The sequence below is a fragment of the Taudactylus pleione genome, unplaced genomic scaffold (genome assembly GCF_031769625.1).
Source record: "Taudactylus pleione unplaced genomic scaffold, aTauple2 ptg000017l, whole genome shotgun sequence".
NCBI lineage: Eukaryota > Metazoa > Chordata > Amphibia > Anura > Myobatrachidae > Taudactylus > Taudactylus pleione.
Window position 1 is genome coordinate 11,317,197 of NW_028284419.1, and position 144,179 is coordinate 11,461,375.

A 144,179-nucleotide genomic window follows, 5' to 3' on the forward strand; every position below is an offset into this window, starting at 1 on the left:
TTTTATATGTGGAAGAAAAGCGTATAAGTGGCTCTCCCGAGTTCCGAAGGTTTGTGTTACCTGGGAAGAATAGTCCCAGAAGTTATGACCCTCACACATGTTGAAATGCTTGGTATACATAAAAACACACCGTCACCATATCTTCACACACAATATGAACACAGAGGCAAACAAAATATGATACCTGGTGACGTGCACAAAGCCACTCAGTTAATTAGTGAGACAACTGGCTTTCAAGTTTTAATCGCATTGGATCCCACCAGGATCGCTCGCGGTACATTAAACTTTAGATATATTCAGGAACATGCTAAATTGATAGCTAATATCACCAAGATGTACGATGACACATTCAGGTATACAGGGAGAGAATTGCAAGCATACAAGAAAGAACTGGTGAAACACAGGCTAGTGTTAAATTATTTAACTGCTGTTACTGGAGGGTATTGCGTAACGTTGGCCACCCAATTTGGAGTAAAATGTTGCACCTATGTCACCAATGATACCAGCGACCCCAAGGAGGTGATAGACCGAAAGATGGATGAAATTCTGCAGCTAAAATGGGAATTTCATAAGAACCATAATGCTTCAGTGGCTGAAGTAGGGGAGAAGATAGAAGCATGGGTTTCATGGCTGAACCCAGTGAAATGGTTCTCAGGTCTAGGGGAATGGGTCCAGGAAGTGATCACCAGCATAGGCAAATTCTTAATCCTTATACTGATTGTCATCATAATAATTGGTATATGTGTCCGGAGTGTTCCAATTGTGTTGAAGTGTGGAAAATTTAAAAATAGAGTAAAACAAAATAACAAAATTATGATGGTGGTCAGAATGAATACCGAGGTAAATACAGAACTGCATTACAACCCTGAACTAGGAAATACCATCATTTAATGTATTATATTTAGACATGCATAGAATGTATTATTGAAATGTTATTTCAAAACACCTCAGATAATGTAAAGTCTCAAATTTCCCCTTCAAGACTGCCTTTATAGGACTGGTGTATCCCCAAACCTTTCACATCATCTTCCAAGATCCACGGTGTGCATATAACAGTAGTTTTATGTCCCCACTCAGAGACACATTATTTATGGATTAAGAACCACCTTGTGCCATCCCATAATAACACAAAATAGTATATAAATGTAAGCCTAAAATTATATTTTAAAATCAGATTGTGATAGCATGTTGTTCGCTATCAAAGGGTGGACTGTCGAAGCTGGATAATTGGCTGAGACAAGATCAGTTTAAAATTGGATCGCAGCGACACCATCTTGTGACTGGCCGCAAGACGCCATCTTGGAAATGAGATCGCAAGATGCCATTTTGCAAATGGCCGCCTAAGCGCCATTTTAGATAAACTCACACTTTAGTACATGTGGCGATATTACTATTAGCATCATGCGATTGCATCTTTCACCATGTCTCATACACACATTAATACGCACAATTGCGCTGTTAACTAGTCGCATATTAGCGAATGCATCCTGTATGAAAACGCTGAATATTAGCTTCATGCACACGCATCTGCCCCAAGTTAACTAGCGTCTTTACATCAAACCCCACATACTCACACATTACATATTCACATCAAAGTTCCATAAGCTTTAAGGTATAAGATTCAAGTATGCACATTTATTATAATTGCTAGGAAATAAAGATTATTTCGTAACTAAGGTTTTATACATGATAAGTAAGCCATGTTTGGTATTGTACTGATGCATACTCTCTCAATAGTATTCCGGTAATATCGTTGGAGAGATCGCAACATGCATTCTCAACTTATGGACCGCAGAGACTTCAAGCAACAAAATGTACATTATATGAACAACTGTTAGGATTTGCATGAGGCGGGAAACCAGAGACCAGCAGTTGTTAGAAGCTGGACTGTGTCTATTTGAACCAACCTGTTAAATGCCTTGTAACATATGCCCTCTCCTTTAGGACCAATGGTATTATCAACAAACTTCTCTATTGTGTTGTTTATTCCTGGGGGGTATAAATATGTGTGCTCTGACCCTGGGTTCCTAGTCTTCATGCTGAATGACGGGGGTTTCTTGCTGATGCCTACATCTGGACCAGAGAGCGCTGCGTATGTATAACTGTACTTGGGTCTGTATAATTTCTTTGCACTAAGATTATATGAGGATCATAGCATGTAACTGCTGTACTTTTACTTGAATAATACTTTGTGCTTTGGAACCACAGGTTCTAGGTCTGGAGTCTTTATTTACTGTATGACTGCGTATGCAGAATAGCGTCGCCCTTACAGGTTTATAGGAAGAATATTAGAAGGTATAGGCAGGGGTAGTTATAAGGTTCAAAGGAAGTATTGTTAAGACCAAGCCTGGGGTTAAGGGAGAGGGGGAACCCCTTTTTTGGGGGTCCCCACCTCACCTGAGATCCCCGGCTTGGCCTAACCGGCTTGGGCTGATAATGCTTTGACCACGGAGCCCCGGTAAAAGGGTCTCCGGGCTGTGGCATTACAGCCCGGCTGTTTTGGGTCTGCTGCTGGTTTTAATTATAGGAGGACCCCTATGCAATTCCCCCCCACCCTATAATGAAAACCAGGACTGGCCCTGCAGCCTGGTTTTGGTTTCTAAATTATGGTGGAACCCTGTTCATTTTGTTCCCCGTAGTTTTAGAAACCAGGACTGGCTGAAAAGTCCTGTGCTGGTTAAGCATTAGGGGGGGACCCTATGTCATTTTTTTTTCTAACATTTAACCCATTTTTTAACAATCTAGAACACAAGCAGCCTTCACTTATCTCACTGGTATGTGAAGGCTGCTTGCTCGGGAGAGTTAAGCAGAGAGAAGACACTGCAACCTTGGGTGAGTAATCTCCTGCAAACCGTGCTACTCGAGGGAGATATCTCGCTCTGCTTCACCATCAGCCATCTCACTCTCAGCTAAACTCACTTCTTGGTAAATTTGAGAGTTTCAGGAGCATCAAATCACCCAAGTTTCAACAAAGCTAATTTAAAAAAAAAAAGCAAACTCGACCAGACTCGATTCTTAGTAAATTTACCCCTTCTTGTTAATATTGTTCAATACTTTTCTGGTGGAGCACATGATTATCATCCTTAAAAATTCTCCTTTTGGAAAATTTTCACTGTTGTTGGAATTGGGAGCTACAGTGGTGGAGCAGGTTATTGGTAACTGCCTCCTTCCTGAATAATTCAGTATTAAGAATTCCATTAGGGTCTCTGTAGATTAGTAAATCCAAATATGATATACTTTGTTCACTTGCCACATAGATTAAAGTTGTTGTTCTGTAAATTCTCTATAAAAACAAGTCTAAAGGGATTTAAGGTAACCTTCCCATATCATAAAGATATTGTCAATGTATCTCTGCCACATATTTATGTGTTGAGTCCAGGGGTAATTTTTCTCATAAAATACATGTTCTCGCTGCCACCATCCATGAAATATATTAGAATATGTAGGGGCACAAACTGCCCCATCACTGTCCCTCTCGTCTGTATGTAATATTTGTCATTGAATGTGAACTAGTTGTTATACAGCACAAACTTTAATAGATCCAAGAAAAAATTGTGGAATTCACTGTAGTATTCCATCCTAACAGGTTTTAAACCATCCAAATGTCCAGTAGATGTAAATAAGGACTCAATGTCCAGGCTTACTACTAACTGATTTTCCTCCAGCTTGATATCATCGATCTTCTTGAGAATATCAGTGGTATACTGTACATAAGATGGCAAGCAGAGTACATGGTGATGAAGATGTATATCCAAGAAGGAGCTAGCCTACTTTGATAGGCGACGCACCCCCGAGATTATTGGTTGGCCGATAGATCCTCCTGATTTTTGTGGATCTTTGGCAGGAGGTAAAAAGTTGGTGTTTTGGGATTTTTGGCTGTAAGATATTGATGTTCTTGCTGTGTTATTGCACCCACTTGATTCAGGTATATTTTATTACAAAATTATCCATGGTGTTAAACAAAGACTTTTTATAACAATCTTGATTACCCAGTTGTCTATGAACCTCCTTAACATATTTATCCTTGGGTCAGATTACAATGTTGCCCCCTTTGTCTGATAGTTTAATACAAACATAATCCCATTTCTTCATGTCTTTGATGGCTCTTCTTTCTTTGTGATTGAGATTGTCATGTTTGAATTATAATTCGCTGTTTGAACACAAGCAATTCAGCATGAGTGTTCAGTATAAGAAATATTTTGCCTGATGTAATGATACTGCTTTAGCAATCATTTTCTTTTTAAACCATACTAAAGAGGACCTACTGAGGTCAAATTTATGAGACACATCTTCTAATGATTGCTCCGTAATATTGACCAAAAACAAATGTTCTTTCTTCTCTGCTCTCTTGCGGGAACCCATCGTAATCTTGATTAATCTTGCGAATCACCACCAACATGCGTGTTAACACAAACACTAGCTATTTGTTGGTTCATATTCAACAGTATTACATCTGTCCTGTGGGGTAGCAGTCGGGAAGCCGACGGACGCAATCCCGACCACCAGCTTCCCGACTGTCTAATCCTGGGAAGTGTCTAATGGCAGGCGTCGAGATCCTGACACCTGTCATTACACCTACGCCAGGAGCCCAACACCCGGCTTACCGATCGAAGGTAAGTCGGGCGCCGGGCATGGACAGCCGTGGGGGGGAGGGTTAGGTTAAGGGCTCCTGGGGGGGACTTAGGGTTAGGCACCCCCCCAGGAGGTTAGGGTTAGGCTAGGAGATGGGGGGGTTATTGTTAGGCACCCCACCCCCGGGAATTTAGGATTAGGCGGCAGGGAAGGGGGGTTAGGTTTAGGCACTTAGAGGGGGGATTAGGGTTAGGGACCCCTAAGGGAGGGTTAGGGTTAGGGGGTAGAATAGGGTTAGGCAATACTTACCTTTAGATGATTGGGATTTTCACTCCTGCCGGGCTGCCGCTGTCGTAATTTGAGCCGCCGGACATGCCTCTGGTGGTCAATCATACTGATTCCGTCCTGTGCATTGCTTTCTCTTTCTCCCCTATATACAACTTTCTATCATAACCAGCATTAACTTTTTCAGCAATTTCTGCTACAGTAGTACTTATGTGAAATAGGACCAAAAGGGTTTCCTTCTTTCTCCTCACAAGCACTAATGAGCCTTGGGCAAGCTTGATTCAGTTGCTGGTTCATGGTTGTCCTTCCTTAGACCACTTCTGGTAGGTACTGACCATTGCATACTTAGAACAACCCACAAAACCTGCCATTTTGGAAAAGTTCTGAGTCGTCTAGCCATCACAATTTTTCATTATGCTTGTCCATTTTTTTCTGCTTCCAACACATCAACTTCAAGAAGTGAGTGTTCACTTGCTGCCTAATACTGTATATCAGGTGCCATTGTTAATGCAGGTGCCATTGTTAATGAGATAAAGTCAGTGATTTTAAGGTTATGGTTGATCGATATATATAACCAGGGCCGGTTCTAGACATTGTGGAGCTCAGGGCGAAAGTTCCCAGTTCGCAAAAAAAAAAAAGAAATACAAAAGAAAGAACTTCTTTTTAGATAACATAACATTATGCCACATGCAGTAATGGCCTTTATAAAACATTATGCCTCATGCAGTAATGCCGTTTATAACACACGATGCCACATGCAGTAATGCCCTTTATAACACATGATGCCACATGCAGTAATGCCCTTTATAACACATTATACCACACACAGTAATAACACACTATGCCACACACAGTAATGCCCTTTATAACACATTATGCCACACGCAGTGATGCCCTTTATAACACACGATGCCACACGCAGTAATGCCCTTTATAACACATTATACCACACGCAGTAATGCCCTTTATAACACATTATACCACACGCAGTAATGCCCTTTATAACACATTATGCCACACGCGGTCATGCCCTTTATAACACATTATGCGACACACAGTAATGCCCTGTATAACACATTATTCTATATGCAGTAATAACCTGTATAATACATTGTGCCACACACAGTAATTACCTTTATAATACATTATCCCCAGTTCAAATTACACCACACAGTAGTCCCTTATGTTATGACACAAAGTGGTGCCCCTTTTACATAATGCCAAAATTTGTGTATCTTATACATAAGGCCCACAGTAGTAGTGCCCCTAATACAATGCCCACAATAGTAGTGCCCCTTACACAATGGCCCCAGTAGTGGTGCCCCCCATGCAGTGCCCCCATTAGTAGTACCCCCAGTGGTAATGCCACCTATAGTATTTCCCCCAGTAGTAAAGCTCCACAGTAGTAATTCCCCAATTAGTAATGCCCCCTATAGTAGTGCCCACAGTAGTAATGCCAGTATTAATGTCCCTTATTGTAGTTCCCTCAGTAGTAATGCCCCCCATTAGTAATCCCCCCATTAGTAATGCTCCCCAGTAGTACTGCCCCCAGTAGTAATGCCCCCATTAGTAATCCCCCATTAGTAATGCTCCCCAGTAGTACTGCCCCCATTAGTAATGCTCCCCAGTAGTACTGCCCCCATTAGTAATGCTCCCCATTAGTAATGCCCCCATTAGTAATCCCCTCATTAGTAATGCTCCCCAGTAGTACTGCCCACATTAGTAATGTTCCCCAGTAGTAATGCCCCCATTAGTAATGCTCCCCATTAGTAATGCCCCCATTAGTAATGTTCCCCAGTAGTAATGCCCCCATTAGTAATACCTCCAGTAGTACTGCCCCCATTAGTAATGATCCCCAGTAGTACTGCCCCATTAGTAATGCCCCCTATAGTAGTGCCCACTGTAGTAATGTCCCCAGAAATAATGCCCCCTGTAGTTGTGCCCACTAGTAGTAATGCCCCCCAGTACTGGTGCTTCCGACTGTAAGAAAAAAAAAAATACAATACTTACCTTTAGCCGCGCTCCTGCTCCTGCTGCCGCTGCCTTCTGGTCCGACGGCGGCTCCTCGGATCTATGGGGAGACGTCATGACATCATGACGTCCCTCCCATAGTACTCTCTCTCTCTGCCGGAAGACGGAGCTCAGGAGTGAGCTCCGGCTTTCGGCTGCCGCTGCAGGGAGGGAGCTGGGTGCCTCCTGATAACAAATATCAGCGGGCGCCCGGAAAATGCACTGTATATAACAGATCTGTAAATAGTTATTTCCCTGGTGGATCTGGGAGTTCCAGCTGTTACTACTTTCAGTGCACCTCGTAGTGGCAGAGGGCCGATCATTACACCGTCTTAACTATTTTCCAGTATCTTTTATGCGAGATATGCAATTTTGTCAAGTTTTTAATATATTGTGAGTTTGTTACTTACTTTTAATAAATATCCAAAGTTTTAAAACAGTATTATGCTATGAAATATATACATTTACTTTGAGGGCCTCACCTCCTCCTCTAGGGGTCAGTAACTTGGTGGAGCAGGAACATGGATGAATTTGGGTGCTTGGTTTGTTTGGAAACTACACCCACGTTAGCCCTGCTGCCAACGGGTGGTCTTGACACAACCCCATGCCCCTCATTTATAAAGGGACCCTGCTCATGTCCTCCTTAATAATTAGCTAAGTCCCTCTGTGGAGGCTGGCCATACTCATTAAGCCTGGGCCCCTACCACTGCATTCGCTGGTTGGCCTTTCAGGCCCCAGTCTGACACTGGTTAAGTATAAATTTGACCACTTCTCCCCAGCAATGAAACATGATTTTGCCAAGGTGCTAATTTAATACCTTATTTTGCATTGCTACAAACTCTGAGTGAGGCCCTGAGTGTCTTGTTGTTGAGGTTATTATGTAATGTGATAAAGTTCCATGTTGTTTGTATGACATATGTTTTGATGATGAAACAGACATCAGAAATAAAGGATGCAGAATCAGTTGTAAATTCCAAACATTTGACTTCATGGTTATCTCAATCAACACCTATCCAGTTCACATATTCATCGGAAGCAGATGGCAATGGGACATGAATAGACACTAAGAAAATATTTCTTCATTTTTAGAATACTATGATACGAGTCCTAATGTAATTTAAAATTTTTCTACTACCTATTGGTGTTCAATTTACTACTTAACTACTTTACATTCATGTATCTACTTACATTCTAATAATTTAACGTTCTTGTAGTATTAATTCTGAAAATTACTAATACCTAAACCACCTTGTGGTTTGTGTAACACTTTTTTGCTCCCCTCATTATAAACTAGTGCAAAGACATGCATATGCTGCCGGCTACCGCTGTGCCTGTCCAACTGTATGACAGGCAGGCGGCGACTGCAATGTATAAAAGTAATGGTGCGCCCGCCTCCTTCTCTGCCAGGTGCTATGCTACTAATATACATTACAGTGGGCAGTGCTGCCTGCCCTGTGTGCACTACTGTGTGGTGTAACATGTATAAGGGGTAAGGGGTACTACTTTGTATTTTAATGTGAATAACAGACACTACTGTGAGGTGTAATGTGAAGTGGTACTTTTTGTGACCACGCCCCTTCCCCATGAGGCCACATCTATTTATTTTTTACTCACGCCTTCGGCATGCACTGTTCAATTTGAAATATCAGAAATACTATATAAATAAAATATAGAAATACTATAAAATACAATCCCGGTGTAAAAAAACATGTCAAGAAGACATATTTGTAGGAAGGCGCAAATGTATAGTTTGCAGGGGGAACACCCTAGCACCGGTCCTGAGCTAGTGGTTTTGGAAACAAAAATAAACGGAATGCTCAACAGGTGACCAATTGGCCAAGGTCCTTTTTCAGTTAGTGTTAGATCCGAAAAATGTTATGCATGTCACTAAAATATTGTATTTTTTTTGTTTGTATGTTCTAAATACATGTTTCTTTAATCTGTTTTCCTAATACAAATATTTATTTATTGCATTATAAAAACAACCTATTATTTTTACATGGGCCCCATTCCAATTAGCTACCCCGGGGTCCCATCAATCTATGGTACGGTACTGACTGTGGGGTGAGCTAAAGACAAGTTGAGAATTGCTGGTAAACTATTGATAATGTGTCCCAGATGTCGAAACCAGATAACTGGCGAAGACAGAATCTGTTTGCAATTGGAATCTGCGCAATGCTATCTTGTAAAGGGCGACAAGACTCCATCTTAGAAATAAAATCTCACAACACTGTTTTGAAAAAAAAGGTACATAGTCAGCCTTCCTCAAACACAGGCAGACAGTGTTTAACACAAACACTAACTTATTAGCATTTGGAATCCTATACAAAGCCCATCCTGGAGAAAATCCCTATACCATAACACGACACAATATACCGTGGTGCTATGAGCATTTTTACATAAGAATATATGAGCTGTGGCAATTGTAATGTAGCCTAGCTATGGAGCTACACAATTGAGTCCATCCCCACAACCAAAACAAGCAGAATAAACAGTGAGGCTCCGACTACACTGCTGGGAGCCTCCACCCTGTATGAGAACTAAGGGCCTGATTCAGAGCCACTCGTAAGCGGCCGCTCGTTCGCTCCGAGCGATGTTTGTCCAACTGCGCATGCGTACGGATCGTTATACGCATGCGCGAACCAGTCAGTGCAGTCGAAAATCGTGTGCTCGCAAAATAGCGAATGCCTGCTAATTTGAGTGACAGGATGAGGCATATGTGGGTGGTAACTAGGGATGTGCAGGCTCGGATAGGTTCGAGTTTGCACGTGGAGTTCGGATTTTTCCCTCCAAAAAAACGGAACTCAGAACGAGGCAAAACGTCATCTTACATGGACGAACATCATCATTCCTGGTCTTTTGTCCAGGAATGATGATGTTCGTCCATGTAAGATGACGTTTTGCCTCGTTCTGAGTTCCGTTTTTTTGGAGGGAAAAATCCGAACTCCACGTGCAAACTCGAACCTATCCGAGCCTGCACATCCCTAGTGGTAACAGGGGAAGGTGCTTGAAAACGGGGAGTGGAGATCCGATCGCAGGCGTGCTTAAAGGTCAAAACGGGCGTTTTATGGGTGTGCATAATTAAAACAGCAGCGTCAATGACCACGTCACTGGGTTATTTTTTAGCCAGAACTGATTGCAAAATTGTGGTAGCAAAAACCAACCCCAAGAATAGCGAGCAGCTCATACCGTTCGATGTACTCGATTAATCTAAGAAATAGCGGACATGACGTAGGATGCGAGCGGCCAGGGGGCGTAGTTTCCCAAAAAACGACCGCAAGTTTTGTTCGCTTGTTCAGACCTAGAGGCGTGAACAGACCGCAAACAGCGAACGGTTGATTTGAATAGCCACCCCTATTTTCAGGACAAGCGAGCGGTAATTGCGTCCGGCTCTGAATCAGGCCCTAAATTCACTGTATAAACACATTTTGCAATTGCAGTTTAAAAAACATCAGAAAAATACATGTGTGCTTGTGTGTGTATATATATATATATATGTGTGTACATGTGGCCCATCATGCATGGACTTACGTGTATAATATCACACACAGACTTATGGCCCTGATTCAGAGCCGGACGCTCTGACCAGAGCGCTCGCTCTGAATCAGGGCCCACCTCCATTAATATGGAGCGTCCTCCTGGACGCTCGTATAGCTGTGGGTCACCACCCACAGCATATACGAGCGTGCAGAATGATGGTCGCGATGGTCTTGACCATCGCGACCATCGGAACTGCGAGTAAAAGCCTGCGGTTGGGTTTTTTAACCGCAAGGCCAGGAGTGATTTTGGCTCTATCAGAGCCAAAATCACTCCCACTGACATCACTAGTGATGTCAGTGGGGCCGGCCTCAGACGGTAGGCGTTCCCTTGGGAACGCCTCCGTCTGGCAGGCACGCCCACCAAAGGGGGCATCCTGTCAGTCACCATCGACAGCACGCCCCCTTTGATGAGACACTCCGAGCGAAAGAAAGTCCTTCGCTCATCGGGTCTCGCGCATGCGCACGACGGAGCTCCCTCCGTCGTGCGCATGCGCAGTGGGGACCATCGACCCACTTGCGAGCGGACAGCCGCTCGCGAGTGGGTCTGAATGAGGGTCTATATTTGAAAAGTAGCAAAATTCCCTGCAACTCATACACACAATGTTAAACAGAACACAGTCAGCTTTTTAGTGATCCTTCCCAAAATCATACTGGCATGGCCACACACACACATAGATGCCCTTCCAGCTTAGTGCTGCTCGCTGAGTGCCTCACTGACCCTCAGACGCACAACGCAATTCAGTGCTGTTTCTCCCCGCATACATACATTTAAATGCAATGGTCCCGTAACGCAAAAAGGATAATTATTACTTGATTTAAACGCAATGTCAGTATATAAAGAAATGAATGTTTTCTGTAACTATGGCTTAGTAATTAACAATTGGACTGTGTTTGGTGCCATACTGATCTACTCTGTTTCAACAGCGTTCCGGTGGCATCGGTGAGAAGATCAGAACATGCGGCTATGAATGTTAGAGAGAATAACTTCTTGAAATGTTGTATGCCATAGTTTTATTATGCAGCGGGAAAGTGGACACAATCAAGTTGTTGGAGGCTGGGTTGTGTCTTTGCACTGACCTATGAATTGTACCGTAACGGAAGAAGCAAGAAGAGGAACCAATGAGAACCTGCCAACGTATTCTATTGTATTGCTTATCCCAGTACGGGTATATATGTGAGTGCTCTGATACAAGATGCCAGTCTGCAGTGTTCCTGTTATGCTGTTCGACAGAGGTCTCGTTATTGATGCCGGTAACTGGTCCCAGAGCGCACGCGTATGTATTGGCTGTACCTTATGACCTAATGTTTGTACAATTTATTTTGCGCTCATTGTTAGATCATAGCGTGGTAACATCTGTACTTTTACCTGAATAATAATCTTTAGCGCGTTGGACCGCTATTCAACTGTCTTAGAGTTTTATTAATGGTATAATTAAACACAGCGCTAATTAGCGACATCTTGTGGTGTTAGAAGGTATAGGCAGGTTTTGTCTTAGAGGTTCTAGGCAGGTGAATCTTAGAGGTTTATAGGCAGGAATGTACTAAAGGTTTATTTACGATTCAACACAGAGATCTCCGCAGTGTACTAGTACTACATTTGCCCAATGGGTGCAGGGATTAACTTCCAAGGGCTGCACAGTACCCTATAAGTGCAGGAATAAGTGACAAACACTCAATACTTCTCACAACTTATAGCCTTTTTCCACCAAAATGCCGAGTCTGACCCGAGTTTTCGAACAGGTACTTTAGACACAGGTAGTCACCATTCACACTGGCCCATGTCTGCCCTGCAAAACTTGCGTATGTCATTAGAAATAGACGTTTTTCAGGCTCACAAAGATGGTTATAAAAAGTGGGTGGTGACTGCTCACTGCATTGCATTAATCATGGATGACGAGTTACCACTGTGTAGTAGGAGTTCTTGAGTGTTTGCGGATTACTGCTGTTTGACACAGCAAGTGAGAGCTTGATGCAGCTGTCTTCACTGTACTACCTAGCTCAGAGTTACAGTATTTCAGGAGAATTGTGCAATTTTTGGCTGAGAGGGCTAGTACTAAACACCAATATGTGTGCAGGAGGAGAGCTTAGATATCGTCCACTATTTCTTCAATATTAAAGATGAGCATAGTGACAAATAGAAGAATGTTGGTCATAGAGCAAAGGCATGGAGAAACTTTCACGTCGACTGTGGAAGCTTTTCAGGACAAGCAGTGGATAGCACACTTTTCACATATCATGTGCTACATATAACTATCTGCGGGAACTTCTCACCCTATCACTTACAAAACAGACCACCAACTACAGAAAACCCATTGAGGCAAGCAGGAGACTAGCCATTGCATTGGGGTGGTATGCTATCCCGGCAGAATACTGCACAATTTCTTGCTTGTTTGGTTTTGGGATATCTAGTGTGTGCAAAATAGTGTACCAAGTGACATGGACAATGCTAGAAACCCTCCACCACAGGTTCATCTCCTTGCTTCAAGGTCAGTGCGTAGATGACACCAAAGGTTTCTTGTATCCACGTTGTGCTGCAGCCATCAATGGGACACATACCAAAAAATATTGGCTGCACAATACAAATAAAAATTAATGACCACTTAATGACACACTTTGTGTATGTTATATCTAGAGTTGAGCGGGTTCGGATTTCAGAGATCCAAACCCATCCGAATTTCGGCGATCCGGGATGATCTCCCTGCCTGCCCCGGATCCCTGACTGGAGGCAAAACCTTGCGACCCCTCTGTCGATTTCGTGAGGTTTTGTTTTGAGCGGGCTTAACACTGAGTGGCTAAGAGAGCCGTCTGTCACGGCTCTCAGCCAATCAGCGTTAAGCCCATTGAAAACAGCACAAAAGAGGAAAAGAAGATGGCGTCCACCATCCCCCGCCGCCTGACACCACCGGCACCCCCACTGGCAGCATCCCCCACTGCCGACACCACCACTGCCTACACTCCTGCACTGCTGCCCAACGTACTGAGGACACCATTAGCGACCCCCACACTCCCACACTGATGACACCACCAGCACCCCTGCACTTTAGGGGTGTGCACCGGCCACTTTTCGTGTTTTGTGTTTTGGTTTTGGATCTGGATCTTTCTTCGTGTTTTGGATCTGGATTGGTTTTGCCAAAACCACCCTTCCGTGTTTTGGGTTCTGGGTTTTGTGTTTTGGATCTGTATTTTTTTTTAAAAAAGCATAAAAACAGCTAAAATCACAGAATTTGTTGGTTTCTCTGCTCCTATGCTATTATTAACCTCAATAACCTTAATTTCCACTCATTTCCAGTCTATTCTGAACACCTCACACCTCACAATAGTGTTTTCATGTCCAAAAGGTTGCACCGAGGTAGCTGGATGACTATGCTAAGCGACACGAGTGGGCGGCACAAACACGTGACCCATCTAGGAGTGACACTGCAGTGGCAGACAGGATGGCAGTTAGAAAAACTAGGCCCCAAACTGTACATAATGCAAAGAAAAAAAAGAAGTGCAAGATGGAATTGTCCTTGGGCCCTCCCACCCACCCTTATGTTGTATAAACAGGACATGCACACTTTAACAAATCAATCATTTCAGCGCCAGGGTCTGCCACACAACTGTGGCTGAAATGATTGGTTCGTTTGGGCCCCCACAAAACAAGCTGGCAATTAATGTGTCCCTGCACAAACTGGCTCTACGGAGGCAAGATGTCATCCTCATCCTCCTCATCCACCGATTCCTCACCCTCTTCAGTGTGTACATCCTCATCCTCACAGAGTATTAATTCGTCCCTGCTGGAACCACAGGTCCCTCTGTACGTTCTGGAGGCTGGTCTCCCTGGAAGAGTTGATAATTCATTTTATGAACATCATCTTCTCCACATTCTGTGGAAGCAACCTCCTACGCCTTTCGCTGACAAGGTTCCCGGCTGCACTAAACACTCTTTCGGAGTACACACTGGAGGGGGGGCAACTCAGGTAAAATAGAGCCAGTTTGTACAGGGACCTCCAAATTGCTTCTTTTTCCTGCCAGTACAGGTACGGACTGTCTGACATGCCTACTTGGATGCTGTCACCGATGTAATCCTTTAACAGACAGACGCACGCTTGTCGCTGCTGCTTTGAGGATTCAAGTGCGGCTACAGCCCACACAATTCACAAAGACAGAAAAAAAAAAAGAATATTTTTATTGTTTGTGGAGCACACTTTGAGGGTTACACCACCCTTTAACAGACAGACGCACGCTTGTCGCTGCTGCTTTGAGGATGCAAGTGCGGCTACAGCCCACACAATTCACAAAGACAGAAAAAAGAAGAAGAATATTTTAATTGTTTGTGTAGAACACTTTGAGGTGTCACCACCCTTTAACAGACAGACGCACGCTTGTCGCTGCTGCTTTAAGGATGCAGGTGCGGCTACAGCCCACACATTTCACAAAGACAGAAAAAAAAAGAACAATATTTTAATTGTTTCTGTAGCACACTTTGAGGGTGTCACCACCCTTTAACAGACAGACGCACGCTTGTCGCTGCTGCTTTGAGGATGCAAGTGTGGCTACATCGCACACAAGTCACAAACACATTAAAAAAATTGTTTTTTATTTTTTGGAACACTTTGAGAGTTACACCACCCTTTAACAGACAGACGCACGCTTGTCGCTGCTGCTTTAAGGATGCAGGTGCGGCTACAGCCCACACATTTCACAAAGACCGAAAAAAAAAGAACAATATTTTAATTGTTTGTGTAGAACACTTTGAGGGTGTCACCACCCTTTAACAGACAGACGCACGCTTGTCGCTGCTGCTTTAAGGATGCAGGTGCGGCTACAGCCCACACATTTCACAAAGACCAAAAAAAAAAGAACAATATTTTAATTGTTTGTGTAGCACACTTTGAGGGTGTCACCACCCTTTAACAGACAGACGCACGCTTGTCGCTGCTGCTTTAAGGATGCAGGTGCGGCTACAGCCCACACAATTCACAAAGACAGAAAAAAGAACAATATTTTAATTGTTTGTGTAGCACACTTTGAGGGTGTCACCACCCTTTAACAGACAGAGGCACGCTTGTCGCTGCTGCTTTAAGGATGCAGGTGCGGCTACAGCCCACACAATTCACAAAGACAGAAAAAAGAACAATATTTTAATTGTTTGTGTAGCACACTTTGAGGGTGTCACCACCCTTTAACAGACAGACGCACGCTTGGCGCTGCTGCTTTAAGGATGCAGGTGTGGCTACAGCCCACACATTTCACAAAGACCAAAAAAAAAAGAACAATATTTTAATTGTTTGTGTAGCACACTTTGAGGGTGTCACCACCCTTTAACAGACAGACGCACGCTTGTCGCTGCTGCTTTGAGGATGCAAGTGTGGCTACATCGCACACAAGTCACAAACACATTAAAAAAATAGTTTTTTATTTTTTGGAACACTTTGAGAGTTACACCACCCTTTAACAGACAGACGCACGCTTGTCGCTGCTGCTTTAAGGATGCAGGTGAGGCTACAGCCCACACATTTCACAAAGACCGAAAAAAAAAGAACAATATTTTAATTGTTTGTGTAGAACACTTTGAGGGTGTCACCACCCTTTAACAGACAGACGCACGCTTGTCGCTGCTGCTTTAAGGATGCAGGTGTGGCTACAGCCCACACATTTCACAAAGACCAAAAAAAAAAGAACAATATTTTAATTGTTTGTGTAGCACACTTTGAGGGTGTCACCACCCTTTAACAGACAGACGCACGCTTGTCGCTGCTGCTTTGAGGATGCAAGTGTGGCTACATCGCACACAAGTCACAAACACATTAAAAAAATAGTTTTTTATTTTTTGGAACACTTTGAGAGTTACACCACCCTTTAACAGACAGACGCACGCTTGTCGCTGCTGCTTTAAGGATGCAGGTGAGGCTACAGCCCACACATTTCACAAAGACCGAAAAAAAAAAGAACAATATTTTAATTGTTTGTGTAGAACACTTTGAGGGTGTCACCACCCTTTAACAGACAGACGCACGCTTGTCGCTGCTGCTTTGAGGATGCAGGTGGAATCTAGACGGGATTTGGAACCGAGGACACACTACCTCCATCAATTGTCTAAATCCCACTGCACTAATGTCGGATACCGGACGCACGTCTAACACCAACATAGCAGTCAAGGCCTCAGTTATACGTTTTGCTTCAGGATGACTGCTGTCGTACTTCATCCTCATCGCTAGGGACTGTTGGAGGGTCAATTGTTTAGTAAAAGTAGTGATGTTCCTACTTCCTCTCTGGGATGATGAACAACTCCCAGCAGCAGCAACAGCACTAGGAGGAAGAGGTTCTTGATCTTTCCCTATTTTATTTTTATCGGAGAAAGTTTGGTCCTCCATTTATGTTATATTGATATATATACGTGCGGCTAAAGCGCACACAAACACAGAAAATATTATTTTATTTTTGCTGGAGAGTAGTGCACTTTGTGGGTTACACCACCCTTTAAGAAATGAGCCAGCCGGCTCTTTACTTATGGGACACAGGCGCACGCTTGGCGCTGCTCCTTTGTTGATGCACGTGCAGCCACAGTGCACACAATTCACAAACACAGAAAATAATTTTTTTTTGGTTTGGACTGGAGTGTACTTTCGGGGGTTACAGCACCCTTTAACGGTCAAGCCAGCCGGCCCTTTACTTATGACACAGGCGCACGCTTGGCACTACTTTGTTGATGCACGTGCGGCTACTGCGCACACAATTCACAAACACAGAAAATAATTTTTTTTTAGGTTTGGACTGGAGTGTACTTTCGGGGGTTACAGCACCCTTAACGGTCAAGCCAGCCGGCCCTTTACTTATGACACAGGCGCACGCTTGGCACTACTTTGTTGATGCACGTGCGGCTACTGCGCACACAATTCACAAACACAGAAAATAATTTTTTTTTGGTTTGGACTGGAGTGTACTTTCGGGGGTTACAGCACCCTTTAACGGTCAAGCCAGCCGGCCCTTTACTTATGACACAGGCGCACGCTTGGCACTACTTTGTTGATGCACGTGCGGCTACTGCGCACACAATTCACAAACACAGAAAATATATTTTTTTAGCACTTGGGGGGAGCACCCCTGATGGACAGAGCACCCCCTGGACAACACTACAGCACTCCTTTAGGACTGGGACACTGCACAGGACTTTGGAGTGGACACAGCCCCTATGGAGAACTGACTGCACAACACAGTCCAGCCAGCCCCTATGGACTTTGAAGTAGTGGACATAGCCCCTATTAACAACAGCAGCACAGCACAACACAGCCAGCCCCTATGGACTTTGAAGTAGTGGACAACAGCAGCACTACACTACACTACACTACACTACACAGCCCTAACTCCCACCCTCCCTCTTCACTGTCCACAGCCGAGTGAGAAAATGGCGCCGACGCGGGTACCTTATATAGGATCCAAAACCCGCGAGACTCGGAAGGCGGGATGATGACGTTTTGCCTCGATTTCAGATCCGAGTCAGGCGGGAAAAGTCGAGCCTGATTCGGATCGGACTCGGATCGGGGGGGCTCGGGGGGGGTTCGGATTTCAGAAATCCGAACCCGCTCACCCCTACTGCACTTCCGACATAGTCAGCAAACCTGCACTGAGGACACCGCTGGCACCCCCGCTCTGCCGACACCCTGCATTGAGGACACCCCTGCACTGCCGACACAGTCAGCAAACCAGCAATGAGGACATCGCCGGTACCCTTCACTAAGAACACTGCCAGCACTGCCATTCCATGCACTAAGGACACCGCCAGCAAGCCCCGCACTGCCGGCACAGTCAGAAAACCTGCAATGAGGACACTGCTAGCACCCCCGCACTGGCGACACAGCCTGCAAACCTGCACTAAAGACACCGCTGGCACCCCCGCAATGCCGACACAGCCAGAAAAACTGCACTAAAGACACCGCTGGCACCCCTGTACTGCCGACACAGCCAGCAAACCTGCACTGACACCGCTGGCATTCCTGCACTGCCGACATCACCGGTACCCTTCACTGAGGACACTGCCAGCACCGCAGCACTGCCAATCCATGTACTGAGGACACCGTCAGCAACCCCGCTCTGCCGACACTGCTGTCACAATAAGTGCACTATTGGTGTATCCAACCCACACTGTATAACACACTGTATCCATGTTGGAAATTAGAAACTGAACTGCCACATGTTAGTGCCGCCCACTGTGTCACTTAGCTTAGTCAGCCAGCTAGCTGGATGCAACCTTTTGGCATTAACTAGATGAAGCAAGTAATATTGTGAGGTGGTCATAACTGATTGGAAATTACTGGAAATAAATGTTATTGAGGTTAATTATACTGTAGGAACAAAAACAGGCCCATTTTATGTGATTTTAGCTGTTTTTATGATTTTTTTAAGAAAAAATCCAGATCCAAAACACGAAAACAAAACACAGAGGAGAGGTTTTGGCAAAACCAATCCAGATCCAAAACCAGGGTAGATCTAGATCCAAAACCAAAACACGGGGGGTCGGCATACATCTCTAGTGAAAATGTATGTTTTTTGGCAAAAATAAAACTAATAAATATTTATTTTTGTTTCATGGTTGTCTTCATTGGTTGGCCTGAATGTGCACATGATGCCGGAGTTCTCTGACCTCTTCCCGATAGCAGAAGAGTAGCAGGATGGCAGGCCTTTCCATAGAGAGGTAAGAATATATTGTCTTTTTTTCACATTTTCTCCCATAAACATGTAGTTTAGCTAGCAATATGTGTACAGCCCTTGTCATGGGGGGGTTTATAAATGCTATTTTTACTAGCAGTCATGTGTGCCAGCATGGTTCATGTGCTGGCTAGCATTGCTTCCACTTACCAGGTCTTCCATAACCACCAAGTGTACATGCCATAAGTCTGAAACATAAATTAATTCCTGTACCAAAAATATCCCTAATGTGTATATTGTGTGTGTCCATGTAATAAGGAATGTAGATTGTAAGCTCAACTGGTGTAGCCGTTTTAAATGTCCAAAATATTATGTGTATAGTGCTGCGGAATATGTGTGTACAAAAGGCAGAACTATTATTGTTATACTGCGTGTGAATAGTGCAGCTTGCACGCATGTACAATGGCTAATAACAACTCAATCTGCGTAAACATCTGCATTTGCATACAAACATGAATCAGGCCCTTGTTCTGTCTGGATGGCCATTGAAAACAACTTTGGTCGCTTGAAAGGACATTGGCATTGTTTACTGAAAAGAAATGACGTTGACATAATGCCTGATGTAATAGTTGCCTGTTGTATTTTACATAACATCTGTGAAATACAAAAGGAGCAGTTGCTACCAGAGTGGAATGTGCAGGAAAATGAAGTGCCTGACACTCCACTTGATGCTACGGCCTTATGAGGGAGAACGAGTTAACATCAGTGCTGAACTCATTCATATCACCATCACAGGCACCCTCCTCTCAATGATTGATTAGATGACACAAATGTTTCTGTTCACGTCAGAATTTTTTAAACCTTTCTTAACATAGTTGTTAAGTGTAAGGTTAAAAACTTTTCTTTGCACACATTATCTTTAATTCCATGGTTTACCATTATTGCAGCAATACCTCTTCGGTGAGTTCCCCTGTAGAAACAAAATCCCAAAGCTTCACACGTTTCCACCTTGAACCTTTCATGCTTCCTCTCCTGGGATCCTTCCTCTCTGCCATGCCAACTTGTTCCCTCACTTCACTGATCCCTCCAGTCTGCCCTGCCACCTTGTTTCCTATTCTTTCTCTCCTGGGAACCCTCCTCTCTGCCCTGCCACCTTGTTTCCTTCTCTCTTTCTCCTGAAAGGTCTACACTGGACGTTCTATCTTCTCTCTCCCTTTATCTATAGGGACACCTCCCCTCTACCCTGCCACTTTGTTACACCTTCTCTCTGTCCAGCCCTCACTGTCTCAACAGAGACACCACCTTCTCTGCTCTGCCAACTTGTTCCCTCTCCTCTCTCTCCTGGGGCCCCTCTCACCTCCTCTCTGCCCTGCTATCTTGTTCCCCCTCTCACCTCCTCTCTGCCCTGCTATCTTGTTCCCCCTCTCCTCTGATCCCTCCACTCTGCCCTGTCACCTTGTACCTTTCGTCACTCCTGGGACCCCTTATATCTGCCATGCCACCTTGTCCCATCTCCACCTTCTCTCCTAGGAAGTCTTCTCTCTGCTCTCTCACCTAGTTCCATTTCCTCATTCTCTCCTGGAAGGTCTACCCTTGACCTTCTACTCCCTTTACTGGGACCCTTCCTCTCCCTGCCATCGTGTACCCTCTACTCTCTCTCCAATAGGACCTTTCCTCTTTGCCTGGCCAGCTTGTTCCCCCTCTTCTCTGATCCATCCAGTCTACCATGCCACCTTGTTTCCTCTCTTGTTTCTCTCGTGGGAATCCTCATCTGCCCTGCCACCTTGTTCCCTTCTTTCTTTCTTCTGGAAGTTCTACACTGGACCTTCTATCTTCTTTCTCCCTTTCTCTATTGGTTCTCCTCCTATTTGTCATGCCCCATAGTCCCCTCACTTATTTCCCTCCTGGTACCTTACCTCTCTGCCCTGGCACCTTGTTTCCTTGCTGACTCTATTGGGACTCCTACTCAATGCCCTGCCACCTTGTTTCCTCTCCTTGCATTCCTGGGACCCCTTCTCTCTCATGTCACGTCCTCTCTCCTGGGACCCCTCTCTGCCCTGTTACCTTGTGTTCTCTCCTCTTTATCCTGTGACACCTCCTCTCTGCCCTGCAACCTTGTCCCCTCTCCTTTTTCCTGGGACCCTACCATCCCACCCTGCCACTTTGTCTCCTCTAATCTCTCTCTCCCTGCTGGGAGTCCATTTTCTCTGCCATGCCACCTTGTCCCCTCTCCTCTCACACTTGGTAATGCGCCTCTCTGCCCTGCCCCCTTGCCCCCACTCCTCGAGGCCTCTCTACCCTGCCACCTTGTCCCCTCTCTTCTTTCTATCCTGGGAACCCTCCTATCTGCTCTGCCACCTTGCATCCTCTCTCTCAAGGAAGTACTACCCTGGACCTTCTCCCTTCCCTCTCCCTCTTGGGATCTTTACTCTCTGCCCTGCACCTTGTCCCCTCTATGTCTCAATTAGGCCCCCTCTTCTCTGTCTTGCCACATTATCCCTCTCCTGGAACCCCTTCTCTTTGCTATGACACTTTAAAAATGACATACAACCTTGGACAAACAAGTTTAACCACTAACCACTGACCTTCACTTTCAAGATTTGTTAAAATGGACTTGGAGAATTTAAAAATCTAATCATAAGCAGATCTTAATTTTTCTTATATTATCCTGTATTAAAACTGAACAAAGTGCTACCTAATCTGCATAGTCTATTTTTGTCACTGCTGGAGACCCTTCAAAACAAGGAATTATTTCCCCTGCAATGATCAAGACAGCACTAGGTCAGTGCAGTATGGGCTCGCATAAAAAAAAAATATATATATACGCGCATGTACACAAAAAATATTATCAGTTTCAAAAGGCATACTTGGCAGTTAATGAAACAGCACCAATTTTAGACCAAACCAAAGTAATGTTTTCAGAGAATCCAAAGTGGTTCAGACAGAAAAGAATAGGAGCTCACAAATTTGCTCCAAATGGCACCTGGAATGAAGATTAATGCCCAGCACAAAAAAAAACTCAAAATGAAAATATAAATATAGACATGGACAAATTTGTTGGTCAACAATAAAAGAACCCATATTTTTCTTTGAAAAATATCAAAACTGACAAAACTATTTGGCACCATTCATTGATTTTTCTATATTTATTGTTTTGTATTTGATTTTTGAATCAACTGAATATTTTAAATGATAAAACAAATGAAAATGATGAGACCCTTGAGCTAATAACCTTTAGAGGCAATCACTGCAGTCAAGTGATTTCTGTAGCTCTCTATGGGGGGGATTTCAATTCAACGCAAATTGAATAGCGCCGGGAGCGAGCTCCCGGAGCTGTTCAATTCAGTGCGCGCTGTGTGGTCGGAGAATGCCAGTTATCGAGCCTTAAAAAGGGTGTTGGGGCGCGGTAACCGGCGTTCTCTGACCAAAGTGCAGGGCGTGCGGCTGTTAGCACTGCGCTATGCATTAAAATAGCTGCGCGCCTGGCACTTTGGTCGGATTTCTCCTCACATCTCCAGGGGGGTGCGAGAAGAAATCCTTAGCCCACCCAGGTTGTTTGGTTCCCTCTTCCTGAGCAAACTGCTCCAGCTGTCTCAAGTTTAATGGATGCCTTCTCCAGACTGCATGTTTCAGATCTTCCCATAGATGGTTAATAGATTCAGATCAGGGCTCATAGATGGCCACTTCAGAATACTCCAACCTTTTTGTTGTTATTCATTTTTGGGTGCTTTTAGCTGTGTTTTGGGTCATTATCCTGTTGGAGGATGCATGACCTGCGACTGAGACAGAGATTTCTGACACTAGGCCAGTGGTTCCCAAACTGGGTGCTTTGGGGCACTTGCAGGGGTGCCTCAGGTTGGTGGTCCAGCACCAAATCAAATTATTTATGGTCAATGTAATGTAAATACAGTATGTCAACAAACAGAAGTGTAAACCTGTCCACCACCACATAACTGAACCGAACGATGACAGGTAAGCACATTTTACTGTTTTACTAGATTTTTTTCTAAATTTCTCTATAACAAACTTAAAAACTTAGGGTGCCGTGAAATCAATGCTGATACTCTAGGGCAGTGTTGGCTAACCTTGACACTCCAGCTGTTGTGGAACTATATATCCCAGCATGCCCTGCCAGTTTTAGCATGCCCTAATAGCAAAACTGTAGCAGTGCATGCTGGGTTATGTAGTTCCATAGCAGCTGGAGTGTCAAGGTTAGCCAATGATGTGACTTGCCAAAAAGCTCCAGTTTTGACTCATCGATCCAAAGGACATTCTCTCAGAAGCATTGTGGCTAGTCAATGCACATTTTAGAAAATTCCAGTCTGGCTTTAATTTGTTGTTTTTGATTTTGGAGGCCACACGGGTCATCTTCCATAGAGCCCAGTGTTGCTCACAAAGCATCAGATGGTGCGACCAGACACTAATGTCGGAGTTCAGCTTGTATCACTTTGGATATATTCCTTAGCTCTTTTCTACCATTCTGTTTAATCTGGGGTCCATTTTCCCCTTGCTTCCAAGGAGGTTGATTACAGTCCCATGGACTTTAAACTTTTTAATAATAATGTAGTTACCACTGTAGCCACAGGAGAATTAAACTGCTTTCAAATGGTCTTATAGCCTTTACCATGCTCGTCTATAATTTTCTTCCTGATCTCCTCAGACAACTCTCTTGCTTTCTGTGGTCCATGTTCAGTATGGTGCACACAATGATATCAAACAGAGTGGTTACTTTACACCATTTAAATAGGCTGAACAACTGAACAGAAGGGGGGGGGGCGGCCACGGTACAGGCCCGCCATAGTCAGTCAGTGTAGACCGCAGTGAGTGTGGTCTGCACTGCACAGTTACACACACACATCGCCGGCGGGGCTGCGGCAATGTGTGTGTTTCAGTAGCCGATGAGAGCCAGACAGACTCTCATTAGCTGCCGCACCCACTACCAGAGCTGGGTTTGAGCTCACTCATGAGCTCCGCCTTCTGCAATGGGTGATGGGAGACATCATGACGTCTCTCCCATAGTACTGAGTGGGAGGACAGAGAAGCAGACAGCGGCGGGTGCGGGGATTCAGGTAAGCCAGTGTTTTCTGTGTGTGTTATGTTTTGGGCACTGTATCACTACTGGGGGCACTAAATAGGGAGGACCACTACAGGGGGCACTGCATTGGGGGGGGATCACTACTGGGGGCACTGTATAGGGGGCACTAATGGGGGCCTGAATAAGTGGGCCCACTACTGGGGGCACTGCATTAAGGTGCATATGGAATGTTCCTAGAGTGACGAGAATAGGGTGTGTCATGTTGACACACCCCATTTTTCAGTGACCATACCTCTTGCAGCATGTGACCACGGCCATTTTTCGGTGCTCGCACACGGGGGGGGCTCCATTTTTCAACTTGCCCTGGGCCCTAAATACACTAGTTATGCCACTCTTCTAGACACTCTGGGCATGATTCTGTAGAGGGTGCAGATTAGCACCCTCAAGCACATTCATGTGAATCTGCACATGTGCAGGACCCATTCTGCATATGTGTGCAGGCCCCCCTATGCAGGATCCATTCTGCGCATGCAGGCCCCCCTATGCCTCTGCCTGATTGACAGGCAGAGGCGTTTGTTGGGTGGGGACGGCCTAGGTTCCCGGAAACGGAGGCGTCTCGCCCCCGTTTTCCGGGAGGGATGAGACCAGGGTCTACGTCCAGGCCAGCCAGCATTAGCTGAAACTTACTCAGCTTGCCGGTGCCGCACAACATCACGACCGATGGTTGCAATCGTGTTCCCAAGCTGTGACCTTGGTCGCAGAACTGGGATCACATTCACTAACAGGAGGAGTCTATTCATTTCAGACGCAATATTTGAATTTTAGAAAGAGGGAATCGCAAAGACTTGTGCGTGGCTTTCAATTCCGTACACTGCTGAATCAGGCCCTCTATCAACAAAGTACATGACCTGAGTGGTAGGTGTATCCATGGATGTGTGCAACTAAAGCACCTGCGCTTTCATTTCTAGATCTTACTTTTGTTTTACTATATGGTTAAACTTCTGGCACAGCCAACTCCAGGATTCTCATGTATACTAGAAAAACGGTCTGTGCTGGATAACTATAGAGAAAAAAAACGTTTATGAATCATTTTCACTCAAATTCTTTAAAAAAAAAAAGTTCTCTGATAAAAGCAAATGGTTTCCAGGTGTAGGATGGAATGAAAAACATATTAGGCTTGTCACATGTGTTTGAGTTGAGGTTGCAGATCCAAGATTATGAGGAAAAAAGTCAAACATACAGTAGTTGTGTGCTGTAAAAAGAAATGAGTAATACTTACAGAATGAGACTCTGGGAAATGTACATGCTAGTGAAAGACAGTTAATGTTATCCTTCAGTATATAAATGTATAGATACACCTAATATTAAAGGGGATATCCACCACTACTAGCCTATACTAAGCAGACTTCCCATCCTTATTTTGTCACCATGTTTATGTAAACATTAGAATGATGATATGGTTATGATACCCTGTAGGAACTATTTACTTTGTGCAGCAGAGATGTTGGTGCTGTAACAAACCAATAATTCTGGTGAGGTCCTCCTGCATTCATTACCTGCAATTAAACAGAAATCTTTTGATGTCTCCATTCACCTTTCCCTATACACCAGGGGTGGCCAACCAGTCGGAGGCAAAGAGCCAAAAATATATGTAGTAAATCGAAAGAGCCGACAGCATGCACACGCCTACGGCGTGTGGGTAAACAAAAAGGGGCGCGCGCACACCTTTGGTATGACATTTGCAGGAGCATGACCTTGTGTCACACCCCTGTTTATAGTCACGCTGGGGGCGAGCCCAGGACATTAAAAATACACATCTTACATAATCTTCCCAATATACATTTTTCACTGTTGAAGTTAAAGAAAATGCAAGAGCAATATAGAAAACATTGAAATAGCCACGGTCACATAAAATGCACAGAAACAAGCCAGATCCACATAAAATACATATTGAAATCCAGAACCACATAAAATACATTGAGAATGCCAGTGCCCATTATACTGTGCCCCATATGCAGTGCCCTCCTGTAGCTGTGCCCATTAAGCAATGCCCCCAGTAGTTGTGGCCCTTATGCAATGCCCCCTGTAGCTGTGCCCATTATGCAATGCGCCCTGTAGTTCTGCCCATTAATCAATGCACCCAGTAGTTATGTCCCTTCTGCACTGTCCCCTGTAGCTGTGCTCATTAAGCAATGTCCCATGTAGCTGTTCCCCTCCTGCAATGTCCCTGTAGTCATGCCCCCAGCACTAGCTCCCCCTCCCCACCCACACTCCTATGAAGAAACTTACCTTCATGCTGGCACCGCTCCACGTCATCAGGGCTCCCGAGTCACATCGCACCATCGCTGCTTCCGCCACCTGCTGGATCTAACTGGATCCAGAAGACGCGCGGGCTGCTCACATCGCGGGTGACATCATGACGTCACCTGCGTACTGCATTACTGGGAACACTGGCCTCTGAAGCGATCAGAGGCTTCTTTAGCCTCTGATGGCTTTAGAGACCAGCGTTCTCAGTAACAATGGCGGTCTGCAGAGCCGTGAGCCGCATTAGAAGCTCAAAAGCGTGGCTTGAGAGCCACGGGTTGGCCACCCCTGCTATAGACTGTTGAAAATAGATTTGTTGAGAGCTCATAAGTTGTCGTGAAAAATATTAATATATAATTACTTTGAAATATATATGTTAACTGTACACAGCTAAGTAGTCTGTGAACCAAAGGAAATAAATACAAATGTAAAACTAGTATCCAGGTTACACAGCCTGTTGCACAATGTGCTCCCAGCCAGTTAATAAAAGGGAAAATATAAATATTTGTCTTCAAAAAAATAAAAGACTGAAAAAAAAAATGATAAATATAAAAAGTAAAAAAACATATACAGGCGCTATGGATGCTCAAAAATTCACAATAAAAAAAAAAATAGCATAGGATAGAAGTCAATAAGTCCTTTTCTATTCCACAATGTTGTTTGTATAAAACATATCTTCTTTATTGTTCTTGTTTAGAAAATGATGATGTTTCTATATGTTGTATGCGCCCGTACCTTGGAAGCTCCAGATTAGGAGCAATGGTAGAAGCAAAAAAGGGGAGCTCCGGATATCTCCACTCCATCCTTCACATGGAAACCAGGACGCCTGCTGTTACCATTGGTTCCTTTTCGTCTGCTACCAGGGTAAATTAGGGCAGTTCTCCTTATGATGTGGACACAGTTGGAGTCACTTAATAGCCCCCAACGCGTTTCGAATCCTATAAGATTCTTCCTCAGGGCTGTGTCTCTGTGTAACGGAGTGGAGATATCCGGAGCTCCCCTTTTTTGCTTCTACCATTGCTCCTGCATACAACACTCTTTGGAGGAACATATAAGTGCATATGTACTATGTATCCTTTCTGAACGACTTACGTTTGTTATGAATTATTGGGATTATTCTCTAATGTGAAAGTGATTTTTACTGTTACAAATAAAGTGTATGAATTTTTTAGAACATACTACACTATATTTGTTTTTTTTCTTCTTTCCATCCACTTCTGAGTTGAATACTCATGATACTGTATAAGAAATTACCCATCAATAGGAAGACTCTCCCCGCTTCTCAACATATAGAAACATCATCATTTTCTAAACAAGAATAAAGAAGATCTGTTTATTGAAACAACATTGTGGAATAGAAAAGGACTTATTGACTTCTATCCTATTTTTATTTTTTATTGTGAATTTTTGAGCATCCATAGCACCTGTATAGATTTTGTTATTTTTATTGTCTTTCTAAACAGTAGGGGTACTGTTATATAAAACAGAATAGGCTGCAAGTAGAAAGGGCACCAACACACTTCCGTCTTTTTACTATTTTGAAAAAAAAAATGGTACTACCAATGTTGCAAAACCAAAGTAGTAAAAAAATAAAACCAAAAGTAAACAAACCAATAAAAAAAACATTAGAACATTCTATTATATACCTGGATGGATTCAGTATGATTTACATATGACGCCTGTCATTTAACCCTTGCCGGGATTATACAGTCGGGAAGCTGGCGGTCGGGATTCCGTCCGTCGGCTACCCGACTCTTTCCCCCCTGTATAGGGATATCTTTTAGTGAAAGAAACTTTTGCAAACTGATAGAGTATTTTTTTGTTTTTATTTATAAAAAAAAAAAAAAAATCATGTAGTTAAGTTCATAAATCTGCTGAAATCAGTTTCAATAAAATTTTCGATTTCTGTCTTTTGCAGAGGAAAAAACAAAATCTGAGGGCAAGTAACAAAAATATGGTTGGCATTTGATCCATTAGTCCTTAGAAAGGTATTTTGTGCTCAACACAATAGTCCATTTTTGGCTGATAACCTTTGTCGGTGAATTTTGTCCTGTTGCAGTTCCTCTTCATTAGGGTGCCAGAGCTTCATTAGTATTCGCTCCATGTTCAATGCATATACTGTGTGTGAAGGGATAACTTCTCTGTGAATCTGTAAGACACACTTGAATTTTTAACAAGAGACGCCAATCATGCAAGATCACACTATAAGAAAACTAAAACATATATGGTTCTAAATGGAAACAAACAAAACAAGCAGAATCCAGGATGCTCATTAAAGATGGACCAAACTACTGAATCTCTAAGGCTAGGTGGACATTAAACGATGTATTGGACGATTTTGTCGTTTTGAGGCAAATTGGAATGACACATCGTCCACATAATCGAATATGTACACACAATTGCGCATACACATGCGTAGTTCATTGCATCAGATGAGAAGATATCTAACAATTTTGAGCAAATCGTGCAGTGTGTATGCCCAACCAAAAGACCAAGTAACAGGTCTTTCCGATCTGGCTTCAAAGCCACTCCCATATCCTCCCACAGTTCTCTGCTTCAAAAACAAGTTCTGGCCAGTTACAACAGAAATTTCTGGCTTGGCAGCAGCCCAGAGTTTTTTGGCACCACTGTGGACACAGATATATCTGGTAGGATGCTGCAGTTCATTGCCCCACACCCCATTTTATTGTTTATACTATAGCTCTCTCTGTATCTATCTATCTACATACATACATACATACATACATACACACAAGCACGAGTATATCAGTGATCGCAAATACGCGCTATAGCACGGATTTTATCCAAAAATTAAGACCGGGGACTCACTTTTGCAGAATGGGTGGATCCCGGGGACACGCTACGCTGCAGCCAATCTCCTGGCTCCTGAATAAATTATTGACGTCTCCCTGGCCCGGCCAGGGAGGACTATAAAAAGTGGAGGTGGAGCCAGCACCTGTCCTGGATGCTGCGGCACCCAGCACTACAGGGATAGACTGTCCCTGGCCTGTGGACGCCCCTGGCTGCTCTAGGTATTTCTCTATGTCCTTTACCTTGCGTCTCAGCCTGCATAATGTCTTGTCCTCACAACCTCCCTAAAGTAATAATTCCCCCATTTATATCAATCTTTTGGCCCTGTGGTGTAATCCTTGACTTTGGTAATAATTGTAAATTTATTTTGCCTTAATTCTGCTGAGCATCTTCCAATTTATGTGAATACCCCCATGCCTGACTGGCTGTATCCTATCAGCACTGCTTTCTATTATCTCTAGGTTTTTTTTAGCAGAGTAAAAGTCCTTCTAACACCCTTCTTTCATTCCCTACACTCCCTACCTCTCATACCTGCATGTTATATAATGCCTTTATCAGCTTCTCACATCAATCTAATGTCATTCTTCCTCCGGTTAAAATGTTTATTCTCCAATCTCTGCGTATGGTACAGTATATATTAATGTCCCTATTGTATCATGTGATTTACTTGACCCTCTGCTACAGTATAAATTTACCACTCTTGAATTTTCACCGCTCTCTTAGCTATTCTTGATTCATACATAGGGGTATATTTACTAAAGTGCAGGTGTTTAGAAGAGGAGTTTTTGCACATAGCAACCAATCTGATTGTAGTTCTTAGCTTCTAGAAGGTCCTAGATAAATGAAAGGTATAATCGGATTGGTTGCTATGGGCAAGAACTCCACTTCTAAAAACCTAGAGTCTCACCCATATTTGTGATTTTTCATTCAACATTTTTGTCATTAAAAAAAAGATTTTTCTATCCTTCATTACTATGCTGCTATCAATAAAAACCCACAGTATGTTTTCTGCACCTTCTCCTAGACTATATACCTTTACCCCCAGCACTGCCTGTCCATAACCTCCTCCTTGCCCCCAGTACTGCCCAAGCTGCTATCTACCCTTGCCCCTCCCTACCCTCAGTACTGCCTGCACCTGAACCTCTCCTTGCTCCCAGTACTGTGCCAGCTGCTATCTACACTTACCCGCCCCCCAGCACTTCCTGCCCGTAGTCCCTCCGTGCTCCCCAGCACTGTCGCTTCTGCTCTCTGCACTTAACCCCTTCCTTCCCCCAGCACTGCCTGCCCTTACCCCCCTCTACCCCAACTTCTTCCTGACTTTACCCCCAGCTCTACCCCAACTACTGCCTGCCCTTAACCACTTCTACCCCAACTGCTACCTGCACCCAGCACTGCCTGCTTTTTCTTCCCTGCATCCCAACTGCTGTCTGCCCTCACCCCCATAATATGTGATGGAACCCAGAAATAGTGGAGCATGACCCCAATTTTATAAAATGAAGGGTCCCTGCAATCAGTGTGTATATATATATATATATATATATATATATAATGCTGAAACTCAATGAGCATCAACGTTCGCTGGTTTACGTATACCTTTAAATTTATATACAGATGTGTCCCCATACATCTAGCCTCCTTGTGTGTTAAACAGCCCTTCTAGTCGCATCATGACTCGTGTAGTGCAGAGTGACACACAAGCCACTTATGCTGATCACAATGATATGCAGCATGCATAGATTCTGTGTGTGACTGCGGCTGTATCTGTATGCGGAAAGCTACGATACAGTGTTACAGCCGCTGACACAAACGTAGCATTTCGAATGAAGAAATAACCACAGTTGCAAAAAGAATATAGGCATGCTGCATATAAGAAGCCGACGAATAAGGTAAAAAGTCACGCAAAAAGATGCTCGGCTCTACAGAGTCACATGGCGCTCGCGCGTTATGTGTAGTGCGACTAAGAGCGTACGGAGGATAGCTGTAAGTGGATACATCTGTACGAGAGTATACACACATGCAGATGCACCGATATAGATCTTACAGATAAATCGGCATCGGCTGTGCTGCAGGGCCAACTGGATATGTCTATGAAGGGAGGTATCTGTTGTACACACCCACCGATGCACTTGTGATACTGATGCACTTGGGATTCATCGTTCGTCGAACGAACTATATATCATCAAATGTGTACATAGCATTAGGATGATTGAAAGCTGTGCTACCAGATGGTGAATGTAACATTAATTGAGGTTAACATAGGGAATAATGATTGCCATAATTAAAGAGTCAATCTGTAATTGATCAAAGTTGTAAGAACAGTAGATGGGCCATGAACAGGAAACAATGGTACATACTGCACCCATGCTCTGTCAGCTTTATAATATATGCAGGGACTGTGAAGACACTATACTAAAAGGCAATATAATTTCAATATCATGGCATTACCTTTAAAGCTTCTAAAAGGTCATACATGTTGACTGGAGGCAGGCTAGGAGGTAGGTTATCCCCAGAACAGGCTAATAAGAGGGCAGCTTGCTGCTCTGCATCATCAGGATGTACTTGGGTCCCAGGGTTCTGGTTTCCAGTCGAAGCAGAAATCATAGGTTGGCTGGAAAACAACAAATATTCACAAGAAATGTTGATGCTCTAAGTCAGTGCATGAAGATAGAGAATTACTGAATTGTGTGCCAACTGCAGCATATACCATGTTGCTGTCAGAGATGTCCGTTTTCATTTACTATCTGATCCAATAATCATCTCATCCAAATGATACCACTGGCTCCAGTATGCAGATGAGGGAAGCATCCAATGAAAAGTGTATTATAAGGGGATTCAGTATGATTTACCGCCGGCTGCATGGCTGGCGGTTCTAATCCCGACAGCAGCTGCCTGACAGGGGAGGAAATCCTGATCGTCCTTAGGGTAAATATAACGAACCTAATTCCCCCCCCTAACCCTTACCCTCCTTTAGGGGTGCCTAACCCTAACATCCCCCCCCCCCCAAGTGCCTAACCCCCCTCTAAGTGCCTAAACCTCACCCCCCCCTTCCCCGCAGCCTAACCCTAAGTCTCCCGGGGGGGTGCCTAACCCTAACCCCCCTTCCCCTAGCCTAGCCCTAACCTCCCCTTGGGGTGGCTAATCCCAAGTCCCCCCCGGGAGCCCTTAACCTAACCCTCCCCCCTCCGCGGCCGTCCGCTCCCGGGTTACCATCGATAGGTAAGCCGGGGTGTCGGGCTCACGGCCTATGTCTAATGACAGGCGTCGAGATTTCGACGCCTGTCATTTGTACCTTGCCAGGATTACGCAATCGGGGAGCCGGCGGTCCGCATTGCGACCGCCGGCTTCCCTTACAAAGGTACCTTAGCCTTTTGTGAAGAAAAGAGAAAAGTTTTTTGTTTCAGCGTATAGGCTTCTAGGCGAATCATTGGGTTTTAAAGTACGCTGTATTTATAAAGTGTCAGCATTGTCTGTAGCATTGTGCAATAAATAAAGGTTGTACAGATGTGTCCTCTCCTCATACATCTTTGCTGCAGTCACACCAAACAGCCCCTCTAGGCGTGCCAGGTCTTGTGCGACAGTGCTAGCGCTGGGCGTATTTGTCACATCTTAATGCATCTTAGTCGCAATGTGATGCAACTAGGACGCACCATTATTAATTTGATATGCAACGCTTTTATTTCTGTGTGCGATTGAGTCTAAATCTGTATACAAAATGCTACGGTGCAGCAGCGCAGCTATATTCCACTCCAAGTTCTGTTGTGCTATGTATATACAGACAGATATAAAAGTGTTGCATATCAAATTAATCAGCACAGTCTCCTGGTGCATTTTAGTCACATCACATTGCAACAAAAGCATTTTCTGGTGGGAAAATATACTCCCGGCATTAGCATAGGCGCACAGGACCTGACAGCTCAATTGCGCCAGGCATCTTGCGCCACATGGTGTATTGAGGTTTGATGTAAGAGGACACATCTGTAGTTCCAAAGAATAAAAAAAAAAAAAAAAACGAACGTCTATAACTGGTACACATAAGTATCCAGTTTAATTAAAACTCATCTTTTATTTTGTTAAAATAATTAACAATATGCAACATATTTAAAAATTGTACTAATGTTGTATTCTTATAATTGATGCCAAATATGAGAAATTAGCTACAGTAAATAAAAACAGAAATTATAGATGTGAAAAGGAAAATAAAGAATGTTTTAAAAACGTATTCACTACTGTGTATTTTGTGCATTATCGTTTATATATTTAGTATCATTCACATTTCAATAGAGTAGATGTTCCCTATAGTAATGTCATTATATTATATTAGTTCTGGGACGTAATATGTCTGGCAATCCTTGGTTATACCAGTTTCTTTCCTATAATTTTATGTGAATAACACACATCCTGAGAACACACAATACGGGCTTAAGTATAAATTTGGAATGTATCTTATTTTATTATTTCAAATATCTCCTTTGAATTTACATAAACTGTTTTAGCTATCAATATTTTCAAATTCTATATATATATATATATATATATATATATATATATATATATATATATACACACACACACACACACACACACACACACACACACACACACATACACACACACATATATACATACACACACATTTTCCTTATTATTTATTTTTATTTTCTTTTATTATATTCTGCTGTAGGCTATGGGAGATTTTAGGGAAAGCATAACACAGGGCAGAGGACGAATTTAGACTTGGGGTTTGTTTTGTTAGGTAGCTCTTGTTCTAGTGTAGGTGTTTTTGGGGTTCAGGTAATTGAGGAAGTTGCAGTTTTTAAACTACTTTCTCACAAATGCCCCATTATATACAGTGCATCCAGAAAGTATTCACAACGCTTCACTTTTTCCACATTTTGTTATGTTACAGCCTTATTCCAAAATGGAATAAATTCATTTTTGTCCTCAAAACTCTACACACAACACCCCATAATGATAACGTGTAAGTTTGAGATTTTTGCAAATTTAATAAAAAAAATAAAAAAAAAAAAACAACTAAGAAATCACATGTACATAAGTGTTCACAGCCTTTGCTCAATACTTTGTTGATGCACCTTTGGCAGCAATTACAGCCTCAAGTCTTTTTGAATATGGTGCCACAAGCTTGGCACACCTATCTTTGGGCAGTTTCACCCATTCCTCTTTGCAGCACCTCTCAAGCTCAATCAGGTTGGATGGGAAGCGTTGGTGCACAGCCACTTTCAGATCTCTCCAGAGATGTTCAATCTGATTCTAGTCTGGGCTCTGGCTGGGTCACTCAAGGACATTCACAGATTGTCCTGAAGCCACTCCTTTGATATCTTGGCTGTGTGCTTAGAGTCGTTGTCCTGCTGAAAGATGAACAGTCGCCCCAGTCTGATGTCAAGAGCGCTCTGGAGCAGGTTTTCATCCAGGATGTCTCTGTACATTGCTGCATTCATCTTTCCCTCTATCCTGACTAGCCTCCCAGTTCCTGCCACTGAAAAACATCCCCACAGCAGGATGCTGCCACCACCATGCTTTCCTGTAGGGCTGGTATTGGCCTGGTGATGAGCGGTGCCTGGTTTCCTCCAAACATAACGGCTGGCATTCACGCCAAAGAGTTCAATCTTTGTCTTATCAGACCAGAGAATTTTGTTTCTCATGGTCTGAGTCCTTCAGGTGCATTTTGGCAAACTCCAGTCGGGCTGCCATGTGCTTTTCACCAAGGAGTGGCTTCCATCTGGCCACTCTACCATACAGGCCTGATTGGTGGATTGCTGCAGAGATGGTTGTCCTTCTGGAAGGTTCTCCTCTCTCCACAAAGCAATGCTGTAGCTCTGACAGAGTGACCATCTGGTTCTTAATCACCTCCCTGACTAGGGCCCTTCTCCCCCAATTGCTCAGTTTAGACGGTCGGCCAACTCTAGGAAGAGTCCTGGTGGTTTCTGAACTTATTCCATTTACAGATGATGGAGGCCACTGTGCTCATTGGGACCTTCAAAGCAGCAGATATTTTTCTATACCCTTCCCCAGATTTGTGCCTCGAGACAATCCTGTCTCGGAGGTCTACAGACAATTCCTTGGACTTCATGCTCGGTTTGTGCTCTGACATGCACTGTCAATTGTGGGACCTTATATAGATAGGTGTATGCCTTTCAAAATCATGTCCAATCATCTGAATTTACCACAGGTGGACTCCAATTAAGCTGTAGGAACATCTCAAGAATGATCAGTGGAAACAGGATGCACCTGAGCTCAATTCTGAGCTTCATGGCAAAGGTTGTGAATACTTATGTACATGTGATTTCTTAGTGGGGTTTTTTTTTTTTTTTTATTAAATTTGCAAAAATCTCGAAAAAACCTTATTACACGTTGTCATTATGGGGTATTGTGTGTAGAATTTTAAGGACAAAAATGAATTTATTCCATTGTAGAATAAGGCTGTAACATAAAAAAATGTGGAAAAAGTGAAGCTTTCCGGATGCAACGTAGATAGCGTGTACTGTGGCTTCATTTGGGTGCACAAAGATGACTGTTTTTTGTGGGCGTTAGCAGAGGTGGGACACGGCAGTGCGGTGTTGTGTTGGCGGAAAGCTTGGATCAGAGAGGATCCAGTCCCTGCCAGCCATTCTGCGGAGTTCGGCAATGGTGCCCATTTAAAAAAACGGCGCCTCGGCACGATTTTTCAAATTCGATGATGGCCGCAGCGAGCCAATCACAGCTCACTACGTCATTGTCCCGCCCCCTCGGCTGGCTTATATAAGTGAGAACGAGGCAGCGGCTTGGCAGTCTGACGGCGGGGAGGGAGTGTGTAGAGCTCCCGAAGAAAGAGGACGCCGGAAGCCCTGGGGATGTTGCAGCTGGGCAAAAGTGCCAATTGGCTGCCACCCCCCAGTTGAAGGCACCAGAAGCCCTGGCGGGTTGGCGCCTGCCAGACAAAGATGTCGGAAGCCCTGGTGGGTTGGGGCCTGCCAGATGAAAAAGAATGAAGCCCTGGTGGGTTGGCGCCCGCCAGGCGAAGACGACGGAAGTCCTGGGGCAGCGGCGGCACCTGTATAAGAGCTTAAAGGCTGCTGCGCCCCAGGTGAAGAAGCATTATAATAAACTTTAAAAATATTAAAGTGTATTGTGTTCATTTTAATATTTTCTTTACAGGTGGACTACAAGTTCCAGCGGGCCCGTAATGCCTTGCATGCTGGTACTTGTGGTTCTCCAAGTACCAGCATGCAAGGGTTGGCTTGATGGGACCTGTAGTTCTCCTGCAAAATATATTTTTACTTTTTATTATTTGCACTATACCATGCACAATCAACCCGGCACCCACCAGGGACAGCCCCGGGCAATCAGCCTAGGCCTGGGGTGCCCGGGATCGGGGTGGCCCCTTTATTGTGGGGGTCCCCATCTTCTCAGGGGCTGGTTGTGCTAAATACAGGGGACTCCTATGTCCTTTGTCCCCTGTAGTTTCACAACAAGGACAAGCTGCGAAAAGCCCAGGGCTGGTTGTGCTCTGGGGGGGGAACCTTGCTCCGATGCCCTCCTAGAGGGATGGCACCCAATCAGCAACAGAAGAGGCAGCACTCGGAGACTGTAATCACAGTGAACCACACATGGGAGTATTTATTAGTCAACGTTTCGGGGATTCAGTCCCCTTCCACAGGACAACATCAATAACCTTCAGTGTCATAAAACAACTTATACACAAATTAACACACTTACCCACATCCCCCAATGTGTGACCAGGTCCCAGCGGCTGTCCCGCCCGGACAGCATCCTTCCGGCGGGACAGCGTCCCGTCGGAAGTGACGTCATAAGGAGCAGCCCCGGGACCATGGCACCACAAACAATATAGGCCCGTATTCAATTGTCGGCGAAAAGCCGTTTTCAGCGAGAAAGTTTCGCCGATGACGTCTTTTCGACAGGCGGTAACTTTCCGCCCGATTCAATTGCAAAGACTTTTCGCCGGTGCGAAAAGTTTGCGCCTTGTAACCAGCGGAAAAGTTTTGCCTATGAATACCCGGCGAAAAATAGTGCAGAATTGAGGTTTTGGGGTGCAAAGGTGCGGAAACCACTCTACACCCTTTGGACAATCCCCCAGAGGTAAACCGCCAAAAAACACAAAAAAAAAAAAAAAAAAAAAAAAACACACCCTAAAAAATTACTTTGAAAATGGGGACGAAAAAGTACAAAGTGGGGCTACAAACGCAAAAACTAGCGAAATAGACTTTTGGGGTGTCTGCAAGTATGGGGGACTTTTATTGCAGGAGTTTGTTTAAGGTGCGTTTTTTGCGCATTTTAAAGCTTCACTTAAGTGACTTTAAACCATGCTTGCACTCATTTTCATGTACCCCAAATTTGCTGGGACTACTTATTTTTGCAATAAAAACCCTGCTAAATGCTATTCTTCATCACTTTTACAAAGATGCTAAATGCACCCATTGAGACCATTTAAAGACCCAAAATACCTTCAGCAGAGCTATTCGGGGGTACCCATAGTGAACCCCCATGTCACAGCATGTTTAGGGGGTGTCAGGCTGATTTCCTCAAAAAGGTTGTAATTGCCTGCAAAGGATTTGCAACAAAGTATTAAAAAGTGAAAGTTAGAGTTAGGATTGTTTAGAATTGTCCCATTACTTTTGGCCCCTTAAAAAGTGGGAGGCACATATAGAAACCGTTGTAATTCCTACACCGTTCACCTGATTTGGATGTAATTACCCTCAAATTAAATCTGAAAGTCTGCAGTTAAAGCACATCTTGTTTGTTTCATTTCAAAGCCATTGTGGTGGTGAATAGAGGCCAAAATATGACAATTCTGTCAATGTCCCAATATGTATGCACCTGACTGTATATGCTTAACAGTAAAGCTGTTATCTGTCCACTAGATTGGGGCAGAATACCTATTTCTTTATATAATTTTATGTGTTATCAGTGTCCAGTCAGCGGTCTGTTTAGAATCAGTTGGTTGGATGAGTTTCTCCTTGGGGGTGCTTTAGAGACTATACTGTATGCACAGATTATTTAATGGGATACACTTATTGGGGATTGGGGTATATAGTGATAGTTAACCAGATGCTGTTCACACATGTTGAATATATGCACTTTATTTCTATACAATGATATAGGTTACACGCTGTTCATGTATTTCCTAATTATTTATAGTTCGTTTACTTAACATGTGCACTATTATTGCGCTTGCTTGCGGTCAGACTGATGCTTAATGACACTATGTTATTTATGCTGCAGTGTTGCCATGGTCCCGGGGCTGCTCCGTATGACGTCACTTCCGGTGGGACGGAGGTACCGCTGCTGAAAGATGCCGTTCAGGTGGGACAGCCGGTGGGACCTAGTAGCACATTTGGGGGATGTGGGTAAGTGTGTTAATTTGAGTTAGCGGTTTAGACTTATATGAGCGGAACACTGACCGTATTACACGACAGCTTCTTTGGGATGTGTACAGATATGACAAGGTCAGCTATGCACCGCTATTTACACAAACTAATTAGCAGAAGTTATGCTTATTGTGCCGAGCATTAATCTTCTTACATGGCACATTGTTAAAACACAATACTCTCTATGGGGAAGCAGTCAGGTTACTGGCAGGAGCTATCCCGCCCTCCGATATCCCGACACTGCAAGCCTGACAGGGGACTAAAGATAGGTGTCGAAATCCTGACGCCTATCATCGAACGAAGGAAAGCCGGGTGTCTTCGATTCTAGCCGGGGGGGGGGGGAGGATTAGGTTTAGGGACCCCCCAGGAGAGTTAGGGTAGAGAAAGAGGGGGTTAGGCACCACTAGGGGGGGTTAGGGTTCAGCACCCCCCCGGGAGGGTTAGGTTTAGAGTGCGGGGAGGGGGGGGTTAGGATTGGCACTAATGGAGGGGAGGTTATGGTTAGGCACTAGGGGGACAGGTTAGGGTAGGGAGAGGGTTAGTGTGCTTACCAGTCCCAGTCGGGATTTGGCTCCTTCTGTCAGCCGCCGGCATTACATACAGATTCCCTCTCTATGCACAGCTATTTATATTAACGAATAAGCCAAGTGCTTATTACTGTACAGTATATCACACGGCATACTGAGAATATATCAAGCTCTATATCCATGTGCTCCTGACTACAAGACACCCGCTGAATAAATAGCCATTGTATAGGGGAATGTATTAGGAACACCATCAACTGTGTTCCCATGGAGATATATTTAATAATTATTTTTGACATAACATTCCACTGATCAGTTAGTATTTTGCGAATGTACTTATTATAATATATATGTACGCTTAATAGATCTGTCTTGTTATCTGAAGCTGCTATATATTACTTTATAATAGCCACTCTTTATTAACATCTGGTCAGTGGCATTAGACTGATGTCTACGAACACATACAGTACAGCCAGCTATCTGTATCTTTTCATGGGTTACAGATGTGATAGGATTAAACATACTCTGACTAACGTTTGCTAACATTTCCAATAGAGATAACAGCCTATGGATTATAAATCAACATAGTGGTTTTATTTTCATTGACGTGCTGCCACTATAATATCAGGGGATTTGCAAACATTACAAATGTAAACATCTAATACTCTGCAATCTAATTATAAAGATTGCTCAACATATACACACACATTATATATATAGATTTATGGGGCCAAATGTAATAGGTAGTCTGTTTTAGTAACAGTACAAACTCGCACTTTCTCGCACTTTTAGAAAGTGCGAGTTTGTACTGAAACTCGCAAATTCAATAGCCTGCGAACTTTTCAGCTCGAGGCTACAGCATTTGCGAGTTTAGGACTATGTAAACTGACACCTTTTAATGCGAGTAGCATTAAAAGGTGCGAGTTTTAGAGAAGCCATCACAGATCAGTGAGATCCGTGATGGCTTCTGTGTGTGTAAAAAAAAAGAAAAAATGTGCACCCCCTCCCCAAAAGCATAACCAGCCCCGGGCTTTATAAAGCCTGTTCTGGTTCTAAAAATACAGGGGCCAAAATGCGTAGGGGGCCCCTGTATATTAAGAACCAGCACAGGGCTTTGTCGAGCTGGTCCTGGTTCTGGAAAATCAGGGGACAAAACGAGTAGGGGTCCCCTGAAAATTCCAGAACCAGCACCGAACTCTGTCTAGTGGGGGGATAATGCCACAGCCAGGGAAAACCTTTCAACGGTTTCCCCGGCCAAAGCATTACCCCTGACCGCTAGTCAGTCCAGGCCGGGGATCCCTGGGGAGTTGGGTACCCCCCCAATAAAGGGGTACCCCTCTCCAGGGCACCCCAGGCCTAGACTGATAGCCCGGGGCTATCCCTGGCACCCTAGGGCGGTGGGTGCCGGGTTGATAGTGTAAAGTGTAAAATTAAGTTTTCAATATTGTCTTTATTTGTAGAACCACAAGTACCAGCAAGCTTCCCCTGCATGCTGGTATTTGGAGAATCACAAATACCAGCATGCAGGGCATTACGGGCCCGCTGGCACTTGTAGTTCCACAACTAAAGAAATACGTAAATAAACAAACATACACCGTGAAAGTATAATTTTAATAAAACATACATGCACACTCACTCACCTAGTATCCGAAGTAATCCATAGGGGTGTACCTGAAAAAAAAAAATCCATACTCACCTCTCCTATGTCGCGACATTGTATCAGTGATGTAACCACAAGATTAACCTCAATTAATCTTGCGGCTACGATGTACCAGTTCCCACAATAGACGTCTATGGGGATTTCTCACCATAGACGTCTATGGAACACACAGGCTGGCCGCATTCAGCTAATCAAGGAGCTGCTCCGATGGAGATGCTCCCTGATTGGCTGGCGGCCCCTTCACTGACGGGGCACACGTGTGCCCCGGTCATTTACCCGGAGCAAAGGTATGTGTACACACATACCATTGCTCAGTCCGTATGGTTCGTTTTTTTTTGGTTTTTTTATTTTAACCCCTGGATTGCCTCCTCGGGCAAGTGGACGTGATCTACGCATAGGAGAGGGGAGTATGGATTTTTTTTTTCAGGTACATCCCTATGGATTACTTCGGATACTAGGTGAGTATGTGTGAGTGTGCATGTATGTTTTATTAAAATTATACTTTCACGGTGTATGTTTGTTTATTTACGTATTTCTTTAGTTGTGGAACTACAAGTGCCAGCGGGCCCGTAATGCCCCGCATGCTGGTATTTGTGGTTCTCCAAATACCAGCATGCAGGGGAGGCTTGCTGGTACTTGTGGTTCTACACATAAAGACAATATTGAAAACTTAATTTTACACTATCAACCCGGCACCCACCGCCCTAGGGTGCCGGGGATAGCCCCGGGCTATCAATCTAGGCCTGGGGTGCCCTGGAGAGGGGTACCCCTTTATTGGGGGGGTACCCAACTCCCCAGGGATCCCCGGCCTGGACTGACTAGCGGTCAGGGGTAATGCTTTGGCCGGGGGAAACTGGTGAAAGGTTTTCCCTGGCTGTGGCATTATCCCCCCGCTAGAAAGAGTTCGGTGCTGGTTCTGGAATTTTCAGGGGACCCCTACTCGTTTTGTCCCCTGATTTTCCAGAACCAGCTCAACAAAACCCTGTGCTGGTTCTTAATATACAGGGGCCCCCTACGCATTTTGGCCCCTGTATTTTTAGAACCAGAACAGGCTTTATAAAGCCCGGGGCTGGTTATGCTTTTGGGGAGGGGGTGCACGTTTGTTTTTTTTTTATTTAAAAACATTTAACATAAGTACACACAGAAACATGTACATATCTCATGGATATGTGCATGTTTCTGTGTTAATCTGACCTGCTCAGGATGTACTCGCTAGCCTGAAGCAGGTCTATTATTTGGGGACTTTTGGTAAACTTTTTTTTGCGAGTCTGAAACAGACAGACACTCTATTACATTGGGCGAGTTAATTGTTTTCAATGTGAAAACATCTGGATGCGAGTTTGAGAATGGAGAGTTTTAGTAACTCTGAAAAATGCGAGTTTTAGTGAACAGACACCCTATTACATTGGAAAGTTGTGAAAAATTGCGAGTTTAGCACCAAACTCGCAATTTACCAAAACAGACTACCTATTACATTTGGCCCATAATGTGTGTGTATATGGTTGAGCAATCTTTATAATTAAATTGCAGAGTATTAGATGTTTACAGGGTTAATCAGCAAGCTGTGTGGATCTGTAATGTTTGCAAATCCCCTGCTACTATAGTGGCTGCACTTCAATGAAAATAAACCACTATGTTCATTTATAATCCATGGGCTGTTATCTCTATTTGACATGTTAACAAATGTTAGAGAATGTTGCAAATCGCATCACATCTGTAACCCATGAAAAGATACAGATAGCTTGCTGTACTGTATGTGTTCGTAGACATTAGTCTAATGCCACTGACCAGATCTTAATAAAGAGTGGCTATTATAAAGGAATATATAGCAGCTTCAGATAACAAGTCATTTTATTTATATATATATATAGTAAATCCAGAAAATAAAACCGACACTCGGAGTCCAACGCTGAAATGTAATATGCCTGGGTGCCCTCCCAATGGATCACAGCCAGGGCCGGATTAAGGTCTGTGGGGGCCCCTGGACAACAAACATGTGGAGGCCCATATCGATACCATATGAATATATTCTATATATGTCCACCACAGTCACGTCGTTCATTCAGATATTGATGGAACCTTTGTGGTGCCATATAAATGAAGGCTGTTATGAGGAGAAGCAGAGGGGTGGAGCCAAATTCCAATCTGTGTGTTACCAGGCAGTAGCTCAGCCAATCATAACACGTGGTCAGATGTAAACAGGAATGTCTACTGTCAATATAAGCCCAATATTAGTCCTAGTGTCTACAGTGGCAGCCCACCCTCCAACCGGGAGGTAACAGAGGGGATTTCTTAGACTGTACAGTGCACTCTGTCAGCGCTGTTGCAGCTGCACTAGTTGTGCCAAATGTGAAGGAGCCGAAAGAGGCAGAACCAGCCAAGGGACACTTCAGCAACAGCTAAGAGACAGAGCCGCGGGGCTGCACGCTGTGTTTTTGAGTCATACCTGGCAGTTAACACAGCCGCAGCTCCAATCAGCAATTCTGCTGTCTCAAACTGAAGATCATAGGCAGGCAGGCTTAGTAGCCTGTCTCCGGTCTGGAATCTGCTTGTTCCTCCCGCTATCATCAACCCGTGGATCGGGAGTCAGGACAGAGTGAAGCCAAGGGGCACTTACACCCTGCACCCCTGGCCCAGCCCACCCATTGTCATTAGGGTGGCCTCAGCCTGGTCAGGGTACTTCTGAGCCAGCCCACCGTCCTGTCTTCCTGGTGGGGCAATCCATTCCTTGAAACATCTCCCCACTTGCTGACAAGTGGCAGGGGGTGCCGGGCCCCCCTATGACCACCGGGCTCTGACAGGCACACACTAACAGGCAGGCGGCGGAATACTGCAGGGCTCCGCAGTGTTAAGGCAGGCTGTCAGCAGGAGTCCAGAACGTGGCGCTGAGTGAGACTGTGATTGTCACTAAGCAAGTAGCTTCCAGGCTCTGCAATGAAGCCATGCCTCCACCAACAGCAGCACTGCTCTAATTGAAACTTGCAAATAAAATAAAAATGTTTAGTGCACAGTGTGTGGGGGCCCCGGGACGACCACCCCTGTCGCCCTGCCTATAATCCGGCCCTGATCACAGCATATAATGTAGCAACCCGATAAGAATGAGAATGACGGAGGCGGCACTCCGGGACTTGCAGAAGTAAATTCACTTAGAAATCACCAATGTGATAGATATCTATTTATATATATATTGATATATATATATATATATATAATTTTTTTTTTCTTTTTACAATACTGGCAGCTGAAACAATTTATGTACATTTAACTGAGAAATTTACGGATCATACAATAAACTACATTAATGTACTACATCCCAGAACAGATAATATATTTACATTATTATATGGGAACATCCACTATACTGAAATGCAATTGTTACTAAATAAACAAACATTAAAGCACAAATAACACACTAGTACAGTGGTTCCCAAACTTTTTTTAATCACGGCGCCCTAGAGTACCAGAATTGTTTTCATGGCACTCCTAAGCCAAAAGTTTGTTACTGAGAAATTGTGAATAAAAAATGATAAAGTAAATTGTGCGTACCTGTCATCCATAGGTTCAGTTATGTGGTAGTGGACAGGGTTGTGCTTCTGTTTGTCCATATATTTATTGATTATAAATAATTTGATTTGGTGCTAGACCACCAACCTGTGGCACCCCTGCAAGAGTCCCGAGGCACCCCAGGGTGCCTAGGCACACAGTTTGGGAACCACTGCACTAGTAAATGAGTTTTTAAAACACTATCTTTATTTCCTTTTCACATCTATAATTTGTATTTATTTAGCAAATTTTTAATTTCTGGCATCAATTATAAGAATACAACATTAACAAATACACTAATATTTCATTAGAAAATACAAAAACAATAAAAGGCAAATTTTTATTAAACTAAATACTTTTGTTCACAAGTAATTTACAGGTTTTTTTTGGAACTACAACAGGTTTACCCTTTGTCTGTGTTAGCACCCCTGCCTTTTTTTTGTTTATCAACTCAATGATAATATTTTCACTATTGAAGGAGATAGATTTGAGTATACTATTTGAAACGACATTACCAGTGCAGTAGATCCTCTTTATATCTATACAATAAATGACAAACAAACATTTTCTAACAAAACAAATACAGTTAAGAGCTTGCAATCTCAAAAGGGAGTATGAGGGTGTTACACATCACCCTAAAAGAACATCCCTCTATATTTCATTTCCTTTGCATCCGATTCAAATAAAAATAAATATAAATCAATGAACATTTAAAATGATTCTTGTTATAGATCACCACCTAGTTTCTATGAAGTAAAGGTGACCATACAAGCTCGATAGCCAATTAATTAGTCATTATAGACATGTGGCAAATAACTAAATCCAGTCTGACTGTGAAAATTATCATATCAAATTTGGTCTGGAGCTTTACACATATCCAGAAATCTAGCCTCTGAATAGTTGGGCCGAATTAGTTGATCTAAAATTAAATAGAGACCCTTTTCTTGAATAGGCAGCAGTAATTACCTCTGAAGACTAAATAACGCTAACATAAAAATTAAAAGAACAATGATCTCAAGATAGGTGAATAGCGTAACAATAAAATCCAAAATACAATAGTATAAAAAGCACACAAATGAGAGCTATGGTAAAAACTTACCTTTGTTATCTCTCTTTCTTCGAAGTCCATAGGGTTCACAGGGAGACCGTGGGGTATAGGTGATGGCAAAGTCACCCAGGCACCACTCAGTTAAAATTTTTCACCCAGGATGCACTGGGTCACCCTCTATACCCTGCCCCCGGGCCTGAGGCACCTCAGTTCGTACTAAGCCAAAGGCTGGAGGAGGATGAAAGAGAGAGAAGAAAGTCTAAACACTCAAGAATCACAATCTCACATAGAAGCAGCCGGAAAAACCGGTGACCAGAGCGAAGCCCATCTGAAGCACAGGTGCCTCAGGGTGGGTGCCCTGTGGACCATATGGACTTTGAAGAGAGAGATAACAAAGGCAAGTTCTTACCACATCTATCATTTTCTTCTTCAGGGTCCATAGGCTCCACAGGGGAGACCTTGGGGATGTCCCAAAGCAGTCATTTTAAGGGTGGGGACGCTCCTGAGCTGAAAGGAAAATCCGCCGCCCAAAGGAGGCATCCTGAGAGGCAAAGGTATCGAATGCATAAAACCTCAGAAAAGTTTGGACAGAAGACCAGGTGGCCGCCTTACATAGCTGAACATCCGAGGCACCACGGCGAGCTGCCCACAAGGGACCCACAGACCGAGTAGAATGAGCAGTCACAGAAGACGGAATAGGAAGGCCCTCCTGAGTATAAGCCTTGGAGATTGTCATACAAAGCCATCTAGCCAATGTTTGTTTATTTGCTGGCCAACCCTTCTTGTGAAATCCATATATGGACAAACAAGGAGTCTGACTTCCGAAGGGAACTGGTACGGTCCACATAAATCCGGAGTGCCCGTACCACATCCAATGAGACATCACCTGCCGAGAGGTCTGGAGAAAAAGGCTGGAACAATAATTTCTTCATTAATATGGAAACTAGAAACCACCTTAGGAAAGAACCCAGGGCGAGTCCGAAGCACCGCCCTATCCTGGTGAAATATAAGAAATGGTGAGCGACAGGAAAGTTCCCCCAAGTCTGACATTCTTCTGGCGGAAGCTACAGCCAGAAGACAAACATTCTTTGCTGTAAGCCATTTGAGATCCACTGAGTCCAGGGATTCAAATGGAGGGCCCTAAGGACAACAGCCAAATCCCAAGGAGCCACAAGAGGGACGAAGGGAGGCTGAAAACTGGAGGACGCCCTGGAGCAAAGTGCGTACATTCGGAAGAGGCGCAATCCTACGCTGGAACCACACAGAGAGCAGAGACATGCACCTTCAGTAAGGCAAGGGGGAAACAGAGATCCAAACCTGCCTGCAGAAAAGTCAAAACTCTGGCTATCCGAAACATCTGGGGATTGTAACCCCTGGGACGACACCATTGAAAGTAGGTATGCCACACCCATGGTAAACTCTGGCAGAGGCTTGTGTGCACGCTCTGAGCATGGTGTTAACCACAGAGCTGGAAAACCCTTTGAACATTAGAAGGGATGTCTCAAGAGCCACACCGTCAAAGACAGACGACCCAGGTCCGGGTAAAGGCAAGGACCTTGAGACGTCGGGGCAACAGCAACGGAGTGTCTATGGAGAGACTATGAAGATCTGAGTACCAGTGACGTCTGGGCCACACTGGAGCCACCAGCAGGACAGTGCCTCCTTCTTGTTTGAACTTCTGAATTACTCGAGGAAGACGGGAGACTGGAGGGAACTGGTACGCAAACTGGAAGGTCCACTGTACCAACAGACCGTCTACCAAGATCGCCTCGGCATCTCGACCCGTACACTGGCAGTTTGTGATTGTGTCGGGAGGCCATGAGGTCCATGTACGGAAGGCCCCACCTGTCCACTAGGAGCTGAAACACCTCTTGGTAAAGAGACCATTCCCCTGGATGCACGTCGTGACGGGTGAGGAAGTCCGCTTCCCAATTGAGAACTCCTGGAATGAACACTGCCGATATGGCTGGGAAATGACCTTCCACCCATGTCAGAATGCATGACACCGCCTGACTTAGAGTGCCTCCTTGATAATTGATGTAAGCCACAGTTGTGGTGTTGTCTGACTGAACTTGCACAGGCTTTCCGTGAAGTAGGAGTCTGGCTTGCCGTAGGGCTCTGAAGACTGGCTGAAGTTCCAATATGTCGATTGGCAGGGCAGACTCCTCTGCTGTCCACCGCACCTGAAATGAGTATGGACCTGTCACTGCGCCCCAACCTCGGAGACTGGGGTCCGTCGTCAGGAGGACCCAATCCGAAATCCAAAAGGGGCGCTCCTTGGTGTGGTGCCACTAAGCAAGAGACAGACGCATCTCCGGAGAGAGCACCATCGTTTAATCCGATGGGGTAATCCATCCCACCTGGACAGGATCAGTTTCTGCAGAGGCTGGGAATGAAACTGGGCATATTCCACCATGTCAAATATCGATACCATGGATCCCAGTAACTGCATTGCTGAGTGGATTGACACTGTGGAGGCATCTGCGTACTCGCGTCTGCAAAGTGGATATCTTTTCTGCGGTCAGAAAGATCCTTTGCTGTTGTGAATCCAACAGAGCTCCCAGATGGAGCATCCTCTGGGATGGAGTCAAGGAGGACTTTCTCCAATTGATCAACCACCCGTGAGTCTGATGCACAAAAATCGTAACTTGTAGATGGTGGTGAAGTACCTCTGGAGACCCTGCCAACGGTAAAAGGAAATCCAGGTAAGGTAACAGGCTAACACACTGCATCCGCAGATGGCTGCCATTACCGCCATAACTTTGGTAAACACCCGAGGTAGAGACTCCAAAACGGCAGAGCCCGAAACTGGAAATGTTGTTGCATTACATCAAACCTGAGAAAACACTGGTGAGAACGCAATCGGAATATGCAGGTATGCATCCTGAATGTCCAGCGACACCATAAAAGCCCCAGGTTTCATAGCCAGTATAAGTGAGCATACGGTTTCCATCTTGAACCGAGGTACCGTGAGGAATTTGTTCAGGTACTTGAGACTGAGGATAGGCCGATAAAATCCGTTCGGTTTCTGAACCAGGAAGAGATTGGAGTAATAACCGGTTCCTCCCTGAGGTAACGGAACAGGTACTATGACTCCTGCTTGAAGCAAGGATTGTACGGTCTTCTGGACTTGTAAGGCCTAGTCTTTGTCTGACAGAGGGCCTGTGCAGAAAAACTAATGAGAAGGTCTTCTGCGGAAGGAGAGGGCGTACCCATGAGGGACCACTTCTCTTACCCAGGTGTCTGTGGTGGTCTGATACCAGCACTGGGCGAACTGAAGAAGTCGGCCTCCCACCCTGGGATCCCCCCAAGGGGAGGCCCATCCCATCAGGCGAGGACTTGTCGTCGGACTTGGCAGCCGGATGTCTCATACTCCAAGCCTGCTTCTTGGGCTTGGCAGTCTTTTTGGGGGCTGACTGCCTAGGAAAGGGCTGACCCCTAGGCTTACCTTGGGGCCGATAGAACCGAAAGGATGAAGTCCGAGATCCTGAGGAAGTAGATGCCAAAGGCAGATGCGCAGACTTAGCCGCTGCCAACTTATCCACAATCTTGTCCCGGTCCGGACCAAACAAGATTTCACCATTATAAAGCAAACCCTCTAATCCTTTCTTAGAGTCCGTGACCGCTCTCCAAGAGCGCAGCGAGCTGAAACCGCAGCAGCCGAAATCCTGAAGGTTAAGAGGCTGACATCCAAAGCAGCCTCATTAATATAGGTAGCTGAATCATGGAGGTTGCCCACCAGATTCACTTGATCTCTGGTAGCCTCTGAAGACAAGGACTCCTCTAGGGAGAGCGCCCAGAAATCCATAGCCTTGGCCAACCAGGAGATGGACATGGTCGGCCTGGAAGCTGCCCCAGAAAGACAATACATTGATTTTAAACAAACCTCTGCCTTCCTATCCATAGTATCTTTTAAGGAAGATATGGACGGCATACTTTAGGAAGAGTAGCATTTTTAATTAAGCGCGTCACATGAGAATCCACCACCGGTGGGGGTTTCCCATTTGGTACAATTTCCTCAGGATAGGGATATGCATAAGCCAGGCATCTGTGAGGCTGGTAACGCTTCCCAGGCAATTTCCAAGCCACTTCCATGTGTTCTACTAGCTCATCAGATAAAGGAAATACCGCAGAAACATTTATTTCCTTGAACAGGACATGTTTGGACCGAGGAGCTGGTGATTCGTCTTCTTCTATGACTAAGGCCAAACGGAAAGCACGTATCAGAGCTGGAATATTGATTTTTGACTTAGTCTCCGCCTCTCGCAGAGAGGGCTCTGAATCAGAGACATCTAGAATCTCCCCGTCATCAGATGTCATTTCATTGTCATCATGTAGTGTAGACTGAGATAACGGCATAGGCCTTTTAGCCAGTTTAAGTGGTTTATCCCCCTGCAGCATAGCCTGGAGCAGCGGCTCCCAACCACGGTCCTCAAGGCACAGTCCAGGTTTTAAAGAAATCCATGACTGAGCACAGGTGACTTAATTAGTACCTCAGTAATTTTGATTTAACCATCTGGTCTCAAGCATGGCTATCACTAAAACCAGGACTGTTAGTGTGCCTTGAGGACTGAAGTTGGGAATCACTGGCATGGAGGGCAGTAGAGGTATCCGCCAGGGTCTGCACCGTAGTAGAGAATGTATCTACCACCGGAAGAGGCACAGATGGAATCTGCATGAGTGAGACCTGTTGAGGCAGGCCCTGTGAGGGCAAAACGAACTGCTTTGGGAACCCCACTGGGGTAAGTCGGTACTGCCAAACGCCCCGCAATGGCCGACAATGCCTGAGCAAAGCACGCCCAAGGAGGCTCCTGCGAGGTGGCTGAGACCATAGAGAGGCCTGGAGGATTATAACACCTCACACATAACCCTTCTTGCACCATGTCTCCGGCACCTAACCCTGCCGCACATGATTTGCATGACAGCAGGGCGGGGGCCCCATTATCCTCACTTTCAGACATATTGTAGACAAGAAAGTGCATGCTGTATGTGACAAAACCACACAGATACTGTATAAACGTGAGGTATAATACACACCCTGACAACACTTGAACTGTAAGGACTAAAAAGAAAAAAGGTAGAGTAATATGGCTGACAGAATGAGAAAGCAACACAGACAGACAGCACTAGCTTAAAGTCACAAACAATGCAGAAAACACCTGCACAATGGCACTACAAGTCAACTACACAGACTCAGTGTCTGGTAGCTATAGTGCTACATACGCTGACCAGTATTTGAGGTGAGATATGTAGGGGGACCCAGGCTCCGCACGTCCAGAGAGATCTGCGACTAGCCAGGGAAATAAAATGGCCGCCAGAGACCTCAGAGGGGGCGTACCCGTAGGAAGAGTGCTGCCTCAGCCCAGCCAGACCGCAGTTGAAAGGCGCATTGAGCAGAGGGGAGGAACCGGTTGTGAACAGAGAAAGCTGCCTCCCCTGACCAGCAATTAGCCCCCAGGACGCTGGTATACGCTCCAGCCTAAGTCCCTGGTGGTCTAGTGGAAGCGCAGGGTATCTGAGGCTGACTCCACCTGCCGTCATCTCCGGGCAGCCCCCAAGACCCGGAGGAAAGAGGACTGCTCAAAGTAGTGACCCGCCGCTTACCTGTTGCCTGTGACGTCTGGCCGCAGTCCAGGGAGTCCCGCGGGGTCTTTTGGCTAACACAGACCCCGGAGACCCGCCAAGAGCCCCAGATCAGAACCAGCGTCTCAGCGCCGGCGGGGTGACGGAGCTCCAGCGTGGACGTCCTCTGGACTGTCCAACTCTGTCCGCTCTGAAGAGAACCTATTAAAAATCTTCAGGGGCTGGAACAGCCCCACTGCTGTACAGTGACCCGACTCAGGCCGGGAAGCCAACGAAACGGAGGTGCCTCTGGCCCGGGTATAGAGGGAGACCCAGTGCATCATGGGAGAAGAATTTCACCTGCGTAGTGCCAGGATGACTTTGCCATCACCTATACCCCAAGGTCTCCCTGTGGAGCCTACGGACTCTGAAGAAGAAATATACACAGCAATGGGGGTGATTCAGCCTCAGGCGGTGCAGCTATCGCAGCTGCGATAGCTCTAATATGTAATGCAGCAGGAGGCTCCTGCATGCATTAATGATCCGAGCTGGACGCAGCATCAGATCATCTGCGTGTCCATTGGCCTCCGTTTTGGTAAACGGATACAGTCACCGCCTCCTCCTCGCCTCGAAACGGCAGCACATTTTCAATCACTGACAGTCTGCTGACGAATGTTATCGCAGACCCGTACTGAGCATGTGCAGTCGGGAATCTGTGTTCAGCACTGCACACTGAAAGAGGCCCAATGTCAGGGTGGTCACCCTACCAGACAAAAACAGAGAATGGGCGGCTGTATATAAAGAACTCTGGATTTCCTATGGAGCTCATACACAGTGGCCCTGTAATCCTCCACTCTTACCAGAGTTCCAGAGGCCCAGGGGAATTCCGGTGTTGTCTTTATAGAACTGCCAATTCCATTTTGTCCAGTAGGGTGACCACCCTGATATAGCTTGGACATCTGTGTGTGCTTTTTGTAATATTTTATTGTATTTTGGATTTTATTGTTACCCTATTCACCTACTTGAAGTTGGATTTGGAAGTCCACTGATGTATTTCATCTTGTATTTTTAAAAAAATCATAACGTCCACGAGTATGAGACTTCAGGGGCAGATATCAATTAAGTGTAGAAGTCACCGAATGTTAACTGCAGAAGACAGTTTTTGATCGCAACCCATGAAAGTGTGATCAGAATCTGCCTACCATAACTGGCAGATAAATGTGCAATGCAAGCTGAATTTAGCTAAATACATACATGAAAGGCTGCTTGTTGTAGGTCATGTGTAATATGTATATTTTTTGTGTGTTTAATTTTGGTTCATACTTCCTATTGCATATAGTACAGTTCACTTTATTGCTTTATATTGGTTTGTATTAGGAGGATTGACATTTGTCTCTTTAAGAAACACTGCAGAATATATTTAAGATTATTAGGGGATTTTTCGTGATCTGTCCTTCAATTTGCGTATACCTGTCACATTATCAATGGCACCCACGTTAAATATTAAGAATCAGTTAACTATGAAAAGGCACAACCCTTTGTTTAATGTATCATTACTAGAAGAGGGAAATGTACTAGAATGAATCCCTTTCACTGATCTGTGCGACAACATACAGCTAAAGTAATAGGAAGCGCTTGGTAAAACAGGAGAGAAAATGGTATAAAACTTTAATTCAAAATGTACACATACATATTTATCCATTAACAGGAGTATCACTTCCTCCTTAAACAGGTAGTTCTAATTCTACCACAAGATAATGATAACAGCAACAGCGTAACAGCAAAAACAACATTTTGAGTAATTCTTTCCCGCAATTAGTTGTATGGGCACAGGGCAGTCCCAGCTCCTGATCTGTATCAATATAACCACCAAGGGGATCGCCAAGCTTGGAAGTGGGCGAAAGCAATATATGACTAATTTGCAGTGTCAACCCTTGCTAATACAGCACACAGAAATGGGATAGTCCAATACTTACTGCAAAAAAATTAAATAATCCTCTAGTGGAAAATGTCTTATTTGAACACACTTTAAATGCTCAGTCTACATCAGTTTTCTTAAAAATATAAATACAAAAATACTTGCTCACACATGATGTAATATATATGCATATTTCAGTGGTTCCCAAACTTGGTCCTCAAGGCACCCTAATGGTCCAGGTGTTAAGGCTATCCAATCTTAAGCACAGGTGATTTCATTCGTACCCAGTCCACACCACTGTCAGCAGGGTCACGCCAGGGCAGTGTCTGGGCCACCTGGAAGTGCCCAGCATTGCCCAGGCAACAGCTGAGCATGGTGAGTGGTGTGAAGCAGTTGTCAGTGCTCCTTCCTACAGCCCTCCTCTCCTTCCCTATTGTATTACAACCAGCATTAGACACTGAGCCTGTGCAGGAGGCGTGGCACATCTGAGCCGACCCAGCATGTCCCTTGTTCCCCGCACTCCAATTCATTTGAGACTGAGTACAGGGGGAGCGGTGGGCCCAGGAGGCTGCCTGGGCCCCATAGCAGCCGCACTCCTTGCATCTGTGGTAGTTACGCCACTGCCTCAGTCAGTTTGATTAGAACATCTTTGCATATGCATGAATATCCTTAAAACCTGGACTGTTAGGGTTCTTTGAGGACAAAGTTTGGGAAACCCTTGCATATGTGATGACATTGGCAGGCTCAGTGCCAAAGAGCACAAAGGATATACATGGAGGCCCTTGTGAAGTGACCATTTATTTTGGTTTCTATTTATTGATCACTACCTGTACATTTTCAAAGTTCCATGCTGGCATCACCTTAGACCAGGGTTTCCCAAACTCCCATAAGACACCTTAACAGTCCAGGTTTTAAAGATATCCATGCTTGTGCACTGATGGTATAATCAAACTGACTGAGGTACTAATTAAGTCACCTGTGCATGGATATCCTTTAAACATGGGCTGTTGAGGTTCTTTTGGTACCTAGTTTAGGAACAAAACTTTAAACACTAAGGGGTCTATATACTAAGCAGTGAGGAGATAAAGTGAACGGAGATAAAGGTACCAGCCAATTAGCTCCCAACTGTCATTTTTCAAATACAGCCTGTGACATGGCAGTTAGGAGCTGATTGGCTGGTACCTCATCTCATTTCACTTTGTCTCCTAACACTGCTCATTAAATAGACCTCTATTGCTTGTGAAACATTAGCACACTGACTCCAAAGTCACTGAAGTTCATGGCAACACACCCCAACAATCTCTCCTCTATCTAAAGACCTCCATACATCAGCAATTGATTACAGCAATTCTACAATTTGCAATCGATTGTGTATAAAAATCTTTCCCTTTTTCAATCAATTGCAGATTTGCCACAAATTGATTGAAAAAGGGAAAGATTTTTATACATGATCGATTGCAAATTGCTGCAATTAAATGTATGGGGGCCTAAAGACAGAGGTTTCTTATTGCAGGCATGCTGGCCATGATTATAGGCAACCAGGGCAATCCAGCAATTCATTCATGACCCTGACTATTCCGGAATGCTAATTGCTTAATTTATGCATGAGCTAAACCTGTGTGGAAGAACTCAATTTTTAACCTCTTTGCTACTGGCTTTTCTCTCCTCTGAGTGAAGCCTATTTTGGCACTTTTAGAACTCATTCCAACATCAATATCCGAATTTTTTTTTTCTTACGGGACCCACACAAATTATACCTTATTTTTTTCAGAAGGCTTTCGACTTTTAAGAGAATACCATTAGTTTGTGGAGGAGGAGGAGGATAAAAACAAATGCTAATAGTTCTTGCTTCGGTATTAATACATCTTTTCAATAACAGCAAAATGCAAGTTGTCATAAAATCTGTACTTTAAGATTAGGATAACTTTTTTTCCTAGGTTTAATGAATCATAAAATGTGTAGAAATAATGTGGTACAGCTGTGTTCGCTTACATCTATCCTCTGACCGCTACAAGTCGCGTGACTCTGTAGAGCAGAGCGTCTTTTGGTAAGACTTTTTACCTTCAAATGCATGTTATTAGCACAGCGATGCGTATAAAATGCACTAGCAGTGTCAGCGGCTGTGACAGTGTAACGTGGCATTTGGCATGCAGATACACCCGCAGTCGCACACAGAACATAGGCATGCTGCATATTTTAATCAGCAGAAGCTGCTTGTGCGTGCTATTCGCAAATAAAACGCATTTGAAGGTTGAAATAAACCCAAAATGTCAATATGATGGGATTGTGTTTGTATTATTCTATTGAGTCCTTGAGTGCCGCTGCATTGACTCTGTTAATCTTCCATTGAATGGCCCCTCTGCATATGACTTTGGATGGGAGGGCCCACTCTATTGGAAGAGCTACATATATACACATTATAATATATATATATATATATATATATATATATTTTCTTAATATAGAAAACCAAATTCCTGACTCACTGACTCATCAATGCCCAGCCCAATCCGCTGGAACTAGAAATATGAAATTCGGGAGTATTTATTTATTAACAGTTTCTTATATATCGCAGCATATTACATTGCGCTTATTCCTTCCATCACCGAAACACCCACTAAGCAGGGATTTTTTGAAATTCGACCCCTAAGAGGGTGAAAGGGGTAAAATGTTTCCTTCGCCTGTGCAATGTCCTGACTCACTGATCCATCAACTCCCAGGGCAAACCCCTCGACCTTAGAAACATTTGGGAAGTATATTCCTTCCATTACCTAAGCAAACTGTAAGCAAGGATTTTTCTAAAGTCAACTCCTAAGGGGCTGCAAACGTGTAAAATTTTACCTCTCTACCGAGGTGATTGGGTGACAAAGCAACGTGCTGCTAGACCAGAGATTCCCAAATTCTGCCATTACAGTCCACGTTTTAAGGATATCCATGCTTGAGCACAGGTGACTTAATAAGTACCTCAGTCGATTTAATATAACAATCTGGGCTCAAGCATGGATATCCTTAATACCTGGAATGTAATGGAAGTGCTTGGGAACCTCTGTGCTAGACTGTGTGCTCATTGTCTAGGATGAGTGACAACTCCAGTGGTGTGGCTGCAGCGCAGTTTAATATTCAAATAGGGGAGCCACAGCAACTGCCAGTGAGGTTTGGCAGCATTTGGGCGTCGTCATGCTGCTAGCTGGAGACTTTAGTCAGACTCTGCCAGTAGTACAGAGGAGAACTTGAGCTGACGATGTTAAGGTGTGTGTCAAGGCATCGTATCTGTTGCCCCTCATCTGGAAACTCTCAGGAAAAACTTTCAGGTCCATGGAGTGATGTCTCCGCTGTGCTTTGACGGTTACTTGTTTTGTATATATTATCACAATGGAGACGGATCACAGTTTCCCGATCATCTGGTGTGTGGTGCAGCTGTTTTGATCACTTGGATGCCGGCGACGTTCGGCTGGCGCCACTTCCGGCTGACGTCAAAGGTGGGCGTACGCGGTCACCGCAGCTGCATGCTTACCTGATGGCCTGAATGGCACGGTCTCCAGGAGTGGTTACACAGGTGAGCCCTATTCTATTCAATTGAGATATGCATTTATATGCTGCACTTGCACTTTTGTATGGCTATTCCCCTGATGACAGTTGATACCGAAACAGCTATCGGGAATATGCGCTGGGTAGGATGATGAACCCCAGAGATGCTGACATGTGTGTCATGAAATGTACAGTGCCATGAAAAAGTATTCACCCCCTTTGCATTTTTCATGTTTTGTTGCCTCACAACCTGGAATTAAAATGGATTGTTTGAAGGTGTGCATCATTTCATTCACAGAACATGCCTACAACTGTGAAGTTGTGTTGTTTTTTATATTGTGAATCAAACAACATTTAGGACAACATAACAGAAAACTTCGGTGTGCATTACTATTCACCTCCCTAAATTCAGTACTTTGTCGAGCCACCCTTTGTGGCAATTACAGCTGCAAGTCGCTTTGGCTAAGTCTCTATGAGCTTGCCACGTCTTGCCCCTGGGTTTTTGCCCATTCCTCAAGGCAAAACTGCTCCAGCTCCTTCATGTTAGATGGTTTCCGCTTGTGAACAGCAATCTTCAAGTCTGACCATAGATTCTCAATTGGATTGAGATCTGGGCTTTGACTAGGCCATTCCAACACATTTAAATGTTTCCCCTTAAACCACTCGAGTGTTGCTTTAGCAGTAATCTTCAGGTCATCGTACTGCTGGAAAGTGAAATCCCGTCCGAGTCTCAAATCACAGGCAGACTGAAACAGATTTTGCTCAAGAATATCCCTGTATTTAGCATCATCCATGTTTCCCTCATGTATTGGGATAGCAAAATGGCTACTGACAGCCATTTCTATTCATGGTTCTTATGTGTGTATCAGACATGAGGTGGTGTATTAGGCATGAAATGGTACAGGAATGTTGGAGCAGACAGGCCATAAATCCACAAGGCATTGTCTACTGCGATGTACGCGTGCGTTAAGTTTAAGAAAGTCCTTATCAGTAGTTAACCAATAAAGTAGTTTGAAATAGGGTTATGCCCATATTAGTAGAGTTAGATGGGTATGACAAGTAGGATACTATATAAGCAAAGAACAAAGAAGCTGCCAGTGGCCTGCCCTATGCCTGGACCAGTGACTGCAGCTGGTGGCTAGGATATTGTTCGTTCCAGCTCTATTCTGAGAGGAGGCTCCTGGATCGTGTAACCATCTTATATTCCGAAGCTAAGTAACTATTATTCTTCCATATCTTGTTATCTGTTGTAATAAATTATATCTTTTTTCAAGATACTGGTTTGTGTGGCTTAATTAACCTTCTGTATCCAGGAACCTTATCTCGTTCCACCGGGAACATTAAAGTGGTGTTAGAAAGTGTGCTACAGAGAGTTAATAGTCATAAATCTGCTTGGAATGTGTAGGCGATTGTTTTAGCATTGCTGTGCAAACGTAGTGTTGTGCAAATGCAGGGTTGTGCAAACCCATGTAAAAAATCCTCTGTCTCATGAGTGAATGAGGGAGGTGTGACCTGATCAGTCACAGAGTGTATACTGTATGTCACAGTATATCTGTATGTTGTCTGTTTACTGTCTTTGTGTTGTTGAAACAAACAAGAATAATGCATTTTAAGATTTTCAAGAAATATGCAAATATGTTGAAAAATGAATTGGGATTTCAGCTGGCTGATTTCCAGAAAAAACATAATGTTGGTTTTTCACTGCCTGGTATTGATAAAAGTAAAAATAGTGACATTTTGCATAGACCAATATATGTTGAAAGAAGTGTAAAATCTGTTGAGAAGAATGCAGTGATAAAGCCTGTCTCACAGACAGAGAGAGTAAGCCTGAATTCACATTGTCCCAGAAATTACATAGGGAGGGGGAGTGAATCCCCACACGTAAGAGCTGAGATGTCAGCTAGCACAGATATAAGTGCTGATTTATTACACACAGAAAGTGTAGAAATTTGTGAGCTTGAAATACAAAGAGAAGTGTGTGAAGTTACGCAGAAAGAACTTGAAACAGAAATTAAACAATGTATTCACACTACAGAAAATGTTATTGATCAGAGAAGTGATTATGTGATTCAAATGTCTTATGATTTGACAACATGTGAACAAAATGTTGAAATCCATGAATGCAAAGAATATGTCCAGAAATCAGAATCAAAATTGAATGCAGATGAGGTTTCTGATAACATGCCATTGGTTAGTGATACTCTTGAGGTGAATGATGGTATGCTTGAATTGTCTAGGACTGTCCCGTTTGCTATGCAATGTGAACTGATTGAAAAAAAAGATGTGTTTGCATGGCCATTCGAAGGGGTGTCGCTGAGTGAAGGGGTGGTGATGATGCCTTTTGCCTTGCCCAATGAGACATGGGCATTGCCCAAAGCCAAGAGGTGGGAAATGGGCAGGATTTCAGTTATAGACCATACCCCTGAGACTGAAGACTTCCCCTGTGACAACATGAAATTTACATGGCATGATCAACGTGTCATTGTTGAATTTAAAAATGCAAAAAGTGAACAAGATGTGTTTTCTGATGAAACATCCATTGCAAATGATGTTCATGGTTTACTTGCTCATTGTGAAGGAGGGGTTGGTGGGTACACTCTGACCAACCACAAGGGGCATACATGCAGTACAGACACACTGATTGTGGGTTTGTGTAGTGACAAAGTTTCAGATTGTGTGTTTGGTAATGAAATTCGCATCCCTGTGTATTTCCTTACAAAGCCTTACCAACCAAAGGTTTTGAAGCAGCTGAAAGACACACAGTTGCTAACGACAACGGCAGAAACAGTCATGCTGATTGAGGAGATCAAAGCACTACTTGCTGGCCGAGTGAAATTTAAGCCAATGTTTGAACTGTCCATACTGGATTTCTTTATGATCACAGCTCCACAGTGGTGGGAAGATTTCCAAGACAGAGAGCATTATTGGTTCATGGACTATGGTGCTACCTGCACCCACACAGGACTGTCGTGGACCATTGCTGAAGCAAAGCAGCTATATTTACAAGCTGACAGCCAAAAGACAGAAGAAGGGGCTAGCGAACTTGTGGAATCTATGACTGTTTTCCAAGTCACTAACAAGACTGGATGCCCTGTAAGCCTTCACGCTGAGGAATGGACATTTGATACAAAGTCTATATGCGCTGCTGTCCAAAGCTGGAAGATCGACGTGGGACATGCTGATACACACACCTACAGCTTCAATGGTGTGTGCACAAGTGAACTGAGCACAGAACATGGTGTGCAATTCACCGCAAAGACAACACTGATGGTGCTAGAACTGTTAAGCCATGACGGGGCTGACGCTGCATTCGAGCAAGCTCAAATCAAAGGGATTCGTTATATCCAAATCATGGTCAGAGACATTGCAAAAACCGGTTGTGTTTGCCAACAGCTGGAAATGTGGCCTACCTTGCTTACTACTGATAAAGGCCTCATATACTGTGAAATGACTGTACAAGACTGGCAATTTGAATTCATCGTTTGCCACCAATAAGATGGAGGACGAGTGCTGTACTGAACAGCTACAGAACACTGTCATTCAGGAGTGAAGTTGTCTCAAGCAGAGTGATACAAGATAAGAGACTTTCCTGAAGATGTGACACAGACTGACTTGTTGATATTATGGGATGTCCAAGAGCATTCAACCAGACAGACACCCATTTTACAGAAACAACATGGAGTATATTGGGTTTTCTATGCTTCATACCATTCACAAAACTGACATCAGTATGATTGAATAAGTGAATGTGTTGTTTAGGAAACAGGAAAGTTTATATATATATACAATGTTGGGTTTTTAGAGCAGGCTGTATACAGTACATATATATTTTGATAACCGGAGGGTGGTAAAATGTTGAACCTTTTTTAAAGTACGATATCTGGTGCACAGACACAAACACTTATGATAAGGTTGTTGTGAAGAAATGTTTAGTAGGAAGAGAATAGACACAGGTGTAATAGATAATTGCAGCAGGATAAGTAAATGCTTATTTTGTTTTGTTGTTATGGTTTATCTCACACTGTTTCTTTGTCTAAGCCAACAGGTTGCTGGTTGGAGCAGGAGGTGAGAGAACGTCGCTGGAGGCGTGCCTGGATGTCGATGGTCTGAGAGTGATTTCTTATATAGAAGAGAGAGTCCAGGAGGACAAAAGAGTTATCAGATCTGATGGCACAACCATTACATACATCTATGTGTATTCTGCAAAACTGAACTTGTGCCTTATATTGGTTGGATCCACACTCACCAATATTCTCAAGACTTTTTCAAGATTTCATTGAACTGAGCTGAACTTTATTTTACTTTACTGATATTAATTATCTTATAAGTAACTTATATATTTGATATAATCATATGTATTATTCATTGTTTTATTAGAATATTCACATATAAAAGGGGATTGTTTATGTCTGAGTGCATCGTGGGTAGGAAGATATTTCAAATACGGGATGTAGGAGCTCAATTGGTTAATACTGCCAGGGAATGGTGGGCTCTGTTAAACATTACACGTAATTGTAGTGATACCCTAGACATGATACAATTAACACCTGATCCTGATTAGAGCAGAGATCTTTTGGCCAATGTATACACTGTGGTGGCTAATATTCCTACAAATGGTTGCCCTATGGGGGATTTGGTAATTGTACATTTGGACGTTTGATACCCACCACATTCTTTACAGATGGGAATCAAGTTAATACCAAGCATATTCCACATAATTTGTTAACCAAGAGAGCAGTGCGGCCTTTAAAACAGTATTATGAGGAAAGTTGGTTACGGTGGTTCAACCCTTTTCAGGAATAGGGGGTTGGTTCACTGGTTTACTGCATATGCTCATCTATGGAATCATGATTATAATATGTATGTAACTTGGGGTCAAGGTATTATTTCTTTGTGCAGGGAAATGTTGTAACACGCTGGATTCTGTAACATTGATGCCAATTAGGAGGAAAGATCCCTATGAGATCATGATATACATGTCTTCCACACCATAAGCCCAAGGGTGGATTGTATTGGGATAGCAAAATGGCTACTGACAGCCATTTCTATTCATGGTTCTTATGTGTGTATCAGACATGAGGTGGTGTATTAGGCATGAAATGGTACAGGAATGTTGGAGCAGACAGGCCATAAATCCACAAGGCGTTGTCTACTGCGATGTACGCTTGCGTTAAGTTTAAGAAAGTCCTTATCAGTAGTTAACCAATAAAGTAGTTTGAAGTCGGGTTATGCCCATATTAGTAGAGTTAGATGGGTATGACAAGTAGGATACTATATAAGCAAAGAACAAAGAAGCTGCCAGTGGCCTGCCCTATGCCTGGACCAGAGACTGCAGCTGGTGGCTAGGATATTGTTCGTTCCAGCTCTATTCTGAGAGGAGGCTCCTGGATCATGTAACCATCTTATATTCCAAAGCTAAGTAACTATTATTCTTCCATATCTTGTTATCTGTTGTAATAAATTATATCTTTTTTCAAGATACTGGTTTGTGTGGCTTAATTAACCTTCTGTATCCAAGAACCTTATCTCGTTCCACCGGGAACACTTCAAGTCGAGTCAGTTTCCCAGTCCCTGCTGCTGAAAAACATCCCCACAGCATGATGCTGCCACCACCATGTTTCACTGTGGGGATGGTGTTCTTGGGGTGATGGGATGTGTTGGGTTTGTGCCAGACATAGCATTTTCCTTGGTTGTCGAAAAGTTCAATTTTAGTCTCACCTGACCAAAGCACCTTCCTCCATAAATTTCGAGAGTCGCCCACATGCCTTTCAAATCATGTCTTCTTATTTTTATCACTAAGTAATGGCTTTTTTTCTGGCCACTCTATGGAGTGTACGGCTTATTGTGGTCACATGCACAGATACACCAGTCTCTGCTGTGGAACTCGGCAGCTCCTTCAGGGTTACCTTTGGTCTCTGTTCTGCCTCTCTGATTAATGCCCTCCTTGCCCGGTCTGTGAGTTTTGGTGGGCAGCCCTCTCTTGGCAGGTTTGTTTTGGTGCCATGTTCTTTTCATTTGACGATTATGGATTTGATGGTGCTCCGGGGGATCATCTAAGATTTGGATATTTATTTTATAACCCAACCTAGAATTGTACTTCTCAACAACTTTGTCCCTGACTTGTTTGGTGAGCTCCTTGGTCTTCATAGGTTGATGCCTCTTGCTTAGTGGTGTTGCAGCCTCTGGGGTCTTTCAGAAAAGGTGTGTCTATACTGACAGATCATGTGACACTTAGATTTCACACAGGTGGACTTCATTTCACTAATTATGTGACTTCTGAAGGCAATTGGTTGCACCAGAAATTTAGAGGGGCTTCATAGCAAAGGGGGAGATTACATATGCACATGCCAATTTTAAGAATTTTATTTATAAAGATTATTTTTTATATACTGTATATTTTTCTCATTTCACTTCACCAAATTAGACTATTCTGTGCAGATCCATCACATAAAATTCAGATAAAAAAAAATAATAAAAAATTACAGGTTGTAATGTAACAAAAAAGGTAAAGATCCAAGGGGTTGAATACTTTTGCAAAGCACTGTATGATATTCTGAAGACCCTTGAATGGCTGCTTATATCAATGCTGCTATGAATTGATGAGTTTTGGAGAATAAAATTCAATGGAAATTTGTATAAAGATTGCTGGCCTCTATGATTGAGCCCCTGGTGGAGTGTTCTACAGTTGACAGATGTTGTATCTGATATATTGTCCCTGCACCTATGATACGCACATTGGTGGTGTGCGGCTATTTCTACATGAACCATATTATATATTCAAACATTGCACCATTAAAATGTCCAGTCAAGATGTATAATCTGATTCTTGAGTTACTTCTCCTTTTTCAACTGCATTAGGAGCAGGCTTCCATGTGATTGATAGATGTATCTATATATCCCCAATAAAATTTCTAAAAAAGACCCTCTCACCAGAAAACACCCCAAAAAAATGGCACAACGGCCAAACATTAGATAAAGTAGACAAATATTTAATGAAAAAGTTTTTGTCAATGGACATAAAAGATTGTAACATAAAATGCTTACACAATTAATTCTCCATGGTCTTAACAACGTAAGGTGATGGTAAATTTCCAGCCTTTACCCTTAATGGGCCAGATCTGATTTGAAGCAGGTTCCTGACAAATGGATCACACCCTGGCCACTTTCATCTGTAAAACAACTATTGGCCTTGTGCACCCTCTAAGTATTTTGTGTGTTCGATATTCTGTTCCCACTAACAGAGGTTCAATTAGAGGTGCTGCCCGAATCGGTATATATATATATATATATATATATATATATTATATATTAGGGGTGTGCACCGGCCACTTTTCGTGTTTTGGTTTTGGACCTGGATCTTTCTTCGTGTTTTGGATCTTGATTGGTTTTGCCAAAACCACCCTTCCGTGTTTTGGGTTCTGGGTTTTGTGTTTTGGATCTGTATTTAAAAAAAAAAAAAAAAAGAATAAAAACAGCTAAAATCACAGAATGTGTTGGTTTTTCTGCTCCTATGCTATTATTAACATCAATAACCTTAATTTCCAGTCTATTCTGAACACCTCACACCTCACAATAGTGTTTTTATGTCCAAAAGGCTATGCTAAGTGAAACAAGTGGGCGGCACAAACACGTGGCCCATCTAGGAGTGGCACTGCAGTGGCAGACAGGATGGCAGTTTGCATTATGTACGGTTTGGGGCTAGTTTTTCAAAGAAAAAAAAAAGAGGTGCAAGATGGAATTGTCCTTGGGCCCTCCCACCCACCCTTATGTTGTATAAACAGGACATGCACACTTTAACAAACCAATCATTTCAGCGCCAGGGTCTGCCACACAACTGTGGCTGAAATGATTGGTTCGTTTGGGCCCCCACAAAACAAGCTTGCAATTAATCTGTCCCTGCACAAACTGGCTCTACGGAGGCAAGATGTCGTCCTCATCCACCGATTCCTCACCCTCTTCAGTGTTGTGTACATCCTCATCCTCACAGACTATTAACTCGTTCCCGTTGGAATCCACCACCACAGGTCCCTCTGTATGTTCTGGAGGCTGGTCTCCCTGGAAGAGTTGGTAATTCATTTTTATGAACATCATCTTCTCCACATTTTGTGGAAGCAACCTCCTACGCCTTTCGCTGACAAGGTTCCCGGCTGCACTAAACACTCTTCCGGAGTACACACTGGAGGGGGGGCAACTCAGGTAAAATAGAGCCAGTTTGTACAGGGGCCTCCAAATTGCCTCTTTTTCCTGCCAGTACAGGTACGGACTGTCTGACATGCCTACTTGGATGCTGTCACCGATGTAATCCTCCACCATTCTGTCAATGGTGACAGTATCATATGCAGTGACAGTAGACATGTCAGAAATTGTTGCCAGGTCCTTCAGTCCGGACCAGATGTCCAAACTTGGTCCTGCCTGCCCTGCATCACCGCCAGCTGGTTGCTTAGGATACCTAAGTTTTTTCCTGGCAGCCCCAGTTGCGGGAGAAAATGAAGGAGCTGTTGACGTGTCACGTTCCGCTTCAGCTGACAGTGTGTTCACCAGCAGGTCTTTGCACCTCTGCAGGCTTGTGTCGGCCGGAAAGAGAGACACCACATAGGCTTTAAACCTAGGATCGAGCACGGTGGTCAAAATGTAGTGGTCTGATTTCAACAGATTGACCACCCTGGAATCCTGGCAAAGCAAATGAAGGGCTTCATCCACAAGTCCCACATGCCGAGCGGAATCGCTCCGTCTTAGCTCCTCCTTCACTTTCTCCAGCTGCTTCTGCAAAAGCCTGATGAGGGGAATGACCTGACTCAAGCTGGCAGTGTCTGAACTGACTTCACGTGTGGCAAGTTCGAAGGGTTGGAGAACCTTGCACAACACGGAAATCATTCTCCACTGCGCTTGTCAGGTGCATACCCCCTCCTTTGCCTATGTCATAGGTGGATGTATAGGCTTGAATGGCCTTTTGCTGCTCCTCCATCCTCTGAAGCATATAGAGGGTTGAGTTCCACTGTGTTACAACCTCTTGCTTCAGGTGATGGCGGGGCAGGTTCAAGAGTGTTTGCTGGCGCTCCAGTCTTCGGCACGCAGTTGCTGAATGGCGAAAGTGGGCAGAAATTTTTCGAGCCACCCAAAGAGTCTCCTGCACGCCCCTGTCGCTTTTCAGAAAATTCTGCACCACCAAGTTTATTGTGTGAGCAAAACATGGGACGTGCTGGAATTTGCCCACATGTAATGCCCGCACAATATTGCTGGCGTTGTCAGATATCACAAATCCCCAGCAGAGTCTAAGTGGGGTAAGCCACTGGGCGATGATTTCCCTCAGTTTCTCAAAGAGGTTGTCGGCGGTGTGCCTCTTACTGAAACCGGTGATACAGAGCGTAGCCTGCCTTGGAACGAGCTGGCATTTCTGAGATGCTGCTACTGGTAACACTGCTGTTGTTGCTGCGTAAGGTGATACATCTACCCAGTGGGCTGTCACAGTCATATAGTCCTTAGTCTGCCCTGTTCCACTTGTCCACATGTCCGTGGTTAAGTGGACATTGGGTACAACCGCATTTTTCAGGACACTGAGGACACTTTTTCTGACGTTTCTGTACAGTCTCGGTATCGCCTGCCTAGTAAAGTGGAATCTAGACGGGATTTGGAACCGGGGACACACTACCTCCATCAATTGTCTAAATCCCACTGCATTAATGGTGGATACCGGACGCACGTCTAACACCAACATAGCAGTCAAGGCCTCAGTTATACGTTTTGCTTCAGGATGACTGCTGTCGTACTTCATCCTCCTCGCTAAGGACTGTTGGAGGGTTAATTGTTTAGTAAAAGTAGTAGTGTTCCTACTTCCTCTCTGGGATGATGAACGACTCCCAGCAGCAGCAACAGCAGCAGTAGGCGTAGCAATGCAGGATTCTCCGGAGGAATCCCGGATAGGAGAGTCAGTCATGCCAGAGACATGGCCTGCAGGACTATTTCCGATCCTGACTAAGGAGAAAATTGACGAGGAGGGAGTTGACGGTGTGGTTTGCAGACGCTTGGATACAACAGGACAACGGGATTTAGGTGTCCCTGGACTGCTTACGGTCTTAGCCAAAGTTCCTGAACTTGACAGTAACTTTTTATGAACGCGCTGCAGGTGCCGTATAAGGGAGGATGTTCCTAGGTGGTTAAGGTCCCTACCCCTACTTATTTCACCTTTACATATGGTACATATGGCAAGACAGTTGTTGTCCGGATTTGGATAGAAATATTGCCAGACCAAAGAGGTGGAATGTTTGGTCTTCTGCCCAGGCATGACCGTGATGGGCTTTTTCATCCCACGGACAATAACTGTCTCCCCCGGAGCCTGATTTAAACAGACCACATCACCATCAGAATCCTCTTCGCCAACTTCCTCCTCAGTGCCAGCTACACCAGTATCCTCATCCTGTTGTACTTCAACAGTGACATCTTCAATTTGCATATCAGCAAGTGGACTGTGGGTGCTCCTTTCAGCACTTGCAGGGGGCGTGCAAATGGTGGAAAGAGCCACCTCTTCCCGTCCAGTGCTGGGAAGGTCAGGCATCGCAACCACCACCACACTTGGACTCTCCTTGGGGATTTGTGATATCTTCTTAGAACGCACAGTTCTTCGCTGTGCTTTTGCCAGCTTAACTCGTTAGATTTTTTTAGCAAGAGGAGGGCTTCCATCGTCATGTGAAGCTGAACCACTAGTCATGAACATAGGGAAAGACCTTAGCCGTTCCTTGCCACTCCGTGTCATAAATGGCATATTGGCAAGTTTACGTTTCTCTTAAGATGATTTAAATGTTTTTTTTAAGGTCATTTTCCTGAACTTTGTCATTTGGGATTGTATGTGCCCTCTACTATGACATTGGGCATCGGCCTTGGCAGACGACGTTGATGGCATGTTATCGTCTATGTCATGACTAGTGGCAGCAGCTTCAGCACTAGGAGGAAGTGGTTCTTGATCTTTCCCTATTTTATTTTTATCGGAGAAAGTTCGGTCCTCCATTTATGATATATTGATTTGATATATATGTGCGGCTAAGGCGCACACAAACACAGAAAATATTTTTTTTATTTTTGCTGGAGAGTAGTGCACTTTGTGGGTTACACCACCCTTTAAGAAATGAGCCAGCCGGCTCTTTACTTATGGGACACAGGCGCACGCTTGGCGCTGCTCCTTTGTTGATGCACGTGCAGCCACAAGGCCTGATTCAGAGCTGATCGCTCTGACCAGAGCACTGGCTCTGAATCAGGGCCCTCCTACCTTTTTTTGGTGTGTCCTCATGGACGCTCGCATAGCTGTGGGTTACCATCGCGACCATCGGGCTTGCGAAGGAGACCCTGCGGTAGGCCATAGATTATTAGATCGTCAGATAATAATTGCACAACGATCATAACCAATTATTTGACTTTGAATAGGATTGAGGGCCTGATTCAGAGCCGGACGCTCTGACCAGAGCGCTCGCTCTGAATCAGGGCCCTCCTACCTAAAAATGGAGCGGCCTATTGGACGCTCGCATAGCTGTGGGTTACCATCGGGCTTGCGACGTAGACCCTGCGGTAGGGTCTTGCTGCCGAAGCCCTGGAGTGATTTTGGCTCTATCAGAGCCAAAATCACTCCCACTGACATCACTAGTGATGTCAGTGGGGCCGGCTTCAGACGGTAGGCGTTCCCATGGGAACGCCTCCATCTGGCAGGCACGCCCACCAAAGGGGACGTGCTGTCAAACAACATCGACAGCACGCCCCCTTTGGTTCGAGACTCGGAGCGATGGAGAGCCCGTCGCTCGCCGGGTCTCGCGCATGCGCACGACGGAGCTCCCTCCGTCGTGCGCATGCGCAGTGGGGGAACATCGACCCGCTTGCGAGCGTACTGCCGCTCACGAGCGGGTCTGAATGGCCCCCACAGTGCACACAATTCACAAACACAGAAAATATATATTTTTTTGTTTGGAGTGTACTTTGGGGGTTACAGCACCCTTTAATGGACAAGCCAGCCGGCCCTTTACTTATGACACAGGCGCACGCTTGGCACTACTTTGTTGATGCACGTGCGGCTACTGTGCACACAATTCACAAACACAGAAAAAATATTATTATTTTTTTTGCACTTGGGGGGAGCACCCCTGATGGACAGAGCACCCCCTGGACAACACTACAGCACCCCTTTAGGACTGGGACACTGCACAGGACTTTGGAGTGGACACAGCCCCTATGGACAACAGCAGCACAGCGCAGCACAGCACAACACTACACTACACTACACAGCCCAGCCAGCCCTAACTCCCACCCTCCCTCTTCACTGTCCACAGCCGAGTGAGAAAATGGCGCCGACGCGGGTACCTTATATAGGATCCAAAACCTGCGAGACCCGGAAGGCGGGATGATGACTTTTTGCCTCAATTTCAGATCCGAGTCAGGCGGGAAAAGTCGAGCCTGACTCGGATCGGCCTCGGATCGGGGGGGGGCTCAGATTTCAGAAATCAGAACCCACTCACCCATAATATTAATAAATTATATATATATATATAAAAAACACATACACCGATTCGGGCGGCTCTCCCGTGTGACAACACATTTCTCGGTGCCCTCCATGAAAGCACCACAGTGAGGGCTTCAATATACAACACCTGGTCGGCGGCACTCTGTAATAATATATCACTGCAGCAGGTAGCTGATACAACGTTTCGATGTTTATTCCATCGTCTTCAGGATATATCCTGAAGACAATGAAACAAGCATCGAAACGTATCAGTTACCTGCTGCAGTGATCTATTATTACCGAGTGCAGCCGACCCAGGTGTTATATGTAGGTAGGTGTGTGTATATATATATATATATATATATATATATATATATATATATATATATATAATATATTGATTTCACTGCATAACTTCCCTTGTAATGCAAATATTTGAACTGTTTATTGTGATGAATTCAGCATTAAACTTCCTTTCATTTGATATATGAATCATTGCACTGCGTGCGTGTAAGTTTTTATAAGGATTCGAAGTTGAAAAACAGTCAAATTTCAAAAAGTGTCCGCAATTTGGCTACCAGTGTGTGTGTATATAATATATATATATTAATAAATATATATATATATATATATATATATATATATATATATATACACATATACATATATATACACACACATACACACGACAGGCTTAAATTTTGTGGTCACACTTGCTAGGGCACCCTGTTTTTCAAATGTAAGACAAACTTTTTTCTTTTTCCAGGTGCTTATTAACTGATAGCCCTGGGTGTGGTCCTGTCTCTTTAAGGCAGGACCCAGTTTTATGTTTAAAATGTATGCAAGCTTGAGGCCAAGATGGCAGATCAAGTTCATTTATCTGAGAATCAGTGTAGGGACTGGCTAGATGGGAATGACCGTGAAGCGGTGGCCAGCTTAACAAATTATTGCAATATTTTGGAACCAATATTCCCTATGTTCAAAGGAGTTGCAGTTTGAAAAGCATGTGAGTGCAGAGTTGGTATGATATTTTTTATATATATATATATATTTTTTTTTTTCTAAAAAATTAATATAGAGCAAACAAAAGGGGGCACCGCATAGTCCATTGAAAAGATAAACACCATTTATTATCGCATCAAGCTAAAAATTGCTTGCGTACCAATGGTGGCAGTTCATCCAACGCAAGTAATAAGGTATAAACAGAGGACCTCCAGCAAACACCATGGTCTTTCCAACTATCCTCATCTCCACGTCCCTACGCAATTCGGCACCAGGACTTCATAATATTATTGCCATAAAAAATGGTCTTTTATCTTCTAAAAGTCCCCCTTTGTTTGTTCTATTTTTACAATCTCGGGTGCCTGACTGGATAGGAGTTCTCTCTAGGGAAGACGCCGACCTATATTGAATGGTTTTGTGCAAGTGGACTATTCTTATTATACCTATTAGTAGCAATCAAATTGACTGGTCTTTATACCTGGACTTTCTTTGAGATTTGAATAGCATACCAACAGGTTGCATTGTGTGTATATATTAAATAGCTGAGAACACCTAGGTGCCTTCCCCTGTAATTGATGTAGATTATATTTATATTGCCAAGTATTTCTGGTCATAAAAATAGTGTATATACAAAGTCCATAAGAGCCTTTAAACAAAAAGACAATGAAAATCATAATCATACAATGAATCCCTCCCTAAAACCGTGCCGTGGATCCCAAATACAGTATCATGTAAGCAATCAACCACTACTGATAGTACTCTACATAGGTTGGCATATAAATAGTTATATAGATACAAACACACACATCATAAACCACATAAGGCTATATATATAATATATCAAATAGAAGCATACTAAATAGTACAGTGAAATAGTTCCTTTAGGCACACACATCCGGATCTAGGTCACCAAAAAAAACCAAGAGGGGGGGAGCCGCCAGGTCCCATGCTACTCGGATAGCATCGGGCATCCATTGTTTTGCCAAAATTGCGTATAAATTGCAATGCAACCAGCACGTGCCAGCAGTATGTGCTGATTAATTTCATATGCAAGACTTTTTAGATCTGTATGCACCAGAGTCTGTGTCTAAGTGTATATGAATCACAATGGAACTTGGAATGAAAAAAGCTGTGGCAACTACATTGTAGCACTTCGTATACAGATTCAAAGACTTAATCGACACAGATATACAGGTGTCACATATCAAATTAACCAGCAGAGTCTGCTCGTGCGGCCAACTTGCATTGTATGTTAGACACATATTCAGAATAAAAAAAAAAAAAATGAAAGATGCAAAAACTAGCCTGGCGCTGGCAGAGTATCAAGGGACCTGGCGTGCCTAGAGGGGCTTTTTAGCGGACTGCAGCAAAGGTGTGTAAGGACACATTTGTATATAGAGGCGTTTCAATGCAATACCGAGATTTAAACTGATAAAATACCATGGCTGTGAGTGAAGGGACTATATAGTACTTTTAATTGGTTATTTGTCTATATGGGCATATATTTTTTTTCGTGCAATAATCTTATTTCTGAACCACCTTCTCTCCCCCATAATCATTTGTAGTCTACTTATATAATGCTTCTAAGTCCTACTGATATATGATATTCTTCTCACAATACAGTTGGGACGTGACCTAAATGCAAGGGGTATGTGTGACTGCTGTGGTGGGGTATGGATGTATGACATCATGCTTGGGCATAGTCATGTGCTTAAAGGAACACAAATGTGGCACAGAGCACATAAAGCGGTAGCAGGTACAACTACAAAATCTTTCTCATAGCTTTCACAGGCAGATAACATTAATTTAGGACTCTCTATGTTTTAGTCTCCCTAAATAGTGTCCATAAACAGATTACGACTTTCATGTGGTAACTGGTCTTAACATGGGCCTGATTCAGATACTGTATGTACCGAGATATTCTGTGTTAATTAGCTTAGAGGGGTAGAGGGGTCAGTGGTGCAGTGTCTAGGTACGCAATAAGGATCCACATACAGCTTTGCAGGTTAAAATTAAAATAAATGGAGCTTTACTGTCAGCACTCAGGAACAAAAGTAAAAAAAAAAACGAACCCCCATTCAGGGCACTACCTCACTGCTTGAATCCTGACTTACAGGGCAGCTAGTCTGCAAACGTAACACAGTCACAGTCTCCAGTCCCATATCTCACAGGTAAAGACTCTGGCCTCTTGACCTGGCTTGGCAGCCACAAAGTCACACAAGTCTCTCTTGTGGTCCTCCCTGCCACATGCAAGTATGGACACTGGCCTTTTCAGATTCAAAGCCCACTGGCCTGGCTTCCACAACCCCAAATGAGCTGAATACACACACTTGCCCCAGTCCTCCTTAGACTGACTCCACTGGGCAGCCATTAGGTGTGGTCACACCTCCTTTTTCTTCCTTGTGTGGGCGGATCCCGCCAGTCCCACATAGAATCCTTGGCTCACTATCGCCACCTAGCTTGATATTGCCACAGTACATAAGCACAATGGTTTATGTACATATCAGATGTTTGGGGTCTGCACATACACAGGACTCATTCTGCACATGTGCAAAATGAGTCCTGAGCAATCGCTCGCAGTCCAACTAGATCTGAAGCATGATTACCATGCTGCGGCATTCGGGTGGGGGTGGGGCGGCATCGGGGCCGTTCTACAAAATGGATGCAGTGTTGCTCATATTTTGTAGGTGTGCCAAGCCCAGACTTTATGAACCTGGCAGAGGAGTTCCAGCGGCCAGACTGAGTAGGCTTTATACCCTTGTTTTCAACAACTCAAGGATGTTTTCTATGTACATATTTTCCACTCCTGGCATTATTAAATGTGTAAATGCATGAACTGCTACTCCTATGGTTTTTAAGCTGCTTCTTCAATAGGCACAGTTCAATTTCGTAGTGCACTTATTACTTTAAATAATTTTTGCAGGAAGGTGTGGCTGCGCGTCCATCAACTGTGGTCGCATCTCTTCTAGGCACAGAAACACTGACCCATCAGAGTGCTGGTGGCTGAATGCCTAAGTGGCGTGGCAGTGCTTCATCCTACCCTATCTGCCGCGGCACCAGACACTCCCCTGCTACAGGTGAGGCCATAAGATAGCTCACCGGGAACTCGCACCATTGCCCCCCTGCTGTCTCCTGACATCTTTTTGATACATGGTCAGACTCCGCTATGCTAGGCTCCGATAATCACTGTGGCTGCTCCCCCCTTCCCAGTCTACTCATGCCCAGTGGTAGGTGCCAGCTGCCAACTGTGCATATCTCACTGTGCTTGGTACTTTCATGTATTTACCAATGTTGCCAGATCAAGTTGCAGCCTCCCTACGGGGCACAGAACTGCAACAAGTGACAGTTGGGTTCTTCCTCAATGTCCTGCTCTCCTTTCCAGCACTAGATACTGCATTTACTTGAATTCTATTTCCCTGTGGGACTTCCCAGCAGTGTGCATCTTCCTATCCCCCTGCCTGCTCTCCCCTTTACAGTGTGCCTAATACAGGAGTCTGTTCCTATTATTTCAACTACTGTTCCCTGTAAATATCCCTTAACTGTATCCAGAGTGGTACCACCACCATCTAGTGGGGATTTTTAACAATTGCTGACAAATGCACAACTCTCCAAGAGTGTTTTTGTTGCACTTGTCTGCTTTATTTCTCTGTGGGAACCAGCCTTTACACCTGTCCTAGGACTTGTGCTCTACTATGGGACAACTTACACTCTGGTTCCTATCCAACACTATGTGACTACTGCAATGCCTCAGGTCACTCAATGGAGACCTGTAACCTTTATTCTATCTATCTTCATTATTCTGCAGAACCCGATGAAAAAAAAAGGTAAAAAAAAAAGTTTGCATAAAAGGAGATCATAAACGACTACTTGACCAGTTTTCTCGCTCTGACCTGCTCGGACTATCCTTCCCTGGCTTCCAGCCTTGCCAACGATATCCCATCCCAGTATGTCCCTCACTATCCAGGTATAAAAATCTCTATGGCTGCACAGTTCCATTTCTTCACGGAATTCCCCCAGGCCTAGACAGTGAGACATTCCAACACTGGTTATCTGCAGGTATTTTCGAATCAGAGACCTGGTGGTGGCCAGGAACATTCAGGCTCTTATTACATTATGTACTACTTGGGCACTTGCCTCCTTATAGGAATGGTGTTATTTACAGGTCCGCCACTTTTTATCCACTGGTCATCTTGTTGTGTCTTCCTGCAGAGAGGTCCTCCCTTTTGAGTATTTCTGTGTTTCACCTTGTACACCTGATCATGCCATCTCAACTTTATTAGCTTTCCTTGACAGCTTAGACGCACTCTCATTGAGTTTTACCAACTCATATTCCACACTCTTCAAAATTGGCGTACTCTTGTTTTCAGAGTACTGGCCAGATATCTTTAGCAAAATGCATATAGGGGTCTCCGGCATCTGTTGGAGATGTTAATCATCTATTGGTTCACTGATTCACATGGGACTGCCCTGCACTCCGACATTACACGGATGCTTTGTTTAAGCTCTTGGCTAAAAATCTTAGTAAGGCATTACCTTCAGATTCCACCTTCTGGCTTTTCCACCTCTTCCCCTGCCTTGCCTGCCCCCCTCCTTCTCATTTACCTTACATATTTGATTCTTTTTTTTATCATAATATATTTTTTTTCACTAGTTGACTTACATATTTGTTTAGGTTTAGGCCTGTTTATAACTTGTTTATGTCTTACTTTATCAACCCCGGTTCGGGGTCTGTTAACACTTTTCTTGGCATTTTTCTTTTTCATGCTACCACTGTTAGTTAATAAAAGGGCCCGATTCAGCTTGGATCGCAATAAAGCTGCAAAAATATGCTAATGACTGCCACAGCCCAACTAGCATAGAGACGCCCACTGCTGCTTTCTTACAGCCGTAACACCACGCAGTGCTGTGTATACATCGGTATCGAAGCACATCGGGCCATCACGCACAATTACAGCAGGCCTGACCTGTCTCATCGCACACAGTGAGTACTCAAGCTGCGTATGCAATCGCAGTGGCTAATCTGCATCTGTAATCGCAGTGCGGTTACAGCACATGCGGTGCATACGCAGTACTGAACAATCGGCTGATCTGCATATGCATTTGCAAGCCGTGCTGAATCGGGCCCAAAGTGCGGTACCATTGCGATTAACTTTTATAGATTTTACAGACCAAAGGAGAACAAAAAGTAATGTGCACTAAATAATTTCTACATAATCTTAAGATTATGAGCCAAATGCAACAGGTTCCTAGAGTTTAGAAAAATTTAAGAGTTTAGTAGCAAAATCTCACACTATTATATTGATCGAGTTGTATTTTCAAAATGGGAAAATACATCTGGATGAGAATTTAAATCGTGACAATTATTTTGAGTCTGAAAAATATGCGGGTTTGCATGCTCTCGCCCTATTACATTTGGCCCTATGTATATTTAGCATATTAAGTTTCTCCCAACTGTTTATGATCCCACAGTAATGCTAATTACATTATTATTCCCATCTATTTGGTGATCCCTGCACTGACTGAGTGGTGTACAGTCACTGCATACGGCTCAGCTTCACGCTATTGCCTCTAAACCTACACAGAACCATAGGTCCACAAACCTGTCAGTTTGCATCCATACAAACTGGACGAAGGTAACAGAGCTGTGTGCAGTGTCTGATTATTCTGTTACTAACTTTAGTAAAACATACTGTATGTATCCTCTTGGACAGTGAATGACTACAGACCAGCTTAACCCCTAAATAAAAAAAAAATAGTTATACCCTTTTGACTGTGCTTCTATTAAAGCGGATACGACCCTAATCTTTACTTCAGAGGTTTAGCTTGTGAATTTCATAGAACCAGGGTGGTGTTTTGTGGTCCTGGAGTCCTTGGCAAAGTGAAAGACGTAACTGACTAAAACTTGTACTCAGCTGTGTTGCAACATTGCGCGCACGCTACACTTCTGGGTTACAACATCAAGGAGGCTCATGTTTATCCCCATGGGACAACATTTGGTGGTATCAGAAACCACCACCACTGGTGAGAGCCCTCTTGGGCGACCGGCAGTTACAGCCCTGCATAGAACATACCAGTTTGGGACAGGGAGAAACTTAGAACAAATGGGGGTCAAGTAAAGAATACTGGTTGAGTCTCCCATACCCAAAATACTTGGGACCAGGGGTATTTTGTATAACGGAATAGTCCGTATTTTGGAATATTTGCATTTAATAATGAAATATCTTGGGGATGGGACCCAATTATACACACAGAATGCATTTATGCGTTATATACACCTTATGCACACAGCCTGCAGGTAATTTTATACAATATTTTCAATCATTTTGTGGCTCAAAGTTTGTGTACAGAAATTAAATTCATTTATGTTTCATATACACCCTATACACCCAGCCTGTAGGTCATTTTATACATTATTTTTAATAATTTGTGCCTTAGACAAAGTTTGTGTACATCGAACCATCAACAATCAAAGGTTTCATTATCTCAGTCATGCCAAAATAAATTCCGTATTTCGGAATATTCCGTATTTCAGAATATTTGGATATGGGAGACTCAACCTGTAATTATTCTGAGAGGACATAAACTAAGATAGATAAAAACTAACATGGTGGGTGGATGATAGGTAAATGGCAATGAAAGCACCACATCAGTAAGATTAATATTAAATAACCACATTTCTAAAGCTTATAAAATGGATGCAACGTGAAGAGTTATGAGCTACGTTTTATTCATTTTAAGGGGAGAATGAGGACCTCCGAAAACAGCGGCTTAAGTAAAAATATTAACATAAGGAACTTCCACATGTAGATCTTAGATGTACACAACGTCTTGTGCTAGTACTGATGTTAGTAAGAGAGAAGTCTTAACTAGACTAGGACAAACTAAATACAGTACAGAGTACTGGTGCACCAATACCCCCACCTAGTGACAAGCATGTAAAATTACTTAAAATAACATTATTAACAAATCATTGTTTCTATTTAAACCCTCCATTATGTCATTTTAAGAGAGAATGTTAACCTATTGTATACTTTTACATTTTCAATTGTACAAATTAGCGTTTGCCTAATAAATAAAATAAGAAAGAATAGGGCATGTGTAATAGAATATACAAATATGCACCAGTCACCAATACATAGATACATTTCATAAGCATTCAGGGTCACATATAGACGACCAGCTCTGTGTATATGATCTTACATCCAGTTCAGCTATCGGAAGCTCAATACAAATGAAAAGGGTCATTCCATGGTAACTCATGTTACAAAGTGACATAGCAAACAATTAGCAATTCCTGTATACAGTTATTTAAAGCATGACCGGTCTTATTATTTTATATGTAATTAAAATTACATTTCACATAAGTTCCTTTTGTTGTTGAAAGCCATTCATATACTTGCTATGTTACTTTGTAATGTGAGTTAACATGGAAGGACCTAAAAGCAGACAGACAATCTACACAGACAATTAAATTGCTTCTGACAATTTTTTTATTTTTTTTTCCATTTGAGGTGTTCTATTTGCATTGCTTTGCATAGGGGCACTGTCCCAGGAGTGACTCATGTGACCTGCAGCGCTATACAGACTGGAGGCAGCAGCGCCTACACCCACCACTTACACCAATGTCACTGTGTGCCCTGTGCACAGACCCCTATGTAGCCTATCCTATAAGTAAACGTGGGCCCAAAGCATCTTTCCCCCCACCCCTTATCGGCCACATGCATGGTGCCATACCTATCTCTTGCATTGATGTCAATTATTAGGTTTTTGTTATTGGTCAGCTTTAACTTGACGGATCGAGATGAAACAAAAAGCAGGTTATTTTTCGGAGTTTCCACTACAAAATGATGCAGTTTTCAGGAAAATCGGTTCAGGAGCTTTTCTATCAACTTGGAACAGACAGACAGACACAATGTTCTTATTATATTAGTATAGATATACTGTGTGTACATGTATCTGCAACGTTGGGAATGGGAAAAACAGACAGCGGCATCCCGATGCTCAGAATGCCGACGGGCTCCGTAAGTATACCAACCCTCGCCCTCCTTCCTGCATCCTAACCTTCACCCTCACCTCCCTTACCTGCACCCTAACCCTCCCAGTTAGTGCCTAAACCTAACCCTCCACCCTCAGTCCCTAACCCTCCTTTGGTGAAAAGCTAACCAGGACCACTATCGCATTCAAAATGTAGGCGTTGGCATCTCATCTGATGTCGGGATTCGGGCACCGGTGTAACAAGATGGGCCCACCGGTCTGTCTGATAAATGGGATAACCGTGACTGCAATTTCCAATGCGGTTTATGCTAGCCATGAAGATTACTAAAATAGTACAATCTCTCAGTCAATTTCTATACAACTAGATGCCCAGAGGCGATATACCCTCTGGAAAATAGATGGTTTACATCAGTGGAATTACTGCTGAAGTACTATTGGATCACACATTGTAAATTTTTATTGCAAGATTAGTAGCAATAGTACAGTCAGTGATATACACTCAATGGCAAACCAATGGCAAACAATTGGATGATGTGAAAAATCAGGACTTTAAAGAACACATTATGAACTTTTGTGGAATTGGAATGCCAAGGCAAGGAGTTTGTACTTTATTTCCTGCCCGCATATGGTTAATTACTTAAGAAGTCTCTGGGATTCTCCCCATATGAGCTAGCATACTAGCATAAAGCAAAAGGACTTACTTTAGGAACACTGAAAGAGAGATTCTGGCACTACATAGTACTGCAAAAAAAAATTGGTACACTTGACATGACTATGAACTCGCACACCGATATGCTGCCCAAAGTACCAGTTAGACCCAAAAAGTAAATGGGACTTCAGGGATTTTGAACAGTCATCAGTTCCCACTGCTGTGCTCATCCTGCAGATGGGAGCATATATACACAGTCAAGTCACATTGTTCTGACCACCAGCTAATAGCCAGAGTAACCGCATACAGCATGGACAGCAGCTAGATGGGCTGGGAGTGACTCAATAAGGTGCTAGCAGGTTGGCACAGGTATTTGGAGCCATGCTGACTGCAGTATATCCCACAGCTGCTGGAGGATGCGTGGTGGAGTTATCCATATAGCGAACACAAAGATCCATGTGGTCCCACTTATGCGCAATCGGGTTCAAGTCCGGGGAATTAGGGGGCCACGGAAGTACTGTGAAGTCTTGGTCGTGCTCGTCCAACCATTGTCGGACATTTCTAGCCGTTTCACATGTCGCATTGTCTTGCTGGAAGATCCCATCTGCCGCAGGGAAGACAATCAGCATGTATGGGTGTACATGCTCTCAAAGGATCGATTCATAACCAAATCGGTTGAGGGTGCCTTCCACATGGATGAGTGTGCCCAGAGAATGCAATGAAAATATTCCCCAGACCAGAATGCTGCCACCACCAGCTTGCGTTCTTCCAGCAATGGTTGCAGGGCGTTTGTTCTCCGATGTTTCTCACCCGATACACCAACGTCATCGGAGAAGGCAATCCTTCGCCAATCAGCGGAGGTCCAACTCCGATACAGGAGCGATATTGAAGCCTTTTCCGCCATCCGTTTGCTTCGGAGCCCCAGACTCAGCAGAGTTCGCTGAACTGTCATTTTAGACATGTCTAGTGGCCCCCAGGTTCATTTTGATGGTGAGCCGCGTCCACTGTGGCGTGTCGGTCGGCACTCACGCACCTTCATAGCCGATGTTCACCTCTCACATAGATGGCACGTGGTGCTTCGCAGTTTCCACGTCGGTTATTCACAATGGTGCCAATGGTCCAGTTACGATACACCTTCACCACAGCAGCACGCGAACAGTTCAAACTGTGCTGTTACAGAAATACTGCCACCCTTTTTGTAACTAATAAATCGCCTCTTTTACCCATGACAGCAACGAGTGATATGTGTGCAGATGGCCTATCGCACACCTTATATACCCACCAAGCCAGCGCACAGCACGTGACCTACACGATGCCGATGTCAAAGTAGAAGGTGGTCATAATAATGTGACTCGGACGGGTAGTTTTGCTTTGATTACCACAAGCTGAAAGAAGTGTCCATCCCATTCCTAGTAAATTGATGCAATATACTGAATACTGGTTCAGCCCCACAAATAGGCTGCTTCACCTGTGTGCAAACAAGTACTATTTAAGTTATTTGTTTTAACATTAATCCAAAATACCTGCATAACTCATCATCCATACACACAGTCCATTTTGACTGGGGAATGGGAAGTATTAGAATGATCAGAAAGTACAATGCACAAGCTAAATCTTGATATCTAACAAACATCTATGTCAATACAGAAACTTTAAAGCCAGCCCAACTTGATTTATTTATTACCAGTTATTTGTATAGCGCACACATATTCCGCAGCGCTAATACAGAGAATATTAGACCATTCACATCAGTCCCTACCCCAGTGGAGCTTACAATCTATATTCCACACTTTAATTTTTGTTGGGAGTCCATCTTCCAGAAAATTTTTGGAGTGTGGGAGGAAATCGGAGTACCCGGAGGAAACCCACGCAAGCACAGGGAGAATATACAAACTCCACACAGTTAGAGCCCTAGTGGGAATCGAACCCATGACCTCAGTGCCGTGAGGCAGTAGTGCTAATGCTGGGCATACACGGCCAGATAAAATGTCTGTCAGACCGACAGACATTTTATCTGGCAGCCTGCCAACCACAGATGTCACCGGCATACACTGTGAGATTTCTCTCACAGTGTATAAGCCCGACATCTGCGCTCCGCCCCCGGGGGAGGAGACATTTCCCTGCTCCTTCCGTAGGAAAGAACACAGGAAATGTCTGTCTGTCGGCCGCGGCTGGGCATACACTGCCCGATGCAGCCGACAGTTTACCGGGAAATATCGCATCGGACGGGCATGCTGGACAATCCGGCATGCCCGACCGAGCAATATTTAACCCTCGGTCGCCCCCCTCACACGCTACAATTATCGGGGCGATCCGCGGATAGCCCAGATAATTGTAGCGTGTATGGCCAGTATAACCATTACACCATCTGTGCTTCCCTGAACTTTAAATTCTAAGCACAGCGTAACTACAGAACACTATCATTACACTATGATTAATAGTAAAGCTTGGAGGAGATGTTCATAAAACCGTGGCAGTATCCATTAAAAAAAACAAAATAAAAACACTATATCTGTGTCCCGAGTGCATTTTTAATGTAAATTCGTGGTTTTACTTTAGGAATACATTTCATTCCTGTGAGTGCGTGAAATACCAACTACAGAGCTTGGAGTATACAAAGAGGTGTTTTGATGGAAAAAGATGTACTGCATTAGATGGACAATCTTTATATTACCTATTGATAAAACAAACATTGCTGCTTCATTAGTTACAACCTACAGTAAATAAATAAACAACTGGGGTGTTTAAGTGCCCCTAAAATTGAGAGCAATTTAATTTATTTGGTTACGACATTTAATTATTAACAAAGTGTTTTCCATTGGCTTTTACTTCCCCGGCATATGCAATGTAAGGAAGAAGTGTTTTCATTTGTTAATTATGCCCTGGAGTCATAGTACTATTAGCATATTTGGATATTTTTATACTTCACATACAACAGATCAATGTTTCACCATTTTATTAGTATTTCTGAAACAGTTGTTGTTACTTTTGGAAGAGAAGCACTTAGAATAGCACAGTTAACTCTTTAGCTGCTAAACAAGACACTTACCATTCAAGAAGCTGATTGTAGGTTGCCACACTGTTTCTCAGGTAGGGTTGGGGATTGATATTGCAGCCAAATGCATATCTGAAGTGTCTGTCTTTTAGGCGGTATGCTTGTCTACGTGACACCACAGAGGTTAATAAATCCTTCAGGTGTTTCTACAGTTAAATAAAATAACAATGAACTCATGTTCTTCTTTGCAAATAGAACTTTAATAATATAAAAAGGACTAACAGGAATTCAGGTTCAAATCACAAAATGTATCAATACTTCAGTCCTGTGAGTTCCTTTAACCTTTCAGTATATACTGTACAGCTATGGATGTTAAAAACATAACTCACAGGTTAAAGCAACCTGCATTGTAGCGCATGAACAGATTGTTAGGCTCAGGCAATTTTTTCTTTATCCAAAACCACTGCCAAAAAGTATTTATTATGCATCAATGCAAACACATGTCTGATTTCAGTCATGTATTTACCATCCTGTGCAGATGATGAACACAGCCTGAATGCCTGCATAAACAGGGATAACTGGTTCTTGTAGGAAACACAACGTCATTAGACTACAGACAAACATTTCATAGATCATTATGAGGTTTTAGATTTCGCTCAATCAAACATTCTGAAAAGAATGTTTACTAGCATGATTAATTATCTCGTTCTTGCACACATTGGGCAAAATTTACTAAGAGGCGGTTTGACGGCGGTTTCTAATCTATTCTAAACCCCGGCGGTTTGGTGGCGGTTTCTATTCTATTCTAAGCCCCCGGGGTTTGGTGGCGGTTTCTATTCTATTCTAAACCCATGGGGGTTTGGTTTTGCAGCAGTTTCTAAATGACAGCCCTATTGTATTCTATTCTAAAATGTGGTTTGATGGCAGTTTTGCAGCGGTTTTGGCCTTAGTAAATCTGCAGATAGCAAAACCGCTGCCAAACCACACAGTTTTGAGGAGGGGAGGGGGGACAGTGATGTGGCTCCTCCACTTTCATCCTGGCTCCTAGATATTAGAAACATTTGTCAAGCCCTGATATAACCTTTCATACTTTATTCTGATTAGACAAGGGCACAGATATAGTATGTGCCCAGTATATTAATTAATCACGTGTTATGTTGTGTCTATTTCCCATAACAACAAAAATGTGGCCTGTGTATGAATAAAACTAAATAGATCCTGTGTCCTGATAGTGTGCTCTACCTACAAAACAGTGACTAGTATATCTGGGTTCTTTTTCATTTACATTTTATACAAAATGTAAGAAATTCTACCTGCTCTTCAAGATCAATTAATACATAATTCAAAAAACACAAATGTCTTGTTATGTGAAATAGATACAAGAAAAGCTACAACATAACAGACATCTATCTAATCGTTATTTTACAGCGCTCGGTCCTCAAGGTACCCTAACAGTCCAGGTTTTAAAGATACCTATGCTTATGCACAGATGGTATGATCAAACTGACTGAGATATTACCCAAATCATCTGTACTTAAGCATGGATATCTTTAAAGCCTGGACTGTTAGGTTATCTCGAGGACAGAGTTTGAGAACCACTGTTTTACAGCATCAAATCTTAAAGGTGCGTATCCACTTAGACATAGAAATGACTGCACGATTACGACATTGTAATCGTGCAGTCGTTTCACAGTCTGATGTGCCTACACAGAATGTTCAGCCGTTCACTGTAGGCACATCAATCATCCCCAAACTCGGGCAACCGGTCGTCGCCAGATTGACCAGCATGTTCGGGCGATGATAGATGTCTAAAAGGACCAGCGGGCGCATGCATCGCTGGTCGTTTTTGACTTTTAACTGCCCAATTTGCAGATGATTACTGAGCGATTGCACGATTACGATGTTGTAATCGTGCAAACGCTCAGTAATATCGTGTAGTGGATACATGGCTTTAAAGGTCTTTAGATCTCAGAGCTTCAACGAAAAGTAAGGTGCACTTAAACTATATATATATTTATTAGTTTATCTCTGTATATCAGTATTGCTACCAAGTGATCTAGCTGCATCACTACTCACAATTGTATCTAGTCTTAAAATGTTAGAAAATACCCTACTGTAAAAATGCCTTTTCAAAATTAAATTATGAGCAAATATATTAAAATCCGGGACAGTAATGAAAAAGTGAAACCTCTTATTAGATAAAATAAAAACCAAAGTTGATGAGAGCTACAAAATGGTTTTTATTAAGGTTTCCTTAAAACTACTGTATATGTACATATTGAGCAGCATTGTAAGGGTTTGCCGGATTTAGCCTCTGAGGAAGCGCCCTGTGAGGCGTGAAACCACCTGAATCTGCTGATCTGACCTACTTTCAACCACTTGATATCACCAATAAAGTTTTCTTCTACTTGAATAAAACTTCTCAGCAGTCCCTTATTCACCATTTGGATACATTGCTATGAGGTGGTGGAGCTGCTACAAGTGTGTATGCACCAGAAACCCATATAGATGCAGGATAATATTAGTAAACACATTCATGCAGTTCTAGGGACTTTCCCAACTAAAATGCACGGTGTCTGTATATGAAACAAAACTGACAGATGGTCACTAGACCCCTAGTTCTCTCCTACAGACACATTAGATTCTACGGGGAAAATTTACTAAAGTGACAGTTTTTAGTAGTGGAGATGATGCCCAAAGCAACAAGATTCCAGCTATTATCTTCTTGAAGGTGCTAGTTAAATGTTAAGTAGAATCTCATTGGTTGCCATGGGCAACATCTCCACTTCTAAAAACTCTCACCTTGGTAAATTTACCCCTACATCTCCATTTATCACAAGAAAATCTCAGATTATTTACTTATATGTAGGTTCCCTAACTAATTGCATAAAAAAAAAAAAGGATGCCCCATGCAAGTGATGTAGAATGTCACTACTCTTCTGTGCATGGCGAAACAACCCACAATCCTTGCCTCACCTATCTAGGATATCTCAATGACTGTCCATTAATAGACTATCCAATTCTGCATATTGTCCTTGTGGTCTAATGCGGGCCATACACCGTGCGAGGCGACAGGGGATCCGACGTCCAATATATCGGGCGGTCCCCACACACGGTGCAATCGGGTGGCTGACCGCCTGATATGCCGGGTCCCCCCTCCCTCACCCACATAGAGCTGCATGGGATCGCACATCACATCCCCTGATCCACTGATCCAGCAGTAAGATCAGGGGGTGCGATGTACGACCCCACGGGTGCGCGCTCGGTCCGACATAAGACCCATAACATGGTGCAATATAGCAGCCAAATCGCACCAATCAGTTGGATCAGCTGCTTTATCGCACCGTGTATTGGCCACTTAAAAGTTATTCCTGTCCAGAGGGCTTCTTCCTCACAATATACACTCAGGGCCTGATTCAGACCCGCTCGCGAGCGTTGAGCGCTCGCAAGCGGGTCGATGGTGCCCTAATGCGCATGCTCCGGGTCTCGCACCAAAGGGGGCGTGCTGTTGATGGTGACTGACAGCACGCCCCTTTGGTGGGCTGCCGGGGGCGTGGCTGCCAGACGGAGGCGTTCCCTACCGTCTGGGTCCGGCCCCACTGACATCACTAGTGATGTCATTGGGAGTGGTTTTGGCTCTGATGGAGCCAAAATCACTCCAGGGCTTGCGGCCACGAGACCCTACCGCAGGGTCTCGTCGCAAGCCCGATGGTCGCGATGGTCTTGACCATCGCGACCATCATCATGGACGCTCGCATAAGCTGTGGGTGGTAACCCACAGCTATGCGAGCGTCCAAGAGGCCGCTCCATTTTTAGGTAGGAGGGCCCTGATTCAGAGCGAGCGCTCTGGTCAGAGCGTCCGGCTCTGAATCAGGCCCTCAATCCTATTCAAAGTCAAATAATTGGTTATGATAGTTGTGCAATTATTATCTGACGATCTAATAATCTATGGTCTGATGATGCGTTTCCACAACGCTACTTTGCGTTGCGCGATGCGCTAAACTGTGTATTCACAACACACATACACTGATGCACATAACGCACACACATAAATGTATATATACTTATATACACGGACGCTCATTTGTATATAGTTGCTATTTCAACACACAGACGCACATGTACAAGATGGTTCCCACACATTATAGTTAATAACCAGTGTTATTAAAGGCATTTTTAGCTAATAATTATGATGTAATATGTAATTAAACGAGATCTAAGGTTTAGAATACAGTGGACATTTCATGTTTGGTATCATACTAAATCCCTGTTTAATTGCAGACATCCGTATCTATTGGCAAAGAAGTCGCATCATGCGTCCGCTAGTTATGGATGATAGGGAGTTATTGGATAGAAATGTTATAACATGCATGTAGAGTTGTAGCAAGTATTAACCAGTTGTTCGGCGGGAAACTACACAATGTGACCGTTTGAGGACTGAGCCATGCCCCTGATGACACCGTATGTATCAACCAAAGACCAGATTATCCAGAAGCAAGAATCAATGGAAAACTGTCAACTAGTTCCTTTGTTAACATTGAACTCTGTAAAGTATATAAGCTGTGACCCGACTCCAGCGTACAGACATCCTCTTTGATGATCACAGGCTTCTGGATTGATGACTGTATGCTGGGACCAGTGCGCATGCGTATGTATCGGCTTGTACTATTATTGATTGCTTTTTACTCTAAATGTTAAATCTTTCACAGTGTTACTTTTTCTTTACATAGATAACTTTTTGTGCTTTGGAACCACACGACTGGAAAGCAATTCTTTCTTAAGCGACTTGAAGCTAAATAGCGACTAGCGACTATTAGGAATCAATAACGGTTTGAAAGTTTTTTACTTACTCTCATATACAAAGTAACTACCTCCTTTTTTGAGCTACTACATCTGTCTGGGTGTAACCTGGAATAAGTGTTTAGTCACTGTTATTATTGTACCATTACTCAGTTGTAGCTAAACAAAATGTTATTGATCCCTTGACTGAAGTGAAATCATTTCAGTACCTACTGACTAAACTGCCAGCTTTTGTACACATGTAAAACGGTTTAATTTTTTCTTTGTGTTCCCTACAACAATACTTTTTATTTGTCTTTATGTTAGCTAGTTTAAACAGCGAACATAGCTAATAAAGAACAGTAAAGGTTACCCCATCTGGTTACTATTCTCCAGTACATCTCATTACTAATATTGACAAGTTCCTGAATATGGTTATATTATGTATTTACGGTTGCATTTTCCCATGTAGGTTTGTTTTTACATTATGTCAGATGGTTGTTTACACTGTAATTATTATGTTGCCATTCGGATCATGTTTCATACTATCAGGTTTCAGCTTTATACAGATGTGTCCTCTTACATCTAGCCTCCTCGCGCGTTAAACAGTCCTAATCGCACCAAGCCGTTGCGTGAGTCGGTAGCGCCGAGCGTCTTTTTGTGAAACTTTTTTCCTCCAAATGTGTCTTATTTAAACAGTGATGTGAATATCTAGCACAAGAAGCTTCTGCTGAAATGATATACAGCATGCCTATATTCTCTGTGCGTCTGCGGGTGTATCTGCATGAGAAACGCTACGTTACAGTGTTCCAGCCGCTGACACTGTAATGTAGCATTTCTACTTCAGGGTCCATAGGGGTCCACAGGGTTGACCTTGGGGTATAGGTTGGGAACCAAATCCGGGCACCACGCCGTTTAGCTCCCAGGATGCACTGGGTCCACTCTCCCTATAACCCCACCCCCAAGCCAGAGGCACCTCAGTTGTAGTTGGTGCCCGGCCGGAGTCGGGTCACCCTTGGCGCAGGGGGGCTGCTTAGCAGCCCCTAAGCTTAAAATGTATTTTAAGAGTTTTATTTTATTCTTTTTTACTACTCTTCAGAGCGGCAGCATCAGACTGTCCAATGGATGTCTAAGCTGCCACTTCTACACCCCTCCGGCGCTGCGATGCCAGTACAGATCTGGGGATCGCAGCGGGACCCCAGAGTCTGTACTAGCCAGACTCTGGAGGAATCCCTGGGCTGCTGCCGAATCGACGGGGACAGGTAAGTCGTGTGGTCACCGCTTGCGGTGACCCGCATGTGCATGCAGCCTTATGCCTCCAGTCTCTGGGGACAGACCGAAGGCGCTAGCGGTGGCGGCGGGCTCCCCCTCCATGGAGGCATACCCCACGTGTCCACTAGACCACCAGGGATTATAGCAGCGGGAGCCGGCATCCCGGGGGGGTTAATTGCTAGCCAGGGGAGGAAGCCCTCCCTGTCTAGCGGCTCCACCCCTCCGCTCAGCGCGCCTTTCAATACTACAGTCTGGCGTCGCTGAGCTGCTTCTTCTGAGGTCTCCAGCGGCCATTTTCTCTCTGTGGTGCTGCAGAACTCCTAGGATGACAGTGAGCCCAGTCCCCCTGCGTACCTGGCCATTTGGGTGAGTGTACACAGCGCTATAGCCTTCCCAGACACTGAATCTGGGCAGCTGAATGTAGCAACATTGTGCAGTATATTATATGTCATGCTAATGTATGTATATATTTTTCTGCATTGTATGTAACTTATGCTAGTGCTGACTGTCTGCTTTTTCTCTCACCTGTCAGTGTATATCTATCCCTTTTCTTTACAATCTGCCCTAATACAGGTGTACCTAGGGTGGTTCTGAGACCTCGCACATACATACATACATACATACATACATACATATATATATACACACACACACACTTGTTAATATTTGTGAGGTTGGTCACATACTGTTGCGTGCCGCACGTTGCCATATTTTAGGTGGAACTGTGTGTTGCATACGCTGATAATGGGTCCCTGCAGCTAATCTTAGCATCAGTCAGGACCGGTATGGCGCTGCTTAATATTTCCGCCAAGATGGTTAGTCAGATATGTCTGACCAGGAGATAGAGCGCGAATCTGCACCAATTTTTTTTTTTATTTTGCTATCCTGCAAGTCATGAACTGCAGGTATTAGTGCGGAGGATTTGACTCAGAAAGGGTTATGTATGCGGCACCATCTGGTGCCGGGCCCCTTACACGACCCCCTTGGGCTGTTTGTTTCTCGGGATCCTCTCCATTGCGGATCGCCGGGCGGGCCCCATTGTCGTAACTCACTTGGGGTTACTTCACCATACTGCCCTTCTCAACTCAGGGTATCTCGCAGTTTCTTGCACTTTACCCCTGTGTCACAGACTATTGCTCCCTGCCGGGGTTTTTTTTTTTTTCACAGTACATGAATTACCTCCGGTACCACAATGATGTGTAATTCCCCTTGCAGGGATTACCACAACAGCCATCCTGGGTGGATGTCGTTTTTCTACGAAATACAAAATGACGTTACATAAGCCCTGTGGTTACTTCCCAGTTGGCTCTGCCACGAACTGGATGATGTATTGGGCTCTTTCTCTCTCACATGGGGGGAGCCGATTTTAAGTATTATTATTATCCCTGCTTTGGGGATGGTAGCCAGGTTCATTCTGGTTATAGAGAATGTTAATCCTGCACCTGTATCATACATTCCCCATTTCTGTCCAGCGGGTGGATCTCAGGACGGCAGTCTGGCTGTCGCCAGTTACGAGGAGTCACAAAGGCCTCCTGTTTGCCATTCCCTGAGGGTCATCACAAGTAATACAAGTCCACCCCAGGAGGTGATTTCTATGTTAATCGTCTGTTACCGGCGTTAACTCACCTCCCAATCCGGCCTGGATGGATTTTACGGATCCATTGGTGGTAAATTTGCAGGAAATCAATATACTCGCTTTCAAGGGCTGTTGCCCGTCCTGCCAGGGCCATCGCATGGTTGCTTAATACTATTGCATACTGGGCTGATGCATTTGTAACGTTTTTTTTTCCCCTCCAACACGTCTGGGGTTCAAATGTCTTTTGCCACTCACATGAAATATAACAACTGCATATGTGGGAATACCTATATTGGATGCCAGTCTTCTAACCTTCTGGGTTTCGGCTGCAATACCCTATGGTTGCGCTCTGGGAAAGCAGAGGTGCAGACACCATCTATGGGGAAGATCTTGTTTAGTACTCACATTGACAAGATTGTTGCATCATTGGCGGTATCACTAATGGGAAGATACCGTCTTTAGCTACTCCCACTACAATCGACTAAATCTGTTAAGTCTTTTGGTCCTCAGGGTCAGCCTAAAGGCCTGTTTTTTCATGGCTGTCGGCATCCACGGTGGCCACCATATCCAGTGCCGAGCAGACCTGGACTTCCAGACGACCCTGCTTCTAAGCCTAAGGATAAACCTTCAGCCTGACGGGACAGGTCTACATCTGGGGGATTCCAGAGTGAGATACCAACTTTCTCAGTTCACCCAGTGCTGGTGTCAAGTCACCACGGATGCTTGGGTAGGAGTCGTAATCTCTCACGGGAACGGCCTCTCATTGCTCAGGCGGCCTCCTCACAGGCGTTTTTACAAGGGCCCTTCTTCAGACCCGATCAGGGCCTTACAAACCCAGAAAGCTATACAGTCTTTGCGGTAAGCAGAGCTATTTAGACCAGCCTCACTATCTCAGCGAGGGACTGGTTGTTTTACTTTCTTTCTGGGGCAGTGGCCAACTGGTCCTCATTTGCCTATCCTCTGTCTCAAATCCCTGAATCGGATTCTAAGGGTGCTTGGACTCAGGAGGAGTCCACCATGCTCCATCATCCGATGTTTGGAACCTGGGGACTTTATGGTATCTCTGAATATTCAGGACACGTACCTACGGGTACATATAGAGCCCTCTCATCAGCATGGGATCAGGTTTGCTGTGCCACGGCAACACTTGCAATTTTCGGGCTCTGCCTTTTGGGACTGTCCTCAGCCCCATCGGGGTTTACCAGTTTTATGGATTTTCTGACAGTTCACCTGTTCAGTGTATCTGACTGCTCCAGTATCTGGACAGCTTCCTGCTCTTAGCAGGATCACCGAGGTACTTTACAGCCAGGTCAGGATAACCGTGGCTTCTTCACGGCACAGACGGGGAAAAAGTCCTCTCTGCATCCTTCACAGGGAGCCCTGCTGGATTCTCAGAATCTGAGAATTCTTCTGGCGTAAGACAAGTTCTCCACTCTTCAACTAGGAGATGCGGATGTCTACGCAGTCGACATATGTCATTACTCTCTGTGATGCGCGGTCAAATATCCAGAGTGTCTACCTCTGGAAGGATGGAATGTGCTCAGTTCCATTCCAGGCCTTGCCATAATTGGCTCCTCTCCAGATGGATAGAGCTTCTTTCATCGGATCGCTGTTCAAACGATGATGCTCTCTCCGGAGGTGACTCGGTCTCTGTCCGGGTGGCTATGGCCATCTCGTCCAGGGTATTCTTTGCTACGGACAGTGTCTGGTCCGCATTCATTTCGGGGCAGTTGGAAGTTTGTCGCTTCCGCCCTGCCAATTTACTTGTTGGAACTTGGGCCCTCATTAAGAGGCGGTCGTTAGATGCAAGCAGTTGCACTGAATCAGGGCGGCCGCTTGCATCTTGAACGGCCGCCTCCTTGTCGATCGTTAAGCTGCGTGCGCAGGCCTAACCATTGAGTCGGTTACGAGCGACCGACTCTGAATGAGGTCCCTTAGGCTGTCTTGAGCCTTCACTCTGGCCTAAAACATATTTCACGGTAAACCTGAAGAGGTTCAGTCCAACAGTGTCACTACAGTGGTTTCCATCTAGGCAACACTGGAAGTTAGGTGGCAATGACAGGAATGTGACATTCTGACATAGTCAGACAGTCTCCTCCTGGCCATCTCTGCAGTGTTCATTCCCTGAGCTCTCCATTGGGAAGCGGGCTTCCTCAGCCGTCACGATGTGCATTCTGGGGACTAGTCTCTCAAGAGAGGTTTCAACTCCTGGTGAGCAAAGAGGGCCTCCCTGAGGTGATCGTCATGGCCTACTGACTATCACACACTACCGGTGTTACAGTTCAGCACTAGGGGTACTGAAGCAACCTTCAGCGACTCTGTCCGTGAAGTGGTCCTTCCACTTTGTGTACCTGTGTCCTACGGTCTCCCTTTTTCCTAGAGGTATTCAGAAGTTTAATTCGAGACGGAGGGGCTTTTCTTCTGGTGGCTCCAGTTCGTCCCAGACGTCACTGGTACTTAGATTTTCGGGGTCTCCTCATCGATGCTCCGTTCCTACTGCTTCACTGTCTGGACCTGTTGTCTCAGGGTCCTTGTTTTTCCCTGGACCTGGATCGTTTGTCTTTGACTGCGTCCCTACTGTGGTCCTAGGGCTTCCCTGGCTCTGTCATCATTGAAAGGTTTAGAGCACGTAGGCCAGACTTTGCTGGGATCTATCACAGTCTGTGGCATACATAATTCTTATGGTATCGTACCTGTCGCTACGATCCTCCGGTGATTAGGATTTGCAGAAGTTCTGGCATTCCTTACAGCTGGCTTGAGTCTCGCCCTCTGCCTGGCCTTCCTGTCAGTGCGGATGTGGAATTACTCCACTCTCTGGTATCCGGTTCATCCTCCAGGGTGTTTTTTCTGGATTATGCCTCCCTTTATCTCATTTGTGGCTCCTTGGGATTTAGTAGTGGTTCTTCGTGCCCTCCTGGGACTTTCATTTGAACCACTAGCCTTGATAGCCATTACATGGTCTATAGCTTAGGCTCTCTCTCTCTCTCTCTCTTATGGCGTTTGCATCCGCCAGGAGAGTGTCGGAATTGGGAGCGTTCTCAGGTGGCTCCCTCTACTGGATGGTTCACCATGTCAGGGGTGTGAGTTGCACTCGCCCTGGGTCTTTTCCTAAAGTGGTTTTTAAGTTCCATATTATTCTGGAACTTATGGTACTGACATTTTAGTCAACAGTCCTCTCGGCTGGTGTGGAGTCATTGACTGTGGTCCGGCCTCTCCGGATTTATGTGATCCGTTCAGGTTCCTTCAGGATCTCAGCCTCCTTATTTGTTGTCTTTGGACTTCACAGGGAAGGATGGCCGGCCGATAATTTGACATTGGCTAGATGACTTTGAATGACTATCACAGGGGCCTACACATAGGATAGGTCTTTCTGTTTTGGTTGATACTTATTCTACTTGGGCTGTGGGTCCCTCGTGGGTGGCTCTCTGTGGCGCCTCGGCTGTTCTGCCTTGCAAAGTGGCCACGCGGTCTTCTGTCCACACCTTTTTAAGGTTCTATGCATTGGTTTCCTTTGCCTCTCAGGATGCTTCCTTTGGGCAACGGATTCTCCTCTCAGCACAGGAGCGTCCCCATCCTTATAAGGACTGCTTTGGGACATCCCCAAGGTCAACCCTGTGGACCCCCTATGGACCCTGAAGTAGAAAACAAGAGATATGGTAAGAACTTACCTTTGTTATCTCTCTGTTTCTACGAAGTCCATAGGGTCCACAGGGCGCCCGCCCTGACGCACCTGGCTTCATATGGGCTGTGTTACTGGTCACCGGCTTCCAGTCTCCTTCTCTGTGAGTATGGTTATTGAGTGTTCCAGTCTTCTCTCTCTCTTTCTTTCCTCCTCCGGCCTTTGGCTACTTACAAACTGAGGTGCCTCTGGCTTGGGGGTGGGATTATAGGGAGAGTGGACCCAGTGCATCCTGGGAGCTAAAAGCTTTAACTGTGTGGTGCACGAATTTGGTTCCCAACCTATACCCCAAGGTCAACCCTATGGACTTCGTAGAAACAGAGATAACAAAGGTAAGTTCTTACCATATCTCTTGTTTTCTCATGCAGATACACCAGCAGACGCACAGAGAACATATCATTTTAATTAACAGAAGCTGCTTGTGCTAACTATTCACATCACTATGTGAATAAGATGCATAAATAAGTATTTACAGGGATAAACAGGGTTTATTTTGGGAAAGACTGACCTAAGAGGTAATGCTCTTAGGTGTTCCTAATTCCTCATGGTGGAATTACATACTCGTGACCAGGGGTGTATCTAGGGGTTCGAGCACCGCAGGCAAAGTAAGGGACTGGCGCCCTCCCAATCATTTTAAATAGGGAAACAGAACAGCTGTTAAACTCAGCAACACATTTATAATTTGCTGAATGTTTACGAAGAGGTTTCTGCAATTCTGTAATATTTCAGTCAGTACTGTAGTGAGAGAAATATATATATATATATCCACATAGGGCAGCACTCCCACCTTGAATCAATAATGTTCTGGTGCCCTCCTAGGTATCCCCCATGGGATCCAACATATCCAGACGTAGAGGCGGCACTCAGAAATCAATCACCAGACTTGAGACAGAATAATATTTCAACGTTTCAAGACCATTTACGAGATAATAAATGGTCTCGAAACGTTGAAATATTATTCTGTCTCAAGTCTGGTGATTGATTTCTGAGTGCCGCCTCTACGTCTGGATATAGATAGATTTTATATATATATATATATATATATATATATATATATATATATAATGTGTGTCCCACTCTGCTATCACACAGTTACGGTATACTGGGCACACATTTGCTGATGTGTACCCGGAATACATATTGTACCGTGGGTACACACTGAGCAATGTAATCAAGGACGGAATGATCGCTCGTTTTGTCCTTCATTAACTGCAACGCCACCGCATGCGATATCGTCCAGTTGGCCGTGCAGCACAGCTGACCGGACAATATCGCATGAGACCGCAGGAGTGTGCACATAGTCAGTAGACACTATGCGATCCACGCGATCTATCATTCTGATCCGCGTTGGGTCGGTAGATCATTCAGTGGATCGCAATAGTGTGTGCCCGGCTTATGTGTTGTGATGGCATACACCTATCAGTACTCTGCTATTCAACAGAAAGTTCTGTAGTGACATACACCTGTTCTCCACTATTATACCAGTGTTATAGAAATGTAATAAAACAGCAAATAATCTCTATATGTAAAGAGAAATCCTTTCTTGGGTACTCATTGCTTCACAATAAATAAACACAAGGTTTTTTTCTCACATACAGTACAGGAGAATAACGGTTGTAACCAGTAAAGAATATATACATAAAATGAGCAGATATTGCTTGTGGGTTTATTGAGGGTGAAAATGAGATTGTGGCTGTCTGCTGCATGGCTGCTAAATACAGTTTATTACAGAAAACAGGACTTACATTTACTGTTCCCACACACCAGGATAGTGCTGCCCTGTGGTTATTAGTCTGATGCACACCACATAATATTAGAGGCAGGGGGTGTGAGAAGCGATTAGGGAGGAAGGGCAGGGGTGCACTGACAGAATGACAGAGGGATGTTTGTTAATTTTGCTTTGGGAAGGGGAGGGGGTGGGCTGATTCAAGTAGCATCATCTGTCTTTGCTTATTTGCATAACCCCACCCCTGAACGCCACTGATAGGCTCAGCTTGTTCTCCTTGCCTGGGGAGTCCAACTGTGGTGATTGGTTGATGCTACTGTCAGTTACATTTGGGGACCATGCCTCTTTCCAGGGCTGTTACTGGAGAGGTGAGCGCCCATTTGACAGAGCGAGCGTGTGGGGAGGGGGCAGCGTGAGCATCATCACTGGTATCACCGGCATTGATATCCATCCCAGGTCCGGGCACTGTGCGGCAATAGCAGGAACTGCTCCCTAGGGGTGCAGTCAGAGTTATTATCCCCAAGATGGCGCCCCCCTTCATCCAGCGCCCCTGGTGACTGCCATCCAGGCCAAGGGGTAGATACGCCCCTGCTTGTGACTCTGTTACTTGCTAGTTGAAGTTGTTGTGTGATGTGACAGTTACTTTGTTGGCACTCCATTTTATGAAGTGTAATAAAACGGTGTTGAATTAGTACCTGGTGTCAGTCTGAATAATTTAAGGAACCCAGTATCCTCAAAGAAATGTTTGAGCTATTCACTAAGAATGCCCGTTAGCATTGCGTCGGTGATGTGAATGGTCTCTTCAGAATAATTTCTTGTCCTTCCAAACTCCGATGTTATAACTGAGAAATGGAAAACCTTCCTCCTTGCACCATTTTTCTAACCAAATAACATCCCTAATGTGGACCATACCATCTTCCTCCATCTCCTGAACAGGCAAAACTGAACATGATACAGAGGGCTGCCTAACCAAGCTTATTTTCTAACAGACAAAAAGCTTGCTGTACTGTTCAAACATCAATGGTTTGTATATCATTAGTACCAACATGTACCTCTCTACCTTCAGTCAGTGATTCAACAATTTCTATAGTAGTTTCCATCAGGCACAACTAGATGCACATCTTCATGCCTACGCATCACACCGCCACACTGTTTTCAGCACAGCCATCATCACTATTATCGCCACTTACACCCACCCTATGCTGGGTGCAAGAGAGTTGTGTGAAATAGGAGTTTCCTTGGCATACATACACCTCAGAATAAGACGCAACTCTGGCCACACGCCCTAGAGAAATGGCTGAGATACACCCGGCTCAGAATTGCCCAGAGATACGCAAAGATGCTCATGTTTGCTTATGTGGCATGTGCAGGTGGCTATTACTTGCTAGATGGGGCACCATACAAAGCTGCATGTGACTCAACCGGCCCATAGTGCTATATTCCTAAGTGATCTCTGGGTGAGTGATGAGTGACAGAGATATACAGTAAAAAGTACCAAATTCCTGATTGCAACCTGATAATCTCACTGTATAAACATGGGAAAAGAGTGGACAGTTCTTGTATCTCCAGCATGCTGTAAGACATACAAATGCCTAACAACCATTGCACTGTAAAGATCCACAAATTCATAGAATAAAAAGGATTTTGCAGACCAATTCAAAACGTTCTTTCCATACTACTGATGTTTTTAAAACTACTCATTTATGTCCTCATTGCACTTCTGTTACAGTTACTGCATTAATGAACCATCTAAAGCCATCATACTAACCTCCAATGCATGGATAACGATGGTCACTGCCTCCTCTGTTACATTGTCCAGTCCGTGTTCATAAGCAGTAACAATCATCCGTCCCTCCAGTTGCCCGCGGGTGGGCAGAGTCATTGTGTGAGAACACAACTTCAACTCATCTTCTTCTTGGGGATCCCGGCTCATAAACTGCTGAGCTCCTGCCAAAGGATTCTGGGGCTGGAAACGATGCTGGTAAGGAGTCAAGTAGGGTGCCATTAGGTTTCCTTTCATTTTAGATGGACATGTCACCTACATAAAGTTGGGGCAACTATTTTGTGGACTGATATAATATTTCCATTAGGAACCAGTTCGTTGTTCGAACCAGCGTTCAATAATATTAGTCTGGGAGACCCACAGTGTTGTCACTGATTCCTAGCATATTATTAGGCTGTGTTCTAGTGCAACACACAAAATGGATGTTGCCAGCGTGTGCAAGTGACATGTCATATTTAAACATATAGAACCAGAATTATTATGTGTTTGTTACCAAATATCTATTACAGTACATGAAATGGAAATACCTAAAAATATATCAGCCTTAGCAACAGATTGGTGCTTTTATAGAAAATGCAATTGATCTATCTTACTCGCAAATACCAATCATTTGCTATGTTGCGGCTGTACAAAGAATTTTCAGCAAATTCCGAAAGAATGAATTTGGAGTTCAGTCCATGTACAAAGACACTATGCCTCACCTTCAACCTTTCTGATGTAGTTATTATGCTTTATATTTCACTAATAATAAACAGAATAAAAATAGTGTGCATTTAATTAAATCGTACACACCAAAAGGACCATGAAGAAATGAACTGCACAGAATGAACTATTCATCTTCCTTTAGAGCATATAAATGAACTTACATCAAATTTCTGTCGAACAGATGAGATCTTTTTCTTGCCCTTTGGTTTTCCAGGTTTGGTTGCAGAGTTTAATGCTCCGGCCCCCTCTTGAGCACAGGAAAGGGGGAAGAAAAAAAAAGGATCATTTCTACAAGTGGATTTCAGAAAAAAATTCTCCTTCTCTTCTTCTTTAATCATAATGATTTTAAAATCATGCACTCATGCTAATTTGTTCCATGTTAGTACACAGTAACATGGAGCCAACTGGCATCAGATAAAATAGACTGGTTATTAGGCTATCTGTGATTAGCTGAGTGGTGTAAAAGACTGCTCCTGATGGCTGCCTGGCTCAACGGAGCTTAACTCATTGTGCATCGCGTTACTTTATGTGTGGGGCTGTTTCTCAGCCAAGGAAGTGGGATCACTCACAATTTTGCCTAAGAACACAGCCATGAATAAAGAATGGTACCAAAACATCCTCCAAGAGCACCTTCTCCCAACCATCCAAGAACAGTTTGGTGACGAACAATGCCTTTTCCAGCATGATGGAGCACCTTGCCATAAGGCAAAAGTGATAACTAAGTGGCTCGGGGAACAAAACATCTAAATTTTGAGTCCATGGCCAGGAAACTCTCCAGACCTTAATCCCATTGAGAACTTGTGGTCAATTCTCAAGAGATGGGTGGACAAACAAAAACCCATAAATTCTGTCGAACTCCAAGCATTGATTAGATAAGAATGGGCGGCCATCAGTCAGTAGGTAGGCCAGAAGTTGATTGACAGCATGCCAGGGCGAATTGCAGAGGTCTTGAAAAAAATGGTCAACGCTGCAAATATTGACTCTTTGCATGCACTTAGTGTAATTGTCAATAAAAGCCTTTGACACTTATGAAATGTCTGTAATTTTTCTTCAGTATACCATAGTAAAGCTGGCCACACACTAGAACAACTTTCATCCAACCAGCCAACTAGTTGATTGGTTGGAATGAAAATCTGGTAAGGGATGAAAGCAAATGACAATCAGCAATTTGCTCCCAAATGCTGGAAAATGGACTAAAAACTGTGTCTGAACAAAGTGTTTTGATCAAACATATAACAAACTTGTCTGACAACCATTTTCATTTGTTTTCTGGCATTTAGGAGCAAATTGCTGATCATCATTTACGCACAGACATTACCAAATTTTCATTCCAACCAATCAACTAGTTGGCTGGTTGGATGAAAGTTGGTCTAGTGTGTGGCCAGCTTAACATCTGACAAAAAGGTCTAAAAATACTGAAGCAGCAAACTTTGTGAAAATCAATACTTGTGTCAGTCTCAAAACTTTTGGCCATAGCCGTAATATGAAACACAAACTAGGTGATCATCTCAACAGTAGTATTTGTAGGAATATTATGAATGTATTGTATTCTGGCATCCATGAATTGGTTTCATAAAAAAAAAAAAAACAAAAAAAAAAAAAAAAAAAGAGTACTTTATTAATTTACTTACCAGGAGAAGAAATAAGAATTTGGCAGCGAGTAAGAATAGCCAAGAGAAAATCATTGTGAGAGTGCACTGTAAACAAAAATATACAGTATTTTCATTAACATTAATGTCAACTCGGTGACAAACAACATTTCTTGTCCAAAGATTAATACACAGTGTTGCTATATAATCACTGTTTTCACAAGGGATGTAGTTAAGAGACCGACGGCCTCTCTATACCGACGCTGGAATCCCGACGGGGAGTTAAGATAGGCGTGGAAATACCGTTGCCTATCTTAATACCGACGTCGGATTCCAGGAGGACGTGTGACCGAACTAAGGTAAGTGTAGTATTAGCCACGGGGGATAGGGTTAGGTCAGTTTGTGTTAGGTTTTTTATTGGGGGGCAGGTTAGGGTTAGGCAGGAAGGTGGAGACTTAGGTTTAGGATCTAACGGGGAGGGTTAGGGTGTGGATTGGTTAGGGTTAGGCTGCAAGAAGGGAGGGTTAGGTTGACAAGGGGGAGGGTAAGTATACTTACCCGACCCATGTCGGTATACCAACCATCGGGATGCCGCTGTCGGTATTGTGACAGGAGGCATCCCGACAGCCGGCATTACATACCCATTCCTTCAATATGATTGATCAAGTAGATAAATCATTCATTTCAGACCAATGGTTCAGGACAGATGTGCATCAGAATTTTGTGAAACATTCATGCAAGTGTTGAGGCAATAATAATATTGAATAATGCTCAGTGGCGAGATTCCATTCCCTTCTTACACTGAACTTTATTATAGGTCGCATGAGGTGCAGCTGTCCTGCCTCTGTCACCACAGCAGGGACAGCACTGACACAGGGTGCGGTGGCTGCCGGGCTCCGGGATGCACATAAGATCTTGCGCATGCCCAGTGGTGCCAGTCAGGAGGCGAGACACAGCCCATCAGAACTAGGCTGATGTGCTGTGGGCTCTGGCAGGGATCACCGGAGGGGAGAGTTTTCACTTCCCCACTCCGGCAGACGAGATATTGTTACATATCGTTGGTACTGCTTCATGCCTCGCCGGCGAAGCAGGAAGAGTTATAGCAGCACAATCTATGCCACTATTATACATCTCCCTCATTATGCGTACACACTATATAATTGTTCCTTCTGATCCTTACTATCACTTATTTGTCCTAATAATCGTAAGGAATGGAGATCTACATTCACAACTATTGGGAGATCTGTCTTCAAGTTGTCGTCAGACTGTACACACTGTCAGATATCTATAAGCGAGAAAGTGTGTGTGTCTGTCTGTACTTTATGCAGGTCAAGAGTTTTGTACCTAGCTCCACCAATTTGGCATTATGGTGTAATTTGACCAGGATTAGGTTTTTGCCTAGGTTTGAACTTTGTCAGGGCCGCACACTGTCACACAATCCTATAAAACCTTAAGCACCCTTAAATTACAGAGGTTCTGGGGCTGAGGAGCTAGCTTCATACACACACTGTCAGCTCAGTACTCAATACATTCAGACTGTGGCAGGCAGCATAATCAATCCACAATCTTTGATCCTGGCAAAGTTTAGCAAAATAGAAATTACAAACAGCATCAGAGATATATTGCACAGTGCCACTGTGGGCAGGCCCCTTCTGTCCAGGAACGGGACACTTCAATGTTGGTCTGCAGAGTGATTTCAGGGGGCGATTCAGCTGCGGATTATTGGGAGTCTGCGCATGTGCTTGACCCGTACTGCGATCCTGCACGCAGTCCAGCAGAAGACTGTCAGTGATTGACAGTCTGCTGCCGTATTTGGGCGGAGAGGTCTCCATTTCCCAAAACGGTGGCACATCGCCATTGTTGGGGGAGGAGTGGAGAGGCAGTATCTCCATTGGCTGACGAAGATTTCCTGGCTTCTTTTACTCATCTACGGCAGCCGGCCTGCGAGACCCCATGGTCACTCAACCTGCCAAAGGAATCGCAGATGATCAGAAGCTTCAGATCAGTACTGCATGTAGGTCTCCTGCTGCACTATCATATTACAGCTATCGCAGCTGCCTTGCCATAGCCTACCTGTCCGCAGCTGAAACACCCCCTCTGTTCTGCAGTTATTTCTGAAACTCAAGTGATTTTGGAAGCTGTACTGATTTCTGTTCTGTAACTTAGTCTACTCCTGATATACCCCATTCCAAACGGAATGAGAATACGCCTGCCTGCACTGTCATTTACTCCTAATTTGTATAGTTCTCCAGGTTATAAGCGACGACAATGTAAAAAAAAAAATGAAGGCTGCAGGTGTACTTCAGGGTCCATTCTTCAACCCGGGCAATGCCAGGTATCCCATCTAGGGTACAATATTGTGACCAAATGTATCTAATTTTTTAGCATGCTTAAAGATCCAATTATGAGATGAGACAAATTTATCTCAGATACATGGAAACTGTGGGGCATATGTATCAAAGCTTGATGTGAGATAAAATTGTGAGATATATATCACCAATCAGCTTTTAACTAACATTTTGCAGGTTGTGTTTAAGAAATGATAGCTTGGAGCTGATTGGTTTGTGATATATATTTCACAATTTTATCTCACATCAAGCTTTGATACATATGCCCCATATGTGTGCACACATTATACTATTCTCTGGCATATCAAACAATTCTCAGCTGCTCTGCCAGAGAATTGTATAGTGTGTACCCAGGAACGCGATGCATCTTTATCTTACATTTCATTGGGGAAGTTCAATGGTCAGAGACTGTGTGAAATCAAGCAGTATAGATAATATATAAGTTACATTAAGTTACACATACCATTCTCTTGTGTGAGAAGCCGTCTGGCTTCAACGTCAAACTCCTCCTTACTTATTTTCTGCTTAAACCAGAGTTTTAGGTTTGCCCAATATCTGAAACAAAAAATGGCATCATTCAATCTTTTGTTCTTGGCAAATCTGTAACCAATGCTAGAAGTTTATTATTTGATTTTTTTTCAACAGTGCTGGAGCTATGGTAGTAGGTCCACTAGGCCACAGGTTGTCAAACTCGGTCCTAATGACCACAAACAGTGCATGTTTTACAGGTCTCCTCACAGAATCACAAGTGAAATAATTAGCTCCATCTGTGGATCTTTTAAAATGTGTCAGTGAGTAATGAACACACCTGTGCACCAGGCAGGAGACCTGGAAAAATGTGACCTGTGTGGGGTCCTGGGGACTGAGTTTGAGAACCACTGCCCTAGGCAAAGCTTCATCACTTCACCCCTTTACCCCCAGCATACTGGGAGTGTATCATGCCTATGTACAGAATTAACAAGTCTATGGGGGGAATTCAATTAAATGCGGATTGAATAGCGTCGGGAGGGAGCTTCCGGAGCTGTTCAATTCAGTGTGCTGTTATGTCGGAGAATGCCGGTTCTCGCGACATAACAAGGGTGTTAAGGCACGAGAACTGGCATTCTCTGACTAAAGTGCCAGGCGTGCGGCTGTTAGTGCCGCACTAAGGAATAAAACAGCTGCGCGCCCGGCACTTTTGTCGGATTTCTCCTCGCATCCTCAGGGGGGTGCAAGAAGAAATCCTTTGCCCGCCCAAACAGCATGGTGTATTGAATAGCTTCAGGAGCTCCCTCCCGCGGCTATTCAACATCGCACTGAATTGAATTCCCCCCTATGTAGCTAATAGTGTGCATCAATTATTACTGTTGCGCTAATTGTGTAAAAGTAAATATGTGAATAAAAGGAAAAAATTTATTTTACATAATGCCTGTAAAATAAACTGATTTCATTCAATGTTCAATCAAGTGAGAGGCCTGTATATTACAGCAAATACATTTTCTATGCACATACTGTACAGTTAAGATGCACGTCATGCTCGTGTCAGATATGAAAACAAGAATCATTGTATCAAATGAGACTGTACATATTTGCCATTTTACATGCATTTAAAATTACATTGCATCAGGTTTCTTAAACACACACGTGTGTTTAAAAAATGTGATGCAATGTGAGTTAAGTGCATGTAAATAGACAAATAAGTACTGTCTTTATATATTTCCCCATACATCTGGCTTTGACGAGTAACTTCCTGTGTTTGAAAGAAAAAAAAAAAACAACCACAGATTTCATGAATTTATAAACTAATTTAAATGTATATAATAAAATGTGTAACTTAGCATAATGCAGACTGTTTTTATAAGCTATGACAGTACTGTAATTGCCAGTGTGACATTCATAAATGTAATAAACAGAATACTTTACCAGTTAGTTTTGATTGCCCAATGTTTGGTATGCATTCACTTTGTTCGTATCACTAAATCACCACCAGAATGTCAAATGTCATGACGTTGACATGGTTAAAATGTTAACATTACCATTAGGTTACCTTAAAAATGGCTTGTTGACATTGTGACCATGTCAACCTTTCATCGGTGTCGATATGCGGAACATGTCAACGTGCTGACAGTCTCATGTCGACATGGTGACGGTTGACCCAATATTGCGATCTCCCAATTGTTTACCTACACATTACAATATAAATACCTCCCAATAAATGAAGGTAGTACTGGTGCGATATGTAGGAGTGTGAGTCATAAAAGGAAAATGTTCCATTGAAACATTCTTTGTAGCACTTTAAGGGAATATTATTTGTAAATAAAAATCCAAATTCATAGGAGGCAAACAGATTATATACATTTCTATTGTTAGGAACCAGATACAATTTATTAAATAATAATTCACATATCAAAACCTGCCAACTGTTTACAGTCAAACACTTCATTGTACGAACTGGGGGAATAACAGGGTTATTATATGTACTATGTATGGAACTGTCAAACAAATGGACATATTATAAAGGCCTGTTATTAGATCTAATTGGATGATTTCACTGTATAATAATGACGGCTAGAGCAGTACGGAAAAAGGTAATTGCAACGCTGGGTACCACTAGAGCGGGGAACGGATATAACTTTAGCCCGGGGATGTGAAGGCCTGCCGGTACTCATACTATGACAGATAAAGTTCACTCACTGCTTCACGTTTTCACCCAGCGCTTCACTCAGACCCTTCTTAGCTGCTTCCAACTCGCTTACAAACGTCGCCATAACCGGAGATTAGAATATAACCCCATACGCAGGGCGCCCGACCATTTAGGCCCAAACTCGTGCAGTCTTAAAACCACAAATTAACCCCCATTGTGTTGTTCCCATTTCGGAAACGTACAGAAAATAATGCCGCGGGAGGGCACACAAAACAAAAAACATAAAAGAAAGGTATTTTTTTTTAAGTGAAGCTTTATTAGCAAAGAACATATGTACACTGTAAACATTAGCATTAGATAATGAGTTTAGGTCATAGAGGTAGTAGACAACGTATTATATTATTATTATTATTATTATTATTTTATTTTAAAGTAATCAACACATGCTACTTACATTTTTTTCAGTGAGTTTGTGGTTCTTTTCACTAAAGGTGCGTACACACTGGGCGATAAAGTGGACGACTGAACGATAACGATATCGTTATCGTTCAGTCGTCCACTTTATCGTCCATTTTTAACCCCAAAAAGATGAACGATGACGACGACGCGCGTTCCGGCGGGTTGTTCGTCATCATCGTTCATCGGGCTGACATGCAGGCCAACCTGACGATCTCGTCAGGTTGTTGCATGTCAGGGAATGGGGGAAGAGAGCCCGGCGCTGAACGGTATAGTTAATGATATCGTTCAGCGGCTGTGCTCAATGTCATGAACGACATTGAGCACAGCCTGCCGGTGGCACACTACACGATATCGCTCAGGGAGCATATCGTGTAGTGTGTATCCACCATAAGTGTGTTGATTGTCTCACAAAGTTTAAATGATCGTAGCCAAACAGAATTTTGTGGGATTAAAAATGCATAAACAATTTAGGGGTCAATCCTAATCCATCTGAAGGGTGCGAGTTGCCGTTGTAATGGCGTTAAAACGCCAGCAATGGACCAGCACCTCGTACCGTTCGCCGGCCGCTCCGAGCCAGAATTCGCTTAATTTTGCTCGGAGCCCTATAGGATTGACCCATTAATTTATTGCTGCAAAACAAGCACAGTTTTCAATTTAATAACTCCTTTCTCAAACAATGTAAGTGCATACACTAACTTTATTGGGAGCTAATTGGCTGGCACCTTATCACTTTCTTATCACTTTTCACTCTGTCTCCTAACACTGCTTAGTAAATAGACCCCTTAGACATTACCATGATTGATAATAATAATGAGTGTAGGACACTTGGGCTCTCTGCAATGAGTAGGTAAAGTAAACAAGTACCGTAAATATTAACAAATAAAAAACACCACTAATGGAACAATTTTCCCTAATGGTTTCAATTGCTGATGTTAGTATGCCTTCAGTCTGGTTCATAATAAGATCCTGATATATTACAAAATGTTCTTCCCTCACTTATACCATCATCTCATACTTACCTACTCTCCTGGAAGTTGGCGGAGGCTCACGGTTTTTGGGTAGACCTTGCACCCCTGGATGAGTGTCCCAATCTCCCACATCCCACCCACTTCCTAGTGAAAGTGGCAGGATGAGGAGATAATTGCTGGGAATCACTGCTCTATATGAAAGGGACAGGGCTAAATTATGCAAAACTGCATCACCATCTCCTCGCGGCCCCGCGATTTGCGTCAGTTTGCCATGATGGGGACAGGGCCTAATGACAAAGGAGCCCGGCCCTGCCCACCGAAGTGTCCAAATTAGGGGTGTGCACCGGCCCCTTTTTTATGTTTTGGTTTTGGATCTGGATCTTTCTTCGTGTTTTGGATCTGGATTGGTTTTGCCAAAACCAACCTTCCGTGTTTTGGGTTCTGGGTTTTGTGTTTTGGATCTGTATTTTTTTTTAAAAAAAAGCATAAAAACAGCTAAAATCACAGAATGTGTTGGTTTTTCTGCTCCTATGCTATTATTAACCTCAATAACCTTAATTTCCACTAATTTCCAGTCTATTCTGAACACCTCACACCTCACAATAGTGTTTTTATGTCCAAAAGGTTGCACCGAGGTAGCTGGATGACTATGCTAAGCGACACGAGTGGGCGGCACAAACACGTGACCCATCTAGGAGTGACACTGCAGTGGCAGACAGGATGGCAGTTTGAAAAACTAGGCCCCAAACTGTACATAATGCAAAGAAAAAAAAGAGGTGCAAGATGGAATTGTCCTTGGGCCCTCCCACCCACCTTTATGTTGTATAAACAGGACATGCACACTATAACAAAGCAATCATTTCAGCGCCAGGGTCTGCCACATGACTGTGGCTGAAATTATTGGTTTGTTTGGGCCCCCACAAAACAAGCTTGCAATTAATCTGTCCCTGCACAAACTGGCTCTACGGAGGCAAGATGTCATCCTCATCCTCCTCATCCACCGATTCCTCACCCTCTTCAGTGTTGTGTACATCCTCATCCTCACAGAGTATTAACTCGTCCCCACTGGAATCCACCACCACAGGTCCCTCTGTATGTTCTGGAGGCTGGTCTCCCTGGAAGAGTTGATAATTCATTTTGATGAACATCATCTTCTCCACATTTTGTGGAAGCAACCTCCTACGCCTTTCGCTGACAAGGTTCCCGGCTGCACTAAACACTCTTTCGGAGTACACACTGGAGGGGGGGCAACTCAGGTAAAATAGAGCCAGTTTGTACAGGGGCCTCCAAATTGCCTCTTTTTCCTGCCAGTACAGGTATGGACTGTCTGACATGCCTACTTGGATGCTGTCACCGATGTAATCCTCCACCATTCTGTCAATGGTGACAGTATCATATGTAGTGACAGTAGACATGTCAGAAATTGTTGCCAGGTCCTTCAGTCCGGACCAGATGTCCAAACTTGGTCCTGCCTGCCCTGCATCACCGCCAGCGGGTTGCTTAGGATAGCTAAGTTTTTTCCTGGCAGCCCCAGTTGCGGGAGAAAATGAAGAAGGAGCTGTTGACGTGTCACGTTCCACTTCAGCTGACAGTGTGTTCACCAGCAGGTCTTTGCACCTCTGCAGGCTTGTGTCGGCCAGAAAGAGAGACACCACATATGCTTTAAACCTAGGATCGAGCACAGTGGCCAAAATGTAGTGGTCTGATTTCAACAGATTGACCACCCTGGAATCCTGGCAAAGCGAATGAAGGGCTTTATCCACAAGTCCCACATGCCGAGCGGAATCGCTCCGTCTTAGCTCCTCCTTCACTTTCTCCAGCTGCTTCTGCAACAGCCTGATGAGGGGAATGACCTGACTCAAGCTGGCAGTGTCTGAACTGACTTCACGTGTGGCAAGTTCGAAGGGCTGGAGAACCTTGCACAACACGGAAATCATTCTCCACTGCGCATGAGTCAGGTGCATACCCCCTCCTTTGCCTATGTCATAGGTGGATGTATAGGCTTGTATGGCCTTTTGCTGCTCCTCCATCCTCTGAAGCATATAGAGGGTTGAGTTCCACCGCGTCACAACCTCTTGCTCCAGGTGATGGCAGGGCAGGTTCAAGAGTGTTTGCTGGCGCTCCAGTCTTCGGCACGCAGTCGCTGAATGGCGAAAGTGGCCAGAAATTTTTCGGGCCACCCAAAGCGTCTCCTGCACGCCCCTGTCGCTTTTCAGAAAATTCTGCACCACCAAGTTTATTGTGTGAGCAAAGCATGGGACGTGCTGGAATTTGCCCAGATGTAATGCCCGCACAATATTGGTGGCGTTGTCACATATCACAAATCCCCAGGAGAGTCTAAGTGGGGTAAGCCTCTGGGCGATGATTTCCCTCAGTTTCTCTAAGAGGTTGTCGGCGGTGTGCCTCTTACTGAAACCGGTGATACACAGCGTAGCCTGCCTTGGAACAAGCTGGCGTTTCTGAGATGCTGCTACTGGTGACGCTGCTGCTGTTGCTGCGTAAGGTGATACATCTACCCAGTGGGCTGTCACAGTCATATAGTCCTTAGTCTGCCCTGTTCCACTTGTCCACATGTCCGTGGTTAAGTGGACATTGGGTACAATGGCATTTTTCAGGACACTGAGGACACTTTTTCTGATGTTTCTGTACAGTCTCGGTATCGCCAGCCTAGTGAAGTGGAATCTAGACGGTATTTGGAACCGGGGACACACTACCTCCATCAATTGTCTAAATCCCACTGCACTAATGGCGGATACCAGACGCACGTCTAACACCAACATAGCAGTCAAGGCCTCAGTTATACGTTTTGCTTCAGGATGACTGCTGTCGTACTTCATCCTCCTCGCTTAGGACTGTTGGAGGGTCAATTGTTTAGTAAAAGTAGTGGTGTTCCTACTTCCTCTCTGGGATGATGAACGACTCCCAGCAGCAGCGGCAGCAGGAGGCGTAGCAATGCAGGATCCTCCGGAGGATTCCCGGATAGGAGAGTCAGTCATGCCAGTGACATGGCCTGCAGGACTACTTCCGATCCTGACTAAGGAGGAAATTGACGAGGAGGGAGTTGACTGTGTGGTTTGCAGGCGCTTGGATACAACAGGACAACGGGATTTAGGTGTCCCTGGACTGCTTACGGTCTTAGCCAAAGTTTCTGAACTTGACAGTAACTTTTTATGAACGTGCTGCAGGTGCCGTATAAGGGAGGATGTTCCTAGGTGGTTAACGTCCCTACCCCTGCTTATTTCACCTTTACATATGGTACATATGGCAAGACAGTTGTTGTCCGGATTTGGATAGAAATATTGCCAGACCAAAGAGGTGGAATGTTTGGTCTTCTGCCCAGGCATGACCGTGATGGGCTTTTTCATCCCACGGACAACAACTGTCTCCCCCGGAGCCTGATTTAAACAAACCACATCACCATCAGAATCCTCCTCGCCAACTTCCTCCTCAGCGCCAGCTACACCAGTATCCTAATTCTGTTGTACTTCAACAGTGACATCTTCAATTTGCATATCAGCAAGTGGACTGTGGGTGCTCCTTTCAGCACTTGCAGGGGGCGTGCAAATGGTGGAAAGAGCCACCTCTTCCCGTCCAGTGCTGGGAAGGTCAGGCATCGCAACCACCACCACACTTGGACTCTCCTTAGGGATTTGTGATATCTTCTTAGAACGCACAGTTCTTCGCTGTGCTTTTGCCAGCTTAACTCTTTTGATTTTTTTAGTGGGAGGAGGGCTTCCATGGTCATGTGAAGCTGAACCACTAGTCATGAACATAGGGAAAAACCTTAGCCATTCCTTGCCACTCCATGTCGTAAATGGCATATTGGCAAGTTTACGTTTCTCTTCAGATGATTTAAATGTTTTTTTCAAGGTCATTTTCCTGAACTTTGCCATTTGGGATTGTATGTGCCCTCTACTATGACATTGGGCATCGGCCTTGGCAGATGACGTTGATGGCATATTATCGTCTATGTCATGACTAGTGGCAGCAGCTTCAGCACTAGGAGGAAGTGGTTCTTGATCTTTCTCTATTTTATTTTTATCAGAGAAAGTTTGGTCCTCCATTTATGTTATATCGATTCGATATATACGTGCGGCTAAGGCGCACACAAACACAGAAAATATTTTTTTATTTTTGCTGGAGAGTAGTGCACTTTGTGGGTTACATCACCCTTTAAGAAATGAGCCAGCTGGCTCTTTACTTATGGGACACAGGCGCATGCTTGGCGCTGCTCCTTTGTTGATGCACGTGTGGCTACTGCGCACACAATTCACAAACACAGAAAAAAATTTTTTATTTGGTTTGGAGTGTACTTTGGGGGTTACAGCACCCTTTAACGGTCAAGCCAGCTGGCCCTTTACTTATGACACAGGCGCACGCTTGGCACTACTTTGTTGATGCACGTGCGGCTACTGTGCACACAATTCACAAACACAGAAAATATTTTTTTATTTGGTTTGGACTGGAGTGTACTTTGGGGGTTACAGCACCCTTTAACGGTCAAGCCAGCCGGCCCTTTACTTATGACACAGGCGCACGCTTGGCACTACTTTGTTGATGCACGTGCGGCTACTGCGCACACAATTCACAAACACAGAAAATATTTTTTTATTTGGTTTGGAGTGTACTTTGGGGGTTACAGCACCCTTTAACGGTCAAGCCAGCGGGCCTTTACTTATGACACAGGCGCACGCTTGGCACTACTTTGTTGATGCACGTGCGGCTACTGCGCACACAATTCACAAACACAGAAAATATTTTTTTATTTGGTTTGGAGTGTACTTTGGGGGTCACAGCACCCTTTAACGGTCAAGCCAGCCAGCCCTTTACTTATGACACAGGCGCACGCTTGGCACTACTTTGTTGATGTACGTGCGGCTACTGCGCACACAATTCACAAACAAAGAAAAAAAATTTTTATTTGGTTTGGAGTGTACTTTGGGGGTTACAGCACCCTTTAACGGTCAAGCCAGCCGGCCCTTTACTTATGACACAGGCGCACGCTTGGCACTACTTTGTTGATGCACGTGCGGCTACTGCGCACACAATTCACAAACACAGAAAATATTTTTTTATTTGGTTTGGAGTGTACTTTGGGGGTTACAGCACCCTTTAACAGTCAATCCAGCCGGCCCTTTACTTATGACACAGGCGCACGCTTGGCACTACTTTGTTGATGCACGTGCGGCTACTGCGCACACAATTCACAAACACAGAAAATATTTTTTTATTTGATTTGGACTGGAGTGTACTTTGGGGGTTACAGCACCCTTTAACGGTCAAGCCAGCCGGCCCTTTACTTATGACACAGGCGCATGCTTGGCACTACTTTGTTGATGCACGTGCGGCTACTGCGCACACAATTCACAAACACAGAAAATATTTTTTTATTTGGACTGGAGTGTACTTTGGGGGTTACAGCACCCTTTAACGGTCAAGCCAGCCGGCCCTTTACTTATGACACAGGCGCATGCTTGGCACTACTTTGTTGATGCACGTGCGGCTACTGCGCACACAATTCACAAACACAGAAAATATTTTTTTATTTGGTTTGGACTGGAGTGTACTTTGGGGGTTACAGCACCCTTTAACGGTCAAGCCAGCCGGCCCTTTACTTATGACACAGGCGCACGCTTGGCACTACTTTGTTGATGCACGTGCGGCTACTGCGCACACAATTCACAAACACAGAAAATATTTTTTTATTTGGTTTGGAGTGTACTTTGGGGGTTACAGCACCCTTTAACGGTGCCGGCCCTTTACTTATGACACAGGCGCACGCTTGGCACTACTTTGTTGATGCACGTGTGGCTGCTGAGCACACAATTCACAAACACAGAAAAAATATTTTTTTTTTTTTTAGCACTTGGGGGGAGCACCTCTGACGGACAGAGCACCCTCTGGACAACACTACAGCACCCCTTTAGGACTGGGACACTGCACAGGACTTTGGAGTGGACACAGCCCCTATGGACAACTGACTGCACAACACAGTCAAGCCAGCCCCTATGGACTTTGAAGTAGTGGACACAGCCCCTATTAACAACAGCAGCACAGCACAACACAGCCAGCCCCTATGGACTTTGAAGTAGTGGACACAGCCCCTATGGACAACAGCAGCACAGCACAGCACAGCACAACACTACTCTGCACTACACTACACTACACTACACAGCCCAGCCAGCCCTAACTCCCACCCTCCCTCTTCACTGTCCACAGCCGAGTGAGAAAATGGCGCCGACGCGGGTACCTTATATAGGATCCAAAACCCGCGAGACCCGGAAGGCGGGATGATGACGTTTTGCCTCAATTTCAGATCCGAGTCAGGCGGGAAAAGTCGAGCCTGACTCGGATCGGCCTCGGATCGGGGGGGCTCGGGGGGGTTCGGATTTCAGAAATCCGAACCCGCTCACCCCTAGTCCAAATGCATGTCCTCTCCAGGCTTCTCCCTGGGAGGACATAGAAAAAGTCAGTAACTATGCATTATCTCCTCCACACTCCCTACAATGGCACCAAACCTTTGGTTTCTGCCCCCCTGCTGCTTATTTGGATATTGTGAATGCTGATACAGCAACGTGTCGTGTCATTAATACCCGCCTCTCACGGTAAGTTGCCACAAATAGCGCATATTTAAATGGTCAGTGGGGCCAAATAACACGATTACTGTTGTATCATGTAATTAAGCCCCGCCCCCTACTCGCGGACCCCCAGGAAGTGGGCAGGAATGCGGGAGAAGGTCCTACTCTACCTGGGGTGCGGGGGGTTACCCGAAAAATCAGAAGCCTCCCGCGACTTCCAGGACAGTAGACATGTAAGACCATATCAATAAAGGATAATAACAATAATATTGTGGTGTGTTTATTTTTTCCTCCTCTACCCGCAACTTAACTCCTCTCTTGCAACTTAACCTCTCACTGCCGTCTTCCCTGCATCCTAGACCTTTGTGGGGATTATCCACCATTTGTTTTTTATATTTGCAGCAGTGGTGACTTTCAGTGTTGCAAACTGCAGATGTAATGGGGGTGACATTTTTTGTTACTCAATAGAAATATTATATAGATAAGCAGGGCATTTTTTCTAATAATCAGTTAAACTGCTGATGGTCCTTTGGCCAGTTTAGTGTCTCCCTGGTCTACCAAGTAGTTGGAATGGACTAGTCTGGTGATACAAGTTCAGGAAGGCGTGTTAAATTATACTAACAATGACGATAGAACTTTCTGTTTCCATAGAAAAAAAAGGTGTTGGTACTCAGTATCATTGAGCATCGTCACAATAAAGTCCTGTAGATGTTGCACCATGCGACATTTAGACATGCACTTTTGGGTAAAATTCCATCTTTTAGAGGCCTGCGGACTTTGGCTTTCCCACCAAGATTTGGAGAGTTGGAATCTATGAGCCTGATACAGATATGTACACGAATGCCGCCGCAGCTGCAATCCCGTAGGCAGCTGTTGTGCAGGAATATGTTTATGTCACGATTCATCTGCCACCATCAAGGCATATTTGGGAGTAGCTCTTAGATTCTTCTGTCACACAATGATTCATTTTCAGAAAATAATGTCATACATATATATGTGTCATAGACCTTCACAATCCTACAGGCATATAGGTACCTGGAAAGAATGACAGAAAGCACTCTAAAATTAAGGGTTTTAATCTGAGTACAAAATAACTCCAATGCATCAAATACAAAAAATGACTGAAAGGTCACACGGATTAATATGTAAAATAATGTCAGAAAATTAAAAGGAATAAAAACTGAGCAACATATATATAAGATATATGAGGACTGCCGTGAGGAGACCACGTTACAAGAAATGGGCCGATCTACTCTGCATAGACTTCTCCATAAGATTGAACAACAATTGTTGGCTGAAATCCCTCTTTATCTAATGGAGAAAGTTTCATAGCCCCCCACCTTCTGGTTGACTCTTTCAGGGCCAAATGTTAATGAATGCTGTGACTCACACACCTTCTTCGGTCAGAAAGGCACAGTTCAGTTTTTCACATAGTTACAGAGCTGTAGCTGTCTACAAAAGAGATATGATGCAGTTGCATCAACATACCACAATTCTACCCATCAGCCCCTCTGCAGCACAGACCTAGATCAGTTATAGGCAGAGTAACTGGCATCCATTTTGATATATGTCCCAGGACCATTTTACACAATGAACACACATACAGTACAGTATGTCAATAGAATACAGTTGCTTTATATAAACAAAGTACCTAAAATATAATTTTTGAAGATTACTTTTGGGCTTAATCGTTACCGTCGCAGATTCTGAGGAATGTATTGAGACAACTACCTGCAGCTTTGCAAATCCAAGCATCTGCATACAAAGATGCAGCATACAGTAGGTCTCAAATTCTTAGATTAACAGTCTTCTGAGTAACCCTATGGTTGCGCAGAATCGGAATAAGGGCCGTATCTATAATGGCTGCAGGGTGTACGGGGCACACAGGCCCCTGGGTCCAGGGGGGCCAACTCTGCACCCATAGTCCTACACTTACCTCTCCATAGTGCTGCTTTGCAGTGCCGAGCCGGCGCTGCAGAGCAGCAAAAATCACTGGGAAAATGGCAGTGGCCATTTTTCAAGTGACCTGCGCATACATACTGTCCCTGGTAAAACGTTGCCGGTGCCTTTTTCCCAGAGACCCGCGCATGCCCAGTAGATTCTGCCACTAAGCCAGAATCTACAGTGCAGTGCGGTACCGCCGGAGAGAGGAGGGGGCCCGCACGCAGGCCCCCTCCTCTTATAAAACATCCCTAATCAGAATAGCACACAACTCTGAATCAGGCTCCATGATAGATTGTGTCACACATGCCTGAAGCACAGTGGGTCATGTTAGTCATATCAGCCATTACTCTAGTATGCAGAGATCTATTTACTAAGCAGTGTTAGGAGACAGAGTGAAAAGTGATAAGAAAGTGATAAGGTGTCAGCCAATAAACTTCCAACTGTCATCTCACAGGCTGTGTTTGAAAAATGACAGTTGGGAGCTGATTGGCTGGCACCTTATCACTTTTCACTCTGTCTCCTAATACTGCTTAGTAAATAGACCCCATAGTCTATGTAGCAGGGTAAACTCCTTCCCTCACACAAATAATTAAAAGATCATCAAAATGTCAGGTTGCATTGGCAGCCTTTGATGTCAGTAAAGAAGACTGAGCCACATATGTAAGCACAGTTGATTGTGATGTGATGCACATAATGTTAGTAGTGAATAGAAACATTTCAGGAAATTGCTCATGCTGTAATGAACCACTTGAACCCTAAACTGTTAAAAATTGTAGAAAGATTTAGGGCCTGATTCAGAGCCGCACGTAAAAAGCGTGCACTTGCTCTGAATCAAGGCGGCCGCTTTTTTTTTTTTAAATCCGGCCTCCTGGCCGCTCGCATAGCTGTGGGTGACAACCCACAGCTTTTGCAAGCGGCCAGGTGATGGTTGCGATGGTCGCGACCATCGGGCTTGCGACGAGACCCTTGTGGTAGGGTCTCGTTCCCGCAAGCCCCAGTGAGCTTTCAGCTCTAATAGAGCTAGAAGCTCACCCACTGACATCACTCGTGATGTCAGTGGGGCCGCCCCCAAACGGCAGGCGTTCCTTCGGGAACTCCTCCATTTGGCAAGCCACTCCCCCGACCCGCCTACCAAATGGGGTGAGCTGTCGATCAACATCGACAGCCGCCCCTTTTGGATGAGAGCGCCGGAGCGAGTGATTCTCGCTCCGGGGCTCGTGCACACGCAGTGCGCACACCGATCGACCAGCTTGCGAGCGCATTATCTGAATATTGTGAATTTGGGGCCTGAATCAGATGTGGACACCATAATATTTAAGTACGCAGTTGAGCAATTATTGCTCGACTGCTTATGCGTAACAGTTGCACTGTGTATGTGCCAAGGTACCTTACACACACTTGCCTACTTTTGAAAAAGCATTTCAGGAAGATTGTGAAAGCAGCACCTATGAACGCTGTGGTAAAGTGGGCGTGTACGGCTAAATCTGAGAGGTGTGCCATAAACCTGACTCACATCCAAATGTAAATGAGCCCAAAAGCAGTTAGTAAGATCTATTTATTCATGAAAACACACTGATACTTTTCAGAAAATGCATGTAGCCATAGGGATCAATGGGCCAGATGTATGAAGCTCTGGGAAGTGATAAAGTGGAGATAGATAAACGACCAACCAATCAGCACCCAACTGTCATTTTTTAAACACAGCCTGTAACATGACAGTTGGGAGCTGATTGGTTGGTCGTTTATCACTCACCACTTTTTCACTTCCCAGAGCTTCACACATCTGCCCCATTGTGCCTTATAACCAATGCAGGGAAATTATACTAATGATCCCATTTGAATGTATATTAGAGAGATGTGTGCCAACTAGAGATGTGCGCAGACCCTCGTGTTTTGGTTTTGGATCTGGATCTCCCCAGGTTTTGAATATGGATTGGTTTTGCCAAAACCTCACCTCCGTGTTTTGTTTTTGTGTTTTGGTTTTGGATCTGGATTTTTTCTTAAAAATATAAAAAAAACCACGCTAAAATCACATAAAATGGGCCTTTTTTGTACCTACAGTATTAATAACCTCAATAACATTTATTTCCACTCGTTTCCAGTAAATTTTGACCACCTCACAGCTCACAAGGGGACCAGGAAGCGTGCTTTCCAAAAATAAATAAACAAATGACTTAAATAATGCTTTGCAAATCTTCTAAAGGCATTTCCCAACCTGTGGAGGGACACAAAAAAAACATAGTTAGTTAGTGGCCTTCAAACTGCCATTGTTCCCACTGTCCACTTAACCATATGAGATATATTGTGAACAAACGGAACAGAGCAACAAATGCAACATATCAGACCTAAGGTTTAAGTATTACGTAGTGTCTTTCTTGAGCGCCATGCCTGCTTGCTGGGAGTTGATTTTTTTCATCCCAGAAGGGGACCAGGAAGCGTGCTTTTCAAAATTAAATAACCAATTGACTTAAATAATCCTTTGCAAACCTTCTGTTCTGTAACAGAATTTTTGTGATCTGTACAGGGACATTAAATAAAACAAGGTTAGTTAGTGGCCTTCAAATTGCCATTGTTCCCACTGTCTACTTCTTCTTAGATATGTGAATGTTATGTGGAAGGCCAAAAAATTGAATGGACCACACATGGCTGATTGATCAACCATGGCAACTGAATTAGTGTCATAAGGAAGAAGAGGCTTTTTAACTGGGTGTCATGTTATGAGTTGGCCATATGGTGGGGTATGTTGCTGTTAAGGGATCAGGCTGGTTACTTATCAGTGGACACATTATTTTACTTATATTATAGTTGTTGTTATTTTGGGTTGCCATCTCCTGAAGGGTGTTTATTTTACCAACAGACAGAGACTACCTACCTATCAACTCAGGCATAGACACTTCCTGAGGAACAGAGCTCTTTTCTCTTGAGGGAAGCCAAATAGGTGTGAGCCCCTGTACTTCCAACATCTGAAGCTCTTATCTCTCCACATCATCTATGATAGAAGAAAAAAAATGTCATTGTGGACATCTCGCTCCTCTTTCTGTACCCTGCTTACCCTTTTTTGACAGGAAGTACAGCATGGATGGTTTGAAAGAAGAAGGCCTAGCAACAGATGGGGATGGTCATTATCAAGACCTGGTCCCCCCAGTGTGTGTAGTCTGGGAGGTATTGGTTGGCATGCAGGCAGCGGAATAACAAAGGCCTCCATGTTGTCTGTGCTTACTATTCTGTATTTCAGTTTGCGATTCAGGTAGGAATAAAGTGGGCTACAGAACACAGTGACAGAATCACTGGATGTCTTAGTGCATTTCAGGCCAAATACGATCCATGAATTCCCAGACAGATTCCAGACAGATGAATCCTTTGCTTGTAATAATCTTTGGTAATTCCTGACAAAGGTGGGTGTTATAGCCAGACACTTTGAAGGCTGTAACTTTGAACTGCTTTATAGAAAACATGTGAATGAAACCTTTCCACACTGCAGAACATGATGGAGAAATCCCTTGAAGTTCAGCACCTAGAGCATCTTTTTTTCATGTTCTCTGAGGCCTCTCCTGACTGTGAAAAAAGATTCTCCACACTGTAGTCTTCCATTGTGACTTTTTAATGGTGATTTCAATGTTGTCCACTGGCTGAGATCCATCTCATCTGAGGGTTGGGTTTTCCCCATGCAAATGAGACAATTCATATCCAGAAGGTGACTCTTAAGTTTAGCTGTGGTGTCAGTCTCTCTTTTGGCAGAATTAGGCTTTAGTTTCTTAGAGCATATAACTTTATATGCTGTTAGGATAAAATTTCTGCTATGTTTAAAATAAAAAAAACGTTTTGTAACCCAATAACTTAAAAAAAAATGTCATTGCAATATTCATGCAGCCCCTTGACAGACAGCAGCACAGCACCCCTGCGCATCTATGCCGATGACACGCACACATAAAAAAATTGTTTATGTATTATTTTGGGCAGCAGCCCCTCAACAGATAGGAGCACAGTACCCCTGTGCAGCTACGCCAATGACAGTGACAGCCAGGTGTAAAATTGATAGTAAATTAATTTAAAAACAATTCATTGGGTGCAGCCCCTGGCTGTTAAATTGATCATAAATTAATTTTAAAACAATTCATTGGTTCCTAAAACAACCATAATATTAATTTAAAATGTCAGGCAGCAATGCCCCAACCAGCACATAATGGAAAGGAAAGAGGTGCATGATGGAATAGTCCTTGGGCCCTCCCACCCACCCCTATGTTGTATACGAAACAGGACAGTTTAACAAACCAATCATTTCAGTGACAAGGACTGCCAATTGTGGCTAAAATTATTGTTTTGTTTGGACCCCCCCATAAAACAAGCTGATCTCATACACAAACTGGCTTTACATTACAAGTTGTCCTCGCCTCGTCCTAGTCAGCCCCAGCAGTGTCCTCTCCTTCACACAATATTAATTCATCCCCACTGGAATCCACCATAGGCGCCTCTGTAATTTTTTGATGTAATTGTTGGTAGAGGTCTTCCTCGTAGAATTTGTAATTCATTTTAATGAACATCATCTTTTCAACATTTTGAGGAAGTAACCTCCTACGCCGATCACTGACAAGGTTGCCAGCCGCACTGAAAACTCTTTTGGAGTACACACTGGACAGTGGGCAACTTAAGTAATGCAAAGCCAGTTTGTGTATGGGACTCTAAATTGCCTCTTTTTTCTGCCAGTACTGAACGGGACTGTCTGACATGTCTATTAGGATGTTATCTCTGAAATAGTCCTCCACCATTCTGTAAATGGAGAATGTATAACACATAGTCACGGTAGAAGACATGTTACTAGTAGGCAGTTCTCTCAGGCCCGACCAGATGTCATTTTTTGGTGACTGATCTGCATGACCAGCAGGCATTCTGTAAGGAAAATTTAGTTTTTTCCTGGCAGCTGTTGAAACTGAAGGAGGAGATGATGGCATTTCACATGCGGCTGCAGCTGACAATTTTTTGACCAACACCGCTTTGCATAGTTTTAGATTTTGGTCTGTTGGAAAAAACTCACAAGGTAGGACTTAAACCTTGGATCCAGAATGGTTGCCAAAATATATTTTTCAGATTTCAATAGATTGACGACTCTTGTATCCTGGTGAAGTGAATCAAGGGCTTGATCCACCAGTCCAACATACTTTGCGCAATCGCTCCGTTTCAGCTCCTCCTTCAGTTTCTCCAGCTGTTTTTGCAAAAGTCTGATGAGTGGAATGACCTGACTCCAGCTGGCAGTGTCTGAACTAACTTCACATGTGGCAAGTTCAAAGGGTTTGAGAACCTTGCACAACATGGAAATTATTCTTCACCTCGCTTGAGTAAGGTGCATTCCCCCTCCACGGCCTATGTCATAGTCCGTTGTATAGGCCTGGATGGCCTTTTGCTGTTCCTCCATCCGCTGAAGCATATAGAGGCTAGAATTCCACCGAGTTACTACCTCTTCAGCTGATGGAAGGTCAAATTTAACTGTACCTGCTGGTCATGCAATCTTCGACAAGCAGTCACCGAATGTCTAAAATGTCCGGATATTTTGCGGGCCACCCAGAGCATCTCCTGCACAACCGTGTCACTTTTTAAAAAATGTTGCACCACTAAATTAATTGTGTGAGCAAAACATGGGACGTGTTGGAATTCGCCCAGATGTAATGCTCTCACAATATTGGTGGCATTGTCCAAAATCACAAATCCCGAGGAGAGTCCAAGTGGGGTAAGCCATTTAGCAATGATTTCCCTGAGTTTTTCTAAGAGGTTCTCAGTGGTATGCCTCTTAGTGAAACCAGTTATACAAAGAGTAGCCTGCCTCTGTATCAGCTGTCTTTTGGTAGATGTTGATGCTGCTGCTGTTGCTGTTGTAGGCAATACAACTACCCAGTGGGCTGTCACAGTCATGTAATCCTTAGTTTGCCATGTCCCACTTGTCCACATATCAGTGGTCAAGTGGACAGTGGGTACAACGGCATTTCTGAGGACATTAATAAGGGTTTTTTTAATGTCCTTGTACAGATTTGGAATTGCTCTTCTAGCGAAGTGGAATCTAGAAGGGATATGGTAGTGAGGACACAGGACCTGAATTAACTGTTGAAAACCCACTGCAGTAATTGCAGATACTGGACGCACATCTAATACCAGCATAGCTGTTATGGCGTCAGTAATCCGCTGTACAACTGTGTGATTGCTGTCATACTTGTTTGCCCTTGCAAATGATTGTTTAATAGTTAATTGTTTTTGGAGGATACACTACAAGTAGTCTTCCTCCTGGTCCCCTTCTGGGATGAAGATCCACTGACAGCAACAGCAGCAACAGCAACAGGCATAGTCATCAAGGATCCTTCTGAGGAATCACGGATAGGAGAGGAGTCAATCATGCTTCGAATACCAACATTGGATGCAGCAGGACTACTTGTGATGACGAATGAGGATGTTGATGATGCAGGTGTTGGTGTTGGAGATCGAAGGTGCTTGGATCTCACAGAGAGGGAGCAGGTAGGTGACACTGGACTTGTTACATTTTGAGTTTTGGAACTTGGCGACATACACTTTGATATTTGATGAATGCACGACTAGTGATGTAACAAGGAGGAGGTTCCTAGGTGGTTTAGATCCCTCCCTCTACTCACTCTTGCATGGCAACGGGCACATATGGCTTGACAACTGTTGTCCGGATCGGGATAGAAATAATTCCACACGTGAGAAGTAGATTTTTTTGTCTTTTGTCCCGGCATGACAACAATGGGCTTTGGCTTTTTCAAACCATGGGCAACAGCTGTTGCCTTACTTACACAAAGGACATCCTTGGCATCAACATCCTCATTACCAACATCTTCATCATCAACATCCTCATCATCCTTAGCATCTTCATCCACCAAAATATTGTCCTCCTCCATGTACAATTCCACAGAAGCATCCTCAATGACTACGTGTGCAAGATGTTGACTGCCCTTCCCCACATTTACAGAGGGCACACAAATGTTGGAACATGGAGCATCCTACAGTACACTAGTATGTATGTCGGGCTCACATATATCAACCGCGGACACACTTGCACTCTCCTCGGGGATTTGTGATTTCGATTCTCAGGGCACACAGTTGGTTTCTCCGGAGCTGTCTTAAGAACTTTCACATTTTTAATTGGACCACCACCACTACTACTACAAGCTGAAGGTCTATCAGCAGTCTTCATAAAGAAAGGCCAAGGCCTTATCCTTTCCTTTCCACTTTGTGTAGTGAATGGCATATTGCCAATTTTTTGTTTATCTAAAGGCAAATATTCTTTACATTTTTTTCTTAATTTCAGTAAAACTTGCTTTACCATATCGATGGCGTGACTTAAGCCCTGGGATATGGGCCTTCCTAGAGGTCAAGGAAGTTGACGGCCTTGCACTGCTGGCGGCAGCTACAACATGTGGCTCTTGGCCTTGCTCTCCTGTCATGTGACAGCCCTCCATATTTTTTCTGCAGTCTAGAAGCAGTGTCACAATCACCAATAGTGTAGCCAAGGTGCGGTTACAAAATTCACACACGTACAGTCGTGCGCACACACAAAAATATTAGAAAAAAAGACAAGTTATGATTTTTATTTTTTGTCAGCTCCAGAAGAACTTGGCCCCAGAGTTATTTTTGGAGAACGACTGTAGTTGGGCAGCACAAGTTTGCAACTTGCGTTGCTGGTTTGCTCTTGTGCGCTACTGTGGTTAAGCCTAACACCCACACACACACAGAAGAAAAAAATATAAGACACTTGCATACTTGCTGACAATCAGCTCCAGCCTTCCGGGAGGGAGCTGATTGTCGGCTAACAGCGGGGGGGGGGGGCAGGGGCGGTCATTGGGGGCGGAGCCTGGGGCGGGCCAGCCAGTTGGTGGTACATTGGGGGTGGAGCCAGAGGGCGGAGCCGCACGATTGCGTCATCGTGGCCCCGCTCCTCTTCACAATGCCGTTATTTTCGGCAGTGTGAAGCAGGGGGCGGGGCCGCGATGACGCAATTCAGCACGAATCGCGTCACCGGCTCCCCCGCTGCGGGGGTTTCTAATCTTTTCAGGGGGGAGAACGGGAGGGTCGGAGGCTTCCGGGAGGCTTGCCTGCCCTTCTGGGGGGCCGGGAGCGGCACCCGAAAATCGGGAGGCTCACGGCCAAATCGGGAGGTTAGGCAAGCTTGCACTTGTATTGTTTTTCTTTTTATTGACAAAGAAAAATGGTAGTTGCTCAGATCAGCTTAATTGCATAACACAGGTGCTTGTAAAGGGCGGGGTTTACTCTGAACACAGAAAAAAAGAGATTTGCCCTCCAGCACACTGCAGCAAAAACAATACTTAAATCCTACATAATAATAGAGATTTAGAGGTATTGGTTACACATATTGCAAATATGTGTTATGCAATTAAGCTGATGGACAGGACAATCTCAAAACAGCCAGCCAGCCCCTATGGACAGGACAACCTCAAAACAGCCAGCCAGCCCCTATGGATAACAGCCAGCCCCTATGGACAGGACAACCTCAATTATGCACAACAGCAGCGCAGCACAGCTCCCAGCACCCTCCCTCTTCACTCTCCACAGCCGGAATGAAAAATGGCAGCGATTGCGGGACCTATATAGAATCCAAAACCCGCGAGAATCCGACAGCGGGATGATGACGATAAGCCTCGTTTTGAGATCCGAGTCAGGTGGGAAAACCCAAGCCAGCTCGGATCTGACTCGAATACACTAAGGGCCTGATTCAGAGCTGAACGCTCTGACCAGAGCGCTCGCTCTGAATCAGGGCCCTCCTACCTGTTTTTGGAGCGTCCTTATGGACTCTCGCATAGCTGTGGGTTACCACCCACAGCTTATGCGAGCGTCCATGATGATGGTCGCGATGGTCAAAGACCATCGCGACCATCGGGCTTGCGACGAGACCCTGTGGTAGGGTCTCGCTGCCGCAAGCCCAGGAGTGATTTTGGCTCTATCAGAGCCAAAGTCACTCCCACTGACATCATTACTGATGTCAGTGGGGCCGGACTCAGACGGTAGGCGTTCCCATGGGAACGCCTCCGTCTGGCCGCCACGCCCACCAAAGGGGGCGTGCTGTCAGTCACCATCGACAACATGCCCCCTTTGGTGCGAGACCCCGAGCGACGTATTTCTCATTGCTCGACGGGTCTCGCGCATGCGCACGACGGAGCTTGCCCGTCGCTATGCGGGTCTCAAGCATGCGCACGACGGAGCCGGCTCCCTCGTGCGCATGCGCACTTGGCCAACATCGACCCGCTTACGAACGCTCAGCGCTCGTGAGCGGGTCTGAATCAGGCCCTCAGTTCCCTCACCTATTCTGCACGACCATAGGGTTACTCAGATGATTGGTTATCAAAGGATCTGCGACCGCCGTTGTCTATTTGTACGCAGTTGCTTGGATTTGTGAAGCCGTTGGTGCAAAATGTGGTAGGTCTTTAAGCAAAAGTGGGGGTCTCTGGGCATGGATTGTTATGGGGTTAGTGTGGATGAGTGCAGAGTTTAGTAGGTTTGTCCTGATTTCTTATGTGTAAATTGTGGGAGGTTGAATAAGCGACAGGCTGGTGTGTTCTATGCACAGAGAAAATGATTAAAAAAGATTATCTAAATGTATTTCTTTATTATCAGTAATTTAAAAAGCACATACATATTCCGCAACACTTTATAAAGAAGGAGCCAATTATCCTACTAGTATATTTTTGTAGTGTGGGAGGAAACCGGAGTACCCTGAGGAAACCCTTGCAAGCACAGGGAGAATATACAAACTCCACACAGGTGGTCAGAGTTAACAATCTATGAGCCTGATTCAGAGACGGATGCAATAGTGATTATTTACGCAGATAGAGTGGTTGTTTGCCAGTGAGCATGCACATAAGTCGCAGTGTGCACGAACCAAGATTGCTTTACGATTACGTATGCACTGAGGATCCACTCTCAAAGTGAGTGACAGGTAGTCAGCGTTTGAGAGTGGTAACGGGCGTGGGCAGAAAAACGCAGGCGTGTCTCACCGTTTGAAATCCGTTTCATGGGCATGCATAAATTAGCCATTGCATTTGCAGCATGAGAGCTCTCAGTGTACGAGGAGAGCTGCAGTGTTTGTGACTGGTCTGAACTGCCGCAAGGACAAGATGGCTGCTCAATGTGCGTCAATGTTACTGATATTTACACAGGTCGTACTCAGATGAGAAGGCAGCAGTGGGCGTTCCTATGCTCGGGTGATCCTTGCAACTATTAGCATATTTTCGCAGCAGTGTTGCATACAAAGTCACAGCTGCAATCCATCTCTGAATCAGGCCTTATGTCTGTATGTTCAATCGCCTTTATATCTATGGAAGTGTGGGATACTATGAATATGTAAACAGTTTTAATATTTCTATTATGTTTTAGAATTCTCAAATTTAAAGGTTATGAACATACATCATGCCACATTCAATTAATTTAATTATATATATATATAAAGTAATTTGACAAATTATAATTTAATCTCCGTATGCTTGTTATAGTAAATTGTTGTGGTCTTAGGGGCAGGGACGTTTCTAAAGAGGAGGGGGCATGATGCCTTAATAATAATAGCACAGACTGAAATGCAAAGCTGCTTGTGTGCAACTTTCCAATTCCGTCCAGTGCTGAATCACCCCCTAAGGAGGGCGTATCTATAATGGGTGCAGGGTGTGTGAGGCACACGGGCCGCTGGGTCCAGGGGGCCCCGCACCGCACACCCTGCACCCATAGTTTTGCTTACCCCTCCAGAGTCCCACGACGGTGCGGGGGTCTGGCGCTGTAAAAACGTCTGGAAAATGGCCGCCGTGGCCATTTTCCCATCGTTTGTGCATGCGCAGTACAGGGAAAATGGCCTCCGCTGACATTTTCCCGGTGACCAGTGCACACTCTATAGACTCTAGGTGCTCTCTAGTGCCCAGAGTCCACTAGAGTGCGCCTAGAGTCTATAGAGTGTGCACTGGTCACCGGGAAAATGTCAGCGGAGGCCATTTTCCCTGTACTGTGCATGCACAAATGACGGGAAAATGGCCACGGCGGCCATTTTCCAGACGCTTTTACAGCGCCGGACCCCCGCATCGACGTGGGACTCTGGAGAGGTAAGCAAAACTATGGGTGCAGGGTGTGCGGTGCGGGGCCCCCTACACCCAGCGGCCTGTGTGCCCCGCACACCCTGCACCCATTATAGATACGCCCTCCTTAGGGGGTGATTCAGCACTGGACGGAATTGGAAAGTTGCACACAAGCAGCTTTGCATTTCAGTCTGTGCTATTATTATTAAGGCATCATGCCTCCTACATGCATTAATGATCTGAGTTGCATCCACGGATGCAGCATCGGAACATCTGCATGATCCTTGGCCTGCTAAGTGATCATAGGGTCACGCAGGCCGGTCATCACAAATGAGGGAAAGATCCCCGGAAATCTCTGTCTGCCGACAGAGATCCTGACCTCTTCCCTCACCTCCAACGGAGGCCATCGCCACCTCCTCCCTGCCCCAAAACGTCAGCAGACCGTCAATCACCGACAGTTTGCTGCCGCTCTGCGTCCGAACACACAGGAACCTTTCTGCACATGCGCAGAATGGGTCATGTGCACGTGCAAGTTCCTGACTATCGGGAATCTGCGTTCAGCATTGCACTTACCCCCTTAATCTCTACAGGGTGGGCAAAAAGAAACACAACCATATCCACCACCACTTGATGGTTGGTAAGCACAATTTCCTTATTTTATTCTCATTTTAATTATATTTGCTGAGTATCTCTTGGCCCAGGGGTGCCATGAAAAAATGATACAAACTGTAAGGCCAAATGATACAAGAAACTTTGGGAACGACTATTTCAAACTAACATAATATGTGGGAATAAATTAATTATGCTTAAGAATATGTTCAGTTCTTTGAGTCATATAATAAGGGCTTAACTGAGATATTCAGCGTGTGCTGGGCTGGGCATAGAGACTGCTGCCAGTGACAGGTAGGAAGGGGGGAGGGTGCAACTCTGTGCAGCTGTAGGCATGGCAGGGTGCCTTCCTGTAGTGTCCAGAGGAGAGCTCTGTGTGGCAGCACCAGTCGCACACCTCTAGTTACAGCCCTGGAGAGATAATACTGGCAATCGCTGGTCCGTATGGAGGGGGAAGGGCTAAAATTAAGTGATTTGCGTCATTTTAGCCCTACCCATTCCACATGAACTCACTGTTCACATCATTTTGCAGAGACGGGCAAGGGGCCTAATGAGACAAAGGTTCTGGCCTCCCCCCAGAAATTGTCAGCTGCATCTCCTCTCCAGGCTTCTCCCAGAGAGAAGCTACTAAAAGTCAGCAAGTATGTTTTAAATGACTCCAGTAAAGAGTACAGAAAAACTGTTTTGCTATACGAAAAGCACAGAGTTGTTAAAAGTTTTTTGATGACACGTAGTACATTTATAAAGTCTGCAGAGGTCACTGTGTATAGATAGTCCTAAAATGGTAGTTGCAGCATTAATTACCAATATTATACATGTATGTATCCGTCATTGATAATGTAAGTTGCCTTTAAAAGAATGACATAAAATAAGGCCCCCATTACCAACGAAGCATAATCCCTTTAGGGGTTATGTCTTCATCTCTGCATTTAACAAACAGCTGTAATCTACGCATCGAAAAGATGGCGAGAGCCATGCGGAGCCCACTGCCGGCAAGGGAGACCTGACGGTGCCTTTCCGCCTTCAGCAAAGCCTTCCAGGCACTGCCGCGTCCCGGTGTCATGCGCATGTGCAGATGGGCCGTCGTGCATGTGCATAACACCGGAGACCCATCATTGCCAGCAGCCCAGCGGAGGACCTTGCCGAGGACGAAGACTTCGTGGGACCTCGCCAGAGGGGTAAGTATTGGCAAATACTAAATACCAGTGAATTTTTCGTTAGTATCACAGTGATACTAAACGAAAACTTCCACTGGTATTATTTGGTAAATGGGGGCCTAAATGTTCTCTTGGTGTGCCAAACACTGTAACAGATCATAAGTTAAACAACCAAGCGCAAATTCCTTTTAGAGTACCAATGATATAGATGTCCATAAAACTCTGCAATTTCATATAAAATGGTCCATAGGTGACCTCAAAAAATGTATCCACAGAAGTCCTCTTCCCATATGTGGTATGGATTACAATTTATCTGAGCAGCATTTTCAATGGTTGTGCAGCGCAGAATCTATATACTTTTTTTTATATCTACTGTAACAGATCATGTAGGCAATCAGAATTTTCAAACAAAATATAAGACAAGGGGCCTGATTCACTACGGATCGCTATTGCAATTGCAACTGTGATTACGCACGCAGATCTGCTGCGAAAATATGCTGTTTACAATCACAAGCCAGCATAGAGATGCCCACTATCTCACATCCGTTATAGCTCGTAGACCTGCATATGCATTGGTACCATCGAGTAACATCGGCCCCTCACGCACAATGGGGCTAATTCAGAAGTGCACTGCTGAACGCAGATTCCCAATTATCGGGAATCTGGGCATGCGCAGGACCCATTCTGCAAGTGTTTAGAATGGGTCCTGCTAACACGCATGCTAGCCCTTGAATGCCTCTGCCCTGTTTTCCGGGAATGGCAAACCCAAGATCTGGGTTTATTGATGTAGTATCCTGGGCTCACAAGCCAGCCAGGATGAGTAATCTGAGGCTTACTCAGTAGTCCGGCCGCCTGGCGCCGTCCACCATCGCAACTATCGACCACCAATGGCCGCGATGGTGATCCCAGCTCTGTGACCTCTGTTGCAGTGCTGAGATCGCGAATGCAGCGGGGGGTGTCATACACCACCTGCTGCATTTGCATTATTGCAAGGACTCAATTGCAAAGCTGCCAGCGTGCAGCATTGCATTTGCGTTTCTTGCTGAATCAGGGCCAATTACAGCAGCCCTGACCTTTCTCAGAAATTACAACTCTCGTCGCACGCAGTGAGTACTCAAGCTACGTATTCTGTCGCAGTGGTTAATTTATGCACGCCCAATAATGGCATTCAAACGGACTGGCAGGCTTGAGTTTCTCTGACCAGTCCCATGTCACCACCCCCAAGTAGGAGAGGTTTGTGTTTGTTTGTTTTTTTTTGTGTGTTTTGTGTTTCTGTAGAGAGGGAGATAGGAATATGTCCAGGACAGAGGAGGGCCAGGGAGAGAGTGAGGTGGAGGAGGTTGCTGCTCAAGAGACCCTATTGAGAAGTTCAGGCAGCAGTGATGAGACGCTCAGGCAGAGGGGCATGACAAAGACAGGGCACAATGTAAAGTTTACTTGGGGGTAAAACATGGCCTTTGTTCAGGAGGTCATGAAATCCCACCATCTGCTGTTTGGACGTAAGGCTGCCAGCACATTGACCCATCGTAAGAATGCCATCTGGGCATCGGTTGTGAGTGCAGTCAATGCAGAGGGGCATTTACGGCACTCTGGAGAACTGCAAAAAGAGGTTTTCAGACATTAAACGTCCTCTGAAAATCAATATGGTGTTGGAGGCCAACACAGCAAGACAAACTGGCAGAGGTTCACCATAACAGGCAGACTACCTTGATTATGAGGAAGCAGTCAAGCCTTTGATCCCACCTGAGGTTGTAAGTCATCTCAATGTCCGGGATACCGATGCCCCCAGGCATCCTGGTAAGTGGCCATATGTATATTTAAAATAATGGCTTATTCGTGCTACCCTATTTGTAGTTATGTATACACTAATGTATGCCAAAGTACTGTAACGTGTTTGTTTTGCTGTTTCTGGTTTGGCTTTCAATGCACACTTGGATTTTTCTATGCAGGATTGTCTTTGGAATGTAATGTATGTTTGCAAAGTAGTTTGTTGACTTCTCAATCTTTGGACTTTTTTGTTTTGGAGTATTCATTGCTGCTGTTGGTTACTGCCTTATACAATTTTCTACCCATACAAAGATGTATGTTGTACTACTTTTGATTTTACAAAGGCTTTTAAAGTTGTCATGTCATTGTGTAGACCAGGGGTGGCCAATATGCGTCCCTCCAGCTGTTATGGAACTACACATTCCAGCATGGCTTGCCATAGTTTTTGCATGACCTCATAGTAAAACTGTGTTGTGTAGTTCCACAACAGCTGGAGGCCGCCTTATTGCCCACTCCTGGTATAAGCTCGGGGCCGGCAACAGAAATCTTGAGGCCTGGTACAATGATGTCTCTGGGGACCCCAGCTTCACACCATCATCCTGATACCTCACATCCCTCCCCTGCATGTGTGATATGTGAAGCATGAGAATGTTAACTAAAGATATACCAGCTTTTACAGCTTTCTGCCCCAACAACTTCTTCTGCCCGATCACATTCCTCTGTCCCCAGCCTGTCACCCTCTGCCCTCAGCACCTTCTTCTGCCCCATCCCCTTCCTCTGTCTCCAGCCCCCATAACCTTCCTCTGTCTCCAACCTGTGTCACCCTCTGCCCCCAGCACCTTCTTATGCAACCAGCACCTTCCTCTGTCCACAGCCTCCTTCACCTTCTTCCCCAGCACCCATCCTATTCTCCTGCCCACTGCTCCTGTTCCTCTAACATCCCCGGCCCTATTCCCTGAAAATGCAGCCTGCATGTGTGGCAGACATGTGCGGCGACGTGACCTATGATGTCACGACACCGCAATGCTCATAAGGTTAGACAGCACAGCAGTCAGCAGGCCCCGGGTGGCAGCTGAGCTACTGGGAAGAGCCCAGCGCTGCCCAAGCAAGGCTACAAGGGACGGAGCAGAGGCTGGGTGGTGGCTATTGGCCCCAGCGGCAGTGGCCTGCCAGCTTGAACAGTGAGCATGCCGACCTGTTTTCTGCCCGTCCAGTCCTTGTGCCCCTTCTGGACCCTAGGGCCCGGTACAGGTGTACCCTTAGTCCCCCCATGTCGCCAGTCCTGTGTAGGCTGTATTTTTTACATTTGTCATTTAAGGGAGTTTGTGGTTAATCTTGTTGTTTGTTTCATTGTAATATCTTGGGTCAGGTTACTTTGAGCATTTTCCCATTGTTTTTATTCTTGTGCGTGTTAAACATTTTGCATAAAGCATTTATTACCCATTATTTTTAGCCCAGGTAAGCATGTCTGTAAATTCTTTAGTTAAACACATTAACTTAGGGTTATAAAGCAAAGGCCACTCCACCTGCTTTGTGACTACACATCCCACCATGGCCTTACATAGTCTTGTAGTGAAAGCATGAGGAAATTTGGTGCAGACATGCTGCGTTATGGTGTTCTGCAGCAGCTAAAGGTATTATTATTATGGGTGAGCGGGTTCGGATTTCTGAAATCCGAACCCCCCGAGCCCCCCAGATCTGAGGCCGATCCGAGTCAGGCCCGACTTTTCCCGCCTGACTTGGATCTGAAATCGAGGCAAAACGTCATCATCTCGCGGGTTTGGGATTCTATATAAGGTACACGCGTCGGCGCCATTTTCTCACTTACTGTTGTGCTGTGCTGCGCTGTGCTGCTGTTGTCCATAGGGGCTGTGTCCACTCCTCCAAAGTCGATAGGGGCTGGCTGTGTTGTGTTGTGCTGTGCTGCTGTTGTCCATAGGGGCTGTGTCCACTCTTCCAAAGTCCATAGGGGCTGGCTGGACTGTGTTGTGCAGTCAGTTGTCCATAGGGGCTGTGTCCACTCCAAAGTCCTGTGCAGTGTTCAAGTCCTAAAGGGGTGCTGTAGTGTTGTCCAGGGGGTGCTCTGTCCATCAGGGGTGCTCCCCCCAAGTGCAAAAAAAATTTATATATTTTCTGTGTTTGTGAATTGTGTGCGCAGTAGCCGCACGTGTATCAACAAAGTAGCGCCAAGCGTGCATCTGTGTCATAAGTAAAGGGCCGGCTGGCTTGACTGTTAAAGGGTGCTCTAACCCCCAAAGTGCACTCCAAACCAAATAAAAAATATTTTCTGTGTTTGTGAATTGTGTGCACTGGGGCTGCACGTGCATCAACAAAGGAGCAGCGCCAAGCGTGCGCCTGTATCCCATAAGTAAAGGGTCGACTGGCTTGTCCGTTAAAGGGTGCTGTAACCCCCAAAGTGCGCTCCACGAAAAATAAAAAATTCTTCTTTTTTTTTCTGTCTTTGTGAAATGTGTGGGCTGTAGCCGCACCTGCATCCTAAAGCAGCAGCAAAAAGTGTGCGTCTGTCTGTTAAAGGGTGGTGTAACCTCCAAAGTGCGCGCCAACCAAAATAAAATAATCTTCTTTTTTTCTGAGTTTGTGTGTGAAATGTATGCGCAGTAGCCGCACCTGCATCCTCATAGCAGCAGCGACAAGCGTGCATCTGTCTGTTAAAGGGTGGTGTAACCCCCAAAGTGCGCTCCAACCAAAATAAAATAATCTTATTTTTTTCTGTCTTTGTGAATTGTGTGGGCTGTAGCCGCACCTGCATCCTCAAAGCAGCAGCGACAAGCGTGCATCTGTCTGTTAAAGGATTACATCGGTGACAGCATCCAAGTAGGCATGTCAGACAGTCCGTACCTGTACTGGCAGGAAAAAGAGGCAATTTGGAGGCCCCTGTACAAACTGGCTCTATTTTACCTGAGTTGCCCCCCCTCCAGTGTGTACTCCGAAAGAGTGTTTAGTGCAGCCGGGAACCTTGTCAGCGAAAGGCGTAGGAGGTTGCTTCCACAAAATGTGGAGAAGATGATGTTCATAAAAATGAATTATCAACTCTTCCAGGGAGACCAGCTTCCAGGACGTACAGAGGGACCTGTGGTGGTGGATTCCAGCGGGGACGAATTAATACTCTGTAAGGATGAGGATGTACACAACACTGAAGAGGGTGAGGAATCGGTGAATGAGGAGGATGAGGACGACATCTTGCCTCCGTAGAGCCAGTTTGTGCAGGGACAGATTAATTGCCAGCTTGTTTTGTGGGGGCCCAAACGAACCAATAATTTCAGCCACAGTCGTGTGGCAGACCCTGGCGCTGAAATGATTGGTTTGTTAAAGTGTGCATGTCCTGTTTATACAACATAAGGGTGGGTGGGAGGGCCCAAGGACAATTCCATCTTGCACCTCTTTTTTTTCTTTGCATTATGTACGGTTTGGGGCCTAGTTTTACAAACTGCCATCCTGTCTGCCACTTCAGTGTCACTCCTAGATGGACCACGTGTTTGTGCCGCACACTCGTGTCGCTTTGCATGGTCATCCATCTACCTCGGTGTAACCTTTTGGACAGAAAAACACTATTGTGAGGTGTGAGGTGTTCAGAATAGACTGGAAATGAGTGGAACTTAAGGTTTTTGAGGTTAATAATAGCATAGGAGCAGAAAAATCAACACATTCTGTGATTTTTTTTAGCTGCTTTTATGCTTTTTAAAAAAAAAATACAGATCCAAAACACAAAACCCAGAACCCAAATCACCGAAGGGTGGCTTTGGCAAAACCAATCCAGATCCAAAACACGAAGAAAGATCCAGATCCAAAACCAAAACACAAAACACGAAAAGTGGCCAGTGCACACCCCTAATTATTATTATACATATCTCATTTTGTAAGGATTTGTGACTTATACCAAGGTTATGTGCTTGTGGTTTGCAGGATATTTTTAAGCTATTAATTGCATGTGTACTTTTCAAACGTCAGAAAGTACAGTATACATTCATGTATTCACATTCCCAATGTTATCCACAGTAATTTATGCTATTGTACCTTTTTATAGTACATTAATTTACAAAGGACAACTAATAAACAAAATGGGTCAAATGTAATAGGGTGAGAGTTTAGAAAATGTGAGTTTAGCAGTGAACTCTCACACTTTTTAAACTCGCCAATGTAATAGAGTCCGAGAACATGCAAACTCGCATATTTTTAGACTAAAAAAAAACTAACGATTTAAACTCTCATCCAGATGTTTTCCCATTTTATGAGAGTTTACTGCTAAGCTCTCACATTTTCTAAACTCTCACCCTATTACATATGACCCAATTGTTAAAACATTTAAAAAAAAAATTATAATCACTCTGATTTACATATTCCCAAAACACATTTAGGGGCCTATGTATCAAAGCTGGGAAAGAGATAAAATTTTAACAAATAAATCGCCAACCAATCAGCTCCTAATTATAATTTTTTAAACACAGTCTGCAAAATGTAAATTGGAAGCTGATTGGTTAGTACTCTATCTATCACAATTTCATCTCTCCCCCAGCTTTGATACATAGGCTGCTTAATGTACTTTTTACAATAATCTATCAACAGCAAAATACTCTGCACCCAAAAAGAGAGAGAGCAGACAACAGGAAGATTCAGATTTGGAAGAGGCCAGTAAATAATTCCACAAAGTGTTTGCCCTTGCATATTACAGTATAACAGTAAAAAGTACCAATGCAAAATAGGTAATGTTTTGCTTTAAAGGTAGGCTTGCCTACCCTCCCGATTTGTCCGGGAGCCTAACGATTTTCGGGTGCCGCTCCCGGCCCCCCGGAACAGTAGGCAAGCCTTCCAGAAGCCGGCATCCCTCCCTACCCCCCGCAGAGCTAATATCAAAACCCCCACAGCTGAATAGCGTCATCGTGGCCCCACCCCCTGCTTCACAATGTCGAAAATAACGGCATTGTGAAGAGGGGGCGGGGTCACGATGACGTGATCACGCGGCTCCGTTCCCGTCCCCAAATGTGATGTCATGGCCGGGCACGCCCCCCGCTGTTAGCAGACAAACAGCTCCCTACCGGAAGGAGGGAACTGATTGTCGGCAAGTATGTTTTAAGGTCCATCTAGGCCACAGCAACCAGCAGCAGGAAGAAGGCTCCGCAGCCACGTGCAGGCATTTGAGTCTGATGCTGCAGGTAATTAATGCCTAACATTGTTGGCTGTGCATACAACAGTAGTAAGTACCAATGTAAAAAGGGGACATGTTTTGCTTTAAGGTCCATCCAGCCCACAGCAACCAGCAGGGCCGTAGCTAGGGTAGTGCGGCCGGTGCCATCACACAAGGCACCACAGGTCAGGGGGCGCTGTTTGCGCCTGTCAAATTTCTGTTTATTATCATTCTCACTTATAGCTTCCTCTTATTTCATCCCCAGCAACTCCTGGCCTCTCCTATCTCTTCCCTGACCCTTCCCCATGAGGCCATTCCCTTTTTTTGGGTGCATTATGTCCTTTTGAAAAATGAGGGGGCGCCCATGCTCTTTCTGGCACAGGGCATCAAAAAGTCTAGTTACGGCTCTGGCAACCAGCACCAGGAAGAAGGCACTGCAGCCAAGTGCAGGCATCTGAGTCTGATGCTGCAGGTAATTAACTGGGCCATAGCTAGGGTGGTGCGGTCGGTGCCTTCACACAGAGCGCAACATTGCTGAGGGCAGAACACCGACCGCCCACCATCTCATATACTGTATTCACTCACGCTGCTGCTTGTCCTCGGCACCCAGCACAGAGGAGGGAGACAACCGCAGTCTCCCCGCCTCCTTCTGACGTCCTGTCTCCCGGCAACCTATTGTGATAGGTGAGACAGAGACATCATCACATTTCCCTCCCAAAGATCCCAGGGGTCAGTAAGGAGCTGCTGTGTGGTAGGGCTTGTGGCGCGGTGCGGCACTGCCTATGTGTCCCGGCTGTGGACACAGGACCGAGAACCTGCCACTGTGCCAGGTGAGGTCTGAGTCTCTGACTGGTCCAGACAGAGACTGGGGCGGCAGTATCAGAAGTAGTGGCCAGCCCAATTCAGAAAAAATAAATAAATGTATATACACTTATACAATATATAATACAGTGCATCCGGAAAGTATTCACAGCGCGTCAATTTTTCCACAGTTTGTTATGTTACAGCCTTATTCCAAAATGGAATAAATTCAATTTTGTCCTCACAATTCTACTCACAATACCCATAATGACAACGTGTAAAAAGTTTTTTTGAGATTTTTGCAAAATTAATAAAAATAAAACTAAGAAATCACATGTACATAAGTATTCACAGCCTTTGCTATGAAGCTCAAAAATGAGCTCAGGTGTATCCTGTTTCCACTGATCATCCTTGAGATGTTCCAACAGCTTAATCAGAGTCTACATGTGGTAAATTCAGTTGATTGGACATGATTTTGAAAGGCATACACCTGTTTATATATGGTCTCACACTTGACAGTGCATGTCAGAGCACAAACCAAGCATGAAGTCCAGGGAATTGTCTGTAGACTTCCGAGACAGGATTGTCTCGAGGCACAAATCTGGGGAAGGGTATAGAAAAATATCTGCTGCTTTGAAGGTCCCAATGAGCACAGTGGCCTCCATCATCCGTAAATGGAAGAAGTTCAGAACCATCAGGACTCTTTCTAGAGTTGGCCAGCCGTCTAAACTGAGTGATTGGGGGAGAAGGGCCCTAGTCATGGAGGTGACCAAGAACCCGATGGTCACTCTGTCAGAGCTACAGAATTCTATGGAGAGAGGAGAACCTTCCAGAAGGACAACCATCTCTGCACCAATCGGGCTAGACTGAAGCCACTTTTTAGGAAAAAGCACATGGCAGCCTGCCTGGAGTTTGCCAAAACGCACCTGACAAAATTATCTGGTCTGATGAGACAAAGATTGAACTCTTTAGCATGAATGCCAGGCATTATGTTTGGAGGAAACTAGGCACCGCTCATCACAAGGCCAATACCATCCCTTTAGTGAAGCATGGTGGTGGCAGCATCATGCTGTGGGTATGTTTTTCAGCGGCAAGAACTGGGAGATTAGTCAGGATAGAGGGAAAGATGAATGCAGCAATTTACAGAGACATCCTGGATGAAAACCTGCTGAATGTCCTTGAGTGGCCCAGCCAGAGTCCAGACTTGAATCCGATTGAACATCTCTGGAGAGATCTGAAAATGCCTGTGCACCGACGCTTCCCATCCAACTTGATGGAGCTTGAGAGGTGCTGCAAAGAGGAATGGGCGAAACTGCCCAAAGATAGGTGTGCCAAGCTTGTGGCATCATATTCAAAAAGACTTGAGGCTGTAATAGCTGTGTCGAAGCTGGATTATTGGCTGAGACAAGATCAGTTTAAAATTGAATCGCAGCGACACCATCTTGCGACTGGCCGCAAGACGCCATCTTGGAAATGAGATCGTAAGACGCCATTTTGCGAATGGCCGCCTAAGCGCCATTTTAGATAAACTCACACTTTAATACATGTGGCGATATTACTATTAGCATCATGCGATTGCATTTGTGACCATCGCCATAAGTTACGGTGATTCATCAAAAGCCCATTTCATGACTTTACGTAGTTTGGGTGCTCTGGATAAAGTGTGTATATTATTATAATTCCCCTAAAGGATATATTTCAGAAATGGCTGTACAGTATGTCAAAATTGGATTGCATTAGCTAAACAGAGCAAATGGCCACGTGACAACTAGCCAGCAAGAGGGTCGTTTGTAGCACCTTACATTAGCAGGCTTCCTACAATAAAATACCTTCAAAGCCAAGAGTGTTATCTGAGGTTTGGGTCTTGTAGCTGTGCTAATTTGCATCCACACAGGCCCTGGGAGAACAAAGACCAGTATTTTGGAGCCTGAAAAGGGTGGGGGCTGCTGGGGCATGAGCAAGTCATGGAACTATAAGGCTCAGCATTCCACACTGCTAGGTGTTCACTTAGTTTAAGTGAGATATAAGTGCACCATTTCTCATACACACAATTGCACTGTTAACTAATCGCATATTAGCGAATGCATAAGATCCTGTATGAAAATGCTGTTTATTAGCTTCATGCGCATGCATCTGCCCCAAGTTAACTAGCGTCTTTACATCACACCCCGCATACTTACACATTACATATTCACATAAAAGGTTTAATAAGCTTTAAAGTATAAGATTTAAGTTTGTTCATTTAGCATAAATGCTGTGAAATAAAGATTATTTGGTAACTAAGGTTTTATACGTGATAAGTAAGCTGTGATTGGTATTGTACTGATGCATACTCTTTCAACAGTATTCCGGTACCATCGGTGTGGAGATCGCATCATGCATTCTCAACTTATGGACCGCAGAGACTTCAAGCAACAAAATGTACATTATATGAACAACTGTTAGGATGTTGCATGAGGCAGGAAACCAGAGACCCCCAGTTGTTAGAGGCTGGCTTGTGTCTATTTGAATCAACCTGTTAATTGCCTTGTAACATATGCCCTCTCCTTTAGGACCAATGGTATTAGCAACAAACTTCTCTATTGTGTTGTTTATTTCTGGGGGGTATAAATGTGTGCTCTGACCCTGGGTTCCTAGTCTTTGTGCTGAATGCTGATTTACGAGGGGTTTCTTGCTGATGCCTAACATCTGTACCAGAGAGCGCTGCGTATGTATAATTGTACTTGGGTCTGTATAATCTCTTTGCGCTAAGATTATATGAGGATCATAGCGTGTAACTGCTGTACTTTTACTTGAATAATACTTTCTGCTTTGGAACCACAGGTTCTAGGTCTGGAGTCTATTTACTGTATGACAGCGTACGCAAATTAGCGTCATCCTTAGAGGTTTATAGGAAGGATATTAGAAGGTATAGGCAGGGGTATATAGAGGTTCAAAGGCAGAATCGTTAGCTGCCAAAGGTGCAACAACAAAGTATTGAACAAAGGTTGTGAATACTTATGTACATGTGATTTCTTAGTTGTTGTTTTTTTTATTAAATTTGCAAAAAATCTCTAAAAAACTTTCTTCATTATGGGGTATTGTGAGTAGAATTTTGAGGAGAAAAATTAATTTATTCCATTTTGGAATAAGGCTGTAACATAACAAAATGTGGAAAAAGTGATGCGCTGTGAATACTTTCCATATGCACTGTACATATAGATATATATATATATAGATATATATATATACGAATGTTTGTTTGTGTATGATATATATATATATATATATACACACACACACACACACACACACACATACACACACTGGTGGCCAAAATTGCGGACACATTTGAAATTTGAATGTTTATCAATTTAGAATGCTTATAAAAACTGTTACACTTCATGCAGTGCAATGATTCATATATCAAATGAAAATAAATGTAATGCTGAATTCAACACAATAAACAGAGGTCAAATATTTGCATTATAAGGGAAGTTATGCCGTGAAAACAACACTTATGATGTTACTGTCCTATCAGTATTTCGTTGGGTATCCTTTATTTTTCAAGACCGCAGCACAGCGATGTGATCCAGGATTGTGGTGTTAAGTGAAAATGGTCTTTCGTATGCAGCAATTGCGAGAGAAATTGGTGGGAATGTGACAACATCAGGAGTACAAAAGTTTTGTTTATGCTATCAGGAAATACAATCTATACAAAACAAAGAAGGAAAAGGCCGGAAAAAGTGCACAACAGCTGTTGATGATACGAGAATAAAACGAATTTGCGTCAGGGACAGATGGATGTCATCTGCGGCCATTAGCAGTGAACTGAGTGCAACTGGTGTTTTTGTCAGTGCAAGAACAGAACAGAGAAGACTAACGGAGGTTGGCATAAAAGATAGGATTCCCCGAAAAAAGCCATTGCTGAATAAAAAGCAGCGGCAGAAACGAATACAGTGGGCAAAAGAACACATTGCATGGACAGAAGGTCAGTGGAAACAAGTGATATGGAGTGACGAAACTAAATATTGATATTTGGTAGTGATGGGAGAAATTGTGTGAGACGTCGCATCGGGGAAGAGGTACACCGAGATTTTATTCAAGCGACAACAAAGAATCCTACAAGTGTTATGATCTGGGCATGTATGACAGCAGATGCTGTAGGCCGCCTTTATGTCATAGATGGCACACTGAACAGCAGAAAGTACATTGACACCATCCTACAACCAAAACTTCTACCTTCCATCAGGGATCTTTTTCCAGATAATGCCCCATTTTTTTTCCAGCAGGATTCAGCTCCCTGCAACGCTGCACGGACATGCAAAAAGGGGTTCACGGAGAATGACATACAGGTGCTGGGATGGCCAGAAAACAACCCAGACCTGAACCCCATAGAACATTTGTGGTTCTGTTTGAAAAAACTGGTACATCTGAGGCGTCCATCCAATAAAAGACAATTAATTGAGGCTATAATTGTCTCATGGCACCACATAAAAAAGATGGAAGAGCTCCAAACATTGGTTGGCTCAATGACATATCGCTGTGCTGCTGTCTTGAAAAATAAAGGATACCCAACGAAATACTGATAGGACAGTAACATCATAAGTACACAGGGATTTTCACCCTAAGTGTTGATTTCACTGCATAACTTCCTTTGTAATGCAAATATTTGAACTCTGTTTATTGTGTTGAATTCAGCATTACATTTCCTTTAATTTGATATATGAATCATTGCACTGCATGAAGTGTAACAGTTTTTATAAGCATTTGAAGTAGAAAAACATTAAAACGTCAAAGAGTGTCCGCAATTTTGGCCACCACTGTATATTATGTAGTATGTATATGTATGTATGTGTGTGTGTGTAGTGTATATATAAATACACAGATATACCAAATATATATGTATGTTATATATATATATATATATATATATATGGATTGATTTCGGAGATCCGAACCCAACCTAATTTAGCAGACCTGAGTCGGATTCAAGCAGGCTCGGGGTTTCCCGCCTTACTCGGATCTCGAAACCTAGGCAAAACCATAGAGTCGGAAATCTCATGATTCGCGAGCTTACATCTCTATGATCAATGTAGTATATAGGGACCACACGGCGGACACCATTTCACTCTGGCTTTGGAGACTGAACAGGGAGGGTGGGTAGTGTAGGACTGGGAGAATTGCTGGTGTTGTGCTGTCTGCTGTGTCCTGGGCTGGTGCACTGCTGATCCATTCTGGGCTGGTGCTGTCTGCTGTGTCCTGGGCTGGTGGTGCTGCTGTGCTGTCTGCAGTATCCATCTGGGCTGGTGCAAAATACATCTGTGCTCTGCTGTGTCCATCTGGGCCCAAGTTCTGGGCTCAAACAAAAAAAAACAAAAAAAAAACAATAAAAGTGTCTTTTCTATTTTTCTGTGTGTGAGTGCGTTTTAGGCTGAACCAAACAGGATCCAGCCAGCAAAGCAAGTTGCAACATAGTGCTGCCCAACTCCAGTCGTGATCAATCTGTGCTCTGGGCACAAGTTCTGGAGCTGAAAAAAAATAAAAATATATTGTCTTTTTTTTATAAAACTTTTGTGTGGACATAAATATGTAATATTTCTCATATACGTAATAAATTATGTATTTTCTGTTAATAAATATGTTATTGTATCGATATTCCAATGTTATAACATGTAAAACTAAAATGTTTGAAAACCCAAATAAAAACATATTTGAAAAAAAAACAAAAACTTGTGTTTGTGCGTGTCAGCCACACCTGGCTGTCACTGTCATCAGCGTAGGTGCGCAGGGGTGCTGTGCTCCTGTCTGTCGAGGGGCTGCTGCCCAAATTAATAAACAATTTTTATTGTGTGTGTGTCAGCCACACCTGGTTTTCACTGTCATTGGTTTAGGTGCGCAGGGGTGCTGTGCTCCTGTCTGTCGAGGGGCTGCTGGCCAAAATAATAAATAATTTTTATTGTGTGCATGTCAGCCACACCTGGCTATCACTGTCATCGGCGTAGCTGCGCAGGGGTGCTGTGCTGCTGTCTGTCAAGGGGCTGCATGAATATTGCAATGAAAACCTTTTTTTTTTTAAGTTATTGGGTTACAAAAAGTTGTTTTTTTTTTCATCTTAAACATATCATAAATGTAATCCTAACAGCTTATAAAGTTATATGCTCTAAAAAAATAAAGCCTATATTTGTTTACACACCTATATAGAGTAGACATCCGAAATTCTAAAACTGTTCCATTCAAAAACGTAAACAAAAGCAAAGATTATAAGTCTAGTGTGTTATAGTGTGTTATTAGAATAAGCGGAACAGAGCATTAAATGCAACATTTCATTTTAAGGTTTAAGTTTTACGTAGTGCCTGGAGATCATTTAGAAAGCAGAAAAAGAGCTCCACCACAAGCAGCAGATGACTAAAATCACACACAAAGGTTTAATAGAAATATATACAACACCAGATCAGATGTTTATCCTGCAGGATCTGTCTGATTCATGATGGTGCCCCCAAGACCAAGATTGTGCAAATTCTGCCAAAAGAAAGACTGACACCACGGTTTAACATAAGAGCCACCTTCTGGATGTGAATTGTCTCATTTGCATGGGGAAAACACAACCCTCAGATGAGATGGATCTCAGCCAGTGGACAACATTGAAATCACCATTAAAAAGTCACAATGGAAGACTACAGTGTGGAGAATCTTTCTTCACAGTCAGGAGAGGCCTCGGAGAACATGAAAAAAGATGCTCTATGTGCTGAACTTCAAGGGATTTCTCCATCATGTTCTGCAGTGTGGAAAGGTTTCATTCACATGTTTTCTATAAAGCAGTTCAAAGTTACAGCCTTCAAAGTGTCTGGCTATAACACCCACCTTTGCCAGGAATTACCAAAGATTATTACAAGCAAAGGATTCATCTGTCTGGGAATTCATGGATCGTATTTGGCCTGAAATGCACTAAGACATCCAGTGATTCTGTCACTGTGTTCTGTAGCCCACTTTATTCCTACCTGAATCGCAAACTGAAATACGGAATAGTAAGCACAGACAACATGGAGGCCTTTGTTATTCCGCTGCCTGCATGCCTACCAATACCTCCCAGACTACACCCACTGGGGGGGACCAGGTCTTGGTAATGACCATCCCCATCTGTTGCTAGGCCTTCTTCTTTCAAACCATCCATCCTAGACTTCCTGTCCAAAAAGGGTGAGCAGGGTACAGAAAGAGGAGCTAGATGTCCCCAATGACATTTTTTTTATCTATAATAGATGATGTGGAGAGATAAGAGCTTCAGATGTTGGAACAGGGTCTCCCACCTATTTGGCTTCCCTCCAGAGAACAGAGCTCTGTTCCTCAGGAAGTGTCTATGCCTGAGCTGATAGGTAGTCTCTGTCTGTTGGTAAACACCCTTCAGGAGATGGCAACCCAAAATAACAACAACTATAATAATAATAATGTGTCCACTGATAATGATAACCAGCCTGATCCCTTAACAGCAACATACCCCATATGGCCAACTCATAACATAACACCCAGTTTGCAGCCTCCTCTTCCTTATGACACTAATCCAGTCGCCATGGTTGATCAATCAGCCATGTGTGGTCCACCCAATTTTTGGCCTTCTTCATTCTAACATATTCACATATCTAAGAAGTGGACAGTGGGAACAATGGCAATTTGAAGACCACTAACTAACTCTGGGCCTGATTCAGAGCCGGACGCTCTGACAGAGCGCCTGCTCTGAATTAGGGCCGGCCCTCTGGTTTTTCAGAACGGCCTCCTGGCCGCTCGCATAGCTGTGGGTGACCACCCACAGCTATAGCGAGCAGCCATGATGATGGTCGCGATGGTCAAGACCATCGGGCTTGCGATGAGACCCTTGTGGTAGGGTCTCATTGCCGCAAGCCCAAGAGTGCTTTCGGCTCTAACAGAGCCGAAAGCACTCCCACTGACATCGCTTGTGATGTCAGTGGGGCCGGCCCCAGACGGTAGGTGTTCCCATAGGAATGCCTCCGTCTGGGCAGCCACACCCCTGGCACGCCCACCAAAGGGGGTGTGCTGTCACTCAACATCGACAGCACACCCCCTTTGGTACGAGACCCGGAGTGACGGTTTGCCCTTCGCTATCCGGGTCTTGGGCATGCGCACTGGGCCACCATTGACCCACTTGCGAGCGCATAGCACTCGCAAGCGGGTCTAAATCAGGCCCTCTGTTTTTTTAATGTTCCTGTACATGTTGGGAAATTCTGTTACAGAAAGGAAGGTTTGCAAAGGATTATTTAAGTCAATTGTTTATTTATTTTTGGATAGCACGCTTCCTGGTCCACTTCTGGGAAGACAAAAATCCACTCCCAGCAAGCAGGCATGGCGCTCAAGAAAGAATTCTCAAGAAAGAATTAAACCTTAAATCTGAAATGTTGCATTTAATGCTCTGTTCTGCTTGTTCACATATCTCATATGGTTAAGTGGACAGTGGGAGCAATGGCAGTTTTAAGGCCACTAACTAAATCTGTTTTTTTTTTTAATGTCCCTGTACAGGTTGGAAAATGCCTTTACAGAATAGAAGGTATGCAAAGGATTATTTAAGTCAATTGTTTTTTGGAAGCACTCTTTATGGTCCCCTTCTGGGATGAAAATCCACTCCTAGCCACATAAGCAGGCAAATACACAACGTAAGGCCTTAAATCAGGGGTAGCCAACCTCGGTCCTCGAGAGCTCACGTTTTCCAGACAATCTAGCTGGTGCACAGGTGTATTCATTACTCACCAAAACATTTAGAAAGATCCACAGGTGGAGTTAATTATTATAGTTTTGATTCTGTGAGGAGACCTGGAAAACATGCACTGTTGGTAGCTCTCGAGGACCAGGGTTGGCTACCCCTGCCCATAAAATCATAGATCTTACACTTGTCCACATATCTGTGCTGGTTAAGTGGCACTCTGAGGCCACTAACTATGTTTTTTTTATGTCCCTGTATGGGTTGGGAAATGCCTTTATAGAAGGTTTGCAAAGCATTATTTAAGTCAATTGTTTATTTTATTTTGGAAAGCACTCTTCCTGGTCCCCTTTTGGGATGAGAAAATCAACTCCCAGCAGCAGCAGCCATGCTCAATGATTCTTCTGTGGCAAGGACTGATGTAAATGTACTGTATCACATTTTTTTTTGTAAATGCCTCCTCCCCTCCCCTTTTCCCTCATAAATTTTCTTTTGAATAAAAAAACAAAATTAAATTTATTACCAATCAACCCTTCCTGTCCTCGCCTTACCTTCAACTACATACATACTCCAACTCCCTCAGGCCTCTCTTGAATAATAAAAGTGTTTACTGATGTGCCATGATTGAAGTTAAACTGCCATGTGTTTGTGCCGCCCACTGCTGCAGCTTAGCTTAGTCAGCCAGCTATCTTGGTGCAAATTTTGGGCTAAACAAGATGAACAAATCAATATTGTGAGCTGTGAGGTGGTCAAAATTGACTGGAAACTAGTGGAAATAAATGTTATTGAGGTTATTAATACTGTAGGAACAAAAAAGGACAATTTTATGTGATTTTAACTGTTTTTTTATTTTTTAAGAAAAAAATCCAGATCCAAAACCAACACACAAAAACAAAACACGGAGGTGAGGTTTTGACAAAACCAATCCAGATCCAAAACCAGGGGAGATCCAGATAAAAAAACAAAACACAGAGGACGGCGCGCATCTCTAATTATATATCTATCTATCTATCTCCAAATTACTGGCTATTTGAGTCAGAGAGAGGGCATTCACCGCTTATCAGTAGGAAAAAATCATCCATATTTATTGATATATTTCAACATTACCAAATATAATCCAATCAACATTTCGACCCCAAGAGGTCATTCTCAAGACAAGTCAGCATCACAGTAAGGCAACCATCCAGTACATCCATACTCATTGCCAGTGTACTGGATGGTTGCCTTGATGTGATGCTTTCTTGTCTTGAGAATGACCTCTTGGGGTCGAAACATCGAGTGGATTATTTTTGGTAATGTTGAAATATATCAATAAATATGGATGATTTTTTTTCTGCTGATTAGCGGTGAGTGCCCTCTCTCTGACTCAAATAGCCAGTAATAAGGATATAAAATTTGGAGAACTATATGTCCTCTCCTTAGTGGAGCACCCTGTGATACTGCCAT

At 44.2% G+C, this 144,179-nt stretch overlaps 1 protein-coding gene across 1 annotated transcript; it reads right to left on the reverse strand.

Annotated features, from left to right (window-relative positions):
• Positions 1 to 28,229: 28,229 nt before the first annotated feature.
• Positions 28,230 to 103,817, reverse strand: TADA1 (transcriptional adaptor 1). Its single transcript, XM_088481903.1, has 8 exons — positions 103,600 to 103,817; positions 101,390 to 101,481; positions 98,621 to 98,686; positions 97,151 to 97,236; positions 96,270 to 96,479; positions 81,524 to 81,675; positions 31,630 to 31,792; positions 28,230 to 28,522 (listed from the first exon to the last, which is right to left on the reverse strand). The coding sequence occupies exons 1-8, from the start codon at positions 103,671 to 103,673 to the stop codon at positions 28,373 to 28,375; spliced, it is 993 nt and encodes a 330-aa protein (XP_088338029.1). The 5' UTR covers positions 103,674 to 103,817; the 3' UTR covers positions 28,230 to 28,372.
• Between the last annotated feature and the right edge of the window lie 40,362 nt (positions 103,818 to 144,179).

Excerpts from the sequence above, each read along its gene's own strand:
- TADA1 (XM_088481903.1), bottom strand. The coding sequence starts at position 103,673 with ATGGCGACGTTTGTAAGCGAGTTGGAAGCAGCTAAGAAGGGTCTGAGT. Across the intron at positions 97,237-98,620 it reads AATTCTTATTTCTTCTCCTG|AGGGGGCCGGAGCATTAAAC; the intron begins GTAAGTAAATTA and ends CCTGTGCTCAAG. Across the intron at positions 28,523-31,629 it reads ACCTTTTAGAAGCTTTAAAG|ATTCACAGAGAAGTTATCCC; the intron begins GTAATGCCATGA and ends TGTGTCTTACAG.